Source organism: Brassica napus, chromosome C3, assembly GCF_020379485.1.
Source record: "Brassica napus cultivar Da-Ae chromosome C3, Da-Ae, whole genome shotgun sequence".
Lineage (NCBI taxonomy): Eukaryota > Viridiplantae > Streptophyta > Magnoliopsida > Brassicales > Brassicaceae > Brassica > Brassica napus.
The window spans coordinates 33,447,652-33,576,202 of NC_063446.1; the positions used below are offsets into that span (position 1 = coordinate 33,447,652).

A 128,551-nucleotide genomic window follows, 5' to 3' on the forward strand; every position below is an offset into this window, starting at 1 on the left:
GCTTTAAACTTATTGATGCTCCCATCAGAGTTTCTTTTGATCTTAAACATCCAATTTAAACCTATTGCTTTAGCTCCTCTTGGAAGGTCTACAAGGTCCCACGTCTTGTTTTTCTCAATTGAAACGATCTCATCATCACAAGCATCTTTCCAAACCTTCTCTTCCTTTGCCTCATTGTAACTCCAAGGCTCGTCATTTAAGCACATTAGCAATTCCTCACCATCAATCTCTGCCAATAGTATGTAATCCTCCAAGTAGCTTGGTTTCTTGCTCTCTACTAGATCTTCTCAAGACAACTTGATCCGAGTCATGAGCCTCTGTCCAAACCTCTGTAACGGCTTCCTCATTGTCATCACTCACGTCCTTGATCATCTCAATGTTCTCATCTTCATTGTCGCTTATTCCTCTGTTTCCGGTGTCTCCAAACGTTATCTTAAACATACCAGGATCACTATTTTCTTCTGTTCCAGCTGACTTCCAGTTCCAGCCTTGGCTCTCGTCAAAAACGACATCTCTACTCACCACTACTTTTCTATTTGTTGGATCATATAGCCTATAGGCTTTTGATTCTGGCTCGGTTCCCATATGCACTAGCTTCCGTGATCTATCATCGAGTTTCTTGAGGTGTACTCTGTCGATCTTAGCATAACCCAGACATCCAAATACTCTCATGTGCTCGACATTCGGCTTCTTCCCTTTAAACATCTGATAAGGAGTTTGAGACAGAACCCTTGTAGCGACACGATTGATGATGTATGTAGAGTGCCTCACAACCTCTCCCCACAAATAATTTGGAACGCTCATGTGTTTGAAGATGCTTCGTGTCATTTCTAGTAGAGTTCTGTTCCTTCTTTCAACAACTCCATTTTGTTGAGGTGAATAAGGAGCAGTTAAGTGTCTAGCTATACCGTATGTCTCACAAAATTCTTGAAACTCAGCTGAACAGAACTCACCACCACGGTCTATTCTAAAAGTTTTGATAGTTGCCCCTGTTTCTTTCTCAACGATCTCCTTGAATTTTTTAAATTTGTTGAAGGCCTCTCCCTTTTCTTTGAGAAGAATCGACCACATGTATCCACAATGATCGTCCACTAGAACAAAAATGTATCTATTACGTGCAGGCGTGGAGGGAGTAATAGGTCCGCAGAGGTCCCCATGTATGAGCTCTAGTACTCGACTTGCACGATATGAGGTTGCCTTTGGAAATGCGTTTCTTGCTTGATTTCCAAGTAAACATGAAGAACATGTTTCTTGTCCTAAGTACACGCTAGGAATTCCAGCAATCAGCTCCTTCTTTATCATAGACTTCATTGAGTTCCTTCCAATATGACCCAATCTAGCGTGCCATCTATCACTTTCGCTTAGAATCTCAGTTTGCAAGCACTTTGATTTTGAACCATCCATAAGGACTTTATACAGTCTATTCATCGACCTTTTAGCTTTAGTGATTAGTTTGCCATCTTTATCATTCAGCGTAAGATAGTCACCTTGCATCCTCACATCACAACCTGACTCTGTGGCTTGACCAAGGCTAATAATATTGCTTTTCAAGCCAGGTATATAGTATACATCAGCTAGGATTCTTATTTCTCCATCTCCACTAACGAACAGAACTAAACCTTTCCCTTTGATATCGATGCGCGAATCGTCACCAAAACACACCTTCCCTGTGATCGTCTCATCAAAGTCACGAAAATAGCTCTGGTTCCCAGTCATATGATTACTCGCGCCATTATCTAAGTACCAAGTATTCTCTCCTCCCTGGTTTGTCTCAAAGTCTTTAAGGTTCATGTTTCTTTCATTGAGAAGTATTACTTCATGCATCATCAGATCTTCAGCTTCTTGTGTATCGGTGTCCTTAGTCTCCTGTGCCTCTTGCAGCTTCAAAAGTCGATCAGGACAATCCATGGCAAAGTGACCAGTTTTATCACATCTGAAACATGTGATTTTGGAGAGGTCTCGATCATAATTGTAGTTGTAACGCCCACGACCTCTTCCTCTGTTATTAAAACGTCCCCCTCTGCCTCGGCCTCTGTTGTTATTGCTTTCACGGTTTCCTTGAGATTCGTTATTTGCAAACATCAACTTTGTCTGATTGTCTTGCGTATCTTCTTCCTCCTCAGCTACACGTTCTTCAAAAGCTTTCATACGACCCACTATATCCTCAAACGTAGTAATCTTCAGATCAAGGACTTGTTCCAAGGATGCCACAATGTGTATGTATTTCTTCCTAGGAAGACTCTTGAGGAACTTTTTGACAAGTTTGTTCTCTTCAATAATCTCCCCCAACGCCGCTGATTTGGAAGAGAGTTCAGCCAATTTTCCAACAAACTCATCGATCGTATCTGTTTCCTTCATCCTTAGCCGCTCAAACTCTGAGCTTAGAGTTTGTAACCGTGCTTCTCTAACCCTGTCTGCTCCCATATGTCGCACTTTAATAGCCTCCCAGACCTTCTTCGCTGTCTCTAGTTCACCAACCTGTAATATCAAGGTCTCCGGTATAGACTGAAAAAGTAGCGCCATTGCCATATTGTTCTTCTTGACATCTTTAGTTTCTGTTTCAACCTCCTCCCAGACCTCATGTACCTTTAGCAAAATCTTGATCCTTATTGCCCAAACTGTATAATTTGTTGCGTGTATAGTGGAGGATCCCTCCTTTGGTTTTGCGTATGGTATAAGATCTCCCATTGCTTCCGTTTAGATCGTGTTCACAAGCTCTGATACCAAATATTGTTATCGTAAACTTATGAACACAAATTATAATTCTCAATAAGAAACTCTTCTTATTAAACTCTTTGAGGAAAATCACTCAAAACCTCACAACTCACGACTCATAAACTCACACTCGATATGCAAACTCTTGCATATGTTTATATAGTCTCACACTTATCCTAATCACATTAGGATTTACACAATATTAGATAACTCCAAATCTAACTAGAATTAAGTAACTTATCAATCAAGTTATTCTCAAGTTTATCTCCAACAATTTATCTCTATTTACACAGAATAAAAAGAAATCTACCAGTGTTTCAAAAAAAATAAAAATCTACCTATTTCTGGGACTGCTATTATCATCAAATTTTAGACCCACAGACGATCTAAATCGTTAAGAGGAAACATTATCACATGGCCATCAAATCTAGCCGCCACTAACGGTAACGGCGTTGAGTGTTTTTCACACAAAAACTATTTTACAGGAAAAATATATTTTTCTCATCTAAAATAATTAGAAACAGAGGCCAAGACAGAGAAGTGAAAAGTCAAGCATCACTAGTCAACGTTTGATAAACCTCTTCTCTCCTCTCTCTTTCTCCTTCTTCATTTCTTCTCTTTATCACATATCTCTCTTTCTTCGTAAAGGTACCTCTCTTGGCAATCTCTCTGGACTAATCATCTCTCATGGCAGTAAGTTTCTTGAAACTACGATCTATTTTAATTATTTATTCAATTCTGATTTGCTGGATAAGAAAATATGAGTTTCCATATCTGTACTGACAAGGAAACTGCAAAGAGATCTTGTCTTGTTGCTATCTTGTTCTGTAATGGTCGTTATTCCGATTATACCCCGTTGTTTGTCTAGCTGATTTGAATTGTTTTATTTTCATTATTATTGCTGCAAAGGAGCGTTCGAATGTTCCCAAGTTTGGAAACTGGGAAGGTGAGGAGAATGTTCCTTACACAGCTTACTTTGAGAAAGCGCGTAAAGGACGCGCTCCAGGCGGTAGAGTAACGAACCCGAACGACCCGGAATATAACTCGGATTCGCAGTCTCAAGCTCCTTCGAGAACCAAACCCGAGGAAGTTGTTGACCCGGTTAGAAAGTCGCGTGAAGTGACGAGAAGCCGAGAAGAGAGCGAGCTGAAGCAGTTTGGTGGTGGTGGTGGTGGTGATGGTAGTGGTTCATCAAACGAGAAAAGACAAGGAAGGACTTCTCAGAACAATAGCTACGATAAGTCTCCGTTGCATAAGAATTCATATGATGGCACTGGAAGAACAAAGCCCAAACCAAACCTTAGAGCTGACGAAAGCGTAAGATCTCACTTCTGTTTGCTGCTTTTGTGTTCCATAATTATTTGTCTAATTATCTAAGGTTTCTATTAGGATTAAACTATTAAAGCATCACATATCTCAAAGGACCAATCAGCTTATAACTAATGGGTTTTAAGTTGAAAGTTAATAATAAATCTGAATTTAACATTGTATTAGAGCACATATCATAGCACCCTTAACCTCTAATTAATTAATTAATATAATCCTCCCGACCGAGTGTAGTTTTCGTTCTTAATCTTTTCGACCAGGTATAAATATCATGACCGGGTATAAATATTCTAAGTTTAGAGATTTTTGGCAGATAAAAACTATCATCTCGAAAAAATATATTAAAGATAAAATATCTATATCAGTAATTTAAGGATTAGAAACCCGAATTTAACAGTTTCAAAATGTTTTTACAGCCTGAAAAAGTGACGGTGGTGCCGAAATTCGGTGATTGGGATGAGAATAATCCGGCGTCAGCGGATGGATACACACACATTTTCAACAAAGTCCGCGAAGAGAGAAGCACTGGAGCTGCTAATGTGAGTGGATCTTCAAGAACGCCAACTCACCCGAACTCGCGTAATAGCCCTTCTAGCAGTTCCAAAGTAAGACATTCCTCCCTTCAAGCTCGTTGCTCCTCACTGAAAACATCTTTTTTTGTAAATTTGTTTTTGTTTCTGTAATTGGCAGTGTTGCTGCTTTGGCTTTGGAGGAAAATGAATGGGAAAACGTTTGTTTCGGAACAAGGTGTGTATAGTTATCGAGAAATCTGTGTGTGCTGTAATCTTAATGATCAGACGGTTGAGTAAGTTTAGATGGAATAAGGCATATCAGTCACACTTACATAAAACTTATACTATAGCTTTTGTATCTATGTTTTGTGATTTTTCATTTTACTTTTGGTGTTTTCGTTTTAAATATTCCTGCTTGCAGATTCATTATATCTTGGTACGGGCTCACCAATTTGGTTAAGAAAAAAGCAATTCATATATTTGTGTTCATGAACCGAGTAAACTAATTAATACTCCCTCCGTTTCTAATTGTAATTAGTTTTGCTTAAAAACACGAATATTTAGAAAATTGTTATTTAAAAGAATATATCATTTAACCAATTAATTCAACCAATTATTAAAAAACTAACATTATTTCATTGGTCACACAATATCCAATAAATGAAAAAAATGCATTGAAATATGTAAAATACTTATATTGTGAAACAAACTCTTTTTGCTAAATCTACTTACATTTAGAAACGGAGGGAGTATATGTATATTTGGAGTCTTGTAGACTAAGAGTATTCTCATTCTGATTGCAATCATGATTGGCCGCTGGAGTATTTCCATAACGCTCTGTAGCTTTTGAGCTTTATCAAATGTGTTTGTTTATAAACTTTTTGGGGAGGCAGAACTTGGAAAATCTTGATCCTAAGCTGTTTTTTTTTGTTTCCTTTTCCTTAAAACTTGGAACGTCTTCCACCTTAATGAGGTACCTAATGTACCTGAAGGTTTCTTTCAACTGATCATACCTCACCGCCGGTAAAGCATCAACAAGTAAGACTACTCGTACTTCCTATGGCACTTTAATACTAAGATGACTTAGCTCTACTATGATCTTCAAGAAGTCGTCTCTGTGTTTCATTAATTGTTTGTTGATCTTTCATCTTGTATCTACTAGGTAAAGAACCCGTGTGATATTGCACGGGAACTCATTTTGTAACAAAAAAAATGCCACATTTTATATAACTGCGTTTGGGAAAATACATATGTTGCAAAACTATCTTACATACAACTATATTCTTTATTGATAATATTAAAAATCTATATATTATTTATAAATTAGTTGTAATAAAACTATAAATGTATAATATATTTTATATTATACATTTAATCATTTATTCAATTTATATTGTAATTTATAAAGTTAAGAGATCTTCTTTGGTAATGATTTGCTTGAAACTTTATAAAAATGTATGTACAGTCAAAATATGATTACACAGTATAATTAGAATGCTTAGATTTAGGAAAAAACATAGTTATAGTTAGAAATGTTGTAAATGAAAAAGGATAAGTCATATTCCATCACTAAAGTTGCGGTGGTTCATCACTAAAGTCTACTATTACAAATAGTTGCAATGGTTATCACTAAATAATATTTCATCCGTTTTGAGAATGATTCATATTTTAGAAAAAAAATTTCTAAAAAATCCATATTCTACCTTTTCAATGCACGTAATAATGACAAATTGTAAATTTCAAAAACATTAATTGTATTTACTGAACTTTGATTGGTTTAAAATCATAGTAAATAGCTAAACACGAAAAACAATGCATTTATTATCAAAATTTTACGTATTTCTTAATAAGTGTGAAAACTCTAGAATGAATCTTATTTTGAAACAGAGGGAGCAATGATTTATTGATTGGGATTAGTAAAACTGAAAAGATACAAATTTTTATGTTAAATGATGTGTCTTAAAAATGATGTGGCTTTTCATTATCACATTAATTGATGTGTCTTTTCAAACAAATATTTAATGACGTATTTTTCATCTTAAAAATTTATTAGTTTTGAAAGAGATTTTTAAAGAATTATCTTTCATCTTAAGATGTGTTTTTTATTCGAAAAATTACACATATATTTAAAAGGTTAAAAAAATGTCTAAAATGTTGATATTCATTCAAAAACCACATAAGTTTTAATGATTTTTAATTCTATTTTCATATCTTTTTATATAGATTTATAAAAATTAACATCAAAGTTGTGGTGGTTCATCACTAAAGTCTACTATTACAAATAGTTGCAATGATTTATCACTAAATAATATTTCATCCGTTTCAGAATGATTCATATTTTAGAAAAAAATTTTCTAAAAAATCCATATTCTATCTTTTCAATGCATGTAATAATGGCAAATTGTAAATTTCAAAAACATTAATTGTATTTACTGAACTTTGATTGGTTTAAAATCATAGTAAATAGCTAAACACGAAAAATAATGCATTTATTGTCAAAATTTTACGTATTTCTTAATTAGTGTAAAAACTCTAGAATGAATCTTATTTTGAAACAGAGGGAGTAATGATTTATTGATTTGGATTAATAAAACTGAAAAGACACAAATTTTTATATTAAATGATGTGTCTTAAAAATGATGTGGCTTTTCATTATCACATTAATTGATGTGTCTTTTCAAACAAATATTAAATGATGTATTTTTCATCTTAAAAATTTATTAGTTTTGAAAGAAAAATATCTATAGATGCATCTTTTCATAACGATGTATTTTTTCATCATACAAATTGCAGAGATTTTTAAATAGTTATCTTTCATCTTAAGATGTGTTTTTTATTCGAAAAATTACACATATATTTAAGAGGTTAAAAAAATGTCTAAAATGTTGATATTCATTCAAAAACCCCATAAGTTTTAATGATTTTTAATTCTATTTTCATATCTTTTTATATACATTTAAAAAAATTTAAAATGTCTTTAAATAATTGGATAATTTGATTTGTTGGGTAATTTAATTATTTTATGATATTATATATTTACAAAATTTAATATATGGTTTTAAACATGTTTTGGTGCCTTTTGGCTGATTTTGTACTCTCAACGTGTTTTGGTATTCTGGAATATTATTTAGTATCTGGAATATTATGGGCGTCTCAAAAAAAGATTCAAGCTTAGTCTAAAATACAAGAAAAACAAAACAAAATTTATGTTTATATGTGTTTTTTCCTTTTTTAGTTTATTTGTGATTATTGTGACTTTTCGATGTGATTTGTTACTACATACAACTCATTAAACAGAGGACTAATGGTTGGTTAACACCAAAAGCAAAATGATTTATCACCAAAGATTATAATCACCAACAATTGCAATGATTCATCGCATGCCTACCGCTTGAATACCAAAATGTTTTATAATGAACAGACACATACATGACGAGAAATAACTCCTACAAACTTACACAATTTATAGGATGATAAGACATATCTTTAGACATTTGAAAAACTCTAAAAACCCTATTAATTTTTAATTATGAAAAACACATTATGAAAAGTGATTTTCTAAGACAATTTAAAATATATATTATTATAATTTTTAAATAATTTATTTTTATAATAAAAAATAACTCTTAAACTAATATATTTTTGGAGAATGAAAACACACATTCTTTAGATGTAAAAACACTTTCTTATGATGAAAAAAAAACACTTCTATATATTTTTATAAAACTTTTTCCAGTAGTTGCATGTTGGAAAAACAAAACCCATGTTTAAAAACTCGCTAGGCGTAAAGCGTGCGGTCGAGTAGAGCCTAGCGCCGAATCTATTAATCGGAGACTGTACGGGGATTAATCGGAGAGTAATTTTACAGTTTTTATGTTCATTTTGGGTATATATATTAACAATGTATACATAAAATGTCGTTGTCTCTTAGTCTAGTGGTTAAGTAGCTTGTGTTTAATAATACTCAACCCGGGTTCGACGTAGCTTGGACTCATATTGTCAATTTTTTAGTTTTTAGGTTAAATAAATTATCAAATGGCCAAATTGACTTTTTCTTCAACCTTCCTCATTACGTTCTCTGCAACTTCCGCTGCTTTTCATTTTTTTTTTGGCGATTTCAGTGATTTGTTTTGTTATAATCAAAATACATCAAATCTAAGACACATATATGATTCTAAACCTCAAATCTACAAAATAAATCAGTTTTTTTATTATTCCAATATTTTGGCCTGAGTAACACCAATTCGCCATGGCTCTACTCCGCTTCACGTGTATCCGGTGATTAATCGTCTGCCAGCCCGCGTTTTAGAACATGGAACAAAACTAATCTAAGTATTTTTGTGAAAAACACAACTTTTAACATTAATTGAGATTCATATCAGATTTATTTAATTTTTATAATGAAAAGATACAAATCTTAAAACTAATACATTTTAGAGAATGAAAACACACATTCTTAGATGTAAAAATATATTATTATGATAAAAACATATCTTAACTTTTTACACATTTTCCAATAGTTGCATATTGGAAAAATAAACTAATCATAGTTTTTAATGAAAACACACAATTTTTAATATTAATTGAGGTTAATATTATTAATTTACTTTTTATTAATTGAAATTCCGAACATAGCGTATCTATAGTTAAAGAAAAGTAATATACATAGAACTAGCCCTGGGACGGATCCGAATATCCGGAAAATTTAAGGTATCCGGATCCGGATCCGTCGGATCCGTGGATTTAATATCCGGATCCGGATTCGTCGTTTCCGGATATCCGGTTCGGATATCTGCCTCGATATTCTATTATCCGCGGATATCCGGATCCGGATCCGTCAAAATAATTAAAAATAATTTTTTTAACAAAAAATACTATTTTTTTAATATAATACATAAATTTAATATTTATAAATATATTTATATATGTTTATAATATTGTAAAAACTAAAATATAATATTATAAGATTAATTTATGTATAAATATTAATCTATCAAATATAAATATTAATAAAATTTAAAAATTTAATGTATTTTAAAAATACGGATCCGGATCCGGATATCTGTACCTAAAAATTAAGATATCCGGATTCGGTTTGCACGGATCCAAGATTTTACTATCCAGATTCGGATCCGGGCACTCCGAATATCCTATTTTCGGAGCGGATCCGGAGCGGATCTCAGATCGAATCCGGATCTCGGATAATAAGTCTCAGGCCTACATAGAACGATGATGATTTGACTGCACTTAATTTAAAATACTATAGAAATGAAACCAATAATAGATGAAAACAAAGTTAAAGAAATCGTTATCATTATATAATATATGAAAATACACAAGTCTTAAAAGGTGCTATTTTGATAAATAAAACTGGTTCTTAACGAAAATATAGATGAAAATAACTTATAATAAAGAAATGAAATTGTAAGACGTGTTTTTGACTTTTGTTTCATAGATATTTCTTTGAGAATTGAACATATATAAAACTCTAGGTTTCTACGTCATTTTTATTTGTCTATAATTCCGTGAGATAACAAATAAGTAACATCGGTACTGAAAAGAAACCGGTGATAATTACCAAAGAGAGATACAACGTTTGATTAACCAAAGACTGTCATAAGACAAACTTAAATAAATCTCATCACTGATGCGTTTTACTCCAACAGATTTACTGAATGACAGACAACCCCCTTTTCTATACATCGTAATTTGGGAAGCCTCAATCTAGACTCGAATGGAGAAAACAAAAGAACAACAAAACATATAATTAGATGTGCTGTAAATATTAAAAAAAAAACTGAATGATGGAAACACCAAACGTGTCCACAGGAAAGGACGTTCATAGTAGTTTTTGAAAGAAATAGGGGGCTGTGATGAACAATAACAGTGAAGTTATTGTAAACACGTTTCAAATCCAATACGAGAAAGTGCCTCTTGAAATTAGAGATAGTAAGTGACAATCATCAACTCAATTTCAGTCGCAATTAGAATTATTGCGAAACAAATAAATTGATTCTGTAATTTTGGGTGAAAAATAACGTGAGAATGGAAGAATGAGATTTTTTTTAAAAACATAGATATGCATTGATAACCATGCGCAACGGTTGGACTCATTGGAGTTCTTAGCGATAAAGGCATTTCAGATTAATCCTGGATATTTTGGATTAAAAAAAAAAAAAAAATGACCATTCACGGACCGCCACGTAGTCAATGAGACCCGTGAACAGTGTAACGATCAATCCTTATCAAAGGATGTTAATCACTTTTTTTTGCACAAACTCTAAGAAAATGGGCTCCGCACTCCTTAAGGACTCCTTTAAGAACTCCCATTGTGGATGCCCAAGAGATGCTTTAGGGTTGTGATGTTTGAGAGGGAGACGATTTGGGAAAAAAAGCCAAACATGATAGTTATTTTATGACATAATTCACTTAGAGGGAAAGAAATTTGTATCTGTTAGATCATAAAAGTCAAACAAACCTGACTATTGGATTTAAATTTAATTTTCCTATAAAATGATGACATCATCAATCACCAAAATCTGATTTGCTATTATATATAAAATTTTATAGAGTAAATACACAATTCTTAAAACTAATATATTTTAGACAATAAAAACATACATTCTTTAGATGTAAAAATATAATTTTATAATGAAAAGATACATGTAAACATTTTACACAACCTTTGCTAATAGTTGCATGTTGGCCAAAAAAAAAAATCAGTATTTCAACCCTTCAAAATATTTTTATATTATTATAATTTAATTGAAAATATGTAAACTAAACGGTTATCTTGCTGATCCTCTCGCAAATTCATAAAATAAATGAGTATTGAAACAGTTACTGTGTTTTTTTTGTTAATTTAACATGACATGAAACAGAGAACAAAAAGAACAAAGAGATTTTTTACGTACCTTCTTTATAACAAAAACTTTGTTCCTCACATGTATATTATGCAAAGAGAGATTATTCTACGTGTCAGCGTCCACTTTTCATAGCATCAAATGACCTTGGACAAAGAAAAAAAGGGAGAGGGAGAGACAGTAAAGAGCAAAGCGAGAACTGTTTGGACATATATGGCTCTTTGCGTTAACTTTAATTTTATGACCAATGAAATTCATAATAGTGGAGGAGACAACTCCTTGATCATGTCATTACGATACACCGAGCATTTGATTTTTTTTTTGTCTAAAATTTGACCCAAGATTGTTTAAATAGAATTGAAAAGGTAAGAGTGGTAAATGCAACATGAAAAACGGTTAGAAATGAATAGGTAAGTAAAACAATTACTCATTCCATTTTTCAATATAAGTCGTTTTAGAATTGTTCACATAGATTAAAAATCATTAATTTTTTATATTTTCTAAACAAAACCATCATTAATTATTTACCTAACCACAAACCAACTAATAATAAAATAGAAGGTGTATTATCATTGGTCATATAACATTAAGTGTTAATAAATTTTACATAGAAAATCGAAAACGCATATAATTTGGAACATAAAAGTTTATCTAAAACGACATATAAAAAAATGGAGGGAGTAATAAAAAGTTGCAACTGTAGGAGATTTACAACCAATCAAATTGGTTTGAGTAATAAAACATGCAATTTAAGAAAATTAAGCAGTTAGATACAAATATAAGACTAATTAAAGAAAATTAAGCAGTTAGATACAAATTAAGCAGTTATAATACAGAAGGATGCAAGCAACTTTTGGTAATTAATTTTTAAACTAATTAAAAAAACACAACTTTTAAAAACATAGATTGTAGAGATAATTTTAAAAAGACACAAATATAACTTAACAATTTTTGTCAACAAATGCAACTTTTACGATGAAACAATACAACCTTTGACATTAATTGAGATTGCTAACCTTCCAAAATAAAACTTTTTGAAAAGACACAACATTTTTGACATCTTTTAGAAAATACACGACCTTTCAACCTAAGTAGGATTCATAACTTTTGGAATTAATTAAGATTGCTATTATTAGTAGATAAAACATGAGTTGGGCGTGAGCTCAATTTGGCAATGACTTGGGCATATATAACGTCATGTCTCTGTTGTTGTTCTATATCTTTCATCTTCCCTAAGATGTGATCAAAAGATTGTATGCATTTCCTTCTCACATCGATAATTTCAAACCATCACAAACTTTTAAATCTATGTTAGTCAAAGTTGTTTACCACCATCAATTCTCAGAGTGGCCTTACTTTACCGCCACCAACGCATATATATCCTCCAATCACATGGAGACATGAATCAATGAAAAGAAAAAAGAGAAGTAATACCAAAATTTGACATATCCTATTTCTTTGACCATAATCTAAACGAATATATCTATTCCATCCATTCAGACATTACACTTAGATGGCGAGAACATGAAAGATACTCGATAATAATTAAATGTTTTCATTCCTTGCACATCTGATCTCGCCCGTTCAAATATTTACTATGTATATTGGATTTGGCCCCAGTTGCATTATGTGTTGTATGAAAAATATTTCAAAGATAATTTAATTCTTTTCACGTGTGGGAGACGCAATGCTGTTGGGGAAGTGAGAAAAGAAGAAGAAACACGAGTGAATGTATAGTAAGTTCTGTACGTAGAAAGAAAGGAAGACTTTTCACTAGGCTACAGCAGGCTAAAGATTTGAGTTAGAAGAAAGTTCTCATATTACATTTTTGAAGCCAATATTATATATTGAATACAACCAAATACAGTAAAGTAAATTTTATTGAACAAACTGCAAGATAAATTTACTACACAACAGTAAATAAAAAATTACAAAAAAAAAAATCCACAAACTAGAACTTTGGAAAACATAACTGAAAAAAATTAGAAATGTTTATTAGGAAGACTCAACGAGCACTTGTAGAGAAACTGAGTTTTCTACGACCAAATATTTTTGTGAACTATGCATGATTGTGTGAAAGGAAGATATGTCCGATCACCAAGCCACATAATACACCAGGTCCATAGGCTATTCCAGCTGCTAACCAGCTGAACATTTGTTCTTCTGTCTCTGAATGTTCTTCGACTTGCTGTATTGTAGGATTCAGGGTATAGGTATGTTGACAGATCTCTTCAAGTCCGTAGAGGCCAGGGTTGTCCAGGAATGAAGAACATTCCTGCCTCTGAATCTGTGTGCCTCGTGGCACTGGACCGTGGAGAAGATTATGAGAGAAGTTCATGTAGGACAGAAAGGAGAGTTTACCAAAATCTTGAGGGATTTGACCTGACAATTTATTTCTCGAGAGGTCTAACGCCTCGAGATTTGTCAAATTTGCCAACGATCGTGGGATGTCACTTGTGAAGGCGTTACCTGACAAGTTGAGTAGACGCAATCCTTTCAAAAAGCACAAAGATTCAGGGATTTTTCCACAAATTTTGTTTCCAGAAAAATCAATGGCTCTGAAGTCTTTTTGGATGCGTTCAAACCTCGTCTCTACTCATTTGTTCACCATCTCCATCGAGCGATATATCAGCAGGTAGCGAGAATAATACTTAACGAAATTTACCATGTAGTCGTTTCCTTCGGTCAATGTGGTCATCACATGCCAGCTGGCAAAATAGTGAGGCGGGAGAGTTCCAGTGAAGTCATTATGCGAAACATCCATCACTCTCAAACTCTGAAACCCATTAGACACATGTCGATGATACAGCGGCCCGTAGAACTCATTCGATCTGAGTATGAGAACGTTTAATGACGATAGAGATCCTAACCAATATGGAAACTCATCTTTGATTCTGTTGCTTTCCACACTCAAAAGTTGTAACGCTTTGCAATTTATTAAGGAGTTTGGGAACTTTCCTTCCAACTGATTGTGACTAACGTCTAATGATCGTAACTTGGTAGCATCGACAAATATATCTGGAAGAGCTCCACCGAAACTATTGTTACGTAGATTCATCTCCGTAAGAGAAACAATCGAGTTACTTAAACAAGGAGGAATCGAGCCGTTGAAGAGATTGTTAGACAAATCCAAATATCTCAACCCTTTAAGCTTGCAGATCCAATGAGGGAATGGTCCTTGAAATGAATTATAACTTAGATCCAATATTTGGATCAGCGTTTCTTGCGAAGAGTTTTCAAAACTGCTGAAAAGGTTGTGAGAAAGAGTCATTGTTGTCATTCTCCATAAGAAACTTGGTACTTGACCTATTAACTTGTTGTTGGAAAGATGTAAATCTGTGAGGTTGACCAACTTTGATATAGATCTAGGAATTGACCCGGTTACATTGTTTCCGCTCATATATAGTTGTCTGAGGTTGAGAAATTTAGATATAGATTCAGGGATTGGGCCATCGAACCTGTTACGGGAAAGGCCAAGAAAATGAAGCTTGGATGATGATGAAAATGTATTCACAAACTCTACAGCTCCTGTGAATTGGTTATCTCCCAAACTTACATATTGTAACGAAGAAATCGAGAACAAGGATTTAGGGAAAGACCCGACAAACGAGTTTTTACTAACATCAAAATGCTCTAAGTTGTGGAATCCACTCATGTCTGATGGAAGCGTGGATGTGAAGTTATTAGAGTTGAGGCTAATATAGGAAAGCTTTGTTAACTTGGCTAATGAAACTGGAATGGCACCGACCAATTTATTATAAGAAAGGTCAACAGAAGTGAGACGAGAAAGGTTACCTAATGAAGAAGAAATCTCTCCTTGGAGATTGCAACTGCTAAGGTTTAGGTGACGAAGATATTGAAGTCTGAAAAGGCTGCTGCTACTTTTCAGAGAGCTGTTGAGAAAGGACTCATTAAGTTCGAGCGATATCACTTGACCATATTTACCATCACAGGTGACACCCTTCCAGTGACAACAATCACTGCTCTTATTCCACGAAGTTACCCATGTATTAGTTGGAGACTCATCAAATGGAAACTCGTCTATGAAGTCCAAAAGAGCATCCCTCTGGTCGTGGCGGCAAAAGTGGAGTGTAGGAGAAGCAAGCGGGTGTAGTAAGAGGGATACGTATATAACGAAAAAACCAGAAACGCAATAACAATGGCTTAGGAGGATCATCATATCTCTTTTTTTTTTTAGTTTGTGTTGTGAGAGATGGGTTATGTTTGTTTCACTGGTTCTCTTTAAGAAGAAGAAAGAAACTCTGGTGGGACTTTGACTTGTCAACTCGTCGGATTTTGTTGATTTATCTACGTCTTCCTCAATCAATTGTGACACTTGTCTCAAGAAATTTCTACGTTAGTTAACCAACTAATCTCATCCAGTCCTCTAAAATGTTTCTGAAAAGTTTATTCATCTATTAATGGAAATTTGCATTCATATGTCATACACCAACTTGATTTTTACTTACCATACAAAATTGGGAGAATTGCCAAGTGTGACTCAAAACTTGGAGTCAAACCCAAAACAATACCCCAATTTGGGTCAAAGGCAAAAGTAACCTAAAAGGCTATTGAAATTACAACTATCCCCTTGTGACCAAACAAAAAAATGGAATTTTTTTTACGTTTCTACCCCTCGCAAGTCGTCTGTTTAGACGACTTGAAAATAAGTCGTCCAGACGACTTAACTGAAAGTCGTCTGGACAGTTAGTCTTAAACATAATTTAAAAATTTTGTAAAAAATATTTTGATAAGTGAAAAATGGGAATTATGTAATTAACATATGTCTTACGAGGTATAAATTAAGATATAACAAATTTCAATTGTTTTCAGCATAGATGAGTGAAAGTAGTGAGTCATGATATTCTTTAGTTTATGTTTCATCAACATATGTTGTAGTATTGTATGTGTTCTTAGGGTTAGATTTTGGAAAGCATTAAAACTGTTTTTGAAAATTTTTAAAATTACTTATGCGTGTTCATTTCTGTGTATAGTAAACACTATTTAAGTATAATTTGATTTTATAACGTGGTTAGTTAGTTAATCTAGTCATTTTAGTTTAGGGGTTCATTTTAGGGTCTAGGACGACTTAATATTTTGTCGTCTGAAAACAGACGACTAAATATTAAGTCGTCTGTTGTACATTATCAGCCAGAATAAGTCGTCTAAACCGGACCAAACCTTAAAGTTTACCAATGTACTTTTAAAGCTAACCGGATTATTTACCCAATATATAAGGTGATTTTTATTTTTTTTTCATTTTTCGCGAAATTCAGAAACCCTAACAGTTCCCTCTCTCAAAGGCGATTTCGAATTCTCAGGATTTCCGAACAAACCATCGTTCTCAACGTCGGCTATCTATCTCACTTCATTCTCACCGTTGTCGCCGCAGCTTCTTCTAACCCTAGCGCCGCCGATTCCTCTAAACCCTAGCGCCGCCGATTCCTCTAAACCCTACTGCAGACCCGCGTGATCAACTTTGTTGAGAAGGACATTAGTGAAATGTGGCCAAAATGGGACTCTGATGTTGAGGACCTGCCCGCGGAGAACATCATTAAAGTCATGTATGAGCGGAGACCGTGGAAGTGGACCATGGATTGTTGGGAAGTCACTGGTACTAAGGTCTATACAAAACCTAAGGTTGTGACTCCCTCGAAGAAAGCCAAAGAGATGGTTGTGTTGGAGGAGGAGGAGGAGGAGGAGGAAGACAATCCAAGACCTCGGAAGAAAGCTCGTAAAGAGGCTCCTAAAGTGGCTAGTGAAGAGGCTAGAGAAGAGGCTAGAGGGGTGACCAGAGAGGATTTGGAAATTATGTTCAAGGGCGTAGCTGACTGCATGAAAGAAGGGTTTAAGAAGTGCATCAGGGAGTTTAGGAAGTTGTCCGATAGATTGGAAGCTGTGGAGAAGAAGGTTGGTGTCACCAATCAGGATACCCCTCCACCTCTAACCAATCAGGCTACCCCTCAAGATAAACAGCCTACCCCTCTTGCCAAAGAAACCGGGGGTAGTAACAAACAGGCTACCCCTCATGCCAATGAAACCGTGGTTAGTAACCAGCCTCCTCCTCATCAAACCAAACAGCAGCCTCCTCCTCCTCAAAAGAAACAGCATCCTCCTCCTCCTCAAAAGAAACAGCCTCCTCCTCAAAAGAAACAGCCTCCTCAAATCAAAGAGGTTAGTATCAAATCCAGGGTTAACTAGTTGTCCAGACGACTGTAAAAGTTGTCTGGACGACTAGTTGACCCTGGACGACTTAAACGTAAGTTGTCTGGACGACTAGTTGACCCTGGACGACTTAAACGTAAGTCGTTCAGGGTCAACTAGTCGTCCAGGGTTAACTTGTGTGTAACTTTTATTGCAGAGATGGTTGCCGGAGGATACAACAACCGAGGCAAACTCGGTATATAAGATCTTGCCGGAGGATAAAGCAGATGGTGTCACCTCCAAAGATCAACAACCGAGCCTCGCTTCCACCGAGCCAAGCGATCCAGTTTCAGAACCGAGCCTGGTTGTATTGGACAAGCGTGCAAAGAGTAAACGAGCGAAGAAACCTGCTCCCACTGTGAGATCTCCTTTTACGGCAGAGAAAAAAAAAGATAAAGTGGCAGCCTATAATCCATTTCCGCCAGTAAACAAAGATAAGTTGAAGGAACTCGCTGATTGGTTGAAAACTGATCCGTAAGTGATTGCTTTACCCATAATAGCTTGATTTAGTCGTCCAAAACTGATTGCTTTTTTGTTTGCAGTCATTATTCAACTAAGACCGAGGACAAACCACGTACATCACCAACAAGGTGGTACCACTTCCTCCGGACAGCCAGAGGATGGCTGGAAGACTGCGTAAGTCTTCTGCACACGATTTAAGTCGTCTACAAAGTCGTCCAAGTAGACTACTTTCCAGACGACTTAAAGATAAATCGTCTGGAAAGTCGTCTACTTGGACGACCACGTAGACGACTTATATTTAAGTCGTCTGGTAACTTCTAACTTGTTATATTTAATATGCAGCATATAGATGCTTGGATTAATGTGCTAAGGCAGAGGTATCAGGATAACCCACAAGCTTTCAGGAGCGAGCGAATGTGCTTCCTGGATCATAACTTTTCCCAGTCTTGGAGAGAGCAGTATCAGCTCTTCAAAACATCGGAACCTGATAACAAAGGTTTAGGAAGAGTTCTACCTGGTGGGGCGTCGGATTTTTATGACGGATCAATACCTTCATTTTGCCAATCAAACAAGAAGTGGGGGGAGGACATTGATGATATCTATGCGCCAGTGAACTTGAACGACAAGCATTGGGTTGCTATTTGGATATCGATCCCTAAGAGGCACATAGTCGTCTGGGACAGCATACCTTCATCTAGTGTACCAGACGCATGGGATGCGATAATGGAGCCTTTTCTCCAGATGGTCCCTTATCTGCTTGTTGAGTGCGCAGCCACCGACGAAATACGGGTCAAATACGGGTTGGAGCCATACACATATGACAGACCGCTGAAAGGTGTACCCACGGCCAACAATGGTGATTGTGGCGTGTACGCTGTAAAGTACATTGAATGTCATGCTCTTGGGGTCTCCTTTGACCCTAAAGACTTTGCTAGGTGCAACGCGAAGAAAATGAGGGATAATATGGCGGTGGATATATGGAAGGAGCTTGTTGATCAGCATTTGAAAGAAAATGTGGATGGTGATAAGTTCGTGGGCATGTATGATTAGATTTGTGTTTGTATTTGAACTTGTCTTTGTATTTGAACATGATTTTTTAACGAGCGAAGTATTTGTATTTCAACTTGTCTTTGTATAGATTTGTAAAAATATAAGTTGTCTGGAAGAAATAAGTCGTCTGGAAGGTTTTCCAACTGGACGACTTACAAATAAGTCGTCTTGAAGGTTTGGACGACTTATTATAAGTCGTCTGGAAGGTTTTCCAACTGGACGACTTACAAATAAGTCGTCTTGAAGGTTTGGACGACTTATTATAGGTCGTCTGGAAGGTTTTCCAACTGGACGACTTACAAATAAGTCGTCTTGAAGGTTTGGACGACTTATTATAAGTCGTCTGGAAGGTTTTCCAACTGGACGACTTACAAATAAGTCGTCTTGAAGGTTAGGACGACTTATTATAAGTCGTCTGGAAGGTTTTCTAACTGGACGACTTACAAATAAGTCGTCTAGAAGGTTTGGACGACTTATTATAAGTAGGTAGTCTAAAAATAAAATACACTTGAAGGGATAGTAGAAGGTCGTCTAAAAATAAAATACACTGGACGACTTAGTAGAAGGTCGTCTAAAAATAAAATACACTGGACGACTAAAACTTTAGTCGTCTAGACGGGTAATCAAGACTGGACGACTTAAATTTAGGTCGTCTGGACAACTAGTCAACTGGTTGTGTACATTCTGGTTTCGTATGGCCAGTTTCCTTGCAGTTTGAGCATCTCCGTGCCCTGTGTTTCTTCCTGGGTTTGTGTCCTCTCATCCTAGATAGCTCCAACCAAGATTGCCATCTTGATTTCTTCGGTCTCCCCCGACCACGCTTTAGTTCTGGAGGAAAGCATTCTCGTTCCTCAATATGTTGTGACACGATAGGATATATATTCTCTGAGTATCCTGCATACAGATAATTCTTTGAGTACAGTGGACATACAAGTGTGGAGATATGCAAACCAGCATGTGTTCCAGCAGCTATAGCATGAGAGCAAGGTATTTTCTCCACTCCATAGACACCACAATCACACTTTGCATGTTCCAAATCAACCACACAGTCCATTTTGCCACCTTTGACAAAGAAATGCCATCCATCAATTGGTTCGACCGTCATCGTATCCGCTATCTCTTCTCGAACAGCAAGCAAGTATTCAACACCCCGGCTATGTTCAGTTGTGAGACTCAAAGCATCTTGTCTCCTTTTCCAATACCATTTTCCTAACTTCTGCCTTATGAACTCCAGCAGGAACGTAATCGGAAATCCTCTTGCTCGCTTCAGTGCGGAATTAATAGATTCAGCAATGTTGCTTGTTTTTATGTTGAACCTGTTCCCCTTACAATAAACCCTTGACCATAGCCTGACGTCGGCTTTCTCCAAATACGTTGCAAGTTCCGGGTTTGCACTCCGTATCTCAGCCATGTACCGGTCAAAATCGTAAACCGTGTGAGCATAAGCAGCCCCTTTCACCAAGTACATGAGATGTTTCCCTTTAAACTTTTTGACAATGTTATCTTGAAGGTGATAATAACATATTCCTCGGGTTGCCCAAGGAAACACCTTATCACACGCACTTTTAATGGCCTTGTGCCGGTCGGAGACTATCACCAGAGGCTTGTCATGAGATATACAACTAGCCAATTTTGTGAAAAACCATTCCCAAGAAGGTACATCTTCCTCATCCACGATCCCAAAAGCCAATGGGAATATCTGAAAATTGCCATCTTGTGCGGCTGCAACTAACATAGTTCCTCCATACTTTCCACTTAGGTGAGTTCCATCCACCACAATGACCCTTCTCTGATACTTAAAACCTTTGATAGAAGCTCCAAAAGAGAGAAATAGATACTTAAATCTTTTCATAGAATCAAGTTCTATCGCCGTGATAGAATCAGGATTTGCAATGGAGATTTGCTCGAAATATGATGCCAGACGCGAATACCCTTCTTCTGCTGATCCTCTCACCAATCTTTGTGCATATAACAGTGCTCTGTATGAAGTGGTGTAATCAAGCGCCATGCCAAACATGTTCCTCATTGCATCAGTGATATGCTGCGGAGTTATCCCATCAATGATTCCAACACGATCAATGAAAAGACTACCTACATACTTCGGAGTACAGTGTCTCCGCTGAGCGATTAGGTCTCCCACTGAGCATAAATGTTTTTCAGGCATACTTTGTTACCCAAAACGTGTTTGTCCCATGTTTGACACTCGCTCTGACCTTCCATCCACAATAGCTAACCGGACATGTTGACACAACGAGAGTTTTCGTTGATTTGTATAATCTGAAAGAAAACTTACCCCTCACTGCTGTCAACCGCAGCTCTGAAAGCAGTGCACCCTTGATAACAAAACTCTGGTTGACATAGATACTGGTACCATTCGATTTTCCTCCTTCAATAGCATTTGTCTTAGCATATGTCTTTTGGATTTCTTCAAAACAAATATTATCATCATCTTCCTCGTCCTCATCTGGAACCTTTCCATAAAGACTGTAATCCCCACCATTCTGATCCGTTTCACCAACAATAGAATTATCAGCATCCTCCTCCCCATTTTCCTCCTCCCCATCTTGATTTTCATCTTCAACAAACTCATTATCACCAACATCTTCAAAACATTCATCAGCTTCATCATCATCACCATCATCTTCTTCCCATTCACCAGCTTCATCATCATCACCAACATCTTCTTCCTATTCACCAGCTTCATCATTATCACCAACATCTTTTTCCCATTCACCAGCTTCATCAATATCCCTTTTCTCTGAAACCGTTTCGACCTTGCTGCGGCTTGATACACAAAGACATACTCTATGGGTTTTGAGTATCTCCAGCAAGTTTCGAACTTGTCTATCACTTGTAACATGAATGGGAAGACTGCCTGGAGCCATCATCATTTCTGCTGGTAATGAGTAGCTAATCTCCACACTCACTGTTCTCATGTCCAGGTTATAATCTTCTTGAGCCATTGCAACAAGTTCAGCATGTGTTGAATCTTCATTCAATAAAAACAATCTTGCTCCTTTGAGATCATCAACCACAAAATCCCAACGGAAATCTCTCAACAACCATTCTCCATACACTGCATGTAACTGAAAAATCATCTGCAAATATTCAAAATAAAACACATTAGTAAACATAGAGAAAATGAAGAAGTTCAATAAACATTGCCGCAGACGACTTAGCATTAAGTCGTCCAGAAGACTTAAAGGTAAGTCGTCTAAAGAGGTCACTTTTGCAATTGAAAATTAAAAGGGACGACTTAATTCTAAGTCGTCCGGCTTTGTTTGTTAAAAAAAAAACTTCAGACGACTTATATATAAGTCGTCTACGAGAAACGGGCTAGTTTTGCATTTGACCGAATCGTGTCAGATCTTTGACTATTTCTGGACGACTTATAATTCAGTCGTCTCTGGGAAAGTTAAAATTTCAATATTTTATGAAAACTTGACGACTTACGTGTAAGTCGTCCTAGGTTAGTTTTGTAATTGAAAAATAAAACTTGAAATTTAACTTTCTCCAGACGACTTAGATGAAAGTCGTCCAGCTAAACGACTTAATTTAAGGTCGTCCGGGATAAGCAAGGTTTGACCAGAAAATTGGGAAAAATTCTGGACGACTTTGCTTTCCCCGGACGACTTTAAATTAAGTCTTCTGGAGGGACGACTTTATATTAAGTCGTCTGGTTAAAGTTAAATTATGAAGTTTTATTTTTCAATTACAAAACTAACCTAGGACGACTTACACGTAAGTCGTCAAGTTTTCATAAAATATTGAAATTTTAACTTTCCCAGAGACGACTGAATTATAAGTCGTCCAGAAATAGTCAAAGATCTGACACGATTCGGTCAAATGCAAAACTAGCCCGTTTCTCGTAGACGACTTATATATAAGTCGTCTGAAGTTTTTTTTTTAACAAACAAAGCCGGACGACTTAGAATTAAGTCGTCCGTTTGACCAGAAGACTCATCAGTAAGTCTTCTACATACAGATGACTTACTAGTAAGTCTTCTACGCGAACAGATCTTGAAAAAAAATTCAAATTCGTACCTTAAACTAGGTGAGATGACTTCGTTTGCACACATGGTCTTCTCCAACCACCCAGAACCTCAAACGAAAGCAACCGTAAGTCAAAACGAAAGAAATATGGCTCTGTCAACCATAGCCCATATTTTGAATCAAAAGCTTGAGTTTTTTGGATGAATATAGAGAGAAAGTGAAATAAATGTTGTTTTTAGTTCATAACAATTGAAACAGAGAGAGTGTAAAGAGATTTACGTGCATTAAAGGGCATTAAAAGCTCCAAACAGTTCGTACAAGGTTGTTGCCACTATTCATTGCAGTGGCAATATTGTAAATACTTGAAGAAGATGAGGTTGAGACAGTAAAGAAGCCATTTTCGAAAAAAAAAAAAATGTTAATGGCATTTTCGTAGATAAAATGCAGGTGTGGGGTTAAAATCTCAAAAAAAAGGAGTCAAACGAAAAGGTTAGTTTTCTGTTTGACTCCAAGTTTTGAGTCACTTTTGCAAAAAGCCCTACAAAATTATATATATATATATATGAAAATACACCATCTTAATTTTATTTTACAGTAATACACCACTTTCTAAATTATACCCTTTTTAGCACCACCAGTATAACAATGAGTTAATTTCTCTATATTTTATTCAGAATAATAAATAATAATATGGTTACAAAGAACAAAAAAAAAATTAAACATGAAAATCTCCAAAAATTCAGAAACAGAAACTAAAAATTATGTCTAACAGATTTGAATTTCAGGATAAAAAATATAATAATGACAACATGTAAATTACAATTTTATTTTAAAATAAAATAATACTATATTTAAAATTATTATTTCTACGCATAGCACATAAATAATTATAATTACATTGTTACAACTGATACATATGACAGCATATGATGTAAATATTTAAAATAAAACCGGTTATTAAGTATAGGGATAATTTGCAAAATACCCTATTTAGGATTTGAAATTTGATAATTGCATTTTCTATTTTACTTTTTGAAAAATACACTTCTTTAATTATGAATTGACTTTTTTACCCAAGATATTTCAATAATTAAGATATTAATTCGAAATTAATATATAAATTCGGAATTAATAAAAATAATAACATTAAAATTATTTTGTTTAAGATAAATATATGTGTTGAGATAAATATATTATTTTATCATTTAAATTTTATAATAACAAAGATGAATATGTGAATTATGATTTGTTTTTACTTTATCATGAAGTTTATACTGATTTCCCTTTATTTTATTTTTTTCAACTTATATAAACAAGTCAAGTCATGTATATTGGAAGCTGAGCATAACTACTTTCTGGAGAGCCTAATACCTCTGTCCGAGCATCTTCCCTAGCTTTCCATATCTTCCAATATTTTGTATCAAGACCATATCTCTTTTTCATAGTACTGGAAATCAACTCTGGTTTCATATTTAGATCTGAATTTCTAAAGTTTTGCAAAAGAAGCTTACTTATAACTTTGGAAGAAGCTCTCGGTCCACCAGTGTTTCTAGAAAAACATGTATGCTTGTCGATGTATTTTGTTACCCAGAAAACTCGTTTGTCGGATTAGTCTTGGCAGCTCTAACCATACAGTTGCAGCTTGTATCTGCACATTTGACAACTAACAACTTCTTGTCTGACTTGCTGACAACAATTCTGAATTTGCGTTCAATCGAAAGCATTTGTATACTCCAAGACAGCTATGATTTATTTTTGAACCATTGACCCTTTTCAATGACCTTTGCATCATGAAAATTAGAAACTTCCACTTCTGGTTCTTGATTACTCTCCTGTCTATCAACATTCTTATTCTTATTTCCATGCCCTTTTCCATCAACGGCAGTATCTTTACGACTGAAACCTTGATCATGGTTCCCTAGGTTTCCATTCTTCACCGAGATGCAAAGATGCAGAGGCGTAAATTTACACATTAAACCAATTGCCTATCACTGTTGACAAAAACATGAGGTGTATCCTTAGACATATCTCAAAGCATTGATTCTGGTAGTGCGTAGCTAAGTTCTAATTCATTACCCAACTTTTTTTTTTTGAACAACACTCATTACCCAACCTATTTATACCAAAATCTTCATGAACCATCTCAACCATCTCATCAAACTTCAATCCTTCTTTAATGGTAAATAATTTACCTCTTGCTCTTGTATTCACCTTGAATCTCCATGATTCTTTATTCATCTTCCAGTCTCCTAAAACTCCAGACAAATGCAACATTATTTTCCTTAAAGAAAAATAAAACAGATTTATTGTCACAATAAAATAGAATCAGAATTAGAAACTGAAATATGATTCATGAATTTACAAACCTCTAAGAGGAAGAATCTGTGAAACTAAGAGAAACATGAGAAAAGTTTCAGAAATGGAGAGGAGAAGAAGACGAGAAGACGATACGCGTCTTGATTTCTATTTTCTTTTCAAAATAATTAAAATAGATATTATGTAGATATATTAAAAATATATTAGATAGATTCTGTATGATTTTTTTTAAACAATTTTTAAACAATATATTAGAAATTACGATTTAAAAAAAACAAATTTTAAGCAATATATTAGAAATATTAAGAATGGGCAATTAGGTAAATATATATATATATATATATATATATAAGTGTATTTTTCCAAAAATTTAAATAAGGGTGTAGTTTTCAAATTATAATCTTATATATTTGAGTGCATTTCTCCAAATTTTAAAATGTTTAAAACAGTAAATTTGAAAGTAATTTTACCAGATTGTGCAAATTCGATCGACCCGGACTGTAATATTTTTTGGTTTAAAACGGTAGAATTTTCTTAATCCGAATAAACTGAGAAGTTATAGTAATCGAATTGAATAACCCACTTTAACCGAACCCGTGTGTCGTAACCCAATCATAATTTTTCTCTTAAATAGATTTGTTTCTGTTGAGGACTTAGGTTTGTAATTGTACCCATACGAAAATTAACACCTACAAAACTAGGACCTATATATCAAAAGAAAAATATATAATTGAAGTATTAAGTATAAATAAAACATCCCCTGTATATTAATTGAGAAATATCGAAGGTGATTGGTTGAGATGTAGGAAGAGACTTTAGCTTTAATTTTCATCTACAGCCTTAAATACTATCGATCATGATTTATTTTAGTTTTTAAAGCTACAACCAAAAAATTAAAGCTACAGCAAAAACACACAAAAAATGGTTGTAAAAATCTTATTTTCTAAAGCCCTATCTTTTTTGCTGTAGAAAATTTTAAAGCTACATCCATTAAAGCTAAATTAAAAAAACCTACAGACTAAATTTTAAAGTAAATTTTCTACAATTACACCCCAACCAATCACCCCTTACAACTTTTTTTGTAGCCGCGTGTCATCAATAAGATGATTATTACAATCATTAGAGAAGTATGTTGATCCATCAATTTTTTATTAACCTAACCATAAATTTATTATTAATGTTCTTTATTATTTCCTTAAATAAAAGTTATGGAATTTCCTAATGCGGCTAATGTATATATGTCAATTAATGATTTTGAATAATAAAAATTTGATAAAAATTAGTGTATCTTCTATCATATTTGTTTAATTTTAAACTATTAAAATAAATTAAACAATCACATTAACCATATAATAAAAATTTAGATTTTTCTGTATATGTTATATTTTGAATTCTTAAAAACGACCATAAATTACTAAAATTGTAAAAAGTCTCACATTCAAATTTTGTGATCAATGGCTTAAAATTTTGTTATTAAAAAATACAAATGGTTAGAAAATCATATAAGTAAAAAGTATAATTTAATTATTTACTAAGATTAGAAGATAAATAAATAAATAAATAAATATATATATATATATATATATATCATTTTAAATTAAAAATATATACCATATAAAATACATAAATATTTTAATTTTGAAATTTACTTTGAACAATTATTTTTGATAAAAGCTTTGAACAAACATTGACAAATTTTTTTAAAAAAATTATAAATTACTAAAACTATTAATCCCACAATGAAAATTTTGTTAGTAAATTAAAGCTTTTGCTATAAAAGATACAAATGATAAAAAAAAACCATATTAGTGGAAATCATCATTTAATAGACATTAATATTAAAAATATACTATGTATGTTAATATCATTTAAATTTATTTTTATATCCTATCAAATAGAAAAAACATTGTTTGGATTAATAAAATTGATTTATATGTTCACACCAATTTAATTGTATATGTAATTGTTACTAACTTTTAATTATTCAATATATATTTATTATTTCATAACATGTAAAAATACATAATACAGAAAATTAAATTGATAAACATTATTCCGCGCATCTAAACCTACTAAAACATTAAAACACACGAAAACATTTTATTTCTAAGAATAAAACACAAAACATTAAAAAAAACATAAAACATTATTTTAAACAATGAATAATGACACATACAGCTGGTCACGTGTATTCGCTACTTTGACATTTGCTAGTCGGAAGTGTCTGAAACAAAAAAGTGTTGATTTGATATGGAGGGTAAGCCCACGGTCCAGATCACTCCTACTCCGTAGATGCGATCCACAAAGATCCCTCCCTCCTTCAGCGCCAACGTCAATATTTTGGCGGTCGATCAAAAAACATTTCGAAATTTAAAGATTTTAACCCCCAAAATCACTCAAAACTTTTCAAACCATTTCAATCCCTGAAGAAATATACACCCCAACCAGATCTTCATCTTCATCTTCCTCACACACACTCTCTCTCTCCTCTCCATCTTTGTTCATTTTGCTTGATGTGATTCTCTTCAGAGACAACTCGAATCTCAGCTACTTTGTCTGTGGTTCCTGCTCTCTCCCTCCCTCCCTCTCTCTCTCTCTCTCTCTCTCTCTCTCTCTCTCTCTCTCAATATTCTGGGCCATTTCTGGAGAAAATTAGGGTTCGATTTAGGGCTTTTTTCTTCACAATCCGAATCTAAGATTCGTGCGAAACCCAATTTCACTGCTATGGTGAGGATCCAGAAAGTAGAATCCTTTTACGCCAAGCTCCGCGAATCAGCCACTTCCTCCGATTCACAGAACCCTCTTCTGATATTCCCTTCCTCATCCGACGTCGACTCGATCTGCGCCCTCAAGGTCATCACTCACATCCTCGAATCCGATTCGATCCAGTACTCGTGTTTCCCCGTCTCTTCGTTTCTCGAGATCCACAAGTACGCAGGCCCTGGGCTGTGCTCTTCCTCGGAGAGTCCCGTGACTATACTTTTGATTAACTGGGGCTGTCACCGTGATTTGAGGCTCGTGCTTACGCTAGGTCCTAAGGCTCGTGTCTTTGTGGTGGATAGTCATAGGCCTATTCATTTGCATAATCTGAGCGATGGTAATGAGAGCGTTGTTGTTCTTCACACTGATGATGATGAGAGGCAAGCGGATTTAGCTTATGATTTTGATGTCTTGAAGTTGGCTAATGAGAGTTATCAGATGCATCAAGAAAGTGCTGATGTTGATGAAAGTGAAGAAGAAGAGGAGGAGGAGGAGGAAGAAGAGAGTGATGGTGATAGTGATAGGCCAAGTAAGAGGAGGAAGATGGTTGGTGATGGTGTGAAGCTTTTCAAGATGCTGAAGAGGGATTACTACAAGATGGGGACTTTCCATGGGAAGCCATCTGGATGCTTGCTCTTTGAGCTCTCTCACATGTTGAGGAAGAACACTAACGAGTTGCTCTGGCTGGCTTGCGTTTCCTTGACTGATCAGTTCGTTCACGAGAGGCTAACCGACGAGAGATACCAAGCTGCGGTGATGGAGCTCGAGCAGCACATCAACAGCTCCGGTAACATTGATAAAGTCACTTCCGTTACTCTAAAAGACGGAACCAAGGTTCGAGCGCCGGACTGTTCGAGAATCTCTTACGAAGAAGAGCCTAGGCTTATGCTCCTGAGAGAGTGGAACTTGTTTGACTCCATGCTTTGCTCCTCGTACATCGCGACCAAGCTCAAGACGTGGAGCGATAACGGGATCAAGAAGCTTAAGCTTCTTCTAGCGCGTATGGGGTTCGCGCTTATTGAGTGCCAGCAGAAGTTTCCGTACATGAACAACGAGGTGAAGAGGAAAATGAAGCAAGAGTTTGATCGGTTTTTGCCTGAGTATGGTTTAAATGATTTCTACTTCAGGAGCTTCTTGCGGCTTCATGGATACAGCTCAAGAGTCTCTGCTGCTGATGTTGTCTACGGTATTACAGCGCTTCTTGAATCGTTTCTTGGTTCAGGTGGCTGCTCTGCTTCACAGCAGTTTGGAGAAGCTTATGATGCTTTGTCCTTGAACAATCTTGATAAGCTTCGGTCTGGGATGCAGCAAGCAATCAAGGTTCAAAGAGCGATTCTCAGACAAGGAAGTGCAGCAATTACCAAGACAGGATGCATCAGAAGTGGAAGGAAGTTCAGATGGGTGAAGGTTGAGGATTCCATTGACGCTAAGTATTTGGGATATCCTCAGGCTTTGACTAAGTTCTGTTACTTTCTGATGGATGCTTTGAGGGAGAAAGGAGCTAGGATGAAACCGATGCTATGTGCCTGCGCCTCTCAAGAGCTAGGGAAGATACTTGTGGTTGGAGTTTGTGGGAAGCCGAGGCTTGGTGCGGTAAGAGGGAATGCGTTTGGTAGTGCTTTTAGAAAAGCAGCTCAAGAGAGTAGAGCTGATTACTTTCATGAGCTGTTTGAGTCTTCGTGGATCGTCTTAGATGCTTCTGCTGTTAACTCTTTCATGATTCGATTAACTGAGAACCTTTGACATATGACTCTCAACTCTCAAGGTATCTTTTTGTTATTCAACTCAAGAGTGTTTTTCTTTTACCAGTTTACAGTTTATTTATCTCACATTGTTTGGAAATTTACGAGACTTTGTAATAGGCAGAATCTGTTATCAATCATGTAACTTGTTTAATCAAATAACCAAAGAGGTTTATGTGAAATTTGATTCGTATGGTGTTACTAAAAAATGAGACAACCTTAGAAACTTGAGCAAAATGGCTTAGAGATTGTCTATCTGGAGGGGCTTCTTTCTCCACAGGGTTGTCCCGCGGTTGATCTCCAGACAACCTTAGGAGATGTAAGAACTGGCTATCGTTTGGCCCCTGTGTGCCTGATGTTGCAGAGCTATTGGTCCCACCAATCTCTGAGGTCGTGGTGGTGAGTGAGTCCAGAGTTATGACCTGAAGTTCGTGGGTGTCTACAATATAACAAATTCATACGATTACTACTGAAAACCTGGTGATATTTAGTAAGAAACAAAATCATACGATTACTTTATATAGTAAGAAGATTTGTTGTTCAAAAAAAAAAATAGTAAGAAGACTAAGTTTTAATTTAATTTAAGAAAATAGCTTTCCCTACAAATTATATATTATTGCTACTGTTGATTTTTATTTTCATATATGTGGGCAATGTCAACTTGAATGACCTAAGTATTCTCAATCCCTACAAAAAGTAAAAATAAGTATTTTTTTTTCAAATATAATCTACCGATTTCATCGACTTTGTTGAATTGGCCACACCATACGTTTTTAATCTGTTTGGGTTTTACCTCGTAAGTTAACATAAAAGATCTATTTTTAGTGTGTGTTCAGTATATATATGATGTGTATGGACAACGAAAAGACACACATTCTTTTCACGAGATTGATAAAGAATAACATAAAGTTTTACACATAACAAAAACAATCTTTTTATCAATTTCTTAAATCATGAAGTATGCTATTTCAGTTGTTCTTTTGTGCGTTCTCATGTCTCACGTTTCGAACATTGTCAAAGGTAATATATTATTTATTATTTTCATTTGATTCTATATCTGAAAATTGTGAAATTAATGATTATTCCTATAAACAAAGTTGGCGTTGAACAAAAAAAGCAAATTACAATTTGATTATCTTTTTTTTTTGAAAGAACAATCTGATTATCTTATCAATCATTTTTTAGCCAATGATTTTATCAAATATTAACTTTATTTTGTTTATTTTTGTTGGTCTCGGGAAAATTATTAAAGTGAATGGCCAAAACCCTTACCCTTTGTGTAAATGGTATCGTCGACTTCCTGGAAAATGCAGCCCTGATGGAAACAAGAAGTGCCATGTCGAAGTACAGCGACCACGAGTACGAGCAAATCAAAAATTTGAGCGTTGCGAGTGTACAAACAGAATTGTTCAGAAGAAAGACCATCATGACTGCAATTGTTCTGTTAAGGCTCCTTGTCGTTAAACCTAAAGACAACAAGACTGCTTTTGTTATACAAAACCTCTTTGTCCATAATACACTATTACAAAATAAAATAGATTTACCAATAAATAAGAGAGGTGAGTTTTTATGCTTATATATAGTTGAAAATATATTGCCAGTCTATATTATTCTAAATGTATATTTTTTACTATAGGAACTAATAAATTTATGAATTAATTATTTATAAAATATTTGTATTTCAGAAAGATATTTTTCAGTTTATCTAATATTTTTATATCATCTTTCCATTCCGTTGAAGTTTGTATAATCCATTTAATAATATTTCAAAAACAGATATTACAAAAAAATAAAGATTATAAAAAATAAAAGCGATATGAAAATCTATTATAATAAAGTTGTTTTTCTCCATTCTTAGATAGCCAACTCAACAAAAGATATACTAAATTTTGATATATGTTATAAAATTTTAAAATTGAATAAATTATCTTATATTATTCATCTTCTTAATGTTTAGAACAAATTTATTAACAAAACATTTAATAACCAATAAATACTTTACAAATTAATACTCTATTAACAATTTAACCAAAATTTTCACATCAATCATTATATTCACATCAATCATTATTGTATTTAAATAAATGTGAAAACGAAAAAAATCTTATGTAATGAATTCCAAAAATCTCTTCAAGAACAAATTCAACATTGATATAAAAATTAAAAACAGAATATTTGTATAATCGAAAAAGAGACGCAATATAAAATAAGACAAATATACCAAAAGATCTACACCTTCAAAATGAAAATAGTATCAATAATCTTATTATGAATTCAGTTTACGCAACAAGACTAAAACCAAATATTATAGCATTAAATAATTTAACATAAAATAAAAAACAAAAAACAGCTCACACATAATAAATAATAAAACATCGCAAAATAAAAACAAATGTTAGCAAAATATATACTCAAACAAATTCCATGTGTGAATCGCAGACCAACTATTAGAGAAAATTATTAACAAATTCAAAAACTAATATATAAGATGGAAAAATAATCCATGATTATATATTAAATTTAAACGGTAATTTCGAGCATTTTTATTTTAATTACCTTTATAATAAAATAGAACAAAAAATCAAAATATAAGATAATTATATTTAATTTAAAAGAAAAATTACAAGCATGTGATTTCTAACAAGAACAACAAAAAATAAAATATTGAAATTTTAATATTATTTTTAGTTGCGAGTAACTAATTTTTATTATATATATATATATTACAATTAAAATATTATTTTATTGTTTTTTATTTGCTCATCCACCAGTAACCCTTGTTTGTAATAAAGGAGGGTTATTAGATAAATAGAGCCACAAAAATGTGAAAGAATGCTGACAAAAAAAAAGATGTGAAAGAATGGATTACATCAACACCGGAGCAAACAACATCTACAACGAGAATCCATAGCTCTGGAAAATGAAAACGTCCTCCAACAGTGTGGGTCATATGCAATTATGATGCATCCCACCATCAAGGAATCAACGATTCAGGTGTGGGTTTGATCATTCGTAATAGTAATGGTGCGTTCATGGAGTGTGGAATGGGAGAATTTCAGGGAAGAGAAACTGCAGCACAAGCAAAATTGACAGCTTTTGTATGGGCTATGCAAGCATGTTCGGCATAAGGATATATTAATGTGGTATTTGAAGTGGACAATGAAACAATCAACAACATCCTCAGTTCTGCATATAGTCAGTTCAATCATTACATATTCATTTGTCCGCGTTACGGACGGATAATCTATTTTAAATTTATTTATTTATTTATAATTATTTATTAATATGTGAATAATTTTATTTTGTATTTAATTGAATTTTATTGTTTAATAATATTTGTACCCAATTTTCTATTTTTTTCTACTTTTGTTTCCTTACTATAAATTTGGAATATTTCGTAACATTTTGGTATATGCACCACTTAGCTTTCGTTATTATAATATGTGAACACAATGAAGATGGTGTTGAAATCAACTTATCTTTTATGCCATAAAGGAGCGGATGCAGAAAAAAAAATTTGGTATGGAACACATAGCCAATTTCTTGTAACTAATATTTAGTTTAAGTATATTTATATAAATTTAGCACTAACTGTAACAGAAAGAAAAGCAAATTAGAGTGGGGTACATGCCACACACACCATCTTGTACTGGATCTGCCTCTCATGTCATGTGATCTTTTTTTTATTCTAATTGCTAAAATTTCTTTATAAAACCTTTAATAATATCTATTGAGTTGTTGAAAGAAACTTATGTTGATGGTAATGAGGTGAATACTAAATTTTATTTACTATTTTCAACTAGTTTTAAATTATGTACACTACAAGAAAACACAACATTAACGACGGCGAAATTCGTAGTAAGTTCGTCATAAAATAGACTTTACGAGGAATTAGGGAGGAAACGAGTTTCGTCATTATTCGTTCGTCGTAACGCATTTTTCCTGGCCAATTCGTCGTAAATTAGCGAGAAACACATTTCGTCGTAAAGACGAAGAAAAGTATTCGTCGTAAAAACCACGTAACCTTTCCATGTAAGGAGGACGCTACATTTCCTCGTAAATACCTCGAAAGCAATTCCTCGTAAATTACACGTAAACTCTTCCACGTAGAATACTCGTTAAGCTTTCCTCGTAGTGTTGACGTAAAACTTTTCCTCGTAACTTCCTCGTAAACTTTCCACGTAATGTAGTCGTAATTTAACAACGAATTTACTTCGATTTTTTATTTTCCAGAACTAAAAAATATAATAAAAATTATTTAATTTATTAATAAAAATATAATTTAAAATAAACGTAAATACGAAAATATTTCATACATAAATAAGTTTTGAATTTATAATACAACCAAAGAAAAGAAAAAAAAGAACTAAAGGTAGTTCATCGCCCGGTAGAATTCCTCACTCATCCTTTCTACATCCGCTTCGTCATGTGTGCCGGATTACTCACCTAGAATGGGATTTTGTCGTCGCATGTTCCTCAACAAGGACTCCTATTCCAGATTTGAGGCCGCTAGAACGTCCAAGAAGCCCTCGACTCCACCTATACGAGCTGTGAACGCAGATCGCATCGTGTCCAACTCGTTACGCAGCTGAGTGACTTCATCATCCCGTCTCTGACCATAAGACGATGTCGCTCTCGGAACATCGTTGACGGAACCAATCCCCAACGTACGTCCATTTTCTTAGGGACAACCTTAAAAACAAAAAATAAATATTGTTAGTGAAAAGTTAAAGTTAAATTAAATGAATAATAAAAAAATTTAAAATTTTAAAAAAATTACCTCCTCGTAAATTCTATCCACTTCAAGTGTGGATAAGGTGATGGGTAATCCGTCGGTGGACTGCTGGGCCAGCTGGGTGTGGCGGTTTTCAACGTGACCAACCAATTCGTTGGAGATCTGCTCGGACCTAACATCTAGAAATTGGCCCGCCTTGTTCTTGTGGGTCCTCTCGTAAAGTTGCAAAAGAGATGAGAGTTCTCCCGTCTCTTTGGCCTAAAAAACATTTAAGAAAGTTAGAATATATATATGTATATAAAAAATAATTAAATTGAATATTTAATTACCATATCCAGACGGACACCGGCATGGGGTTTTTGACCCGTAGAGTGAAGCATCGGGCCGTGGTCGTGCTCATCTACCATCTGACGGGAGGCAAAGCAAGATTCGGCGACTCTAATGGAGTCAGGATCCTGCCAATAACGGATGAGGCCATCCCACACATCCGTGGTGAGCTCAGAGGGTTTGCCACGCTCATTGACCCTCATGGACCATGGAGACCGTGTCCAACAAGCGAGCTTTCGCCTTCGCGTTAAACACTTTCTTCACCTTCTCATTGACCCTCATGGACCAATGATATTTTTGCTAACAGAAAAAATTGAATTAAGAATTAGTTTTAAAAAATTAAAAAATCTAAATCATAAAATAATTAATAGTAACTTACACCGAAAATTTTGAATCACATATTTTTGACGTAGATCAGCGTCTTTTTCGAGTTCGGATGTGGCTCGGAGAAGTAACCTTTGATCGTCTCGGTTACGTTCTGAGCAACACATCCGTCAACCCCAAACCCGAAAAAAATAAATTTAAAGTATAAATTATTTATTATTGTTATAAAAGATTTTTAAAAGATTTTTTTTAAAAATGTAACGTACCACAAAGTTCCGTCCGGTTGTTCGGGGTCTAGCACTGATAAACCTTCTATGCCTGGCTGAGCGAGAAGGTCCTCGACAGTGTACTGCGAGTAAGGAGCACTCGGAGGCACCATCAAATCGGGATGAATCCCGGCCGGCATCGAAGGAGCCATCGGAGGAGGCACAGGCGGAGGCACCTCTGCGACATGAGCATGAGGAGCCGGTGGTGCAACGAATCGAGGAACCGATGGTGCACCAGAAGGAGGCGACCGAGAGACTCTCTGAGAAGACTGAGTCTCGGAGAGAGTCTCCGGACCCGAAGAACCGAGAGGTGAAGAAGACGGGTCTAAACGACTACAAGGCTCACCGAACACCTCTCTGTAATGGGGAGTAAGTCTGTTCTTTCGAACCTAACATAAGAAAATTTTAATTTTAAAATTAACATCAACAGTAATTAACAAATTCTATAATTAACAAATTCTATAAATCTAGCTAAATTCCCTACATTAACTACCTAATCAACACTAATTAACATAAAATCCGTAAACCTATCTAAATTCCCTACACTAACCACCTAATCTACCCTAACTAATCAAATTAGAGAGGAAATAGAGAGAGCGTATGTGGGAACCGAAATTCGCACTGTCGATTTCCGTTTAAATAAGGAAACTAGGAAAACCCTAATTTCCCAGAGGACCCGTATATCTGCTAATTACCACACGTCAAGCAATCAGAACACGAGAATAACAACGATAAGAATAAGAAATCGAAAAAGAGAGCAAAGTAGATCTTATTCCGAATCTGCGTATGAGCGTTTACAACAAGGTATAAGCCTGGGCTCGAGAGCTGTCGGCGAGATTCCTAGCTCTAGCAACCCTAAGACGGCTAAACCTAATTGAGCCGCAGCTCGAAATAACAAAAACGAAAAATTGCCTAAATTGCTCTAAGTGCTAAGTTTTCTCTGAAAAGTCCTCTGCCATGCTCCTCGCCTAGGACTCCTTATATACTAGCTCCAAGGTCGGTTTACGCTTTTACTCTTCTGCCCTTAAGCCGTCATAGCATAAAAATGGAGATATTCCATTTTCCCGATCTTCCAATTATCTTCAAAACTTCCGTATTTATCCGCGAAAACTTGACATTTATCCTTCCTTGTGGACCAAGCGTAAACCGTGCTGCGGTTTACGGGCTTTTCGTTAAGAAATCGTAGGATGGGCCTCGAGTCGTGTTTTAGATCCCTTTGGGCCGTCTTCCGACTCGACACGTTTACTACGAATTCTTTTTGATAAAGAACGAACTTTCCGCGGTTTCTAATCTGCGAAGTTTGATCGATGAATTTGAATAGCGGAAAACATGGACTGAGCTTGCTACGGTCTTCGGGAGATAGCATTCGAAGGTTTGACGAGAATGCATGGATTGATGTCGTATCGATGTTCGGAAGGGTTCAATCGCTACACAGAGACTGAACTTCGGCTCGAGCCCGGTCGCTACGTAGCGACCGAGCGGGACGAGCGCTCGGTCGCTACGTAGTGACCGAGCTTTGACTCGAGCTCGGTCGCTTCGTAGCGATCGAGCTTTGGCTCGGACTTGGTTGCTACGCAGCGACCGGACAGCGTGTATGCGTGGTAATTACGCAACGGTCAAGCTTGGTTAGTTTGGTTTGAATCTTCAAGGATACTTCTTCGTAAAAACTTCGTGTTTGGTTATATTTTACGAAAGTTACATCTTCCTTTTTACTATCTCTTTCGGAAATACGATCTCCGAGGATTTTCGGGTGGTAATTCCGTCGTAACGATTTTTGACCCCAACAGCGTACCATTGCTACGAAAGAGATAGAGGAAGTGGAGACGAAATGGAAGTGATTTTATTCGCGTATATATATAAGAAATAAGTAATCATCGTAATTTCCACGTAAAGTTACAAGGAACTCGCGAGACCCGTGTTTTTTACGAGGAATTAGCGAGGCCCGAGTTTTGTTTCCTCGTAACGTCCTCGTTCATTTACGAGAGTTTAGCGAGGCCCGCGTTTTTATTTATGAGGAAATACAAAGACCCGCGTTTTCCGATTACGAGGTTTTTACGACGAATTATGCTTACGTGGAATTAACGAGTCCCGCGTTCTTTATTTTTAGGATTCGTCGTAATTTCCTCGTTAGTTTACGAAAAAATAACGAGGATTATGTTTAAATCCCTAAAATCTGAAACCCCAAACCCCATCTTCCTTATCTTCTACTTCATATATTCCAAACCCATCTTCCCATTAACCTCAATCTCTTCTTTCCATTCCAAATCCCAAATTCTAAAACCACAATTCCTTAACTTATAATCTCAATCTCTTCTTTCTAATTCAAACCCCCCATTACTTTACACAAAATCAAATTATATAAATAGATTTTCATGATTAAATCCATCAAATCACATGCATTAAGTCTGAAAATCAATCATATTAAAAAAATACATCAATCGGATACATCGACATTCTTGTCATCACTAGAAACATCATCATTTTCATTAAACTCGTCTTCAACAGCTTCGTCCTTGGCATCGTCGGTAAGATCTTCGTACTCATGATTATGCGGATCAATGGGAAGGATGTCATCAATTTGTTGTTCAGGTTCCTCGACTTCATTTATGTGTTCTTCTTGTAATGATGGTTCTTCTACACTGATGATTCGTCCACGAGGTGTAACTTTGATCACTGCTAACCAATTTATTCCCGATTCTCTCATCCGAGGGTATGGAAGGAAGCTAACTTGGTCTGCTTGTGAAGCTAAGATGAAAGGCTCGAATTTGTTGTATCTGCGAAAAAAAAGACAACACATATATGACAAAAAAGAATTTGTTGTACCTTTGTCCACCATTGACATCAACTACATTGAATATGTTAAACCGAACACCTCTGTTGATGACGGGGTCGAACCATTCACATTTGAAGAGGACGAATTTCAGCTTCAATAACCCTGGGAATTCCACTTCAATAATCTCCTGCAAGATCCCGTAGAAATCCGTTTCGCCTTTCACACATATTCCATAGTTACTGGTCGCCCGCTGTCTACCATACTCATATATGTGAAAAGTATTGCCTCGTGTGAAATGCATCTGTGATGTGGTTATCTTTGCAAGTGGAGCTTGAATTATTTCGTGAAACCACGTAGGGTAATCTGCGTCGTCGTCATAATCAACCTGCAAAAATAAAGAGAACGTTGAAATACAGATCATGTATGAAAAAAAAGTTTGATCGATCAACCTGCAAAAATTAAGAGTTTGAGTTAATACCTGATTCTTCAACCACTTAATAAAGTGTTGATCTTTCCTTTTGCCTACGTCACTTGTGGATATACCTGGGAATGTTTCTTCGACTTGAGAAACAAATAGGCTGTAAAATCACATTTTATATTAATTAACCTTTGGAAATTATATAATTTATGCTTATATGTGTTTAGAAGTTTCCATAAAATATGTTACCTTTCAAAATAACGCATCAATGAATCCTCGCAGTTGAATAGAATATAGGTGTGTGCACTATGAACGTCTTCTTCATTCGACCACCAAACCTCTTTTGATTTCCCACCGATTCGCCCAATCTGGCTAAAGATGTCTGGAACACCAGCAACTGCATATGTGGCGCGACACCACCTCATATCTTCTTGGAGCTATTTTCCGGATACGTACTTTTAACGCAAAATAGTACGATGTGAAGTGAGAAGTTTCTTCCGTCAAAGTTCCAGCAATTATAGAACCTTCAACTTTTGCGAGGTTTTTTGCTTTTCCCTTCAAATATTTAATGGCTCGCTCATACTGATACATCCATCTGCAATGTACAGGTTCACGAAGCAATGCCTCATATGGGAGGTGGACAGCTAGATGCTCAATGACGTCAAAAAATCCCGGAGGAAATATCTTCTCCAAGTTGCACAATAAGATGAGAATGTTCTCCCTTTTTGCTCATAAAATCCACGTTATGTTACGTCGTTTTTACGAGGAATTCGTTCGTCGTTATTTTACGACGAACTAACGTTGATTTTAAATTTCCTCGTAAAATACTCGTAAAGTCGACGTACATTTACGAGGATTAAATTTCCTCGTTAATTTCCGTCCCTATAGTTGTGTTTGATGATAATTTAAATTACATGTCTGTGTGTGTGTCTTTGTTGTAATATTGATTTGTACTATATTATTTCTTGTAATCTTATTACCCTCATGTGTCATATAGTTGTTTATTTTTTTTTTAATGTTTATGTTTCGGTGAATAGAGAACATATGCTTATTTATAAAGAGGAGATATTTTAACAAATAAAATTATTTATCTTTTAATAATATTGCATTTCTGGTTGTAAGAACTATAACATATTTATTTATATGAGAAATATGCATTTTTGAACTTAATAAAATGTCACATTTTATTTTATTCTGTAGTGGATTTCCATTTACAATTATGTACCAAGTATGATATTTAGACTTGTGAAGTTTATTTTCTCCCAAACCACCGGATACAACTTATTGTTTTATCAAAATATTTGTGCAAACAAAAAAAAGAATTTTGGTAATGGTGTAAAAGTGAATACTAATTTTTCTATTTTTTTTGTTTTAAATGTGTTTAATATATTTGTACTTGATAGTAGGATTTTGTTGTGAAAGTACATTTATATATTTTGGATTAACACTTCTGACCAATCGGTTAATTGTTTCTTGGTATATTGATTTTTTGTGTATCACATAAAAATGTTTTTTTGCTAAAAATCATATAAGAATGTCTGTCAAGCTTTTTATGAATATATGTCGTTATTTAATGTTTGACTTGTATATTAGCTTTTTTTTTTTAAACACGACTTGTATTATTGTATATTAGCAGCTTTAATTTGTTATTATTGTATGTATTTGTTTTGTGGGAATGATTGATACAACAATGATTAATACTTATGTGATTATCTTTTACTATTTTGGTGAAGTTCATTATTGGTGTTAACTTTGAAGAGTATATGTATAGTGGTTTTTTATTTTGTTGCTGTCATAAATTGTCGTCTTTCTTTCAACCAATTTTAATTGTTTTTCCTCTAACTTTTGGTTCACCTTATTTATTTCTTTTCGTGTTTTGGCCATAATCTTTTATTTTGAATATATTGTTGCCCTTTTTCAATTTATACTTCATTTGTTATCTTTTCATTTCAGCTTTGTCTATGATGTACAGACAATATTATCCAAATTCTGAGAAACTAAAACCAAATTTTATCCAAACTAAAAGAAAATCAAAACTATGAAATTTCTGTTACTTCGAAATCAAACTTGTCGTCTAGGTAGTATGTTAGTTATAGTTACGCATATTTTAAATATAGACAAAGCTACTCTCATTCATACCCCTGTTCGAAAACGCGCCGTCTAGGTCCGGAAAGTCGCCGGAAAAACGTTATCCGGCCATCATCGAACGTGGCGATTTTGAGTAATTCGTTGAAAAAAATCGGATCTTCGAAAAACCTTAATTTTTTTTCTTGTTTTGGCCTATAAATCGACTAATATACATAAGATTTATTGAATTCGCATAAAAACAGCAATTAAAACGGGGTTGTTTGCTCTAAAATTCGTCAAAGTTGATGAGCCGTCGAGCTTGAAAACGCAGACACTCTAATAATGCGAAGAGGAAGATGACAGCTAAATGACAATATTGCCCTTCATTTAAGTTAAGGATTAAAAAAATATGCTAAAGTGCCTCTAACGTCATTTGAACCCGAGTTATTCAACGTCAAAGGGAAGTCTTAACCACTACGCTAAGCTATCTTTGTCGTATCATTTCACAAATGTACAATTTATAACCTAAATAAATCGCCGATTAATCTCCGCATAATCTCCGATTTTCTCGTTCGGCGCTAGGCGTTGCCCGAGCGTACGAGGAACTCCTAGCGAGTTTCCGAACAGGGATTCATACACGTGCATTGCATAGTATCCAAAACGTATGGAATAGTTGGGATTTAAAATACATACTATTCTAACTCTGTCACTCCTACACATGCATTGCATAGTATCCAAAACTATGCAAAACGTATGGGGGTAGTGGGGATTTAAAATACGTACTACTCTCGCTCTATCACTCATACACATGCATTGCATTAAAAGTTTCTCATCGGTTATGACTGCCACAAAAAAAGATATCCATCATTGAAGAAGCTCCTAGTCAACCCATTACCTTCTTGTTCATGTTCCATCAGGCTGAAATCAGGATCAAACTCACTTTTTGGACCTTAGAAGAGTTAATAGAACAATAAAACTAAGTATCTCTTATAAGTAACCATGTTAAGATCATTCTTCGAAGTTTACTTGAGTTTTGCGAGAGTTTGATTACTTTCTGGAAACTTTCCTGGCTTACTTTTTTCCTATGGATACTGCTCAAATCCAAACCTTCTTCAACAAACAGAGCGTAGAAGTCTCGTCTCCCAAAAGAGAATGCAGCTGACACTGGACTTACTCCATAAACCAGATTACCAACCATCCTAGGCACGCTTGACTCAGTTGCCTTTTGCCACGTTTTCTTTCCCTAAATATTGTGTATAAGTGAGGTACTTTAATGAAATTTTAACTGCAGTGTATGCTTCGTCTTGTTCACCCAACGACCTTTTTCATTATCAGTGTAATCCCGCACGAAGAAATAAATTGTATACAATTCTATCCGGAAGGAAATGAAAAAACTTTAATTGTTGCATACCTATTGAGTCACTGTATTTGAATCCAGAATCTGAGTCACAGTGCAGACCATTGGTCTGGTTGTAATAGTAGCCGAAAGCACTGTCAAGCACCAATCTGTCGCAACAATATCAACACTACGTCAAATTATCTTTAACTATGAATGAAAAGGCTAAGAAAATTGTGAGTCAGAAAGGTGAAAGAACCTTAGCGTGACTCAAAAGAGGCAACAGTTTGGGTCACTGATGATGATACTCTATAGAGTTATAGGCATCAAAACATAGAAGTCAGAAGTCTTTTGAAAATTGTGGTTCAGCTATCTCAAACAACAAAACTTGCTGAGGGGAGACATAACTAAAACAGGAGCAATCTTAACATAATGGTGGATAAATACTTACCGCGTGTACAATCCTCCGGTGGGCTGTTTTCTTTGGCAACTTGTTGAGCAGTTGCTATATTTATCTGATAGCTCGAAGCATGCATCTCATACTGGAAAGCAAATGCTTCGAGACTCGGTTTCAAAGCTCACATATGTCTTTGTTTGTGCACATACTCTTCACTAACTAATACCATAGGTGACTGATTGATCAAAAATACAACATTGTGAGCTCATCAGAAAATCAGCTACTGTCTCGAAATCAGACTCTATACAGCCTCGTGTTGTCATCGCTGGTGTCCCTGTTGATAAATAGAAAAGCCCCCAAGTTTAGGCAAAGAAACCATATAATAAATATGAATGTGAAATGCAATAATGAATTTGTGACTTATGTATCCTTACACCTTCTGAAGATACATTTGTATCATTGTCACCAAACATAGCAGTCTTGTTTAAGGTTATAGCTTATATGGCACATCTCACACACCTTCTTGTAGACTTTCCCTGAGAATCAGACACATAAAAAATCAGTCACATTCTAAAATATGGTAGGTAAGGTTGAGTGAATTCTCGTTCCAGTTAAGTAAAAAGAGTAATATCCCACAACAACAAATGGTTGTATGTGCTAATTGTAACCAGTCCGCATTTTCTTCTAAGCAGAGCCGATGCTAACGTGAGCGTTTTTTGTCATCTGTTGTATGTAAGCTTTGTTCTCTGGAATGGCTGGCAAGAGCTGCGATATGGATGTTGTGCGGACATCCTTGTAGCGACGGAAAAACATCAAAGTTGATATTGCACCGATTACATACAAAAAGGCCCCTGAATAATTTATTAAATTAGTCATTACTTTTACCTTTTTGGCAACCAAGATCTGAGGGAGTATGGTAGGCGCATCATCACTCGCAGGTATAAACTCATGTAACCATTTGAAGTTCATCCATGGCTTCACACACACTTTTGCTTCATAAAGCTTCTTCTTTATAACCTCTTCTCGATCTCCATATTCAGATGATGCAGAATTCCATCTACAACTTGCTATTTGGCCTTCACCACTCTCGCAGTGCATTCTACGACTATGAAAAACCGAAGAAAGCACAAAGTCAACTAATATTCAGATCACTTCGAAAACATAAGCATGAATATATAGGGCATACTCTACTCATCATCTCCCAGAAAACAATTTTATAAGATCTACTGAATATTAAAGCACAAACACAAATCGAGACGAAAACAAAGAGGGAAGATAAAGACGGTGACAATTGTCATGCTTCCGGGTTCGACGCTTGTCATGCTTCCGAGTTCGACGCCAGCCGGAGGCGAACTGCTCATCCCTGTCCCTAAAGTGGGTACTGGGCCTTCGGGCTCAGGGAAAAACCTCCGGGTGAAGCTGGCCCGCTGCCTAACCGGGCCCAGGGAATGTCATGACATTCGCGGGGAACCCTGGATTATCAAAAAAAAAAAAAAATAAAGACGGTGACACAGAAGCTCATATGGTAGATAGATCTAATTTAGGAACTACTGACTCAGAAAAGCGATTCGTAACTTACATGCGATGGAGGTGCGATGGCTTAACCTAGATAGGAGGCGATGGCGAGAATCAGTGTTTTGTAAGATTGTTGCACTGTGTGAAGAATCTTTAGATTGTGATTGTAGCTATCACTTATATTGTGAGGATTGTAAGAGGATAGAAGATGAAGAGGCATGGATATAATGTCAAGAATCCATAAATAATTTGTACGGTGAGGGAAAAGGAGATGGAGGGGAAGGGGCTGCTCAACCGTCTTCGTCTAATTCAAGAGGAAACGAAAGGAAGAGTAAACGGAGTTGATGTTCGTGAGAATAAGCTGATGATGTGGCACAAATTTACACTTTGATTGGTTGATTTAATTAGATGAGGTGGCAGCTCCCTCCTTTGAGCATTAAGCCATTTTAGTATTGTAAGATATGATACAGTGCTGACAGGGCCGGCTCTAGAGATTTACGGGTTTAGTGCAAAAAAATAATTTTGGACCCTTAAAATTAATATTGACTTAAACTTTTCAATAAATATATTTTTTAAAACAAATATTGTAAGTAGTGATTTCTACTTTTACTCTCAAGGTATTTTTACTCTGTTTTTCTTATACAAATTCTCTGTTTTCTATTTATTTATCTCACATTGTTTGAAATTTATGAGACTTTGTAATAGGCAGAATCTGTTATCAATCATGTAACTTGTATAATCAAATAACCAAAGAGGTTTATGTGAAAATGATTGGTCCCTTGACTCCTATGGTGTTATTAAAATGGCTTAGAGATTTTCTATCTGGAGGGCTTCTTTCTCCACAGGGTTGTCCCACGGTTGATTTCCTGACCATCTCCAGACAACCTTAGGAGATGTAAGAACTGGCTATCGTTGTGGCTTTGTGTGCCTGATGTTGCAGAGCCATTCTTTCAGGTGGTGAGTGAATCCACCACATCGTCTTTGCTGACATTCTCGTCTGTAATCCAGAGTTATGACCTGAAGTTCGTGCGTGTCTACAATCTCTTGAGGTATGCTCTGACAATACCAGGAAACAAAGTCATACGATTATACTGAAGTTGTTATTTAAAAAAAAAAACCTGATGACACTAACCTCAAGAAGCCATCCAATACAGGTGACATTATTGACATGATGGTTCATGTCGAGATCAGCTCGTCTTGGCCGCAAAGAAACATGATTATAAAGTCCTTTTTGGAATGTTGGATCCTACAAAGAATCTTATTGTTCTATTTTATACCTTAAGTCCAATGATCGAGTACTGGGCCGGATCATCGAGTTTGAGGATTTTCTTCAAGCTTCTGTTATTTTCCTCCTCAGGAAATGCTAATCTACAAAGATATACATAAAACAAGAGTAGTTGGCATTTCATGAATATAACGATATGATTGAGCAGCAAGCATTTGCATTGGCCTGGACACAAATTTCCTTTTACCTGGGTTCTTTAGGACAGAAAATCAAGTGCTCGTCCCGAATATCATCAGAAACTTTCTGTAGCCGTCTTGTGTCTTGGTTCATCATCACCCACTTGCTGAAACGGTAACACATAGGTACAACAAATCATGACAGTCCCATAAATCCAAGTAACTGAAAATTATATCTTTAACATAAGAAAATTTAGTTCCATTGCACAAACCAATGGAGAAAGCTAACAATGATGAGAGGGAAACCTAGTAGTACGGCCAGTGACTTCACCGTTAGCAACATCCTTAAGAATCCAATCATGCCTTGTCCCGATCCTTCCTTCACTCTGACACCATGTCTCTATCTCAACCACATCACCCCTGTAACCAAAAATTTCAAAATCTCTGCTCATTTGTTGTGTCATCAAAACATACACAGCAGAAGAAAAAAATACCAAGCTGGATATTTGTAAATCCCAATGTGCATTCTCGAAGTGACCCAAATGAGATTCAGTTTCCTCATGGTAGGTGTTGTCGCAAACCCATCAGTCGAAAATCCAACGCTCTGAAACTGATTACATCCCACCTCCTAAATACATCAAACCAACAAAATAAAATTCTTATTTTTAAAATATTGACCAATCAAGATTCATACATAGTTTTAAACAAACTACAATCTAACCTGCAAAAGATTGGCAATGGTTTGGACCGTAGCGGTTTTGTTACTCTGCACTTCGTGGGATCTGACTATGAACTTCTCTTTATACGATAAACCATCCTCCGTCAAGCTACCCAACCGGAGCCGACCCGCGAGTGTGTCCAAACCTTGTTCTGCTCGAATCACACTTTCTTGATCAGCAGATACAGCCGCCCGCAGAGGACTCAAACCAGGTTTTCTTATATGGGAACAGGAGATGGAGAAGACATTTATCCGATGAACTGGATTCGATTGATGAGAATGCGAGGAGAAGCTTTGTAACTTTTTATCAGTTGCGTTACACGAGACCTTCAACATTTTTTTGGAAGCGAAGAAAATGGAACTGGCAGAAGAACAATGTGAGAGAGACGATAAGGGACGAGAAGTACTTGGGTTTAACATCAATTTGAATCTGTAGTAAGTGCCTCCGATGGGTCCTAGTCCGAGGTGGAGAAGAAGAAAGACAAACCAATTACAAGTACTTTTAAATTCGCCACTTGGGTAGATCAAAAAATATTATTCCATTTTTTTTTTTCCAAAGTACAGTAATTTTATAACCAACTAGATGTTTTCATGCACTATCTTCACGGATAATTTTTAAATTTAAATTATATTTACCAATAAAAATTTGTTAATATTTTAGATTTTATTATTTTTAAACTAATATTTTAATATAAATATTAAATACTAATTTAACTAAACATATAATTAAGATAAAATAAATAATTTGATTTATTTAAAATTATATTTAAGTTATATTTAAAATAATAGTTTAGATAGATTTCCATTTGTTTATTTTGGATAAGATATATTAAATTAACTTTTGTAAAGTAAAATTGATATAATTTTTTTCTAATTATCAAAATATAAAATCTAAAAGAATATCAAAAATAAACAAAAGATACTACATTTAAAAATTTAATTTTTAATTAAAAAGATTGTATAAAATTTTGAAAATATTGTTTACTAATAAAAATTATGATTATAATAATATATTTAAATAATATTTCGAAATTTAAAAAATATTTTATATTTCTCTTATCATATTATTTAATGACATATTTGAATAGATTTATTGTAATGATGATTTATGAGTTATTACCATATTATCAAAAGTTACCAAAAATTGAAATTGACATTAAATATAGTTGTTCATGTCACTTTTAACCATATGCCATGTCATCAATTTTAGTATGTCATGTCATTTTTTTGGTGAAAATGGTTGTAGAGATGACATGTGGCAAAATCACTTCACAAATAATATCTAGGGGATATGATTTATTAATTATCACTATATTTAAGTAGTATTGCCAAAATAAACACCTAAAATAATTATATTTATGATAATATATGAGTTAATAGTTATTACTATAATAAAAGAACATTTTTTAAAAATATAAATTTTTTATAAAGGAAAATAGTACATGTCATCATTTTTGAGAGACCATGTCATCATTTGCCAAAGACATGTCATTATTTTTGTTGAAATTGAATGTGGTGATGACACCTATGCAAATCACTTCATTAATAATAACTAGGGGATGAGTTTCACTTCGTCTAATTTCATTTTTAGTAAAAAATAAAATAAAAAATAATTATATCTTATTTTTTGGTAACTCTCTTAAATATGTTATTTTTAAGTTTTTGTCATCAAAATGACCTTCAAAAGAAAAAATGACAAAAATAATATTTTTTATTTTGAAATTTTAATATTTATTTTTTAAAAATTTGAAATTTCACCTCAAAACCCTATTATTTAACTCTAAACAATAAGTCTATATTAATTAATCATATGGTATAAATATATATTTACCTTTAATAAAATTTATTTGGTCATTTTATTTTTTGAAAGTTATTTTTGTGAAATAAATTAAAAAAATTATCTTCGAGAATTTCTCTATTTTTATTCTATTATAAAATATAAATAGTAGTAAAATTGGATAAATCTTATCGCAAACTCTATTTTGGAGGGTAAAATTAAACGTCGTTGAAAATAATTTTAACCGGGATAAAAGTTTCATATATGCATCAGTTTAGGTATATTTCTTATATAAAAGTTTACATATTCTTTTAATCAAATTTCAGATCTGGTATATAAACACTAGCTGCCAGTTGACAAAAAAAAAAAGAAAAAAAAAACACTAGCTGCCACTGACCCACTGTCAAGTGGCAATGTAAATGAAGTAAAATTTTCTATCGAAACTCATTTGATTTGACTGATCATATTAATTCAACATTAAAATTTTGAAAAATGGTTACCGACATTATTGTTACTCTCCTAAACAATCATTTGCGATATTCGGCCGCGTACACGATCCAGTCACTCCATTAATAGCTAGTACAATCGAATGGAACTGTAAAGTAAGCAAGACACAAGTGCACTCGCGCAAAATGGCTAATCACCACCGACTCTTACGCGGCGTCGGATCTCCTGCGATTAGAATCAGACTCACAGGTTTCGTCGCCACTATCGCACTCTCCCTCTTCGCTCTCTCCTTCCTCTTCGCTTCCGAGTCTAATAACGATTCACCTGATCTCCTCCTTCCCGTAAGTTCTCTTCCACCAATCTCTCCGATTCAATCTCCGATTTGTGACATTTTTGTGGAATTTTAGGGAGTCGGATCCATCAGAAGATCCATGTTGGATATCAAACCGGATCCGCTCAAGCCGCGCCTCCTCCAGATCCGGAAACAAGCCGACGACCACCGATCGTTAGCCCTAGCCTACGCCTCGTACGCTCGGAAGCTCAAGCTCGAGAACTCGAAGCTCGTGAGAATCTTCGCAGATCTCTCGAGAAACTACACAGATCTGATCAACAAACCTTCCTACCGAGCTCTCCACGACTCCGACGGATCCTCCTCCATCGACGAATCCACGCTTCGTCAGTTCGAGAAAGAGGTCAAGGAACGGATCAAGATGACTCGCCAGGTGATCGCCGAAGCCAAGGAGTCGTTCGACAACCAGCTCAAGATCCAGAAGCTCAAGGACACGATCTTCGCCGTCAACGAGCAGCTGACCAACGCCAAGAAGCAAGGCGCGTTCTCGAGCTTGATCGCCGCGAAATCGATCCCGAAAGGATTGCATTGCCTCGCGATGAGGCTGATGGAAGAGAGGATCGCTCATCCGGAGAAGTACACCGATGAAGGGAAAGATAAACCGGCGGAGCTAGAGGATCCGAGTCTTTACCATTACGCGATCTTTTCGGATAACGTGATCGCAGCCTCGGTGGTGGTGAACTCCGCTGTGAAGAACGCGAAGGAGCCGTGGAAGCACGTGTTCCACGTGGTGACTGATAAGATGAACCTCGGGGCGATGCAGGTTATGTTCAAGCTCAAGGAGTATAAAGGAGCGCACGTGGAGGTGAAAGCTGTGGAGGACTACACGTTTTTAAACTCTTCGTATGTTCCCGTGCTGAAGCAGTTGGAGTCTTCGAATCTCCAGAAGTTCTATTTCGAGAATAAGCTCGAGAACGCGACCAAGGATACTACCAATATGAAGTTTAGGAACCCCAAGTATCTGTCGATATTGAACCACTTGAGGTTTTATTTGCCTGAGATGTACCCGAAGCTGCATAGGATACTCTTCTTGGACGACGATGTGGTTGTGCAGAAGGATTTAACGGGGCTTTGGGAGATTGATATGGATGGGAAAGTGAATGGAGCTGTAGAGACTTGTTTCGGTTCGTTCCATCGGTATGCTCAGTACATGAACTTCTCGCATCCTTTGATCAAAGAGAAGTTTAATCCCAAAGCGTGCGCGTGGGCTTATGGGATGAACTTCTTTGATCTCGATGCTTGGAGAAGAGAGAAGTGCACTGAAGAGTATCACTACTGGCAAAATTTGGTAAACCTTTTGTTGTGATAATGTTTTCTACCGTTTTGAGAAGAATGTGTATATTGACTTTTGTTTTGTGTGAACTCTGCAGAACGAGAACAGGGCTCTGTGGAAGCTGGGGACGTTGCCACCGGGTTTGATCACGTTTTACTCGACCACAAAGCCGCTGGACAAATCGTGGCATGTGCTTGGGTTGGGTTATAATCCGAGCATTAGTATGGATGAGATCCGTAACGCTGCGGTGGTACACTTCAACGGTAATATGAAGCCGTGGCTGGACATTGCCATGAACCAGTTTAGGCCGCTTTGGACCAAACACGTTGACTACGACTTGGAGTTTGTCCAGGCTTGCAATTTCGGCCTCTGAACTATGAATTTTATTTTTTTCTACGATATTTGTAACTTAGTTTGTTCTGTCTGTTTATTTATATATTTTTGAGGGGAATTAGAATAATTGTATTTTGTTCAGAGCTGTAATTCTACGGCAACCTATAATCAAACTTTTAATATTAATATCAAACAGGAATGGTTGTAATTCTAAACATCGGACAAAAATGATGAATAAAAAGGGTGCTTAAAAACGATTCTGGTGGTTAACGAACGATCTGAACTCATCTTCGGCTCGCCACACAATATAAATAGTCTTAATTGTTAAATGAAAACAAGACTATTCTTGGCTATATTGATACTCCTTAAACTTCTCTAATCATTCTTAGATAAGAAAGCAGGAAAAGGCAGAAAGAAACATGTCAAGATTGTTTTTATCATTCTACTTTGACGAAAATAAAAAACAAAATGTATTCATATACGCCGATCTAAACCGGCATCTTCAGTACGAGCTGACCCTCCATAACACTGTAAGATATAATAAAACACATCAACACCATTGCCAAGTCCCAAATCGTTACAAACATATTCAAATCTTTTCTGCCTCGGGTTCTCAAAGTCTGCGATTACCTTTTCACATAGTAGTAGCAGAAGTCGGCAAGGATGAAGGTTTGAATGAGCTCGGCTACTAGAGCCACCGGGAACCAAAAGTAACCAGCGCCGATCAGCCATAGGTATCGTCCACGCGTCTCAAAGACCTATCCACTTTCAGACTCATTAGTCTCTTGAAGCTTAGTAATTATGGAAGAATCTTACTACTTTACCTGGATAAGCCAATGAGCGCACGCTAAGAATCTAGCGATTCCCAGTGCAAACACGTAATGAGCTGTGAAAGGCTCTATGATCTGCAATTTTTGTTAGAGAAAAAATGCTACACTTGTTATTTTATAGATGATTGGGTTAATCATGGAGTTAAGGCTAAATTAATCCTGAAATTCTGTAGATATGTCACCAAAAACGTCTACATTAGCTAACATTGAAATGTAGTGGCTTACTTGGGCATTCTGCATTAATCGAAGCTGAGGCAGAACAGAGACAGATTCAGCGTAAACGCAAAAAGCCCACATGACACTGTGTATGTAGTTATAACTCATTTTCGGGTGGATAATCAACGCAAGAATAGCAGATGGAACAAGCTGATGGATTAAAAAAAACATGTTACTTAATCATCTTGACAGAAGGAACAAATTATCACATTCTTTAAATCCAAAACCATATTTACCACATGGTAATTGTGGCCGGTGTCAAGAGTCTTTATATAAGATGCTTTCAGCGTGAACCGAATCATATAAATGACCCACAGCGTCGAAACCAAAGTGGCGAAATCGAGTACTGTATGGATGTCACCTTCCATGTTTATGCTGCAGATCAGTCTCACAGCAAGAAACACTGCTGTCACTTCTTGAGACTTTAAAGAAAGACCTAATAATTTACACCATGCATTTCACATTTTCATCAGACAAGCCAAAGTTTAGAGCTTATTATATTATTACAAAACATAAAAAAAAAACAAATATACACTTGTATTAATAAGTCAGCGCTTATTATGTAACGTAAGCATGATTATTACCGGAGCATGTCTTTTGTCGGGTGAGTTTGTAGATGAGGATTATGATTCCGGCTGCATGGATGAGCTCGGAGGCGATAAAGAAGTGATTGTAATTCTTAACGGTGAATTTAAGAAACACGATGAGAAGCAGAGAGAGGATGACCCCTAAAGCTATCTTAACCTTCTTGGATTGCTTTCTCAGCCACCCGAAAACCACGTTCACCGCGGAGACGCCTCTTCTCTTCCCCATTTTTGGTTTGATCTGATAACCAAATCTCTCTCTGTCTCTCTGTGTGTTATTTTGTGTGTGTTTCAGAGATTTTAGGCGACGTTGGTGAAAATTGAAGGATACGTTTTGTTGAGTGAAGGGAGACACGACGAGGGCATGCAGCTGGTGACGTGGAGATTTTATCTTTTGATCTGACTAACGAATGGTATGACGACACTTAGGACTGATTGGTCCTTGGGATTTTAATTTTCACACCTTTTATTAGACTATGTACAATGAGACTGTTGAAAGTGAGTTTCAAGTGTTTAAACTCCTCCAGTGAAAGTGTTGAAATATTGTATCTAATTCAACAACTGTTATAAAGTTTCAACTATTAAATTTTTTTTGTGGCACAGTGCTGCCACATGTCGCTTCAGATTGGACAAAAAAATCTCATTAATTGTGCAGATTTTTTTTGTTTTTTATTCTCACTCAATAATTTGAAAGCATTTATTATAAAATAAACTTTTGAAAAAAATATCAAAATTGTATCAAAATTCAAAAAAAAATTTATCTATAAATAGAAACTACTCTCATTTTATTTGAATACAGAAAAATGTCATTTTCATTATAATCAACTATTTTAGTGTTTTAAACCTATTTTGTTAAATGGATCCCAATAATAATCTTTATATCTTATTTTCGTTTTGAAGATAATTACAATCAAATTATTAATATGTAATTATTATGTTGTAAAAGATAAATATATAAATTAAAGATAATGGGGATATGGTGTCGAAATTTGTAAAACAAACCATTGTAAAGAGTTAAGATGAAGTAGGTGTTGAATAAATGAGGTGGAAGAAATGGAAGATGATGTAGAATGTTAAAAAGTGAAAACACAGTGTTGATAATGAAATAGGTATTGAAACCATTGTACGTGGTCATGAAATAATTTTATAACTTTTGACTATTTGTATACCCATTTCTCTTATATTAGGAAAAAAATCCACAAGATCTATACAGATGATGATATATAAAATTTCACTTTATTTTTTATAACTGTGGTGTGATTCTAAAGACTTTCTAGGCCCAATTACTAATCACCACCAAGCACATAAAATCTATGTTTTCTTATCACTTAAAAGCGATATGGGTGGCCACACTCAAAGCCAGGTGACGATACTCATACAGCTCCCTTTACCGCAAAAAGATTTGATTTAAAATAAGTGTAATTTATATTGTCCAATCACTTTTTTTTAAACAAGTATAATACAATAAAGAAAAGAAGATATGTGAAAAACGTGCTATGTAAAGATGGTGAGGAATCTTATTAAAGTAGAACTAATTTAATCTTTTGTTTGGCAACATAGATAACAATTAAAAAAATATAGTGTTGTTTGGAAACATGGATAACAATATATTAAAGGAAAAAAATAATGGGCTTATGTTGTAAAAAAAATTGAAAACTCATTATATTATGAAAACTATATATATGGGCCAGCTTTAAAATACACGAAAATTGATGGCCCAATCTAATTACCTAAAAACATCTTTGTCTATAATAATCATAAAACAAAATTTAAATTTTACATACATATTTCAAATCAAAATATTAATTTAAAATTTATTTATATCAAAAATTGATTCAAAAATATACACATATTCAAAAACTGATTTTACTAAAATGTTTTTTATAACCATTATAAAAATGTTTTAAATATATTTAAGAAAAATACAATTCAAAGAAATTTCAAACACCAACGTAAATTATGATTTTTATATTTCATATTAAGTTTTAAAAATATAATATATATGATTATTTATATGATGGTACGTATAAAATACTATGGTAGGTAAAAAACACGATTAATTATATGATGACACATATATGATATTTAATAGTGACATGAAAAAATAAATTATAGCTTATTTTTGCAATATTATATCTTCTATCTTATTAAAGTAGAAGTACATTTGGGAATGTTTGGAAACAAGAATAACATAATTAAAAATAAATATAATGTTGTTTGAAAATATGGATAACAATATATTAAAAATAATAATGGGCTTATGTTATTAAAAAAATTGAAGTCCATTATATTTTTATAAATTATTTGTTTGGACCAGATTTAAAATATACAAAAATGACTCAATCTAATTATTTTATTTGTGCAACTGGTCCAATCTAATTAACTAAAAACACATTTTGTCTAAATTAATCGTTAAACAAAATTTACAAGAAAAATTGATTCAAAAATATATATGTATTCAAAAATTGATTTTTACTAATGTATTTTACAATAACCGTTATAAAATTGTTTTCAATATATATAAAAATACAATACAAAGGAACTAATAGATTGAGTAAACCTTCTTTCTAATTTTTTTTATGGGCCACCAAAATAGAATTAGATATACAATACTAGAAATAGCTATAATATTTAGGTTACAATATCAAATAAACAATGAAACAAAAAAAAAATATGAATGTATTAGTATTCTTTTATTCGTATTACGAATACAATAATAGTCAAACAATAATATATAACAGGACCATAATTTTTAAAATCCAACAATTACCAATTAGTTATAAATTTATAATGTTTTTACAAATTAAAGCAAATACCCGACAAGATCTAGTAATAATTAAAATGATGCCGGTAAACTTTTGTTTTTAGTGCCGCCGCTGAGTTTTATACGCCATTATCAAAAGCTTTCATTTACATTACAAAACCGATTTTCATCAAGAAAATTTCCATAGAACTGCCAATACATAAAGCTCAAATGCATCATATCAACTTATCTTCCAAATGGGAACTTTCACCCAACTTCTATTAAATATGTGCAGCACTTAAAAAATACTAGTGAAGAAATAACTCTTTGTTGAATGAGAGATCAAGCAGCAGTAGAGATCTTCTCGTTCAGTAGATCTTTAAAATAATTTAATTTTTTAAAAAATATTTTGATAGGAAAAATATTGAAATCATGTAATAATAAAAATTTCTAAATGATGTAAATTTAGTTTTACTAAAATTAAATTATTTTCAACATAGATGAGTGAAAGTAGATTAACTCACGATAACTTTGGTTTAGGATTTGGTAACATATGTTATAATATTGGTGGTATATTTAGGGTTAGATTTTGAAAATCTTATTTTTTTTAAAAAAAATGACCTATATGTGTCGAGTGACTATATAATAACTTGATTTAAACACTTTCTAAGTATCTTAAAAGTTTAAAGAAGTGTTTTTTTTGTTTAGTTATTTGATTATAAGGTTTGGAAGACTCACAGAAGACTTCCCAAGAAGTCTTCTGACATATCCCACCTAAATTTTATTAGAATTTAGGGTTTCCGCCTAAATTTTAGAAGAATTTAGGTTTCCTGCCTAAACCGAAGTCTTCGAGAAGTCTTCTATTATTTTCTAAAGAGAAAAAAACAAAATCATGTATTAATAAACATTTCTAAATGATGAAAATTTAGTTTTACTAAAATTGAATTATTTTTAACATAGATGAGTGAATGTAGATTGAATCATGATAGCCTTCAGTTTAGGGTCTCGTAACATATGTTATAGTATAGTTGGTATTTTTAGGGTTATATTTTGAAATCTTATCTTTTTTTTTTAGTTTGACATATATGTGTTTAGTGACTATCTAATTACTTGATTTAAACACTTTCTAAGTTTCTTTTAAGTTTAAGGAAGTGTTTTTGCTTAGTTATTTGATTATAGGGTCTGGAAGGCTCAGAGAAGACTTTGATTTAGGGTTTAGTAACATTTGTTATAGTATTTTTTTGTATTTAGGGTTAGATTTTAGAATGAGAAAAAGACAAAAATAGCACTAAATCAAGTTTTTGTTCCCAAACTAGCACTCAAAGTCAAAAGTCACAAAAATAGCACTTAATGTTTTATCAAAAGTCACAAACTTAGGGTTTAGAGTTAAAGGGTGGGGTTTAGGATTTAGGGTTTAGGGTTTAGGGTTTAGAGTTTAGGGTTTAGGGTTTAGGGTTTAGGGTTTAGGGTTTAGAATTTAGGGTTTAGGGTTTAGAGTTTAGGGTTTAGGGTTTAGAGTTTAGGGTTTAGGGTTTAAGATTTAGGGTTTAGAGTTTAGGGTTTAGGGTTTAGAGTTTAAGGTTTAGGATTTAGAATTTAGGGTTTAGGGTTTAGAATTGAGAAATGAGGTTTTGGGGATAAGATATAAACTTAGAAATGTGCTATTTTGGTCATTTTAGTTTTTGAATGTTATTTTTGTGATATAAACTTAGAAAGGTGCTATTTTGGACATTTGCCCTTTTAGAATCTTAACTTTTTTAAAAAAAAAATTAACTTACATGTGTTTAGTTTTGTGTATATTAAACGCTTTATAAGTAGATTTTAAGTTTAATGAATTGTTTTTTGCTATTTAGTTAGTTATTTGATTAGGTTATGGTTTGGAAACTTCTGTAAGTCTTCCCAATAATACTTCTTCTGACATATTCCCACCTAAATTTTAGTAAAATTTAGGTTTCCCGCCTAAAGCGAAATCTTCTAGAATTCTTTTCATGTATTTGATTTTTGGGTCTAGAAGACTTCCTGGGAAGTCTTCTAGTCTTTCCCAAGAAGTCTTCTGTATCAAAAATATTTAACCTAATTGAAATTTTTGTCTCCATATATAAGTAAATTTACACATTCTCTTTTTTCCTCTCAAATAGCTGCAACAAAAATGTAATGTTTTTTAATCTAAAACTCTCCAACCTCTCTCTAAACTCTTTGAATATCAGAACACAAAACTTTAAATCCATTACTCATTTTTTTTTATGTTTTCTCACTAATTTATCTTCTTTTTGCAGGTTTTTTATTACATGGTTCTCACCTTTCACTTCTTCAAAGGTAGATCTATAAATTTTGGATATGTATTATTGTGTGTTTTATTTATTAGATTCTAAAATGCTATAGATTCATCTTAATGTGACTGCTTTGTTTTTATTTAAGCATAAAATTATATTTTTGAAGTTTTTCTCTGTTTTGAAGTCATTTGAATGTTTTTGAATTTGCAGGTTTTTCAGATATGAGACAAACTTTGAAAGACTTCTCAGAAGACTCTCGGAAGACTTTAATTAGGCAAGTCTTCTAATGCATTTTATGCTACAAGACTTCCCACAAAGTTTTCTGAAGTCTTCTGCCCAAAGTGGTACAAATTTTGGATATGTATTTTGTGTGTTTTATATATTAGATTATAAAAAGTTATAGATTCAACTTAATTTGATTGTTTTGTTGACTATTTAAGCATAAAGATTTTATTTTTGAAGTTTTCTATGTTTCGAAGTCATTTGAATACTTTTGAATATGAAGATTTTTTTCAGATCTGAGTCAGACTTTGGAAGACTTCACAGAAAACTCTTGGAAGATTTTCGGAAGACTCTTGGAAGACTCTCGGAAGACTCTTGGAAGACTTCTTGAGAAGTTTTCTAATGTATTTTATGCTAGAAAACTTCCCACGAAGTCTTCGGGAAGTCTTCTGCCCAAAGTGGTACAAAAGAATGATGTCAAGTGGAGTCCAAGCTTATCTATGTTGAGAAATGATATCTAGCTCCATGTGTAATAGTTTTGTTTGTGGCATGTTTTATGATTTGTATGTGTACTATTTTAGTTGTGAATTTTTTTGTAAACTTGAAGAGATGTTAATCAAAAAAATTTGGTATATACGTTCATGTTTTTCCAAAAGTATTTAACATTATTGAAGTTATTGATACAACATACCAATAATTTTTTTTAACAATGCTAATCACTCATAACAAAACACAACAACACAAAAACTTAGTCAAATTTACTAAAACTAGAGAGAAGACTTCACAAGAAAACTTAGTCAAATTCACAAAAGATCAAACTTGAATTTTAAGTGAAAGTTGAAATTTTAAATCTCATTTAAGTTAAAAATTATACCTTACAATCTAAAAAGACACATTAAACCACATGACTTGATATTCTTGAAGTTACTTAACACTTTTGAAAGATAAAAACATACCTTGAAATTACTTAACACTCTTGAAAATGTAACGTAGAAGACTTCTCCAGAAATCTTCTCGTATTAGCTAGAAACATTAGTAAACATAAATATTTGAAATCTCATAATTATCACCAAATAAGTTATGAATTTCATCAATGAGTCCCAATATTAACTAATACACATGAATTAATAAGAAATTACTAAGAAATCATTTTAATTGTAGAGAAAATGAAAGTTTATTTAACATTGACGTAGAAGACTTCCTAAGACGTAGAGTCTTCTATTTAAGTCATTTTTTGCAATTGCAAATTTACGAAGGAAGATTTCTTAAGAAGTTTACTCTACCGAAGACATCTTGGGAAGTCTTCCTTTGTAAATATTGACTTAATTTTGAATTTTAAAAATTCTCGAAAATGCCAGAGAAGTCTTCTCGAGAAGTCTTCTCGGATAAACATGTTAGTTTTGCAATTGATCGAAGTTTGTCAGAAACTTGACTTTTTATAGAAGACTTCTCGGGAAGTCTTCTCGGAAAGACTATTATAGAAGTCTTCTGAAAGTCTTTTCAATGTTGCAAAAAGTCTACCTGAGATACTTTTGCACTTGACAATGTTTGACTTTTCCAGAGAAGACTTCTCTAGAAGTTTTTCCCGAGAAGTCTTCTATAAAAAGTCAAATTTCTGACAAACCTCGGTCAATTGCAAAACTAACCTATTTATCTGAGAAAAATTTTCGGTTTTTTTAATAAAGGAAAGTTAGAACACATCTAGCAAAGTCTTCTGAGAGTCTTCAAGAATAGATCTGAGAAAAAATGATTTCATACCTTGAACCTGTGAGATTACTTGCTTAGCTTCTCCAAGCACCGAGAACTTCACTACAAAAGCTACCAAGTCGTTAATGACCACGATTCATGAGCTTCAATGTCTCTATGAACCTTACAAAGCTTGGAATCAAAATCTTGTTTTTTGATGGATTTGAAGAGAGAGTGAAAGAAATGTGATTTGTGTGCATAAGTAATGAGATATGAAGAGCAAAAATCGAAACTTAGGTGCACTAAGAGCTTTAAATTGGTTGTTCATGGTGGTTAGTGTATTTATGACAATGGAAATATTGTAAATAATTGGTGAAGATGAGGATGATAAGGTAAAAAAATCAATTTCAAAAAAAGAAAAAAAAATATAATGGCATTTTCGTGAATAACTCGAACTTCTAGGATGAATAGAGAAAAAAAATGTTTCAAAAAAATCATGAGTTAATTTTATGGTTGACTTAAAATTTTAGGTCATATTTGAAAAACTCTTTTTTTTTGTTTTCTTGAGGCTAACTTTTGAAATGGGTCAGTATCATCAGGTTTTATTGGTTAAGCCGTTTTTGGTCGCCATGAGTCCATGACTCGTAGGCTAGAGTAAGTCGTTCTACCTCTGGAAATTCGTATAAACTAGGAGTTCGCAAAGATATTCTAGTCTAATTTTTTTGAACCTGACCATATACCGAATTTTTAGACTAAAATTTTTACCGTCAAGAAAGGAAAAAGGAAAATAAATTTGTTGCTTCAAACTGATGGCAGTTGATTTTTTCTTTTTTTGTTTCTATAATCCTACATTGGTCGGTTGATTTTTTTTGCTTCAATTCTTTTAATTTATTTAATTGTCAATTTATTTTAAATTTCGAAAAAACCTTGATTGATTTTTTTTGGATTTTTTCTAACGGATTTGGAAAGATAGAAGTTTCGGTTCAATTGAACTATTTAAATGTAATTGACAAATCTAAAAACAGATGGTGACAACGGTAATAAATTCAATTGTTGACGTTCTCGTTTGATGGTAATGAAGTTCTTGTTGCAAACCATAATTACTCGGAAAGACAATATGAAATTCTAGTTAATAAACTGTTTCGAACAATGATTTCTTTGACTATATATATAAATAGAATAATATAAAATGTTGTGATATTTCGGTGATTCCTACTAGAATAGTAAAAAGAGAGCGACAATCAGGGTCAATTCAGTATGAAACATTAATTAAAAAAATTGAATTCTTATGAAGATTATTGAGCAAATTAGCTCAATATACTGAAAAGAGTGAAAATACCAAGGATGTGACAACTATGTGTCTGTGGAGAAAGGCATAACATTAGGGGATTTAGGGTACTTGATTAATTAGGATAAAAGTTTAAGGTATGGGATGCAATTTCTCAAGATTATTTCTTTTGAGAACTATTCGAGAAGTAAAAAAGCGATTTTTTATTTGAAAAAATCTTAATCGTTCATATACAAAATAAATGTGTTATTTACTATAGATCTTTATTGATGTTTTTTTCCTAGTTTTGTTTTGAACTCTTTACCTATATGGTTTAAACTTTAAATATACAACTAGCTTTTGACATGCGCTTCCGCGCGGGTGTTTTGTCAATTTGCAATGTCAAATATTTATTATTGTTCAACAACATATTTTATATTTGTATATGTGTGATCTTGTAAATTGTGTATATATGCTGATAAAAGAATCAAAGTGAAAAATATGTCATAAAAACACATCATATGCTCTGTTAAGATTTTTAAAATGGGTAAAATTTTATTTCGAGTTGTTCAGACCTATTTAATTTTACAAATACTTATTTAGACCCAAAATAATTGCATTGACCCATTTAAAGATGTGTAGAGGTATTTAAAATTATTATTATTTTATTTTTGTCATCAAAATATACAGACTAATACTGCTTTAAAATTATTTTGAAATTTCAAAATTATGTGAAGTGTATTTTCTTAAAAGAATCTTTACATTATTGATGAAATTGATTTTTTTGAAAAAAGTTAGGAAAACTAAAGAAATTAAAAAAACTCATGATATTTTTTTTATTTATTTAGAATTTCAAATTTTATTACTCAAGTTATAATATTCAGTACGCTAAAACCTATTAATTTTGTATCATTCTACCAATCATAAAAATAATATTTGAACTATATAGGTCTAGATTACATATAAACAGTATAATACATAAAAAATAATTGATATCTTAAGTTAGCAAATTCAAAATATTTGTTAAATCATGAAGGTTAAGATATAATGGTATAGATTGTTATCATATCAAAGTATTGTTACCATAAAACAGATTGACCCTAAAAATATTGTCTAAATTACATACAAATAATATATTATATATAAATAAATAATTGGTACATTAAGTTATGAAATTCCAAATAGTTTTTATGAATAAAAACAATATATTTTATCATATATTTATAAGTTGTAAGAGATATTAACGATTTCACAATTTTATTTAAATTGAAATGAGCACAATATATTGTCAGATATCAAAACTTTGATATCGGAGGTGATTACTTAAATATAGGATCTGCTATGGAATATCATTGATTTTGGTATTATTTTTGAAAACCAGGTTTTAGATTGTGGAGTTGGTAATTATCGGTTCAAACGTAATATATACACTTAGGTAAGTTTAGGTCTGGTAATATTTTACATCAAACCGAGATTAAATTCCATTACATAAATAAACTTTAGCCTGAAATTTAAACAATTTATTGATTTATTGGTGGTTATGTAAACAATTGACTCTAGTTGGTTTATTATATATGTAAACATGTTGCTTTTACGTAACAATTGGTAAGGAGAGGTTTTTTTGTCATCTTTGATTATTAAACAAAGGTCCAAATACATAAAAAGGCCCAAAGGCAGAAATATAAAAACAAAGAGGCATAAAGCCCAGCATACAAAAGATAGCCCAAGGAAGTTGGCGGCCTATAGTCGAGAGCTCCACCGGAGTCAATACGTGTGAAGATACAGAAATGTCGCCAACTTCAGCCAAAGGAAAGTCCGTCGAATTCAAAACGGCCGTCCACCGGGACACACCAGAACAGGAAGCCAGATCAACAAAACTGCTGACAACAAAAGCTCAAGATCCGCAGCACGAAGGATCACCAAATCGCTTTAAAACCTCACACCTAGAATCAAACAAAATCAAACCAGACGAAAAGTTTCAAATCCTACGCAAGTAAAATAAATCATCTTTGAAAATCTGAATAAACTTGAAGATGATTCAACCATAAATAAGAGGGAAGGATGTTATAAAAGCTTGACCCGATTGAAGCATAAGGGAACAGAGGAATGATGATTGAAATCCCAATTAAAAACTATAAACAAACCGGAAGAACCCAGAAAACGATTCCACGATCCCTCAAAGAAAAAGTTACGGGGAATACATAGAAACTGTAAAAACAAAATAAAAACGAAACCGTAAAGATCCGACGGAAAACACAAGGTGGGATGAGGCGATAGAACCAGAAGCCAGCAAAACAGTTATGAGAGAGCAACCGTTTCCCGGAGCCAAGAGCACGAGCTAGTCGGGAGCCAAATCAGCACTAAACTCCGGCGATATAAAGGAGAGATGTTGGGTAAGGAAAGGTCTAATTTTCGTTTTCTAAATATGGATATATTAAGTTATATGTATTTGGTTTTACTTTTATGTAACGATTGAACATGGAATCAAAGCATATCGATTTTGGATAGTTTATAATTAAACGACAAAAAGATCAGTGGCATTCAGTTGTAATTCTTTAGGAACAGTCAGGGCTATTTCTTTTTTGTACTCCTATTTTTATAGATTATAGATTAAGATGCATAGTTAAAAAAAATAAACATATACGAAAATGCTTAAGCCGACACCGACCAAATGTGTCTTTTATCTTAGTTCGGAAAACTTAAACTGAAATCTATTTTAGTTCTTAGAACCATTATGTCTCGAATAAATCAACAAAGATACTGAAATTTTAGTAGTTTAGTTAAATGTAGAAAATGAAAATGGATGTAATGATTTTACATAAGTATTATAATGACTAACTAATTGTATATCTAAAAGTTTTTTTTATCAAAGTATATCTATTTATCTTACTAACTTCAAACTGAAAGTTGCATAAAACCAAACCGTATTACAAATGTTGTTATTATGTTTAGTTTCGAGTGGTAAACCCGTACATTAAAATGCCACTCCAACTAAAATGCTTTCGTAAATTAATCTATCTTCTTATAACTTACTACTTTTAAAAAGTTATCTGATAATTTCCTAGTTGTTCAAAAATGTTTGGACAGAATGTTTAAGTTTTTATTTTTGTTTTGCAAAGTTTAAATAGACCTATGAGTGAGAACTAGTGAAGACATATATATTTTAAAATAGTAAATTAATTTGAGTTGGGAGAGTTAAAACCATACTTCTCTCGTCTCAGATGACATACATATAATTATCAATACATTAACATGGTTTACAGTGAATGGTACAACTCAGGTTCAAGCCGGGGCATAGCCATAACTTCCACTGGATTGATCTTTGGCAAGGCTAAACCAGGCCCTTCAGCCATATCCAGAGGTTCATCAGACGCCTTATGCAACTCAAACCCCTGAATCAACCTAGCCAACACTAAGTGAACAACTCTTAGGCCAAGATTCATCCCTGGACACGACCTTCTTCCTGAACTGAACGGGATGAACTCAAAGTCGCTCTTTTCACATAGCGACTTCTCCTCCATGAACCTCTCAGGCTTGAAGGTTTCGGGGTCATGCCAGATCTTAGGATCCCTGTGAAGTTTCCAGATATTGACGAGCAAGCGTGAGCCTCTCTTAACATGGTATTCTCCAAGTAAACAATCTTCCCTTGCTTCTCGGATTCCTGATCATTCATCATTTTTGAAGCAGAGAGAATATTTGTAAAATATTCCAAATATCATGATTATTTAGTTTATTATTTATTAATAGGATAATTATTTATTATTCACAACCAAGAAAATATTTACTAGATTGATAAGGATATTTGACAAAACAAGAAATTACGAGAGCCTTTGATATGTGACCTGTAAGAGGAGCTGGTGGGTAAAGCCGGTGAGTCTCCTTGACAATAGCTTGTAGGTACTTGAGGTTTCGAATGTCGGATTCTTCAACCCACCTCCCTTTCCCTACACTATTGTCAATCTCTTCTTGTGCTGCTTTTAAAGTGCTCGGATTGTTAAGTAGCAGTGATATCGCCCATGTAAGGGTGATGGATGTGCTGTCTGATCCCGTTAGTGTAACAACCTACAACAAGTAACCAGACATTCATCTTGGTTCTACCAGTACGTACTTATAGCAATAAATTAATAATTTTTTTTGTTCTCAAGTGTAAAATATAACACAATTTATAAAAGAATAAGATAACAAAATTCAGAATATCTTAGATAAATACATGGTCCATTAAATCACAAATTAATAATTATTATGTATATAGTTTATATAAATTTCAAATGAGCTTTAACAAAACATTGTTATTTTTATTTTTTTCATCAAAGTGAAGTTCAGCTCCATAATTTTTTTTTATAAATGATTTATCAAAATACATATATATTATATGATATATACTCCCAATACATAAAAATATATCTAATAATCTAACAAAATAGGTGAAATTAAAATGTATGAGGTTTAAATATATGATACCGTAAATCAAATATATATTTTTGAATACAAAATTTTAAAATATAATTTAAAAATTCCATTTAAGTTAATAAAATTTTAATAGTCCTAACATTTTAATTTTCAAAAAGTTATAACTTATTACCGATGTTGCGTTTCATAAGATATATCCAAATTAAAGAAAGTATTAGGGACCCAAAGTATTAAACCCGCACATACCAAAATAGTTGCCTTGACAATAACATCGCGTACATGTCCACAGATCACAACATCTTCTGGTAAGATGTCAAGCAATAGATCCATGATAGTCTTCTCTTGATTCTTCTCTTTTCTTGATCTTTTCTCAAGATGTTCTGCGAGCCACTTAGTGATGACCGAGTCAAGCTCTTTAAACGTGCTTTTCATTTGAGCAATTTTCGCGAAATCCAACCATCCCAACCATGGAATCACGTCGCCTATCATGAAAACAGCAGCCAAGTACTCGCTACGCTTCAACGCCTCCTTATAACGCCACTCCTCGCTCTTCACTTTGCCGAATCCAATCCTCTTCCCGACCATCTTCCTAAGGATTATATTGAAGGTCAAAAACTCGAATAACATGTCAATCTTCACCGTCGAAGTACCATCACTCCCTTCGTATAGGTGTTTAAGAAACTCGTTTACTTCCGAATAACGGATGTGACCAAGCATCTCCACACTCTGGTTTGAGAAGAGATGGACGGTGGTGATTTTACGTAACTCACGCCAATAGTCTCCATAGGGAGCCAGCGCGAGGGCTGCGTTGTTATAACCTACATACCGACCAAAGGCTATATTGGGTCTGGTGGCTAGAACCAAGTCGTTGGTGGTGAAACAATCTTTGAGGATCTCAGGATCGCTGGTTACAACGAGCCTGTAAAACCCTAACTTGAGGGAGAAGATAGGACCAAGCTTGTCGGACATGGCAGCTAGTTTCTTGCAAACGAGCTCTTTACCGCGTAGAAGATGGAGGTGGCCTAATAAAGGCAAAGCTCCCAAAGGCTCAGGGATGGTTGAGCTGTTAACTTCACATTTACTCGGTTTCCGGAGAAAAACGTAACCGGAGATTGCAAGGACCAAAAAGAATAGAGAAAAATGAAGACTACTAAAGAAAATAATCATGGTTGATATTGTGTTTAAGATATGAGAAGATAGCTAGCTCTCTTTGACGCTTATATATAGTACACAAGCTAAGAAACATCTCCAAAATCAACTTTAATTTCTAAGTTGGCAAAATTTCAAATTCAAAATTTGAGACTTTTCTTCTCTTAAAAAAAGATGTTTTTTTTTCTCTAAAATGACAATTTTAAATTAAACTTTAAAAGTTTTACATTTTACGCTATAGTTCTTCTTATTGATAATGTTAATAAAACTCATAAATTTTTTTATAATGATAGAACATACAATAAATATTATACAAACTATTACTTAGTAAGATAATACATTCTAATAGAATATTACATGCATGTAGACTACAAGGTAAAAAATGTTGAAATATTGTATTTTTTAATTGATGTAAGTTTTGTATTTTTCGTTTTATGTTTTGTATTGAATTATGTATTGTAATATAGTTTTGTATAATACATTGTTAATAATATTATCTGTATTTGAGAAATTGCTTGAAAACACTAAGTTAGATACCATTAATATTTGGGTTTAGCGTTTGGTGATTATTGTTTTAGTTTTAGTAACTAGGGTGAAGTTATGTTTATAAACTTCTATAAATAATTCTAAAATATTTATAAATGATTTAAGAAGGACTAAATATTTAAAATAATTAACTTAAGTAATTTTCATCAAAGGTTCAAAAAAAAACTTAACTAATTTTCTAAATAGGTAATATTGTAGTATTTATTGTTAATAAAATTTATCAAGAAAACTTTTCATAGAGTTCATGGAGATTGTGGATTTGTGATCAATACATAATCTGTATAACAAATAACTATCAAAGAAAATAAGCGTTACTAAAACTACTACTCTTTTCTCCAGAAACCTTTGAAAACCAGTTTTCCTATTAGTAGTCTATGAGTAGTTAATTAATTTTGTACAAAATATTATAAGATTTTCCTAGGTTTTTTTTCTTAATCAACCGATGTTGGTTCATAGGTAAATGACGAGTTTTGGGTTTTATTAGATTATAATTAATAGGTATTCATAAATCTGAATTTTATGAAAACATATCAGTTGGTATAACCTATAATAAAATGGTACATGAAGAACATAAGCCACTCCGGATTATATACAGTCACTGAGTTAACCAGTTCGACCGGATGTTTGGATCGGATATAAAAACATTGCTCATATCTTAATTCATTTATAAACCACATATGTACCCCGCTAAAAAAAAGTTAAATAATTTATAAAGCTAGAATGTTTTTTCGCATCATTTAGTTGTAGATGCACTATTAGTCTTCGGAATTCTGTTTTTCTTGTTTTGGTGTTTTGGTTGTAGAAACGTTCATGTATTTACAAAGTTTGGTTTGGTAAAAATTCAGTTTCTCATTCGGTTTTCTACTCAGAACTGTATCAAACTGAAAAAAAAAACCAAAACAAAAATTAAACTGAACTTTTCATAAATAACCGATTAATATATCACTGAAACCGAAAAGTTGAAACTGAGTAGAGAACCGAATGAGAAACTTAATTTTTTAAATACAAATTATACTTACAAATATTAATTTCAAAATAACTTAAAATACTATGTATAAACCGAATCACCCGAAACCAAATTACTTAAATATTTTTTATTTAAAATATTAAAAATTATCCGATATTTTTATCTGAACAATTAAAAAAAAATCAACTTTTTTATTTACTTCGAAAACAAACCTGCGTTTTTCAAGCGCGGATCAAAATCTAGTTTCAATTAGTTAATAGTGAGACAATAATGATCTTAGATGCCCTTTTACAAAAACAACAATGACCCTAGACATCTGTCCATCGTAGTAGTAATGCAAAAAAATCATACACAGATCGAAATATTTGTAAAGCTAATAAAATTGTCTGTAAAGTTGTTTTGTAGTTATTTCTTTCTTTTTTTAACTCTGAGAACATAAGAAGTAGCATAGAAGCAAAGACAATGATCAAAGATCAAAATGGAATAGAAACATAAACCGAGCCAAAAACTCATCCATGTCGACACCTCCAACAAACCCCACCCATATCCTTATCATCATTCCATAGCTGGTAAACTCACATAACCCTCCATAACCCTGTTCCTTCACACACCCACGTAAGGAAAACATAATTCCACACACCACACAGTTCCTCACCTCCTTGCCCTGTCTTCATCAAGAACCCGTCTCAACCATTCCGGCTCTCCTTGTGCCACATAAGACTGTAAGCGTTGCTCCTTTGTCACACTTCTCGCCATCAAGAAGGCACATTTATTTTCCTCTCTTGAAATAGACTGCAATTCCCACTCACCTAACCTCTGTAACACCTCAAGAATCTCCGCACCATAGCCCCTAAAGGCAGGCCAAGCCCGAGGTCTCGTAATCGCACCCACCAAATCAGGAGCTTCTACTTCAAAAAAACACCTTATTTATCTTATGAAAAGCCATGCTTTCAATCGCCCACACAAGAGCAAGATGTTTAGCTTCTACTAATGAGTCAATTCCACTAAAAGCTCTCCTGCTATGCAACTGAACCACCCCTCTGCTATCTCGAACAAACCAAGCAGCCCCAGCTAATTTAGTACTTTTAGTCCAGGCGACACCTACGTTGCACTTTAAAATACCAGCACTAGGAGCTTCCACTGCACCTTACTATTTCTTCTGCGACAAGTCTCCTCATTGTTCACCGTGGGGAGATGAACCTCAAACCATTGTCTTGCATCATCTTTAATTTTCTCCACTGTAGCCTCAACTGCGTACTCTTTACCTTCAAACTCAAAAGCGTTCTTATTTTTCCATAGCATCCAAAGGACCCACGGGAAGATACGAGTAAGAGCATCAGGGAGCTCCTTATTCGATTTGATTTCCAGTAGATAGGCAAAATTCTCCAGTAAAGATCGATTCTCAAAACCCCTGGGAGGAAAAGGAAACCCAATTTATGCCCATAGTAGCCTCGCAGCCGGACAAGAAAATAAAATATGATTAATCGATTCACTCGAGAAACCACATCTTTGAGGTTATTTCTATAATTCATATTAAAATTAATAATATCTCATAAGGAAATAATATAATTCAGTATTTACAGATTTAACCAATATAGCTATATAAATCCAAATGTAAACCTTTGTTTCTTATAATGTTTTTAATATCGATTCTTGGCTGGGTGGGCAGTGAGCAAATATTCGCAGAATTTTCAATATGTATGATTTGATTCATATGTTGTGTATATCTAGTTTTTGATTTACTTTGCTTCAGAAATATATAGTTCTTTAAGGATATGTACAAATAGTTACAGATATATCATATGTTTTGTCTAATACAAAAAATCTATAAAAATCGATACAATTTATTTTTAAAAGTATTTTTTGCATAATGTATAAAATAAACATTAAAATATATAGTGAAACTACATGTATTGTAAATTTTAAACTTAGTTAACAATAATAATAAGACAAAGTTAAGAAAAAAACATAATTGTCATATTTTTTATTTATTTAATACTTTTATAAATAATAATTCGAATAGAAATGATTTAATCATATGTTAGAGTATTAGTTATATAAACTTATACATTTAAAACTGAAATATAACAGAGATATACATGTATATATATATATATATATATATATATATATATATATATATAAGATATAAGCCCGTTGCGTTGCAACGAGTTTTTGTTTAATTTTTAATTTAATAAAAACTATAAAATAATAAATCATTTTATTATACTATTATGATTGTTTTTTGCATATATTATTTGAGATTTATTTAATAATTAAAACTTGTTTTCACACAAAAGTTCAAGTTAATATTTGTATTTTATAATCATGGTGCATAGATGAGTTGTTATAAATTTTATGCTAAGGATTAGAGAAAATACTATGCATAAACATTTAAACTGAACACAATCTAAAATAAGAAATGAAAAGTAAAAAGAAATGAAAGTTAAATACACCAATCGAATCAATATATATGTTTTTAATTACTAATTTAATGTTTTATTAAATAATTCTTTAAATTTTTATTTTTCTAGGATTTTTAAAAATGAAAACATTCTATTATATAAATCCCCTTTTTATTTACATTTAAAAAATATTAAAAATAATATTAAATACTCTTTTACAATTTGGTTTAAGATTTTAGAAAAGGTAAATTATTGTCATATAACCTATTAAAATTATCTTATGTTTCAAAAAACAATATTGCTATCAGATAATTATTTTTAGTTATTAATAAATATTTTTAAAATTGCTATTTTTACAACTCGTATCAATACTAATTTTACACTTCTTTTGTTAATTAAAAATAATATCAAATAAATTTTTACAATTCTCTTTTGGTTAGAACTTAAAAAAATTATACAAATTTCTTTTGTTTATGATTTTTTTTTATAAAAAAGGAAAACAATTATCAAATATTTTTTTACAATTTTGTAGGATTTCTAAAAAGGAAATTAATATTACATAATCTTTTACTATTATATTTTGTACAGGATTTAAAAAAATAAAATTTATATCAAATAACTATTTCCAGTTAATATTAACTATTTTAAGAGTTACAATTTTCAAAATTCGTTTTTTTCAGGATCATTAATATTTTTTTTTTTTGTTAATTGAATAATTGTTACTATCATGTTTATCACTAATTGTTTTAAATAAATTACTATTAAATAAAAGTTTATAATTCTCTCTAGTCACGATTTAAAAAAAATAGAGGAAAAAGTCTTATTGGTTAAGATTAAAAAAGAATTTTCTTTTACAAATCTCTTTTATTTAAGATTTTAGGAAAAAAAAGAAGATATTTTCACATAATGAAAGTTTTTATTGACACATTCACAATCTAATTTTTTAATTGACACACTTATCACAATCATATGAGGTGAAATATTTGAACTTAATTTTGGTTTATATTTTTTAACTAAAAATTATTAAAAAATAAAGTTAGTTAATTATAAGAAAAATAAGATTACTTTTACGTTTTATTTTATTTAAACTTTTAAAAAGGAAATTAATTATTTTATTTCTTTCAGATTTTATACAACTATTTTATTTTAATAGAAAAATTCTGTTAAATTATTTATATATTTTTTCTTAGGGTTTTTAGTAATTAAACCCCTCAGTTAAACATGAATAGTAAAAAAATCGTTAAATGTTTTAAAATATTTATTATCATTTATGCATTGTTTTAGATTGATTTATAAGCGTTTAAACTAATTTATAAATTTTAATACATTAATTTATTATAAAATTAATTTATACAACCTAAATTAATAATTTTCAACACTACTTACAATTTAATATAACTTTAAAATATTAAATTATTTGATATTTGGCAATAATGATATAAGGAAATTTAAATGTTTATATCGTCATTGTCTTGTCAGATATCAAATAATTTAAAGTTTCTAAATTATATTAAGTCTTAAGTAGAATAATTCATCCATGAAGTCAATAATGTTAGATTATTTTATCCTAACAAATAGCATAAATTGTAAAAAACATTATAAAATCATTGCGAAACCGTATTAATCATATGTAAAAGTATTAAAATATTTATGAAGCTTTATATATGGGTTATAAAATAATGTATTAAAAATTGTAAATGAGTTTTAAAGGCTTATAAATCAATTTAAAAGAATGTATAAATGATAATAAAGATTTTAAAACATGACTTTTAGTGATAAAACCCCTCAACTATTTTGGAATAGTAAAAAAAACCCTCAACTAAGTTTTCAACATTATAAACCCTCAACTTATAAACCGTTAACGTATGTCACCCTCCGTCGCGATTTTTTAGACGGAGGGTAACATGTTAACGGAACTAAAGTTAAGAGTTTATTTCACAAGATTTTTAGTTGAGGATTTGTTTTACGATTCATCTTTAGTTGATGGGTTTAATTACTAAAAACCCTTTGTCTTATACATACAAACGCATATTTATCATATTCACACATACTCATGTACGACAACAACATCAAAATTAAAAGTTATGATAGCATCATAAGATATAATAAGGATGATAAAAAGTTGAGTTGTATCAAGAAATTAAAAAAAAATACTTAGGTAATACTTTTCATGTAAATACTATTATGTTTTGTAAAAATAATATGCGTAAGCTTAAAAATAATATAGATGTGAAATATTTGTAGCTATTTTTTTCATAATTTTTTAACATATAATTATCTATTAAAAAGGAAAGTTATTTACTTATAATAAAATAATAAAAGTACTTTTGCAATTTTCTTTTAATTATGCTTTTAAAAAGGTAATATTATTTATTTTAAAGTTAGTTTTTGTTCATCTTTTCATTAAATAATATATTGTACTTGTAGGATTTTACAATTTATTTTTGTTTAACATTTTTTTCTTAAAAGTTAATGTTTATCTTTTATCTTTTTTAAAAAATAATAATAACAATAATAATAATAATAATAATAATAATAATAATAAGACTATTAAATAATATTTATAATTAAGTTTTAAGAAAAATCTTTTTTATTATTTTAGTAAATATATTTTTGGTTATGATATAGTTTAACACATATCAAATTTTTAGATATATAACTACCATGTGTCACAATCAAGTTAATTAGCAATTTTTAAAAACCAAGCTTAGTAAAATCTTTTATAATTATATTTTCATTAAAAGTTTAGAAAAGAAAAATTATATTAAATAAATTGTTTTCAAATCTATTTTTTAGGATTTTGAAAAATGAAATTTTTTAAAAAAGTTACTACTAAATTTTTTAAAATCGTTTTTACTATTAAATAATTTTTAGAAGTAGTTTTTTTCAAAATTCGTTTTTATTATCTTTTTATATATTTTTAATCATTATATATTTAAACACATGTCACAATATTAGAAAGAAAATTATTATCAAATAATATTTTGCAATTATCTTTTGATTAGGATTTTAAAAAAGAAAAATTACTATTGTAATATATATAATAAGATGTTTAATAAAATTCATTTTTGTTAATATCTTAGTATATATATTTTTCATTATGAGATAGATTAACCAAGTCACAATCTTAAATATATAACTTTTATGTGTAGCGATCATGTTAATTAGCAACTTTGAAGAACCAAATTTTATATAATAAGATGCCAGAGGAGGTATATGTCTCTCAAAATTTTAGTATTTCCGATTTGTTTCGATTTTAACGGATATTAATTTTTATTATTTGGTTTGCTTCGTAAGTTTACGGATATCCGAATTTTTCAGGTCGAATTGAAACGAATAACGAATCGAATCAAATTTAATAGATAAAAAGATCAGCCCTAGGATCTGATTGGTAATGATTGTAGCTTTAAAATTTTTGCTGTAGAAAAAAATCTGTAAATTTTTTGTTGTGGCTTTAGATTTTATTGCTGTAGAATTTTATGGAAAACACTAAAAAATTGCTTTGGATATTTGGCTATGCAGAGCACTTGTACAGCTGTAGGTTATTTCAAGAGTTGTGGTTTCAAAAAAAAAATTAAAGCTTGATTGCTCTGAATTTGGTGCTTTAGAAATAAATAGGGATGTGGACAGCACCTACATCAACTACCAATCACCCCCTAGTCTTAACCAGGTTAGGTTTTAGACTTAGTATAGGGCAGAATTGTTTTCTGAACCAAATAATTAGACAAAACCGAATGAACTGAACCCGAAATCAAACCAAAAGATTTAAATACCTAAACGGTTTTTTTTATATATCTAAAGAATCCTAACCAAACCAAAATGAAAATTAAAATAAAAATACCTGAATACCTAAAATAAAATTAATGTGCCTAAAATATTAGTTATATTTAATTTAGCAATAACCAAATATCTAAGAATATAATTTATAAATTGACTAGTTATATTTGTAAAAATCTAAAATTATCTAAAAAATCAATTAGAAAACAATTGAATTATCTGAATATTCTGATCCAAATATATGAAAGTATCTGATGTTTTTATTCGGATAACTCAATTAGTTGCTATTTTTTATTTGAACAATCTAAACTACCGGATATTTTTAAAAGTTCCGACGAACTCATTATTATCATTATTTTATTTTTCTTGGTCAAAAGTTCTTAAGAACTTAACCACTAAATTTTGTGTGACGTTTTTACGAAGAGTTATCTATATTTAACCAACGCGGTTGGCTTAGAGGTAGTTGAGGCCCAGAACCAATACGCTCCCCGCAGGTTCGACTCGCGTTGGCCACCCGGGCTAGGGTTAAATCCCAAGAATACGTGGAGTGCCGTGGGCCTCGCGGGAATAGTCGGTTGACCACGGTCGCCGGAAACCCGCGGATACCTTAAAAAAAAAAAAAAAAAGAGTTATCTATGGAACTTAGTGCTTGATAAAGATCTAACGACACCATCAATTTTGTGGGGATTGGTTTGGGCCATATAATAACAGAGCCACTAATATTATTATAAATTTATATTTTGATTATTTTTGTTGATGTGCCTATTGAATAAAACGTCAGTAGTAAATCGCACCATACATTACAAGCAAAAGCGACATGAGCCGCAGTACTATTTGTCGTATAGTAATTATCTTCATGCGGCTATCCTTAAATGTCGCCAGTTTCACATGTGGAAAGACTTTCATAAATATCAGTTTCCATGCATATTGGACACACGAAACACGAAACAAACCACAAAAGGAAGCAAAGAGGTGTAAAAGTCGTTAGAGTTTCACTGGCCACAAAAAAACGTGATACATGTAGTCTTATGTTATCCTGACGAACTGATTACCGTATAGTGGAATGTTAGTTAACACTTAACACCAACGACTTTTGTTAGTCTTTACACGTACTGTGTTTGCGTTTGTATCCTTTTACATTATTTATTGTCAAAAGTTTTTATTAATTAATAAAATAAAAGGATTACCGATATTTTTACAGAGAAACAAACTGACTTAGTAGCCGAAAATTGAACAAAAAAAACCCACAAATGTATAAATTCTACAAAAAATAACTAGGGTTTTTGCCAAAACTAACCCACAACTTGATTTTAACTCCAAACATATACTCAAACTTGAATCAAATGCAAAACTAACCTAAAAGCCTAGTGAAATTACAGCTCAGCCCCTTGTGACCAAACAAAAAAACAGAAGCCATTTTTACGAATATAGCCCTAGTAAATCGTCTGAGTCGTCTGACATGTTGGAAGTCGTCTGGACGACTGAAGTGTAAGTCGTCTGGTACCAGTTTATTTTAAGAATAATTTATAAATCTTGTAAAAAAATATTTTGATGCGTGAAAACTAAAAATCAAGTAATTATAAACAGTTTTAAGTGATATAAATTAAGATATGATAAAATTGATTTGTTTTGAAGATAGATGAGTGGAAGTAGTGAATCATGAAATACTTTGGTTTAGGAGTTTGGCAAACATATGTTGTAGTATTGTATGTATTGTTAGGGTTAGATTTTGGAAAACTAAAATGTTTTTTTCAAAAATTAGTTTTCACCTATATGTGTTTATTTATGTGTATAGTAAACACTTTTCAAGTTTGATTTGATTTTATGAAGTCTTTAATTAGATAATTAAGTTTAGGGGTTATGTTTAGGGTGTGGACGACTTATATTTCAGTCGTCTGTTGAATAATTTACTCGGACGACGTATATTTCAGTCGTCTGTTGAATAATTTACTCGGACGACTTACATTTCAGTCGTCTGGTGAAGAAATTAAAACAGATGACTTACATGTAAGTCGTCCAAATATTCCCGCCTAAATTTTTTTAAAAAAAATATTTTCCCGCTTAAATAATTTAAACCAGACGACTTACTTGTAAGTCGTCTGGAAAGTCTTCTATTTTAGTTTTCCGCTAAAAATATTTAATTTCCCGCTAAAAATATTAAACTCTTCTGGACGACGTACATGTAAGTCGTCTGTTTTAATTTCTTCACCAGACGACTGAAATGTAAGTCGTCCAGGAAGTCGTCTGAGTAAAAAATATTTAACCTAATTGGATTTTTTGTCTCCCTATATAAAGAAATATTTACACATTCTCTCTCCTCCTCTCAAATGGCTGCAACAAAAATGTAATGTTCATCATTCTAAAACTCTCCAACCTCTCTCTAATCTCTTTGACTTGAAAACACCAAACTTTATATGAATTTTTCAGTTTTGTCATTTCTTACTAATCTATCTCTTTTGCAGGTTTTTAATCAAATGGTACTCATCTTCCACTAATTTAAAGGTAAATCTATTAATTTTAGATATGTATTTTTGTGTGTTCTATAAATGTAGATTTATCTAATCTTCCACTCATTTTCTCTATTTTTAAGTCATTTGAACGTTTTTGGATATGCAGGTTTTTCAGATCTGGATTTGATATGCAGGTTTTTCAGATCTGGAAGACTTCTAGGACGACTTACCTGTTAGTCGTCTGGAAGTCGTCTGGACTTCTTGGAAGTCTTCTGACAAAGTTGTCTGGACTTCCAGGAAGTCGCCTGGACTTCCAGGAAGTCGTCTGGACTTCATGGAAGTCTTCTGACGAAGTCTCCCTTTCATAATAGATCTGAGCGTTTTGGTAAGTTCTTATGTCTGATTTTTCTTCATTTGGTAACTTCTTGTTGTATAAAGTTCTTACTTTTTTTCCCAAACTAAAACTCTCCAAACCCACTCTAATCTCTTTGACTTGAAAACACCAAACTTTATATGAATTTTCCAGTTTTGTCTCATGTCTTTCTTACTAATCTATCTTTTTGCAGGTTTTTAATTAGATGGTACTCATCTTCCACTAATTTAAAGATAGATCTATTATTTTTAGATATGTATTTTTGTGTGTTATGTAAAGGTAGATTTATCTAATCTTTCACTCATTTTTTTCTGTTTTTAAGCCATTTGAACGTTTTTGGATATTTAGGTTTTTCAGATCTGGATTTAATATGCAGGTTTTTCAGATCTGGAAGACTTCTGGGACGACTTACCTGTTAGTCGTCTGGAAATCGTCTGGAAGTCGTCTGGAAGTCGTCTGGACTTCTTGAAAGTCTTCTGACAAAGTCGTCTGGACTTCCTGTAAAGTCGTCTGGACTTCCTGTAAAGTCGTCTGGACTTCCTGTAAAGTCGTCTGGACTTCCTGTAAAGTCGTCTGGAAGTCGTCTGAACTTCCTAAAAGTCTTCTGACAAAGTCGTCTGAACTTCCTGGAAGTCGTCTGGACTTCTTAGAAGTCGTCTGGACTTCTTAGAAGTCGTCTGGACTTCTTAGAAGTCGTCTGGACTTCTTAAAAGTCGTGTGGTCTTGTCTACTCAAGTGGAATCCAAGCTTGTCTTTGTAGAGGAATGATCTATAATAGTTTTGTTTGTGGTCTGTTTTGTGAATTGCATGTCTACTCTTTTAGTTGTGAATTTTATGTAAAATCAGTAATAATGTTTTCCAAGATGTATTAAATGTGCTAACAATGTGTTTACACATTTACAAATCAATGAAATAATAGACTTCAGTAGCCTTTTTCTTATCTTTGGATCTCTCATATGCAATAATAAACTCCAATGGCCTTTTTCTCATCTTAATAAACAAGAATGTTGGTAGCTTTATATTGATACAACATTTTAAGAAGCATTTTAACCCTTCTTCCAACTCATAACAATAGTCATCATTATTGTCTATAACAATAATACTTAAGAGATGGAAAAAAACAATAGTAACTAGTCAAAGCATATCATATTTTATTATAAGTTTACGTTGAAAAACTTAGTCAAATTTAGTAAAACTAAGGGAGATAACATATTTTGTAAATATGAGTTTTACATATCTTGAAGTTACTTATCACTCTTAAAAATACAAGTTATTCAAAAACTAACGTAGAAGACTTAAAAACTAGCGGAGAAGACGCGGACGACTTCAATCTAAGTTGTCCAGACGACTAAACTATATGTCGTCTGGTCAACGCAGAGGTTATTTTTGCAATTGACTTTGAAATCTGTTATTTCGGACGACTGAAAAATAAGTCGTCTACTATTGTTTGGCTAAAAAAAAAACTCCAAAAAAGCTAGACGACTTACATTTCAGTCGTCATAGGTTAGTTTTGCATTTGACTGGATTATTTCAGAAGTTTGACTTTTCTGGACGACTTACATTTCAGTCGTCTAGTGAAAATTAAAATAATAATATTTTTTTAAAAGTAGACGACTTACAGTAAGTCGTCATAGGTTAGTTTTGCAATTGAAAAAAAAAACTTCAAGATTTAATTATATACAGACGACTTATAATTCAGTCGTCCACGAGACGACTGAAATGTAAGTCGTCCAGGATTTACGAGGTTTGACCAGAATCTCGGAAAAAAATCCTGGACGACTTACAAGTAAGTCGTCTCGTGGACGACTGAATTATAACTCGTCTGTGTATAATTTAATTTTGAAGTTTTTTTTTCAATTGCAAAACTAACCTATGACGACTTAACTGTAAGTCGTCTACTTTTAAAAAAATATTATTATTTTAATTTTCGCCAGACGACTGAAATGTAAGTCGTCTGGGGAAGTCAAACTTCTGAAATTATCCAGTCAAATGCAAAACTAACCTATGAAGACTGAAATGTAAGTCGTCTAGGTTCTTTGGAAATTTTTTTGAAACCAAACAAAAACAGACGACTTAACTTTCAGTCGTCTCAGGTTACAGATTTCAAAGTCAATTGCAAAAATAACCTCTGCGTTGACCAGACGACTTCCAGGTAAGTTGTCTACAGCCAGACGACTTCCCAAGTAAGTCGTCTGACGAACAGATCTGGAAAAAAACTCGATGTCATACCTTAAATTGGTGAGATAAGTTCCTTAGCATACATAAGGCTTCTCCAAGCACACATAATCACAAACGAAAGTAACCCACCCAGAATCGTTAGCTTCTATGACTCTATGAACCATAAAAAATTTAGAATCAAAATCTTGGGTTTTTTTAGCTCATTGTGGAGAGAAAGTGAGAGATATGTTGTGTTTAGTTCACAAGAATGGAAAAAGAAGAAGGGTAAATCGATTTTGTGAGCATTAAGAGCTTCAAATTGGTTGTTCATGGTGGTTGTGGTATTGATGACAATGGCAATCTTGTAATTACTTGAAAATGATGAGGGTGAGAGAGTAAAAATGTCATTTTCGAAAAAAAAGAAAAAAAAATTGATGGCATTTTCGTAAATTATATGAACTTTGTGGGGTGAATAGGGCAAAACCAATTTTCAAAAAAAAAAAAGGTTAATTTTGTGTTTGACTTTAAGTTATAGGTCAATTCTGCAAAAAGTCCAAATAACTAATAGACATGACAAAACAGCATTCTATTCTATGAAAGTTAACCAAGCAATGGTAGTCTAGTGATAAAAGACTTAGGGCCTGTTTGTTTCTCCATCTGGATGGGCCATCTGGATGAAGATGAGAGTTTTGTTTGTTTAGGCACTAAAAGTGCAACTCATTCAGATGGATCATCCGAATGACTTTTGAAAATTTAGGCTTAAAGTTCATTCAGCTGAACCAATTTGGATCATTTGAATGGAGATGGTTCATTCAAAATTGTATAATGTCTATTATACCCCTAATGTAATTCACAAATTACAGACCTAAACATATTATCATTTTTGACACAAACGAAAACTGATAAAACTACAAAAACACTTTTTCCCGTGCTAAAAACTATTTTTTCACGCCAAAACCCCAACACGCATTTTCCCGCTAAAATTGCAAAAAAAATGTTTTCACGTCAAAATTGCAAAAACGTGTTTTTCCGCAAAAACTGAAAACATGTTTTCATGCCAAAATCACAAAAAAATGTTTTCACGCCAACACCCCCAAAATACATTTTTCCGTCAAAACACAAAAAAAACACGTTTTCCTGCCAAAGTCGCAAACCGTGTTTTCCCGCCAAAATTGCAAAAAACGTGTTTTCCCGCCAAAACCAAAAAATGTGTTTTCCCGCCAAAACCAAAAAACGTGTTTTCTCGCCAAAACCGAAAATTTGTATTTTCCCGCCAAAACCGAAAAATCTCGTTTTCCCGCGAAAACCGTAAAATGTGTTCCTACCAAAAACGCGTTTTCCCGCCAAAACCGCAAAAACGCGTTTTCCCGCCAAAACCGCAAAAACGCGTTTTCACCCCAAAACCGCAAAAACGCGTTTTCCCGCCAAAACCGTAAAAACGCGTTTTCTCGCCAAAACCGCAAAAACGCGTTTTCCCGCCAAAACCGCAAAAACGCGTTTTCCCGCCAAAACCGCAAAAACGCGTTTTCCCGCCAAAACCGCAAAAACGCGTTTTCCCGCCAAAACCGCAAAAAACGCGTTTCCGCCAAAACCGCAAAAACGCATTTTTCTGCCAAAACCGCAAAAATGCGTTTTTCTGCCAAAACCGCAAAAATGTGTTTTCCTCCAAAAACGCAAAAAATGCGTTTTCCCGCCAAAAACGTGTTTTCCCGCCAAAACCGTAAAAACGCGCTTTCCCGCCAAAATCGCAAAAATGCGTTTTCCCGCCAAAATCGTAAAAACGTGGTTTCCTCCAAAACCGCAAAAACGTGTTTTCTCGCAAAAAACGTGTTTTTCCGCCAAAACCGGAAAATATCGTTTTCCCGCCAGAACCGAAAAATCTTGTTTTCCGCCAAAACATAAAAAATGTGTTTTCTCGCTAAAACCGAAAAAACTTGTTTTTCCGCCCAAACCGCAAAAAAAAACTCGTTAATTTTGAAATAATTCTAATGTAAATATATTAAACTAAATAATTAAATGTAATATAGTTAAAAGTAATATTAAACATATGATTAAATCAACACAAGGATATTTTGGTAATTTCTTTACTAAACTCATTTGAATAGGAATGAAAATAAAAAAAACAAACATAAGATCCATTTAGATGATTCATCTAGATGAGCTATGTAGATGGACAAACAAACAATCACAAAAATCTGAATAGATCATTTGAATAGATCATACAAATGAATCATTTGGATGGAGATGGCAAATGGTGAAACAAACAGCCCCTTAAGCTATAATATAAACTCATTTGTCTTTAATTAGTTAGTAGCACTCTGAACTATGATTGGAAATTTGTATTGAACATGATGTTATTATTAACAGAGTTATATTATAATTTTCAAAATCTTATTATTGAACATGCATATCATATAATTTATTATATCATATATATATACATAAAAGAAAAATAAGAAACAACTTTTGACACCGTAAGCTTCTGTTTTCATTGTCATACTTCATAAATAACCACAACTTTGTTGTAAGCTTATGCGGCCCAACTCACATCGATGAAGACGTAGCTATTATTCAACACTTCGTCCTCTCTGTTAGCTCATGTGATATGCACTCTCTGTTCTGCAGCTGCACATGCATAGTTGGTCCTCTCTATTACGTGAAAGTTTCTGTGCACGTCCTTGATCCTTTTGTTCACCATGCTTACACCAGCTTCAATAACCATAATTTTTGTTCGAGAAGCAACTCCTGAGGAGTTACAAAAATGTTTTTCTCATTGAAGCTCAGACTAATGGTGTTTCAGCTAGCTAACTTAATACATAGAGCTAGATGAGATATTGTGGCCTTTCTTATAACAACAAACTGTTTCTGTGACACATATATTTAAAAACCCAGAGTTTGAAATACGTATGGTCTTCAGCAGTTTTAGTCTTCAATACAGTTAGATCGTCAGGGCTCATACCTTTCAAAGGCTTTGTGCTTAAGTTCATTGTTACAGGCCTTACGTCAATATATTTTCTTCGTCAAGTGCGTAAAAGATGCCTACATTATCAAGGTTCCACTGGAAAATTCACGAAGACATGTCTATAATCAGGAGAACACTACACTATGCATATTTCAATTCGATGATTTTTACCCACTTTCAATAGGAGACATACTCAAAAGACCTCCTTTGCTAAAATCTTCAAAAAAGAAACTTGCAACAAAAGTTTCCACATCTTGCAACTCAAATCCTACACAAATGGCATTGGAAGGTGTTCTAACCGAATCCTCATCGCATTATAAGTGTCCTGCACGACTCTAACGTTTGGACCATCTTGACACTTCCCCCATGCATTTGCAAGCCACAGCGGAGCTTTCCCTGCCTGTCATTGCTTTCTGAAACTCATCCAACAACACAAATCTACCGTCTTAATGTCTGGCCATGATTAACAATTGAGGGAATGACGGTCGATGCGGCAGAGCTAGCTTCGACTATTCACCAGTGTTCTTGCAGTGCATCTTCCTCGAGCTTATTAGGAATCAGGGACTCTTGGATTCTATGACGGGTTGCTGCTCCATATTCTGGATGTAAGGGCTCAAGAATCGGTGTAGCCTTGTTTCTGTAAAACTCATGTCAACATCCTTTCCTTTGCCACAATCACTACTAAGAAAATTATTCAGAGTCCAGTTCAGTCATCATCTTCATGGCTTTAGCTTTGCCTTCTTTTCTCCCTCCGTTTCTTCAACAGCTTCTCCTCTGTTTTCAACCGATCCAGTTGCTTAAACAGAATCCATGTTGCTTCCTGCGTGATTAAAAAATCATAAGATTCAACCACGAAAGTCAATTTACATAAGAGAGCATCATCAATTATTTATCATCAGTAGATAATAAGGACTCTCCATTCACATTTTAATTCAAATTGTCTTCTAATATCAGCACCTCTCATATTCAAGATTATCAGTTTAATTCAAATTGTGTACTAATATCAGTCCCACTCATAAAGCATATAGAGAGAAATGCATGCGAGATTTTATTAAGAAAAGGAACATTTTTAGCTCATGAGATTAGGTTAAAATATAAATAAAATGGACCATGAGATGATGTTTGCAATGACATAGCACTCAAAATGATGTTAGCAATGACATGGACATGAAAATAATTATTTTCTACATTTCTAATAAAAAAGTAAAACATAAACAAAATACAAAATGTTGTTCTGTTTCTGTTGCTTTTTATTACCACGAGTTATTAAATTTCTAATCCTAGAGAGTTTAGCTTTGTTAACCGAAAAAGAATCCTGGAGAGTTACGTACGATATATGGTAAGATTTAATTCAGACGTTTAGTGTACAGATTTTTACTAGATAAAATATTCTTTTTATTTCATAATTGTTAACAAAAACATATAAATTAGTATATTAACTATAAAAGTATTTAAACTGTTCGTGTAATATATTAATCCTCAGACGCCTTCTGAGCCCTACGACAGGAATAATGGGATTATCTAGCAAGATCCAGCAAATAGGTCACGTTTAAACCATTATGGTTACTCTGTTAATCGAAAACCATTGTCAATTTAACAAACAAACAGAACCCCAATGATACTTAGTCACGACAATCAGGTGAAACATTAATTCAAATAGAAATTAACAATCATAATATTGAAGAGATACACCATCCACTCATTTCACCAACAATATTGTTTATCACGAATTGACGACAATGGCACTGTTGGGTGGCTATTTAAATCCATCCACCTCTATTTCCACTCTAAAGCAGTATAGTGTCCAACGTTACCGCTTCCACCACTACTACCACCATTCTCTCACTTCTCTTGTATACGTATATTATTAGGTAACAAAAGTAACAACTAACTAATAAAAAAATATTCCCACTCTTATTTACTATTTAAGGCGTGAGCTCTCCACACTCTTAAGTGCACAAAAAAAAATTAATAAACAAATTTTCCTTCTCTTATTTTCTATTTAAGGCGTGAGCTCTCCACAAGCCTTCTCATAGAACAAAGTTTAAGTACTACTTAGTAAGAATTACACACCATGGCTTCCAACTTTGAGCTTTCAGAAAGAAGCAGCCCAAAACAACATAGAATCAGTCCTAGAGCCGATAAGGAGGAGGTGGACTACATGCAGAGAGCTCAGTGGCTAAGAGCTGCCTTGCTCGGAGCCAACGATGGTCTGGTCACAGTCGCGTCTCTCATGATGGGTGTTGGTTCTATCAAAGAAGACGTAAAAGCAATGTTGCTTGTTGGTTTTGCCGGCCTTGTAGCAGGTGCGTGCAGTATGGCCATTGGAGAGTTTGTGTCTGTGTGCACACAAAGGGATATTGAAACTGCTCAGATGAAGAGAGCTAGTGAGACTAAGACATCACTACCAGCAATCGACGAACAATATGAGGTAAAGTGTATACACAGTAACCATGTGGTTTCTAAACACTTAAACCTTAACTACAACATAAATAAAAAATTGATATTACGTATTTCCCATAAAAATAAACCGAAAGATTGGTAATCCGTCACTATTGTTTTGTATCTGAAAAATGCATCCCAATCTATAGTATAAATCTTGCTTCAATATGTGTAAGATTGATATATATTTGTTGTTTTTTTCCAACCCAAAGCCGCATCATTTTTTTTTAAATACCATGAGGTTCGTAAGCCAAAACCGCAGCATTATGTTAAACAAAATATGTTTGCGTTTGAATTTTCACCGTCTACATATATTCTGAAAATATTTGTGTTCGCAAAAAGTATTTATTTTTTTGACATATGAATGCTAGCTAATATATAAATTGGCATTTTTGAACACTTGAAACTAACATTTTATATATATAAGAGATACCAATAGGTTATGGGATGATATACTGGGACCTTAATGACATGACATATGTAAACTTAATGGCAGGAGGAGAAGAAAGAGCGGCTTCCAAATCCAGGACAAGCAGCACTGGCATCAGCGTTAGCATTTTCAGTGGGAGCAGCAATGCCGCTTCTTGCAGCTGTATTCATAGAGAATCATAAGGTAAGAATGGCGGTGGTAGCGATTGTGGCCACCCTGGCATTATTGGTGTTTGGAGTGACCGGTGCGGTCCTGGGAAAAACAAGTGTGTTCAAGTCAAGCGTTAGGGTGGTGATTGGTGGTTGGATGGCTATGGCTCTTACCTTTGGTCTTACCAAGTTCATTGGTTCGGAAGCCATGCAAATCTAGACACTCTTTCGGTGATCATCTTGTTTTCATGCATCTCAATTAATAATGTTTGTATCATATAAGCACACTATCTCACCTCAACTATGTATGAAATGTAAAATACATCACAATAAACACCAAAAAAGGTTAAATAAATGGTTTTGTTAATTAATCGATCTTTCATTTGACGGTTTACTTATTTTAAGTGATAACTAGATCTCGATCTGCGCAACCGCGCGGGTTTTTGTTTTCATTTATTTTTATATAAACATTTTGTTTTCAATTCTAAATTGGTATATATTATAATATATATGTGTCTATCAATTTTTAAAACATAATAAGTTTACGGTATATTTTTTTATTAAATAAATTGTTTCAAACTTTCACATGTATTTGTATCTTCTTCTATATATATATTTTCGGATTATTATTTCATTATTAAAATCGTAACTATATATATAAAGATTAGTAAAATATTGTTTTATTGTCATATTCAAAGATATTGTAACATTTCACAAATTTAAAAAGTTTTTTAAAAATTAAAATTTTCGCTTCAGAGATTTATATTATCGAGTAAATAATTAAACATTTAGTTTTTGTTTAATTTTTAAAATAAACAATATAGTTTAAAATTTATTTTCATTGGTTTAAGGTAGTAAATATTAATCATAATATGATTTTTGTTATTTAAAAAAATATTTATAATTTTAAAAGTTAACATCGACAAATATTTAAATAATTAACATATGGAGGTATAGTATTACAACATTAAATCATATCTATTTAATTTATACTATCTATAAATCCAATGAATCATCTATTGTTTAAATCGAATTACTGATAGCCCAATAAAAAGTTCTGGTAGGCTCAAAATTTAAATGATAAGATTAGATATTAAATGTAACATGATTTTATAAAAATAGGTCCATTAGATCCATTTTAAAAAAAATCACACATGAATCAAGGTTGTGACTTCTAGGTATTGTGATTTTTGTTTTAATATATAAGACTAGTATCATCACTCTGTGCATAGCACGGGGCAGATTTTGTTTACACTAAAATTATTTTGTTTTAATCAAATTCAAGTGTTCTGAAAAATATAATTTTTATTTTAATATTAAAAAATTGAAACACAAATAAAATATAAAAATCAAACTTTTATTGACATTTTTTGTTTGAAAGTTTTCTTAGAATCTGAAGTCTTTTATAAAGATCAATTAGATAAATACATGGTTAAAGAAAACACATTCTGGATTTTTTTGGTTGACTTTGTATTTTGAGATACTTCTCCATCGCCTCTTTTTGTAGTCAACACCAACTTTGAAATTCCAATGGTAACACAAAAACAGATATACAATAGACTCTTAACAAATTTTTTAAATAGTTGAATATTAGTGTTATAAAAAAACTTATTTGTAAAAATAGTTAAAGCATAACAAACCAAGACACTTGAGAATGGAAGTTCGTGGGTGATGGGTTTTTTTCCAGCAACCGTTGCCTACAGTTATTTTTAACTTTTAACACTTTTGTAAAAATATAATTACATGTGTCAAAATTTGATTAATTAGGTGACTTGTGCTTGCTTTAGTGTATACGGTGATACCTAGAAGTCAGCAGGGAAACGTCTCCTTTACTAATCAGGGTACTCATTAAAGCACTGAAAAATATCCAAACGCAACTATAAGAACTGGTTACTGGTTATAGTGTTATTTAAAGTACTAGCCTATCTAAACTCGAGACTAGTGTAAGATGGGTGTGGTGTGGGTAAAATAGCAACAATTTCCATGAATTCTGATATTGTTCGATCTACGTACCCCACACAGTACTCCACTGGGAGCCTTTGAAAGAAAAAATATGCAAGTAGTACGTATTATAATGGTCACGGATCTACTCATGCAAGCAACTAACTTTTGAATTTTATCCAAAACGGGAGTGGAACAACTGTTTAATTATTAAAAGAGTGTTGGTTTTGTACTCCATATATATCTAAAAGTTAGACTGCTCTAAGACTCGTTAACTATCCATTAATGTTGGAATGCATAGGTTTACATCAACTATAATTTACTTAAGTAACTTTCGGTAGACATAACTAAAACCACCCTTGTAATTGTTCCACAAACCACTACACACAGTCGATACTCTACAATAAATCCGTCGAAAACTTTGAGCCATCCTCAAGAATGGACTGGAATGGTGATATTTTGTGGGCTTAGTTTTTCTCTTGTATGCACTTTGTGTGTCTTTGGATGAAACATATATCCTGCATTTTTGTGTCTTTGGATGAAAGTGGAACATTGAGAGAGTTAGGTCTGGCAACATGTATGTTCACATACCGACGTTTAATTCTCTTCCGTTTAGCACCTTTCTTTATGTTAGACTCAAGATACAGTTAAGGAGACGCTCCGAAAATATATAAACTTTAGTTGTTTGTTTGCTTTGCTCTAACTTTTGTGTTATAAAAATGAAATAGTGATGCAGTTATCGACTCTCTCACCATGAAGTTTGTACGATAGAAACAAATTCAATTCATGGCTTCTAGACCCATTTAGGGTCTCTTAATTTTTTTAATATTTTTAAGTAGTAAATGTGAGTTAAGAGACCTAGTTAAGAGATCCAACATTTATATATTCCAATGCAAGTCTCTTAATTAAAGATTCTTTAAAAAAGATTATTAAACATTTTTTTATTAAACTTAAATTTTTTTGATTAAATAAAACATAGTAAAACATATCATTTTAAACATAGATTTTTAAATAAAAATATTAAAACAAAGATTAGTAAAATAAACGATAATAATTTGAAAGAATCATCCGAACTCAGTTGTTGTCTTCATCACGTCCAAATTTAAGTCATACATGTTCAACCAAATCAACTTTCAGTTGTTGATTCATTTGTCTATCACGAATTATAGTTCGAACACCCATCATATTGGCGATATTTGTAGGGATATCTGTAGAATACGTGAGATCCACATGTGAACTTCCGTTGTCTTCTCCTTGTTGGAACTCTGAAACATCAAACTGAGTGTAGCCATCTCGTTTGTCTTCTACTACCATATTATGGAGTATGATACATGCTCTCATAATTTTCCCAATTTTGACTTTATCCCAAGAAAATGCTGGATTTTTTAACAATGGCAAAACGAGCTTGCAAGACTCCAAAAGCACGCTCGACATCTTTTCGGACAGCCTCTTGACGTTGAGCAAATAAAACTACTTTCGGCCCTTGTGATATTGGAATATATTGGATAAAAGTTGTCAATTTCGGATAAATACCATCAGTGAGATAGTAAACCAAATTATACTCTCTTCCATTGACAGAGTAAGTGACTTGCTGAGCTTGACCATTTATTATGTCATCAAAAACATGTGAACGATCAAGAACATTGATATCATTTAAGGTACCTGGAGGTCCAAAAAAAGCATGTCATATCCAGAGATCATATGAAGCAACCGCCTCTAAAACAATTGTTGGTTTACCCGAATCACGAGAATATTGCCCTTTCAAAGCTGTGAGACAATTCTTCCACTCCCAATGCATACAATCAATGCTTCCTATCATCCCGAGAAATCCACGATACTCTCCAATATCAAGTAGACGTTGAAGATCAACAAATATTGGTCTTCTTAGGTACTCATCACCGAACAAATAAATTATTCCTTCCAGAAAATTCTCCAAACACGACCGAGTTGTCGTTTCACCGAGCCTGAGGTATTCGTCGACCGTATCAGCCGCGGTACCATATGCCAAGACACGAATAGCTGCTATACACTTTTGGAGTGAAGAGAGACCAAACCTTCCAAGACCATTTTTCTTTTGGTGAAAGAATTGAACTTCGTTGGATAGTCGATCAACAATGTGCATGAACAATGGCTTGTTCATTCTAAAACGTCGTCAGAATAAATTTTCAGGACACGTTGGAGTTTCACTGAAATAATCATTCCATAAACGTACATGGCCTTCTTCACGGTTTCTTTCGATATAAGCTCGATTTTTTCTTTTTTCCTTTCTTGATCACCATATTGAATGGTAAAACTCTCAAGGGATTGATCAAAGTGTTGATCAAAGATATGATCAAATGTATCATTAATTGATCCCTCTAAATTGTTTTGAGAAGAAGAAGCCATATATGGTGATTAAAGGGAGAAGATGAGTAAAGAATGAGATTTTGGTGTTGTAAATATGAGTTAATGGTGATTAAAGATAGAAGAAGACTAAAGCGATCAATTGATCATGCTCTTGTGGTTTTGTAAGTTTGGATTGTAGTATAGAAGATATAAGAAGACTAAAGCGACAAGAGAATCAGAATCATGAAACTTTGGTGTTTTGAATAAAATGAGTGAATGATGTTGTGAATAAAACTTTCGTGTTTATCAACTTCATATAGAAGTCTAACTCTTTACAAGTCCATGACAAATTGTAAACAAGAGTGGCCCGTGACAGAAGAAGTTACAACTCCGTGACTGATAATACAACAAGAGTTCAAAACAAGAGTGGTCCGTGACACAAGTGTTTACAAGTCTGTGACACAAGTCTTTACAAAATTGTCACTACAAAACAAAGACAAGACTACAATGACCTACTCCGTGAATGAGAAGAAGACAAGCGTTTGAATGACCTACTCCGTGAATCTTCCACTCCCAATGCTACACTCTTTTTGACCTGAAGTAGAACAATGCAAAAACATGAGAACATGAGAAGAAGACAGCATTTACAACAAAAGGAAACACAAGCATGTACAATAAAACATGAGAACAAGAGACTTATATCATCAATACGCCGAACAATGCAACATGAAACATAACCAGTACAATAAAACTAGAAGATGACCAAGACAAAACATGAAACTTAAACGAAGCTTCTTCTTAAACAACTAAAACAGAACAAGAACATAACCAAGACAAACATACCAGAACATCTCAAACACAACAAGAACATGACCGAGAGTTTCACTTAAACTAATAAGACATCAACTCATTAATGGGCTTCTTCTTCAGAGCTTCTTCATAATCAGCTAGCGGTTCTTGTTTTGCAACGAGACTGTCAAGCAGCTTCATCTTGGAGAGCCTTTCTTTCATTGCCGAATCCTCCTTCTTGATGCTCCACATAGTCTGAAAGTCAGACAGCTCCTTCCCCTCAACCATCGTCTTCTTACCCCGGGCTTTTGCTGCCTTAACCCCCGGGGGACGAATGGTTCCTTCATCATCTACAACAGTATCAGCTTGAAAGCTTGCTGAATCAAAGCCGTCCTCACACTTCCTCTTTTTGGAGTTTCCTTTCTTTTTGGCCGTCAAAAGCTCACACCACTTCTGGTCATTGCGGAGCTCCTTCCAAGCATGTTCAAGGGTGATCTTCTTCTTATGGTTGTTGAAGAAGATTTTGTGGGCTAGTTTGAGAAAATCATTCTCATTTTGACCACTACTCTTCTCTATAGTTGCAGCTTCGTACGCTCCACAAAACTTGCAAACTAAATCATTGATCTTGTGCCAACGTTGCTTACAGTGAGATACTCTTCTCTATAGTTGCAGCTTCGTACGCTCCACAAAACTTTGATATCTTGTATAATTACATGATTTTAGCCATTAATTCTTGTACATTTTGATCATATAGATTAAGAATTAGGCATCTTTAGAGTCCATACTGCATTTATTGTCCTTATTAGGTGTTGGAGTGTGCCATGGAGTGATTTGAGATGTTTGGGAGCATTGTGATCCAAAAAGGGGTGAAAGATGAGCATGGATGGAGGCCTTAGAGAAATCTTATGTTGCTAAGATTTTATGGAAACACAACAAATTGAGTTAGATTTCTAGTGGAAGTGGTTTCAAGTCATTTGGTGATGTAATGAAGGAGTTATGATCAATTTACTAGAGGCATATCCATCCGGGTCGAGCATCGTAAAGTGACCTTCCAGAGCGACACCATAAGGTAGCTCCCAACCCAGAGCGACCTCCAAAGTGACCCACCTACGTCACTCGCCTTTTCATCACTTTGGAGGCAAAAACAATAGGCCTGGAGCGACTTCCCGGAGCGACACTACGAAGTCTCTACGCGTCATTTACTCGGTCGAAACTTATGATTTTCCATGGACCTTTTGGTCATTTGTCTTGACGTTTTACACTTTCTAAACCTAAGTTTAAGTACCTTTTGTAAAAAAAGGAGGCCAATCATCTTTTATCTTGGAGAAAACCACCAAAAACCTATTGAAAAAGTTCATCTCTTTGATTCATTTGATCATATGTTTTCCTGTCGATTTCTAATCTATTATTTGTATTTCTCTACATGATTAATCTGAAATCCAATATGGTTTTAAGAGGAATCATGAAGAGTAGTGAGTAATCCACTCTTGAATTCATGGGTTAGGGAGATTAAGGGTGATTAGGCTAGATCTAGGATGTTATAGTGTAGATCCTTCTTATTCCTTGATAGTAGAGTATTCATAATGCATCTTCTGAGTTGGCCTCTCAAAAGTTGATCTTTAGGCATTTTTCACCCACAAGGTGTTTGATGAAATGTCTGAGACAATTCTCCTAAGCTTTTAACATACTTTACCAAAGACATTTGTTGTTAAAGGTGTTAAGATAACCAATAGACTTGTTAGTAATGATTGCTTTCATATTATTCAACCAAAGATGTTTGATGTTTGAAATATGTTAGTAAATGAACATTCATCTAGACATAGAGTTTGTTTAAGATTGTGTCTAAGCTTAAGGTTGATATTTTGATTGATCATTTGCCATCCTTAGTTCGAAACTTGATCACCCAAGGTCTAATTCCTATACCCATGAGTTCTCTTTTATCATAACCAAAGAAACTCACTTCTTTTATTGTTTTATTGTTCTGTTATTGCATTCTATTATTAGTATTAGTTTTAAACCATCCAAATTATCGGTTGCACTTAGATTAAGTACGTACTTGCATTCTCGGTGCATTGAATCCCTTAGAATTGGTTCGATAATCTTTTATACTACAACATTTATCTTAGGAGACTTGAAAACTCTTAACAGCAAATTGGCGCCGTTACCGAATTCTGAGTAGATTTCAACATTGAGATTTAGTCACTTGCTAGAGACTAAGTCATTTTTATTTTCTTTTGTTACTGATTCTCCTTCTTCACCTCCCTTTAACTTTCAGGTGTATGAACTTGAGGAGCAGGGGTCCATCAAACCTAGTTCCAAGAGTTGCAGACATCAGAGCTTTAGAAAGAGAGTGTGCTAGAGCGAGAAGAGAAGAAGAGCAACAGGCTCACTTGCATAGATTGGATAATGATATGGCAGATCAACCGCAAGGGCTAGAACACCCACAGCGAGCAGCTCGACCCATTGGCACATATGACCGCCCCAACATTCATGGTCATAGACTGGGAATCCGAGCACCGGCTGTGGCAGCTAACAACTTTGAGATCAAATCAGGACTCCTCAACGTGATCGAGAACAACAAGTATCAAGTCTTGGCTTTAGAGGACCCATTTGATCACTTGGACAGGTTCGACAGCTACTGTGGGTTGTCAAAAACCAATGGTGTGTCAGAGGACGCCTTAAAGCTCAAGTTATTCCCTTTCTCTTTGGGGGATAAGGCACGTCAGTGGGAGAAGTCTCTACCCAGCGACTCTATCACCACCTGGGATGACTGCAAGAAAGCATTTTTGGAGAAGTTCTTCTCTACTTCAAGAACTGCTAAGCTGAGAAATGAGATTTCCAGCTTTCAACAGAAGAACTTGGAAGGATTCAGTGAAGCCTGGGAGAGATTCAAGGGCTACCAAGCTCAATGCCCACACCATGGTTTCTCTAAGGACAGCTTGCTGAGCACATTCTACAGGGGTGCTCTTCCTAAGTACATAGCCAAATTAGATACAACTAGCAATGGGTATTTCTTGGGAAGAACTGAGGAAGATGCAGAGGAGCTGGTTGACAACATGGTAAAGAGTGACGCAGTCTACAGTGGAGACCACGACAGAGACAGTAGAACAGATGACAAGCAAACGAGAAAGGAGTTAAAGGCTCTACAGGATAAGATAGACATACTCATTGCTGATAAATCCACCCAAGAGCAGCTGAACTTTGTTGGTAACCCAAACCAAGAGACACCACATGTTGTCAATGAAGTTGTGGGTTTGGAAGGTCAAGAAGAGTTGTGTTTCATCAACAACAATGGCAGTTGGTACAAGAAAGAGCCCAACTTTCAGTACAACAACTACCAATAGAAATCATATCCTAACAACCAACAGAGTGGTTATCAGCCTAGGAACAACCAGCAAGACAACTATCAGCCTCAGCAAAACCCTCCTCCTGGTTTCTCCAACAAAGGGAACCAGTCTTCTCAACAATAAGCTAATCCTTCTACCTCTACTCCTCAGGAAAGCAGCACTGATGTTCTACTGAAACAGATCTTGGAGTCTCAGACTAGAAGTGAGAAGCAGGTTGGATATGAGTTGAAGAACCTTCACTCCAAGATTGATGGAAGTTACAATGAGCTCAACAACAAGTTCAGGGCTTTGGAAAACCAGTTTGCTTCCATAACCACTCACCAGAATCACCAGCAAGGGTCTCTACCTGGAAAATCTAAGCAAAATCCCAAGGAGTATTGCAATGTTGTCCTCTCTACTACTTCTTCAGGGATTGAATTGAGTAACCACAAGAAAGAGGTAGATGAAATTGAAAGATTGGTGTTTGGAACTGAGATTGAACAGGTTGAGCATCTGATTGTAGCAACAGTTGAGGCAAAGATTGTGGAGGAAGCTGACAAAATGGTTGAAGCAAAGATTTTGAAGGGAGATGAACCCAGGCCTGAGAAACCAGTTGCGAAGAGAGCTGACCAGAAGCTGAAAGAGGTCAAGCTGGAGGACACCACTGAGGTTGAGCAGTCACCCTATGACAAGCTCCCATTTCCACAAAGGGTCCTCACCAAAGCTCAAAAGAAGGTGATTTCCAAGTTCAGAAAAGACCTAAGTGATATTGGACTTAAGCTTCCAGCGATTTCGGGTATGCGTGAGGCTCATGTCCAAATGATGCTCATCAAGGACATTGTAGACCACCAAGCAGAAGTAGCAGAGCTTCTCAACATCTCAACTTTGAAACTTGATCCACCAGTCACACCAAAGTCTCTCCCTAAACTAGAATCCCAAGGGAAGTTCACCTTGTTTTGCTCCTTTGGTAAGCTCACCTTTGATGATGCTCTTGTTGATTCTGGTGCAAGTGTGAATGTGATCTCAATGGAGATGGTGAAGAGTCTTGAGATTGAACACATGGAGCCAGATACTTCCTCTCTCACGTTTGGGGATTCTTCTTCTACTACCCCTATTGGTCTCATCAAGGACTTCCCTTTGAAGATTGGATCTTGCACCATCCCTATAGACCTCACTGTCTTGAAGATGGCAACTGAAAAGAGAGTTCCATTGATCCTGGGCACACCATTCTTTACTATTGTGGGTGCTTGCATCAATTTTGCCAACAAGAAGGTCACACTCCTCAATGTGAACAAAGCTGTCTCTTACCCAATTCAGTCTCCACTGGATGTTGAGTATTGTGGAACCATCACTTGTGGAGACCCCTCCATTGAGAAGATCAAGGATGCAGTGATTGTTAGTAAGAAAGAAAGTTTTGATGGAGAGTCCTCTAAAGAGATATGTGATGAGCACTTGAAAAGTGCTAAAAAGGAGGAGGTGAGTCGAGCCACAAAGGCTGCTCATGACAAGAAGGCCACAAGGACTCATCAACTCCAAGATGATCCAACCAAGCTTCAAGAGCCTCTCTCTCAGGTCATCACCATCACTCTTGAAGGTGGGAAGGATCCTCCATCTCCACTTTCCACTTGAGGTACCACTCCAACACCTTTCCATTGTATATACCAGTTTTTCTTTGCATCTATCTCTCTTTTAGGTATCTCTTTCAACTTACTAACACAGAGACTGTGTAAACTAAGTTTGGGGGAGGTACCAAGTATTTGATCATGTTTTCTTTGATGATTTTGAGTCTCATGCATTGCATTGTACATACATATTTGCATAGAAAAACCAAAAAATTAACTAAAAAAAAGAGTTTTTGAAAAACACAAAAAGAAGCATGTAGTTGCATCTTGCATCATTAAGATTGAGTCTAGAAACATGCATATAGGTTGCATTCACTTGCATAGGGAGCAATGATTAAAAATGCCTTAAGGTATTTGTCTGGAATCCATCTCTTGTAAAAGCTTGCATGTTTCGAGCCTTGAAAACTCTTCTTGAAACCTGTTTGCTTGCTTGATATTGACATTGTTCTTGAAACCAACTCCAAGCTGAACTTGAGCTAGATGAACTTAATCTCTATTGCACATGGGCACTTGCATACTTAGTCATGGATTTCATACACATTTGGGTTATCTTATCTCATTGCACCACTCTCTGTTAACCCAAATGACACTCCCATGCCCTTAAACCCTTAACATTCCTTGAAACCAACTTTGATTTGCTTGAGTGAGGCCTTTTATGAAAGCTAGTCATGTGCAAAATCTTGAGAGTATCAAGAGCGACAATGGTTTGTTCTTATCTTTAGCTAGCACTAGGACCTCATTTGAGTTGGCACTTAGGATGGTTGTTGGGTTTGTGAGCTTGATTTTGATCTTGGGATTGGGATATGAGAAGAAAGTGAAAGAAATGAACCAAAAGAGTGAGAAAAAGAAAGAAAACCACTAGGGATAAAAAAAAAGTTCTAGAGTTTATAAGTAGAATCCCCTTTAGAATCAAAAGAAAAGAAACATGAAAAGAGTTGGGAAAAGAAAAGAAAAAGAAGAGCTTAGTGAATAAGAAAAGAAAGAATTCCTAGTTGGTTAAGATAAGTGAAAGAAAAGTGTTCATTGGGTGAGAGATGAGAGTGTGGTCTTTGGGGTGTTTGGGATGAAAAATGGTTGAGATTACCACCAAGAAAAGGGATAGAGTTTAAAGATCTTTAGGAAAGGGGTAGAATGATGAGAACAAATCATTGTATGCATGAATTGCTCATTTTCTTAGATAAATTTTGCATAATGTTCTTACTCCTATTTTTGAGTGTGAGTCACCACAAAATATGCATTTGAAAACTCTTTGCTTCACATTAGACCAATTTCACTCACCAAGCTAAATGATTGAGATCATGTGCTCATTTGTAAAGATTCACCTTGTGTGTGTGCGTGTGAATAAATGTGAGAGTTGGTTGAAGGTATTTGTTGCTTGATGAGCATTGCGACTTGTGTAAAGGCATAAGAGTATTGATAGGCCTAGAGAAGCTAGAGTATAACAAAAAGTGTTTGGCTATGAGCTCCTACCTTCAAACCTTTCATCCCTATGAGTTCTTGAAAGTTCACTTGAGGACAAGTAAAGAACAAGTTTGGGGGAGTTGATATCTTGTATAATTACATGATTTTAGCCATTAATTCTTGTACATTTTGATCATATAGATTAATAATTAGGCATCTTTAGAGTCCATATTGCATTCATTATCCTTATTAGGTGTTGGAGTGTGCCATGGAGTGATTTGAGATGTTTGGGAGCATTGTGATCCAAAAAGGGGTGAAATATGAGCATGGATGGAGGCCTTAGAGAAATATTCTGTTGCTAAGATTTTGTGAAAACACAGCAAATTGAGTTAGCTTTCTAGTGGAAGTAGTTTAAAGTCATTTGGAGATGTAATGAAGGAGTTATGATCAATTTACTAGAGGCATATCCATCCTGGTCGAGCATCGCAGAGTGACCTTCCAGAGCGATACCATAAGGTAGCTCCCAACCCAGAGCGACCTCCAAAGCGACCCACCTACGTCACTCGCCTTTTCATCACTTTGGAGGCAAAAACAATAGGCCTGGAGCGACTTCCCGGAGCGACACCATGAAGTCTCTGTGCGTCATTTACTCAGTCGAAACTTATGATTTTCCAGGGACCTTTTGGTCATTTGTTTTGACGTTTTACACTTTCTAAACCTAATTTTAAGTACCTTTTGTAAAAAAAGGAGGCATATCATCTTTTATCTTGGAGAAAACCACCAAAAACCTCTTGAAAAAGTTCATCTCTTTGATTCATTTGATCATATGTTATCCTGTTGATTTCTAATCTATTATCTGTATTTCTCTACATGATTAATCTGAAATCTAATATGGGTTTAAGAGGAATCATGAAGAGTAGTGAGTAATCCACTCTTGAATTCATGGGTTAGGGAGATTAAGGGTGATTAGGCTATATCTAGGATGTTATAGTGTAGATCCTTCTTATTCCTTGCTAGTAGAGTATTCATAATGCATCTTCTGAGTTGGCCTCTCAAAAGTTGATCTTTAGGCATTTTCCACCCACAAGGTGTCTGATGAAATGCCTGAGACAACTCTCCTAAGCTTTTAACATACTTTACCAATGATATTTGTTGTTAAAGATGTTAAGATAGCCAATAGACTTGTTAGTAATGATTGCTTTCATATTATTCAACCAAAGACAGTTGATGTTTGAAATATGTTAGTAAATGAACATTCATCTAGACATAGAGTTTGTTTAAGATTGTGTCTAAGCTTAAGGTTGATATTTTGATTGATCATTTGCCATCCTTAGTTTGAAACTTGATCACCCAATGTCTAATTCCTATACCCATGAGTTCTCTTTTATCATAACCAAAGAAAGTCAATTCTTTTATTGTTTTATTGTTCTGTTATTGCATTTTATTATTAGTATTAGTTTAAAACCATCCAAATTATCGATTGCACTTAGATTAAGTATGTACTTGCATTCTCGGTGCTTTGAATCCCTTAGAATTGGTTCGACAATCTTTTATACTACATCATTTGTCTTAGAAGACTTGAAAACTCTTAACATCAAACTTGCAAACTAAATCATTGATCTTGTGCCAACGTTGCTTACAGTGAGACGCCTCTCTTTTTACACAGCCAGCAAGCTTGGGACTCACGGAGAAGTACGCTGTAATTCTTTTCCAGAAAGCAATAGACCTTTGCTCATTCCCTACAACGGGATCTTTGCTCGTGTTTAACCAGGAGCTGATGAGCACTACATCATCTGTTGGTATCCACGTCCTTTTTGGTGTACGCGCTGCAGGACTGTCTTGTTCGAAGTTTGAACCTTCAGAAGCTTGAGTGCCAAATAGAGGAATATAAGAAGATTTTAAACCGATGCTACTCTCTTGTTGACTTTGAAGAAGATCAAAAAAATTTAGATATGGATTGGAATCCATATCTGAATATTGATAAGAAGAGAGATGGAAGATATGATAAGAAGAAAGGAAGGTGAGTTTGATAGATAGAAGAGAAGAATGATTGTATTTATAGAACATAGAAAGAAAAGAAGTTTTGATCACAAAAGATAAACACATTCATCACACCCACAATCAATTCGACTAGACATATAACTAACACATTAATCACACTTAAACATCCATTTCTATCTAACCATTAATCACACCTAACACAACCAGGTTCACAATCAATTCATTTCATAGGAAACGAGATTCACAATCAATTCATTCCAGACCATAATCCGTTTCTATCTAACCATTACTCACACCTAACCAAAGATTTTTATCAAACTATCAATCAATTTAACAGATGACATATTTATGTTTTACTTGTATTGCAATCGGCGACCTCTTCTTTCACGAACCTTCAATGTCTCTTGATCCGCCCATCTTAAGAAACAAAGACAAAGACAAATCAAAATGAATCAGGATTGATCATATTTTAATCACCAGAGAAAAACAAACACAAGAGACAGAATCAAGATGCAGAAACTAACACAACAAACAAATCAAAATAACAAAGAAGGATTCAGACATAAAAGAAAAAATACATAGCTTTACCTTTCCATTTGATTTCATCGAGGAGAGCCACGGGCCGGAGAGAGAGGTCCACAGAGACTGAAGCCGGGAGATTTATCTTCGATGAGAGATCAATATAAAGAGGCGGAGTCGTCGAGGAGAGGGAGAGAAACGCGGAGTCGTCGAGGAGAGGGAGAGAGACGAGGAGTCGTCGAGGAGAGGGTGAGAGACGAGGAGTCGTCAAGGAGAGCGACGGAGAGTCGGAGTCGTCGAGGAGAGGGAGAGAGACTTGGAGTCGTCGAGGAGAGGGAGAGAGGCGAGGAGTCGTCGAGGAGAGCGACGGAGAGTCGGAGTCGTCGAGGAGAGGGAGAGAGATGCGGAGTCGTCGAGGAGAGAGAGAGAGAGACGAGGATTCGTCAAGGAGAGCGAACAGCGACTCGGAGTCGTCAAGAGATCATCGATTGATTCCGACAGATTCCGTCGAGGAGAGGGAGAGAGACGAGGAGTCCACCGAGAGAGACACCGATTGGTTCCGTCGACGAGAGATCATCATCGAGGAGAAATCATCGTCGAGGAGAGAGGCGGAGTCGTCGAGGAATGACGAAACAAAAGAGGTTTGATTTCGTCTCGGGAGAGAAAGAGAGACGCATGACTGACGCATGTCTCACAGGAGACGACTCTTAAACTCCTAGTTAAGCGATGTTTTTCACTTAATACATAATTATTATTATTTTTAATCCTAAAAATACTAAAACCCACCCTAATGAACCGCGATAATCCTGCTCTTACAACAATGGACACTCAAACAACTCAGATTTAAAGAAGAAATACTAACGTATATTAATTTGATTGAAATGTAAATAAACACAAATAGACAACTAAAGTTATCGACAATTGTCTAAAGATAAAAAAAAAATGTGGAAAAATGCAAGAATTGAATAACTCCCTTGCTACTTTGAAAAAAGGCACAATATGTAAACGACTCGTGATCTGCGATCAATATCTGTGATCCGCCGCCTTAATCACGTGAAGAGCAAATCTGTTGGATTGTACATTGGCTTAATGGGCTATATGAAGGCCCATTAAAAACACTTGGTCATTGTTAAAAGAAGTCAATAACTAAAAACAGATCTAGAGAGGTAAGTAAGAGAGATCGAAGACGATGAGGAGCTCTGCATCATCCGCCATGAAAGCTGCTGGAGTTTTGGTTCTGCTTGCCGTCTTAACATCAGGTAAATGCAGCGTCTTCTCTCTATCGTTCTCGATTGCTTCCTTTGTGATTGATCATTCCATCGCTCTTGTCTCTGCAATCGATCTGATAATGTTTTTTCATCAGAAATGTACACAATGTGTTTGATTGATATTCATGTGCTATTCGATTTGATCTCCCTTTTCTTTTGTGTTGTTGTTGATGGTGATGATGATGAATTGATGATGTTCAGTTTATGCGAAGAAGTCAGGTGATGTGACAGAGTTGCAGATTGGTGTTAAGGTTCGCTCTTTCACGCAGCTTCCTTACTCTTTTGGTTTATGTAGTTAATTTTTGCTTACATTTTGTACAGTTCAAGCCTAAGACATGTGATGCTCAGGCTCACAAAGGGGACAAGATCAAGGTCCATTATCGAGTAAGTGTCTTGTTAAAGCTTGTATTAGTTGGTATAACTTATATAGTAAATCTGTTGATATCGGATTAGGTTATGCAAAAATTAAGATAATCAATCTGATTTTTATAAAGTGATTGGCGATTAATAACGTAGCCCTCTCCTCTATGCAGGGAAAGTTAACAGATGGAACTGTGTTTGATTCAAGTTTTGAGAGAGGTGACCCTATTGAGTTTGAGCTTGGGAGTGGTCAAGTCATTCCAGGTGTGATTACAATTACATTGCACTTGTTTTTCATTATTGTTACTTTTTATTTTATTTAATGGATAGAAACTGAATGTAGTGCAATACATCTAAATGATGCTAGGATGGGACCAGGGTCTACTTGGAGCTTGTGTAGGTGAGAAGAGAAAGCTCAAAATCCCTTCCAAACTTGGTTATGGGGACAACGGCTCACCACCGAAAATTCCTGGTATGATATCTCATGTTATGAGGTAGAGAGAACATTAGATTATTTAATTTTATACCCAAAGAAAAAATGCTGCACATTTGAAACTATAAAAAAAATAACAATGCATGTTTTACACAAGTTCATCATAAACTATATATATATAGAATCAGATGCTGATAGTTGTTGCTTTTTGAAAATTTTGGACTATATCTACATAAGAAGGCGATATTGCTATAGAGATTTCGACGTTACATGCAATGGGTGGTGAACTATGGTTTATCGTAGCTTGTTGAGGTTTTTGAATCTGCATAAAAGAGAAAGAAAGTGAATGTGGTGGTGAATTGCAGGTGGGGCTACATTGATATTCGACACCGAGCTAGTTGCTGTGAACGGGAAACCATCCAGCGAAGGAAAGACAAAGAATGAGCTTTGACCGCATCCATCTTCTTCTTAATTTCTCATGAAACATGTTATGTCTTCAGCATTTGAATCTGAAACATGCTAGAGACTAGACTCGTTACTTTTTGCTAGTTGAGGACAATAATTAACGTTATGGTTGCAGTTCAAAAATAACAAGGTGGAATCGCAGAGTCGGAAAACTTGTCTAGAATCAATTTGCCTGGCTAGTCTAGATAAATCTGTGTAGACAATATACATTTTTTAATCATAACAAAAGAAAAGATATCATAACAATAGTTACTTATGACTAAACTTGCAAAAAGGAGAAGGAAAACAGAAACGTTGTAGGATGGAACCTAGGGGTTGATTGGTAACTGCTGTGATTTCATTTTTTGACTGTAGAAATATTGCTGTGGTTTTTATTGCTTTGGCTTTAGATTTTTAATTTTTAAAAGTCTTTAAATATGGGCTGTAGGTTTTTGTCTCTGCAGAGAAATTGTAAAGACATAATTTCAAAGAAGTGCTGTAGATTTTATAAAAAGGCTGTGAACTTAAAAAAAAATAGAAATCAAGATTGATGTAGATTTAGTGCTCTAGAAAGAAATGAGGCTGTAGAGAGCACTCACAGCCACTACCAATCACACCCCTAGATACCGAATGTATGATCGGAATTTGGAAGAAGCTGTAGGATTTAGTTACTTTTTGGTTGTTGTTGAGTTAATGCTTGAGATTTTTTTGGATATAGCTATAGATTTTCAGAAAATTACTCATACGGACACATTCTCACTTCTTGATATCACAAAAGAACACAATATGCTTCCAACACACATTTGATGAGTTGATTGTCTATTGTACCCTCAAACAAGATTTTCTGTTTTGTTACTTTCTCTCTCTTTATTTACTCTTGGATATTTTCTTCATAATTAAATCATGAAAAAACTTTCCAGATCATCAGAAATAGCAAATCATAATCTCACTGCTTTGTTGTTGATGAAGATCTGCAACCCGCCTAAAGAGACACATTCTCTCTCGTCGATGCAGATCTGCCACCCTAACCCCGCCGTCGTCACCGTCGCCGAACTGAGTTTTTACCGTCGATTGCTCTCCGGTGTCGTTTGATTGATCTTTGTGAGTTAGAAACTGAAAACACATTATCGATCCCCGTCTCCGCTTTCAGAGGAAAATTATTGTACCAACGATGCTTTTCTGCATTTGGTTGGCTTCATTTTTGAAAATTCTACTATTCACAACAACAATTGAGGGGCAAAAATACATGAAACAGATCGATTGGGATAAGGCAAGAGCCAAAAGGGTTGGTGATACAGGCTGGAAATCAGGGATGGCAAAATGGTTGATGGAAGCTTGATGGATCGACCAAAGATATGATCGGATGGGCGATATGATGGAATGCAAGTTATGATCCTGAAAACAAATGAGATATGATTTCTAATATGATAAAACAAGATAAATAAAGATAGATAGGATGAAATTAGGCTGCTGGTCGTGTGACACTCTCAGCCTAATCAGTTGATGATTGAAGTGGATTGAGATGGTGCTTTGCTTGCTGGATGTGTATCACTCTCAAGCTTGGCAAACGAATTGGAATGGAAGGATGGGGGGGGGGGGGTTGAGGACGCCACAAGACTCTATGGAAAGGAGCCATGGAAAGGAGCTTTGATAAGTCAAGGTGCTTTGGAGTTGCTTCACACAAACTCAAAAGACTTAGAACAATAGTTTTAAGAAAACTAGAAAAACTGAATAATTCTTATTACTTTCAAAATGGGGTCATTTACAATGAAACAAAGACTAGAGCTTTATAGGCTCGACCAAGGACTCTCTAACAGTCATAAAATTACATAAGGAAAGAAATAAAATCGAAATAATAAACTTGGAAGCAAAGGAATTGATGGCTCCTTGAAAACTAGCTGTTGGAGGCTTAATGATGAGAATCTTGGCCAAATGAATGTAGATGGTGTCCTCCTTGTATCTGGACGGTTTGAGGGGGTAAGTGAGCTTCCTGGGAATCTTCTTAATGGTCTAGAAGGTGCTGATGTCGTGCATAGACTGAAGGAAAAAGAGCTGTTGGAGTTTTAATGCTTGAGACTCCAAATAAGGCAGTTTGGTGATAATGGGGATCTTCTTATTCCTATGTGGGCTGGTGCATGGGATGAAGTTGTAGAACTCTTCTGGCTCGTGTATAATGTCTCCTGGATGTCTTGGTTTTGTCTGGACGTCGTCTGGTTCTCCTGGTTGGATTGGAATTGCATGGAAAGGATCAAACCGAAAGATTGTCCAATCTTTCCATAAATAGCTCCGGTTGGGTTTAAGTGATTCTCCATTGAACCAACTGATCTCCTGGGTTCTGGTGCAGCAAAGGACTTCTGGAATACCTCCTGATTGGTTAAAATGATCTCCTGGTTCCCATAAATAGCTCTGGGTCGAACCAAGTTGAATTGGTTGGAGACTTTCCATAGATGACGTCGGTTTGGTCGGTTCTGGGGAATTGATCATAACTCCTAATTTCCGTGGCCATTTCTCCTGATCTTGGGCTTTCTGGAAATCTGATAAACTCCTCTTGACTCCTATGATGGGCTTTGCTTCAGGCCGCTCCTTAATTGAGCTTGAATCTTCTTCTAAAGTCGGGTACTCGCAGATGGACGGGTTGAGAAACCTCTGAATTGTAAAATTCATAACTTCTTGCTCCGTGAATATATTGGCCCAATTCCAATTGGCCTGGACTCCTTCTTGAGTGTAGAATCCAATAAAATTTGTTTCATGTTGAAAGTCCTTCTGGTTGTAGATATATACGCCTTGGACTGAACCTCGGTCGCTGGTACCTCCTAGATGGCCGGTTTGGACGGTTTGGTGAGACTCTGGTTGAACCATGGATTTCGTGACCACAACAGTTGGTATTCCACCATGGTGCTCGTTTCTGATCAAAAAAAGTTCGTAGCAATTCCATCAATTAACTCTCTCCACCACCACTTCACAACTCGTCTGACCACATCTCATTGTCTGACCACACAACACCCGTCCACACATCGAGTGACCACACACCTCCCATCCACTCATCACCTGAGCAAATACTCATGTCCTAACCAAACTTCGTCTGACCATATCTCTTCTGACCACGACTCACTTACTTTCTCAACCTTGGAAACCCATTAGTTACACCCTAAAAGGCATGCTCCCATTCTTGATTCCCATTCCGGAACCCTCCTTACATCTCTCCACCACTTTACAACTCTTCTGACCACATCTCATCGCCCAACCACACAACACCCATCCACACATCGAGTGACCACACACCTCCCCTCCATTCATCACCTGACCACAATACTCTCGTACAACTAGGGTCTGGCCATATATTTGCTAACTAAACTTCGTCTGACCATATCTTGTCTGACCTCAACTCATCTTCTTCGATTAATTACACCCTAAAAGACATTCTTCTTTGTAGCCGTTAGATTTTCTGTCTTTAAATTGATCTCACGCGTACAAGCCATTCACATAAATCCATATACATACCTTTCTGGTTCATAACTTTATTATTAAATGCAACTAGACACCAACTAAGTTTCATTACAGGTTGCCTCCTAAAAAAACATTCTTCTCCTTAGCAAAAAAAAGGTTATTTTCGTCCTCAATAAAACACCTGTCACATTAAAGTGTGTCAAAACAATATTGTGTCTTTTAGTGCAATGATAACTCAAAAAGTGTTATTTTATGTAAGTCACCTGACACCCCACAATCGTTTTCATCATCCATATAACTGGATCCTAGTGATGCTAAAAAGGTAAAAACTGTAACATTGGAAGAGAGCACTCCTCTCTATATTAGTAATCTTATATATTATAAAACAGAAGTCACAATATTGATTCATGTGTATTTTTTTAAAAAATAGACTATCATTAGAAATCAGTTATTATTCATTTATTACTAATAATATGAATTAATAATATATCATTCCTAATATAACATCGACTCCTAAAAATCCGAATTTGTTAACAAACTCACCTTGATTCATGTGTGATATTTTTATTTGGATCATCATTTAATTTTTTATTAAATGTATTTTCTTAATGCTAATATATAATCTTTTAACTACTTAAATCATAATATAATTTGATATCTTTTAATTTAAAATATAAATATATATATTTAATTTTCTTAACAAATGTGTTGAAAAAATTATAACAATATCTTAATTATCAAAAATTGTATATAAATATTTTCACTAATTTTGTAATTAGTAATGAAATTAATGTTATTATACATTAATATATATATATATATACTCAGTTATCTTTTACAAAAAAAAATATATCAAATTTTACTATTGTATAGTTATATCTATCATTTTAAAATAAAACACTGTATTTAACTAAATATGATAAAATTATTTTAAACTGATAAATTAATATAATTTATTTTCACAAACATTTAAAATTTATGCTAGAAATATAATATGTTGGTAAAACGGGTTAACATTAGTAAATTAGATTATTCATGTATAAAATTAACTTGTCTTAAACTTTTATATATATATATATATATAGTTATTATCTTAAATGAATAAACATAAAAAATATTGATAAAAGAAATCTAGCGCTTTGAATAACAGATCATGATCATAATAATTGAATAAAAAAATAATTTTAAAATATATATAATAAAAAATACCAAATATATGTGATGATTTGAAATAATCAATTAACTTACAGCATAAAACTATCAAATTGTTATATTTAAAATAATTATATATAAACATTAAAATATATAAGTAACTTAAAAAAATATATTCTAATTATGTAAAATATATATAAACATGAAATTTAATACCCACACGGTTGTGCGGGTCCAAATCTAGTCCCGTAGACTATATTTACGAAGTGATTTTGCCACATGTTATTTCCACGATCAATTTCACAAAACAATATGACATGGCTACTGAAATTGATGACATGGCTTCCAGAAAAATATGACATGGATAATTTCATTTAATGTTGATTTATATTTTTGGAAAACTTATTAGAATATGATAATAATTCATATATTACATTTAATATTGATATATCTTTTTGGTAAACTTTTTCTTAAATATGGTAATAGCTCATACATCAATTATAAAACAAAGATATTCATATATAACATTTCAAATTTTGAAATATTATTATTTTGTATAATTATACAATTTGTATTACTAAAGCTTTCAAAAATTTATACAATTTTTTAAAAAAATTAAATATCTAATCGTAAGATCATTAGTTTCTTATATATTTACAAATTTTATAAATATTGTTTAGGTTACATTTTTGATAATTATACAATTTTATATCATTTTTATTAGTTTAATACAAATTGATTTAATATATATCAAATCTATATTAAATATTAGTAAGAAAATTGTAAAATCTATAATATTTAATAAAATGTATTTTTAAATATAAATTAAATTAAAAAAATTCTTTATTGCACATGGTGCAGGAACACCTAGTTAATTTTATAAGCCGTACAATCGTTGAAAAAATTCTTTATTGCACATGGTGCAGAAACACCTAGTTAATTTTATAAGCCGCACAATCGTTGAACTTACCATAAAAGCTTTTAAAATTAGCATGATTTGGCCACTTAACAGACCGTAGCCGAACCCTAAGCAAAATAAAAGATGATGTTTCTTAAAAAATATTTATTCACTTATTCTTTGGGTAAATCTCCAAAATAGCACATTTCTAAGTTTATGTCACAAGAATAGCCCTCAAAAACTAAAATGACCAAAATAGCATTTTATGTTTTAAAAAATTTAATTTTTTTTTATTTTTCAAAATTTGAAATCTTATCCCAAAACCCTACTCCCTAAAACCTAAACTTTAAACCCTAAACCCCATCCCTAAACTCTAAACCCTAAATCCCACCCCTAAACTCTAAACCTTTAATCCTAAACCCTAAACCCCAAACTCTAAACCCTAAACCCTAAATCATAAACTCCACCTCTTAACTTTAAACCCTAATGTCTAAATTAATTTACCATTAGGGTATAAGTGTATATTTATCTCTTTTGATAAAACCTTAAGTGCTATTTTGGTCATTTTTATTCTTAAAGACTATATTTGTGACAAAAACTTTTTTAGTGGTATCTTAGTCATTTTCTCTTATTCTTTTTGCTCCACAAAAATAATTTTATGTATTTAATATTAAAACACCTTGAATTTATATTTTAAATGTAGAATTATAAATTTTAAATAAAATTAAACTAATAGTAATTTAGTAAACTCAAATAGTTTTCTTAAAATTTAATGCTATTAAAGAATATTTTTTAATAAAGACGGAAAATTTATATTTTTAAAAAAGTTTCCAAAACGTTTTATTTTGTGGAAATAATTTTTTATTATTTTATGAAAATTTAAGCACAGTTTTATTTGCACGACACTACACTAGATTGATATTATATATTTACTTAACACATACTTTTTAGTTTATATAAAGGAGAAATTATATATTTCTAAAATTTGAATTGTAAATTTGTAAGTCTCTTTTATCGTGTAGAAGCATGATTACCTTTTTTCTGAACCAAACCTTATTGGGCCCGATCAAGAATCTGTACTATTCTGCACTTTTGCCAACCTAATAGAGAATTTACTGAAAATAGTTAAAGCCCAGTAGAAACAGCTGACGTAATCAAAGTTCACATCTGTCGTAACGGCGTCACGAGTGAAACAACATTTGTATTGTAAATTTGTAATATTCAGGAACAGTCTTTTAACACCGTCATCTTCTCGCTCTCTCGCATAAAGGAAAAGGAAGGCTCTAGAACCCTTTTACTCACCCGAATATATAAACCACGTTACCAACCTCAACTCTCCTCACAAACTCTTCTCTTGCGATTCGTTTACTTTCGTGCTTTTTGAATCGAGATGGATGAAGATTTCGAGATGCCTCCCGTCGGTGGAATGAACGGCGACGACGAGATGGATTTCGGCGACGACGCCTCCTTCCTCAAAGTCGGCGAGGAGAAGGAGATCCAGCAAGGCTTGAAGAAGAAGCTCCTCAAGGAAGGCGAAGGATTCGAGACTCCGGAGAACGGCGATGAAGTCGAAGGTAAACTTAACATCGATTCGAATCTCCAATTTGTCTTCTTTTCGATTTGACTCAGCTGAAACTTAATTGATCTCTTCTGCAGTGCACTACACTGGTACTTTGCTCGATGGGACCAAGTTCGATTCCAGCCGCGACCGAGGAACGCCTTTCAAATTCACTCTCGGTCAAGGTCAGTGGATTCAATCTCTTTGATTATGATCGATAAGCTTAGTCCCAAGCGCGTATCTTGAATTTGAGATTATAGTTACATTCTAGTATCACTGTGCTGCTAGGTTTTATCAGTGTTTATCATTATTAGCCTAAAGGGATTAACTTTGGTAGAGATCTGTGTGAATTGTTTGCTTATTATTTTGTCTTGGCAATGTGATTGCAGGTCAGGTTATTAAAGGATGGGATATTGGTATTAAGACTATGAAGAAAGGCGAAAACGCTGTTTTCACTATCCCTTCCGAGCTGGCTTATGGGGAATCTGGCTCGCCGCCGACCATCCCTGCCAATGCCACGCTTCAGTTTGATGTGGAGTTGCTTTCTTGGTCTAGTGTCAAGGACATATGCAAAGATGGTGGTGTGTTTAAGAAGATTGTTGCTGCGGGAGAGAAGTGGGAAACCCCAAAGGATCTCGATGAAGTTCTTGGTTTGTGTCCAGTTTCTTTGTGACTTACTTTAGAGATTGGTCTGTGTTTTTGATATCCCTAACGGTATTCTCCTGTGTATTTGTTTGTTCAGTTAAGTATGTGGCTAAGCTCGAGGATGGTACTGTTGTTGGGAAATCTGATGGTGTTGAGTTCACTGTTAAAGACGGTTAGTGCTCTGTTTCTTCTGACAAATGATGGAGATGTAAGATAGTATGTTCTGTCCCTGACAATCTTTGTGGTCTGTGTCATTATATAGGTTACTTCTGTCCTGCACTTGCTAAGGCTGTGAAAACCATGAAGAAGGCAGAGAAGGTTCTTCTGACTGTTAAACCACAATGTAAGACAGTTTTTTTTTCATTTGTGTTTTTATGGATCTTGGTATGATGTTGCACTTGTTGTCTCTTCCCAACTTGCTTATTAATGCGACAGATGGTTTCGGGGAGAAGGGCAAGCCAGCCTCTGCTGGTGAAGCTGCGGTTCCTCCAAACGCGACGCTTGAGATCGAGCTGGAGTTAGTTTCCTGGAAGACAGTTTCTGAAGTGACCGATGACAACAAGGTCATCAAGAAAATCTTGAAAGAAGGGGAAGGATATGAGCGTCCCAATGAGGGGGCGGTTGTGAAAGGTTTATATTTCAGATTTTGAGTGCACTTATCTCTTGTCGACTTGTCCAATAGCAGTTTCTTAAATGTCTTTTTTTTTGTTCTTTCTGGCAGTGAAACTGATAGGTAAACTTGGAGATGGTACTGTGTTCCTAAAGAAAGGTCACGGTGAAGGTGAAGAGCCCTTTGAGTTCAAAACAGATGAAGGTAACTACACTTCTGCAAAACTTCTGTAAACTTTTCGTTGGTTATTCCAACTTTTATCGTTCTAATTGATTTTGCTGGGTGCTTTTTAACAGAGCAAGTGATCGATGGGCTTGATAAAGCTCTGTTGAAGATGAAGAAGGGTGAAGTGGCATTGGTGACCATAGACCCAGTGTATGCTTTTGGTTCAACTGAGTCAAAGCAGGAATTAGCTGTGGTGCCGCCAAACTCAACCGTCTATTATGAGGTTGACCTTGTGTCTTTCGACAAGGTTAGTGCAGTTTTGAGTGTTTACCCCTCTTTCAGAGAATAAAGCAAATGTGGGTGTCCAACACTTGTTTGTCACTGATCTTTTAGGAAAGGGAATCGTGGGACATGAACACTGAGGAGAAGATTGAAGCTGCTGGTAAGAAGAAGGAAGAAGGAAATGCCAAGTTCAAAGCAGGCAAATACGCACTCGCTTCCAAGAGATACGAGAAGGTAATAAATATGAAAGCGTTAGTGTTATTTTACGTTGAATATTATCTCACATGGTTTGGTTTCTTCTCAGGCTGTCAAATACATTGAATACGACTCATCCTTCAGCGAGGATGAGAAGAAGCAAGCAAAAGCATTGAAAGTGGCGTGCAATCTGAACGATGCAGCTTGCAAACTGAAGTTGAAAGAATACAGGCAAGCTGAAAAGCTATGCACAAAGGTAAAACTAATTGGTGGTCAAGACTTGCATATCCTTTCTTTTTTTATAACTTCAGAGCCAATAATGATGGAAAGTGGTTTGCTTTGGATATATGTTTTAGGTGCTAGAGCTGGAAAGCACCAATGTGAAGGCCCTATACAGGAGAGCGCAGGCTTACATGGAGTTGGCTGATTTGGACTTGGCTGAGTTTGATGTCAAGAAGGCCCTTGAAGTCGATCCCGACAACAGGTTTGTCTTCTTTCATCTAGTGAGTGAACATTATAGATTGTAAAGTTAAATCTAAATGTGATTTGGTTTTTTTTTTTTATTATCAAAATGATAGGGAAGTGAAGGTGGAGCAGAGAAGGCTGAAGGAGAAAATGAAGGAGTTTAACAAAAAGGAGGCCAAGTTTTACGGAAACATGTTTGCAAAACTCTCTGTAAGTATCTCTCTAATCTTACCAGCACATATTTGTTGATTTTAAGCGTAATTAACCGAACTTTATTTGGGTGAGAATGTGCAGAAGTGAAGCAGCAGCATCGTGGAGAATGGTTCACTGGCTTTGGATGTTTTTCTCTTTTCTGTACCTTTGCCTAATTTCGATCAAGTTGTGTTTTTTTAGATAAGACTCCTCAAGACATTGTTGTTCTTTATTAAATGTTAGCGTTTGATAATTTATAATCGAGATTCTCGTCATACCTTGTGTGAATCGATTAGAATTCATCAAGCAAATTTTTACATGTTGTTTCCTAATTGTTCACAACTTTGGTTGCTCTGTTCAGAGCTTTGCCACGGTCTATCAAAACTTATCAAACATGCTCTTCTACCGAAGTTCAACCAATTAGGATGGAAGCACTTCTACTAAACGTCCTACGTTAATTGATGTGACCAATGAAGAATAAAAACAAACACGAACGGTGCATAAAATGAACTTTGCTTTAGGATATATGTTCTTGTAAGAATACTCAAAAAAGAATATACTTGGCTGCTCTAAATCTTGTCCGTCCATACGACTTGGAAAAAATCCTCAGGTACAATAGGATATCCTTCCTATGCACTAGTCTTTCGTCAGATAGATAACAAATTGTAAAAGGCAAAAAATAAAAAGAAACATAGAAAAGAAAAAAGAAACAAGGAATATTCCCAGCTAAATGCTCCACCGTAACGCACTCAAACGCTCACTTTAAATTCGATTCTCTCACCTTTTCACTTCTCATCTATATGGCGATCTTCTCTAAAACCAAACGTGTCACCGACCCACTAGACGATGAAGCCAAGGCTCGGATCTTCAGCAACCACAGCAGCATACTAGAAGACCAAGACTCTCCTGAAATCTGCGAACTCGAGTTTCTCGAAGACAGATCACAAACACTCTACGACTCTGACTCCGACTTGTCTGAAAATTCCGCAACGGAACGTTCCGGTGAAGAAGCTAGTGAGAAGATCTTAAAGATGGCCTTGAGCTTCTCCGACTATGATCCTTATCGAAACATATTGCTATCTCATGTTCTGAAAGCAGTGGAAGCATATTCCAGTTTCAGATCCCGGCGGAAACATGTTTTCAAAGACAAGGTAGCATCGTTTCTACGAGAGCTCGGACACAACGCCGCCGTTTGCGTTTCGAAATGGAACTCATCATCTAAACTCACCGCCGGGAGTTACGACTTCATCGACGTCGTTCACAAACCCCCTGGTGATCGGACATCCGTTCGTTACTTTGTTGATCTAGACTTTGCTTCTGAGTTCGAGATCGCGAGGCCCACACTCCAATACGCGCGTGCGTTGCAGTTGCTGCCTCGTGTTTTCGTAGGAAAGGAAGAGAATCTTAGGACGGTTGTGAGAGAGGCTTGCGACGCGGCGAAGAGGTCGATGAAGAGCCGTGGTTTGTCTCTCCCGCCGTGGCGGAGATTCTCTTACTTGCAACACAAGTGGTTTGGTCCGTGCACGAGAAGGGCTGGATCTGGTTTGGAAGTGGCGCCGTTGAATAAAGACGCCGTTAGCTGTCGCTCTGTGGGGTTTGATGACGCCGTCAATGCACGTCTGATCATCAGGACGTGATCCGCGTCCATGCAGCATGTACTAGTATTAAATGAATAGTTAAGTAGGGACTACACTTTTTTTCCAATGGATTTTAAGGAGACTAAAATATTAATTAGCATCTTAAAAATTAAGGCCATGATGTCAATGTTAACGTTCTACCACTGGGTTAAGTGGCATTAATAATCATATGCTTTTCTTTCGAACAACTAATAATAATCACATGCCAAGAGTTGTGATATTTAATAATCACATAACCTATGATATGAAATTGGACATGTAAGAATATTAGCAAATAAATTTGATTGTATAAGCAGCGATTTATAATTTGGATTTAAAACTGCATAACACCACATGACCACAGTATCGGCAACTGAAAGAAGCATTGAGTTTTTTTTTTGGAAACTACATGATTTTATTGAATTATGATACTAATAGTTTTAGATAGAAAGATTGACAAGTATGAAAATTGCATTAGTGATGTGAAAATATGACTGCTCGTCAAGTTAGCCTATATGCATTTCATTACAAATGCAATTCCTATGTATAATAAGTTGATTGCCATTGACAAACTGTATGTTTATGTATCTTACGCTTTTTCAGAGATTTTGTCGTCTATTACGAACCAAACAACAAGTCGTTTCCTTTGCCACTACAAAAACTTATGCTAGCTAAACAAAAAATAGTTTTGTAAATGTTTTCCTTTTCCATGCAAGTCTAAGAAACTAGAAATTTCTGATTTTTGCCATATTTTGGGTTTTGAATATAAGAAAGGAAAGAAATGGTAGATGCATGAACCTTTTGACTTGACTGCATGATATCCGATATTACTTTAAAAGTTACCTTAGAGCATTTTTAAATTAAGATTTGGAATATTCTGTAATTGATACATCATACATGGATATCATTCAGTGACTACACTATGGCATGTTAGATAATAATTTTGAATACATGAATACAAAATAAACTGATTTAACCAATACAGAGATACATATTACTCTTGCATGTCTCAATACAAATTAAGAAATATATGACAGTTTTACTAATTATATAAAAAGTGGAAAGATAGTGCCATTACTTGCAAATGTCCAAACAAAACTAGTCAGTAGACACTTGTAAAACAGGTCAATAAATAGTAATTGCTTTCCGTTTCAGCTCTTAATTACTTTGTTTTTACATTCTCACGCAATTTCTTCTTATTTTCTTATATAAACAAAAACCCAAAAGCAACCACCATCGGTAATGTTAAACACCTAATAAATTACTTTACACAAAATATCTATTAAATCATCCTTGTTTCTAAAGAATCGTAGATATGCAGAATGAGATGGAAGAGAAATTTGAAGATTGGAGGGGCAAAGAGGCAATCCCTGGCAAGCATGGTGGAATTAGAGCTGCTTCCATCGCTTGTGGTAAATTTCTATACCTCAACAAAAACACCCTTATAAATTGTACTTTCATTATTTATAAGAGCTTTGGTGTATGCTGATGTAGTTGTGGAGATGATGGAGAATATGGTGTTCTTAGCATGTTCAACCAACTTCATCACATACTTTACAAAATCATGGCATTACTCATCAGCCAAAGCATCGAACATGGTGACCAATTTCACAGGAACGTCGTTTTTGCTCACTATCATTGGTGGTTTTGTTGCTGACTCTTTTCTCACTCGCTTCACCGCTTTCGTCATATTTTGTTCCATTGAACTCCTGGTAACTAGAAAACACTCCATTGAATCTTTTAAAATAATAATTTATACATATATAAATTTAAAACTATACTCCTATAGGGTTTGATCTTGTTGACCATCCAAGCACATACCCCTAAGTTACAACCTCACGGAGATAACACTCCTTCAACTCTTCAATCACTGGTTCTATTCACCGGACTATATGCAGTAGCTACAGGTGTTGGAGGTGTCAAAGCCTCTTTGCCTGCTCATGGAGGCGACCAGCTTGATAGTCGAAAGCAAGGACTTATCTCAGGATTTTTCAGTTGGTACTTCTTCTCTATCTGCTTTGGAGGCCTCTTGGCCGTTACAATTATGGTTTGGACTGAAGAGAACAAAGGATGGAGCTCCAGCTTCGATATCTGCACCGTGATTTTGGCCTCTGCACTCTTTATTTTCACCGTGGGATTTCCTATGTATCGGTTCAGGCGTCCAACGGGAAGCCCTTTGACCAGAATTGTGAACGTGTTTGTTTCAGCCGCAAGAAACCGAAATAGGTTTGTAACGGATGCAGAGATAACGCTGAATAACTCTACCGACAAAAGCATTCATCACAACAAATTCAAGTAATGCTAAACACGTATTTTTTATTTTTTTTTATTTGCACTAACATAATTAAGTTTTGTTGACTTCTAAAGTGCTAAAACAAAACAAACTAAATATGGTTCCTACTTCCCATAGAAATGAATGAAGAAACAATAAGCTTTCATAATTTTGATTCTGCATGTATTTCAACTAATCTTTTTACCTTTTAATAAAAATATATTTTCAATTAAAATAGTTAATTAGACTCTCCTAACTAAATTTGAAAGACGTGGGTATAATCAATAAAAATGGTTATTGATCTTATTTCAAAAGCCATAGATTGGCATATAAAAAAAGCCATAGATTCTCGTTAATTATTGTATGTATTAAAGTTCACTTTTATTTAATGATTTATGATTTATATGATTCAAATGCGTTATAACAAGATCGGTATTGGTATTTGATTTTCAGGTTTTTAAATAAAGCGAAGCTCAACAACAAGATCTCAGCAACCGAAGTTGAAGAAACAAGAACGTTTCTAGCTCTCCTACCAATTTTTGCGAGCACAATTGTAATGAACTGTTGCTTAGCACAACTCTCAACCTACTCCGTACAACAAGGCATGCTGATGAACAGAAAACTCTCAAAGTCCTTCGAGGTTCCTCCCGCTTCTCTCAACACTATTGCTCTCCTATTTATGCTCTCTTCTATAGCTTTCTACGAACTCTTTGGAAAAAGAATCTCATCAAGCAACAACGAAAGGTCGTCGTGCTTCAATTTGAAACGCATAGGAACAGGCCTAGCTCTTACATCTGTTGCAATGGCCATAGCAGCAATCGTGGAGGCCAAGAGAAAACACGAGGCGGTTCACAATAGCATCAAAATATCTGTGTTCTGGTTAGAGTTTCAGTATGTTTTGCTGAGTTTCTCGGATGTGTTGACTCTTGGAGGAATGTTAGAGTTCTTTTATAGAGAATCTCCGGCGAGTATGAAGAGCATCAGCACGGCGTTGGGGTGGTTTTCCACCGCATTAGGTTTCTTCCTCAGTACGGTTCTTGTGGATGTCACTAAATCGGTCACGGGATGGCTCGACGGAGAAGATGTTAACGGCTCCAGGCTCGAGCTGTTTTATGCGGTCCTGTGTGTTCTTAACACCCTTAATCTTTTTAATTATATTTTCTGGGCGAAAAGATATTAAGCTAAAAAAAGAAAACAAAGTATGTGCTCGTCTTTTGTCAAAAGTACTCTTTAGTTTTGTTAAAGTCTGACATAATCTTTTAGTGAAGATGCTAAGCATAATGTGTGTGTGTGTGGTCTCGTGATGTAGTGGAAGTCTAAATCAAGTCACTTGTGTACTTGTTTCTTGTGGTCGTTCGCAAGATGGTTGAGATTGCATTGTAATAAAGGGACGAAATAGTAACCATCCCATAAAAGTCTTCTTTTTTTTTTTTTTTTTTGTAACACTCCCATAAAAGTCTTCTTAATTTGTGATTCTACCCTAATTAAGAAATTTCAAAGGTAACATTTTTAAGAACGAAATTTCCCTTTACCTAAGCAGGGTGAGTGGTAACACATTGATCAGCGTTTTATTAACAACTAGGGTTTAACCCGCCCAAAACAAATGAAAAAGTAATTGAAAAATATCTAAAATTTTAAGGGAAATTTAACTGCGCGTATTGCAGTTGCTGCCTCGTGTTTTTGTTGGAAAGGAGGAAAATCTGAGGACGATTGTGAGAGAGTCGTGCGTCGCGGCGAATTGGTCGTTGAAGAGCCGTGGCTTGTCTCTCCCGCCGTGGCGGAGATTCTCTTACCTGCAGCACAAGTGGTTCGGTCTGTGCACGAGAAGGGCTGGATCTAGTTTGGAAGTGACAACGTTGAATAAAGACGCCGTTAGCTGTCGCTCTGTGGGGTTTGATGACGCCGTCAATGCACGTTTGTTCATCAGGACGTGATCCGCATCCATGCACCGCATCCATGCAGCCTGTACAAGTATTAAATGAATAGTTAAGTAGGGACTACACTTTTATTTTTAAAACACCAACACATTACATCATCGTATAATCTCTAACTCTATTAGATATGATCAACTACCTGTAACATATGAGATATTGATGAACAGCTCTACGGATAAAGATTCCACGATGAAACTCTCCTTGAAACACTTGGATCAACGGACGATTCTGCATGTAAGACATTCTCGATCGACATGCTCTCTCCGCAGCAGACAACCACAACGAACGGTTCTGCCTACAGTACTCTGGAACGTCCAATAATTGCAAAGTCTAGGAATCGAACCTCAAACTTGGATGGAGAAGGCTTTGAACCTTAACCAATAGGCTATGGTGCTTCCGCAAATACTACAATTTTTCCCATCGATTTTAGGGAGACATCATGTCCAACCATTAAGTTTCCTACGGTGGGTATCTATACTATTATTTGCGAAGTGAATTTGCTTACTTGTCATCTTCTCTATGATTTTAGTTAATTTGCTTACTTGTAATCTTTTCCATCATTTTAACATAAGTCATTAGTTTAATTAATATTTTTTTATATCTATATATTTATCATGATATTTAAGATAATTAATAATCATTAACATATTTTAACAATAAATATACTATTATTTTATAAAAATATATTTAATATATAATTATCATGATATTAAGGACATTTAATTAATAAATATATATTAACAATATCTACCAAAAATATCATCATAACTTATATCTTATATTTAGTTTATAATTTTATTACTAATATTATAGCCAGTTTCTATTATTTTTATTAGAAATATTGATCAAATACAGATTACTATAAAATTTATATATAAGTATACTAATATATATCAATTAATCATTTTCATTGGTTTATTCGGTTTGATCGCTTAATATACTGAACCAAATTTATACACTGCGGTTTCTTAAAAATAACATCCATTCGGTTTATTCAGTACTACCAAATCCAAACTATTTTTTCTATTTTCGTTTGGTTCGGTTTTAAATGGTTATCTTTTAAATGGTTCGATTTTAACGGATTGAACACTCATAAACTATCGTTATTTTGTTAATATTTTACATTTTTGATTTTTTTCATCTTTTCAGTACCACATGATTTTTTTTCAGTCCAAATACAATATGTGTTAATTTTAAATACAAATTTCCTAATTTATTTATTAATATAGAAAATATTTTGATCCAAAATCTACATCACATAAACAAAACTGTAAAAAAAAAAGAACATAGTTTAATACATTGATTACCAATATGAATAATGAAATTTATAATTTATAAAATTTAATTGTTTTGTCTAATTTAATTATAATTATTTTATAAAAATAAAATTTAGAAAAAAAATTGTTAGATATTTTAATACGCACAAGGGGCGGAACATCAACTAGTTTACACGTATAAATAATATTTTAATTTTCTGTTTTAATTTTTGTCTTCAAATGAAATATTAGTGGGTTAGAAAGTGACACATAGGGAAAGAAGTCTAAGGTAGATTTCTAATAAGCCCGTAAATCCGATACTTTATTTCTTCTCTTTCCACTTTTTTTTTATAATTTAAATTCTAACAAATACTCCTATAAAAACCTGTCGTTGGAGGTAATCTAAGAAGTTAAAATATTAAGTAGCATCTTAAAATTAAGGCCACGATGTCAAAGTTAACGTTCTACCACTGGGTTAATTTGCATTAATAATCGTATATTACCTTAACAACTAACTAGTTTAAGATTTCCGCCTTGCGGATAATGAACATTTGATATACAAATTATTTTTACATATTATTATTTGTTTAACATTTTTACATATTGTGAAACAAATTAATAAATATATATATAATAATTAAAAAAACTATTAATTGTTACATATATAATTAAATTGACACAAATACATAAATTTATTTAAAATCATTTGTGTTAAATAAATTTAAATCATTTGTGTTACATAACTTTTTTTATTTACAATCATTTGTGTTAAATAAATTTAAATAATTATTTTCTCTATTATATATGGTATGTAATTAAATTTAAATAATATTAACATATATATAATATTATTTTAATATGACTATCTATTAAATGAAACTTCCTAATCATATGATTTTATGATAATTTGTATTTTATTTTTAAAAGAATAAACCATTAATAACAAAACTTATAGTGTGTGACCTTCATGTATTTTTAATAATTTATAATCTTTCTTGAAAATTCAGTGAAAATTTTGAAATTAGAATATTAAGCTCTCAATAGTTGTTCAACGAAAATTTTTAAATTAAAATATTTATGTATTTTTATATGGAGTATAGTTTAATATATATATTAATCTGAATATCTATGGTTTTATGATCATTTGTATCTTATTATAACAAAAAATTTAAACAATTGATCACAATATTCAGTGTGAAACTTTTAACAGTTTTTCGTAATTTATAATCGTTTTTAAAAATTCAAAATATAACATATACAAAAAAATTAAATTTTTATTATATGGTTAATGTGATTGTTTTTTTTTTTGGAAACTACATTATATTAGATAGAAAGCTTGACAAGTATGAAAACTCCATTATTGATGTGAAACTAGGACTTCTCGTCAAGTTAGCTTATATGCAATTTCTTTACAAATGCAATTCCTATGTATAATAATTTGATTGCCATTGACAAACTGTATGTATGTACATAGATAAAAAGCAGGACAATGGAAAGATCTTCAAATGCGTTATAACATAATAATGATTCAGTACAAAATAGAGCTTCAAGACCGTTATTGGTATTTGATTTTCAGGTTTTTAAATAAAGCGAAGCTCAACAATAATATCTCAGCAACAGATGTTGAAGAAACAAGAACGTTTCTAGCTCTCCTACCAATTTTTGCGAGCACAATTGTAATGAACTGTTGCTTAGCACAACTATCAACCTACTCCGTACAACAAGGCATGTTGATGAACAAAAAACTCACGCAGTCCTTCGAGGTTCCTCCCGCTTCTCTCAACGCTATTGCTCTCTTACTTTTGCTCTTTTCTATAGCTTTCTACGAACTATTTGGGAAAAGAATCTCATCAAGCAATAACGAAAGGTCAACGAGCTTCAATTTGAAACGCATAGGAGCAGGCCTAGCTCTCACCTCTGTTTCAATGGCGATAGCATCCATCGTGGAGGCCAAGAGAAAACACGAGGCGGTTCACAACAACATCAAAATCTCTGTGTTCTGGTTAGAGTTTCTGTATGTCTTGCTGAGTTTCTCGGATATGTTGACTCTTGGAGGAATGTTAGAGTTCTTCTATAGAGAATCTCCGGCGAGTATGAAGACCATCAGCACGGCGTTGGGGTGGTTCTCTACCTCATTAGGTTTCTTCCTAAGTTCGCTTCTTGTGGATGTCACTAAAGCGGTCACGGGATGGCTCGACGGAAAAGATGCTAACGGCTCCAGGCTCGAGCTGTTCTATGCGGTCCTGTGTGTTCTTAATACCCTTAATCTTTTTAATTATATTTTCTGGGCGAAAAGATATTAAGCAAAAAAAAGAAGAAACTGTATGTGCTTGTCTTTGTCAAAAGTATTCTTTCGTTTTGGTAAAGCTTGGTATAATCTCTCAGTTGGAGATGCTAAGCATCATGTGTGTGTGGGTTCTCGTGATGTAGTTGGAAGTCTAATTCAAGTCACTTGTGTACTTGTTTCTTGTGGGGTTGGCAAGATGGTTGATATGTCATTGTAATAAAGGGACGAAATAGTAAGGGCATCCGCATAGCTAGGACCAAAAAATTGGTCATTAGATTAATTTATTGTTTTTGTAATGTTAAGAGATTTAGCTAAGGACAATTAGAAAAAGAAAGATTATTGGTAGGACCAAAATATTGGTTGGAGAGCTTCATTGGAGAGATTTAGGGCGAGGGATTGAGGGCGACACATTGGGATCGACAGAGAGATGGGAGAGATGGGACAGATCGCCGGAAGGTTCTGAAGGACCCTAAGATTGGTTCACTCGAATGGATCAGATTTGGATATGAACTCCGGATGGAGAACTGAATGGATTGAAGGGTCGCACGAAGGTTGCGGAAAGGCCTTCGATATTCCCGACTCCAAATGGTGCTTGATATGACTCACAAGACCACCAAGTGAAGGGTCTCTCGTCGTTGCTTGATATGACTCACAAGGCCAACGATTTGAGGAAGTGTTTACTTGGATATGACTCACCAAGAAACAAGACAAGTTCTTAAACGAAGAACAAAGAGTTTAACTCAAAAGCTTTTGACAAAATCGATTTCTGATTTATTAAAATGAAAGAGTTTCATACTTATAGAGTTTTGTAGATCTAGGAATTAAATAGAAAACTAGATCTAGATCTAGATCTAGTCAATACACGGAAATAAAGAGAGAAAGCTAGTCAAAGTGACCGTTCGGCTTCTGTCCAGATGCATCCGAACCGGCTAAGTCCAAAGCGGTAAGGATCAGCACATATGCGGGACGATCAGCAAGGACCGCGGGACGTTCTGATCAGACAAGTTGCGTTCCAACAAAGCCCAAGTCTTCTGATAGCTTGAGGATCCTTGCCTTAGAGAAATTTCCAAAGGAAAAGTCCATGATCGGATCGAACAAGGTAGAGAGATCATCAGCACGGTCGTTGGTACATGCGGTACGAGCCAATCGAGCCAAAAGAGAGAAGTCTCGATCATTTTGTGAAACCTCATGATCCAAGTCAAGTCTGGCATGATCTTTCTCAAGTCTGGCATGATCCAAGTCAAGTCTGGCATGTTCCTTATCAAGTCTGGCATGTTCCTTGTCAAGTCTGGCATGATCAAATTCAAGTCTGGCTCGGCTGTTGGCTTTGGCTTGTCGAGATGGCTGGGAAGGTCGCGTACTAGTTCGGTCAGATTGGTCTTCAGGACGTGGACTTGGTCGAAGCTTCATTTCGGATGTAAGTGGATCGAGACGGTACACAGCCCGATTGGTCTGTCTGATCTGATCGGAAGGATGAACCTCAACTGGGACGTCTGGAGCGTTCTGATCAGTCTGGTCCATGGACTGGGGCACATCATTCCCTCCTTCTTTAAAAGGATTTGTCCACAAATCTGGATCGTCTACAAGAAAAGGAGAAAGATCAGACACATTAAAACTCGAAGAAATATCATACTTACCTTGTAAGTCAAGCTGATAAGCATTGTCATTGATCTTCCTAAGAATCTGGAAAGGACCATCAACTCGAGGCATAAGTTTCGACTTTCTTTCTTCTGGAAACCGTTCTTTCCTCAAGTGAACCCAAACAAGATCACCCTCTTTAAAGATCACCTCATTTCTCTTCTTGTTGGCATATCTTTTGTACCCTTCGGTTTTGGCTTTAATGTTTGAACGAACCTGCTCATGCAGCTTTTTGATAGTGTCTGCTTTCCTCTTGCCATCTGTGCTAACTCTTTCACTTAAAGGCAAAGGCAAAAGATCAAGTGGAGATAAAGGATTAAAGCCATAAACGACTTCAAAAGGTGAGAACTTAGTAGCAGAATGCATAGCATGGTTATAAGCAAACTCAACATGAGGCAAACATTCTTCCCAATGCTTGAGGTTTTTCTTAACCAATGATCTAAGCAAAGCGGACAAAGTTCTATTCACTACTTCTGTTTGGCCATCAGTTTGTGGATGACAAGTCGTAGAGAACATCAATCTGGTTCCTAATTTAGACCATAAAGTTTTCCAAAAATAGCTAAGGAACTTAGCATCACGATCAGAGACAATGGTCTTAGGCATTCCATGCAATCTAAAAATTTCCCTAAAGAACAATTCAGCAACTTGCACAGCATCATCAGTTTTATGACATGGAATGAAGTGAGCCATTTTCGAAAATCTATCCACAACCACAAAGATGGAGTCTCGGCCAGTTTTAGTCCTAGGTAAACCAAGAACAAAATCCATAGAAATATCTACCCAAGGATGAGAAGGAATGGGTAGAGCCGAATACAAACAGTGATTAGATGTCTTGGTTTTGGATTTCTTGCAGATCACACATCGGCTACAAATCCTCTCAACGTCCTTCATCAAGCTTGGCCAGTAGAACTGATCAAAAGCTGTCTTGTATGTCTTCTTGACTCTAAAGTGTCCCATAAGACCTCCTCCATGAGATTCCCTGAGAAACAACTCCCTCAAAGAACATTGGGGCACACACAAGCGGTTATCAAAGAACAAAAATCCAGAATTTTGATAGTATTTTCCATAAGCCACTTTGGAACATTTCTGAAATATTTCTTTGAAATCCGGATCAGTCACATACAAATCTTTGATAAATTCAAAACCAAGTAGTTTAGTTTCAAGGGCTGAGAGAAGAGTATACCTTCGGGACAAAGTATCAGCCACAACATTTTCCTTACCTTGCTTGTACTTGATAACATAAGGAAATGTCTCAATGAACTCAACCCAACGTGCGTGTCTCTTGTTCAGCTTCTGTTGACCCTTAAGATGTCTCAAGGACTGGTGGTCCGTGTGGATAACAAACTCCTTAGGCCAAAGATAGTGTTGCCACGTTTGGAGAGCTCTCACCAAAGCATATAGTTCCTGGTCATAGGTGGGGTAGTTGAGTGTGGCGCCTCCAAGCTTCTCACTGAAGTAAGCAATGGGTTTCCTATCCTGCATTAAGACAGCACCAATCCCAACTCCGGAAGCATCACATTCAATCTCAAAAGTTTTAGAAAAATCAGGAAGTACAAGTAAAGGAGCATGAGTCAACTTCACTTTTAACATCTGAAAAGATTTTTCTTGGGCTTGTTCCCATTTGAAACCGACGTTCTTCTTGATCACTTCAGTCAGCGGAGCAGCAATGAAACTGAAGTCCGGAACAAACCGTCTATAGAAACCGGCCAGACCATGAAAGCTTCTTACCTCGCCCACGGTCGAAGGACTCGACCAGTCTCGGATAGCTTTGATTTTCTCCTCGTCCACTCTAAGTCCATCAGCACCTACAACAAAACCTAAGAACACCACGTGATCTGTTCCAAAAGAGCATTTACCAAGATTGGCAAAGAGTTTTTCTTTTCTAAGAACTTCAAGAACAGATTTTAGATGCATCTTATGATCTTCAAGGTTTTTGCTATAGACAAGAATGTCATCAAAGTAGACAACAACAAAATGACCTATGAATGATCTCAAGACATGATTCATCAAACGCATGAAAGTTCTAGGTGCATTAGTAAGACCAAATGGCATAACAAGCCATTCATACAATCCTAACTTGGTTTTAAATGCGGTTTTCCACTCATCACCTTCCTTCATCCTAATCTGGTGATAGCCACTTTTCAAATCAATTTTAGAAAAGACACATGATCCATGCAACTCATCAAGCATGTCGTCTAGCCTAGGGATAGGATGCCTATACTTTACCGTGATGTTGTTGATGGCACGGCAGTCCACACACATGCGCCAAGAACCATCCTTTTTGGGCACGAGAAGGACAGGAACGGCACAAGGACTGAGGCTTTCCCGGATGTAGCCTTTCTCAAGAAGGTCACCAATCTGTTTCTGAAGTTCCTTGGTCTCCACCGGATTGGTACGGTAAGCTGGCCGGTTTGGTAGAGACGCGCCAGGAACAAGGTCGATCTGATGCTCAATGCCTCGTACTGGTGGCAATCCCTTAGGATTCTCATCTGGAAAAACATCAGAATACTTCTGCAAAACATCTAAAAGTTCACTCAGAATCTCCGGTGCAAGGTCAGAAGAAGCCATAAGAGATTCTTTGTACACAAGTAAAAGAAATGGCTTTTGAGAGTGAAGAGATCTCTTGACCTGACTTTGTTTGATATAGAAATTGGAGTTCCGTTGGGATGATTCAAGTTCATCTGGCTTGGAATCCTTGTCACAGTTCCTCTTGAGCTGGATCTGATCTTGATGAACCTCCAGAGGTGTCAAAGGAACAAGCGTGATCTTCTTCCCTTTATGATCAAAGGAGTGTCGGTTGGTGAAGCCATCATGCACAGCTCTCTTATCAAATTGCCATGGCCGGCCCAAGAGAATATGGCATGCGTCCGTAGGAAGAACGTTGCAAACGACCTCGTCCTCATATCGGCCAATGGTAATAGGGACAGTGACTTGCTCTTTCACATACTGTTCTCCAGCCTCGTTTAGCCATTCCAACCTGAAAGGACGAGAGAGAGGCCGAGTAGCAAGTCCTAGTTTCCTGACAAGAGTGTCACTAGCAACATTAGTACAACTCCCTCCATCAATAATCAAAGAGCAAACCTTTTCAGAAACTAAACATCGAGAATGAAAGAGATTCTCCCTTTGTTCCTTTTCATTGTTTTTGGGTTGGACACTTAGAGTTCTTCTTGTGACAAGTAGAGTACCATGAGCTGGATAGTCGAAGCAATGCTCCTCATCATAGATCAGGTCGGACTCATCATCAAAGGCTGGGATAGAACCATCGACCAAGCGGCCGTCCGTTTCATCGAAAATAGACTCGACCATGCCTTTCCTAGCAACGAGTAGTGGCCCGTGATGCGGATATCCAAAGGACTCGTCCTCTTCATCAAAGATCGGACCAAGATCTTCTTTGTTCTCCTGCTCATCCTCAGATTCAACTTCTCCATTCTCCATGAGAATCATCACTCGTTGGTTGGGACAGTTTTTGGCAAAGTGTCCTAGACCTTGACATTTGAAGCACCTAATGTCTCTTGCTCGGCCAGAAGCATCAACTGCCTTTCCTTTGTCATCACGAGCAAGGACATCAGTTTTAAAAGCATTATGTGTTGTCGAAGAAGACTTACCGTTGTCTTGGTAGCTTGGCTTAGTAGCAAAAGCCGGTTTGGGAGAGTAGGTCGGTTTAGAGGTAATGGCCGACTTTGAGAAACTCTTCCTCTTAACTTGTTGTTCAATCAAGATGGCCTTGTGTAGCATCTGTTCCACACTACCATACTCTTGAAGCTCCATGCGGTCTTGGATGTCTCGGTTAAGGCCAGAGAGGAACCTAGCCATAGTGGCGTCCATGGGCTCGTCTACATCAGCCTTGATCATCAAAGTTTCCATCTCCTGGTGGTAGTCTTCCACGGACTTAGTGCCTTGAAGCAAGCGTCTGAGTTTCTGGTGGAGGTCTCGGTGATAATGAGCAGGAACAAATCGTCTCCTCATCAGCATGGAAAACTCATCCCATGTCTCAATCGGTCTCTCACCTGTTCTCCTCCTGTGGGTCACAACTTGATCATACCAATTAATAGCATAGCCTGAGAATTCAGTAACAGCTAGTCTAACTTTCTTAAGTTCAGAAAAGTTTTGACAATCAAAGACATGTTCAATTTTTCTTTCCCATTCAAGAAAAACATCAGGATCATTTTTACCCTCAAAAGGTGGAATTTTTAGTTTCAGTCCACTTAAGCTATCATTAGTACGTTCATTTCTAGCAAAAGGATTGACATCACCTGGATCTCGGGTTCTAGGACCTCTTCTTGGACGGTATGCTGATCTGGCCTCGTCCTCTTGATCATCCTCCTCTCGGATCTCATTGTCGGACCGAGTGTTCCTACGCGGATGGTCTCTTCTTGCTCCGGCTCTAGAAGGAGCTTGGCTGGCCTGAATCTCATCAAGCCTCTGGTGGATCTGATCTAAACCTGCGTTCAACATGTTAGACATAGAATCATTCAAGGCACGCATTTGAAGGTTAGACAATCCAGCAACTGAGTTTTCGGGACGGTTCCGTTCATCATCACTACTCATGGTTCCTGAAATTTCTTAAACAAAAAACGTTAGATAAAAATCCTCACTCTCTCAAGTGTTTGATCCTCACCCACACACGTGTTTCTCTCAGAATTTTGATGGTCACACAACAAGTTTTCACTCAAAGTTCTAAGAAGAACAAATCAAAGAAACTCAATGGACAAAATCCAAGTAAACACAAGAGAATTTTAAAAGAGAGAGATAAGAGATTTTTTGTTTTGGGAATCCGTTTTAACCACCTCAAAGGCTGGATTTCTCCTCAGCCAGCAGGCTTTCTCTTCCACCACCAATCCCCAAATGAAAAACTTTTCGAATTTCCTTTTTTTTTTTTGATAGATCTTTTTTTTTTTTTATAGATTGAGGATGGTAATGAGGGGCCCGGATTCAAGATAGATAGATGAAGAGTGTTTATGAAGAAATGGAAGATGAGAAAGATGAAAGATTTAGAAGATACCAAACGAGTGGCTCTGATACCACTTGAAGGACCCTAAGATCGGTTCACTCGAATGGATCAGATTTGGATATGAACTCCGGATGGAGAACTGAATGGATTGAAGGGTCGCACGAAGGTTGCGGAAAGGCCTTCGATATTCCCGACTCCAAATGGTGCTTGATATGACTCACAAGACCACCAAGTGAAGGATCTCTCGTCGTTGCTTGATATGACTCACAAGGCCAACGATTTGAGGAAGTGTTTACTTGGATATGACTCACCAAGAAACAAGACAAGTTCTTAAACGAAGAACAAAGAGTTTAACTCAAAAGCTTTTGACAAAATCGATTTCTGATTTATTAAAATGAAAGAGTTTCATACTTATAGAGTTTTGTAGATCTAGGAATTAAATAGAAAACTAGATCTAGATCTAGATCTAGTCAATACACAGAAATAAAGAGAGAAAGCTAGTCAAAGTGACCGTTCGGCTTCTGTCCAGATGCATCCGAACCGGCTAAGTCCAAAGCGGTAAGGATCAGCACATATGCGGGACGATCAGCAAGGGCCGCGGGACGTTCTGATCGGACAAGTTGCGTTCCAACAAAGCCCAAGTCTTCTGATAGCTTGAGGATCCTTGCCTTAGAGAAATTTCCAAAGGAAAAGTCCATGATCGGATCGAACAAGGTAGAGAGATCATCAACACGGTCGTTGGTACATGCGGTACGAGCCAATCGAGCCAAAAGAGAGAAGTCTCGATCATTTTGTGAAACCTCATGATCCAAGTCAAGTCTGGCATGATCTTTCTCAAGTCTGGCATGATCCAAGTCAAGTCTGGCATGTTCCTTGTCAAGTCTGGCATGTTCCTTGTCAAGTCTGGCATGATCAAATTCAAGTCTGGCTCGGCTGTTGGCTTTGGCTTGTCGAGATGGCTGGGAAGGTCGCGTACTGGTTCGGTCAGATTGGTCTTCAGGACGTGGACTTGGTCGAAGCTTCATTCCGGATGTAAGTGGATCGAGACGGTACACAGCCCGATTGGTCTGTCTGATCTGATCGGAAGGATGAACCTCAACTGGGACGTCTGGAGCGTTCTGATCAGTCTGGTCCATGGACTGGGGCACATCAGGTTCGACGGAGTCCGCGGTCGAGAGCTCGGTGGAGGGAAACCGTCGAGAGAGATGGGAGACGATGCGAATGATTTCGTTGAGAGAGATGGAAGACTTTCCCAACACCGAACACTCCTTCCCCTCTCTCTGTGACACGTGCAGCTAAGGACACAAACTTAAAACTTTTTAATTAACATACCTGAGCTAACGTTTTCTGTATTATTGATTTAAATTGATTTAAATTAGTTACCTATTATGCTAAGGACGCGCTAACAACCGCGCGATACAGATGCCCTAACTATCCCATTTAAAGCTTCTTAATTTATGATTCTACCCTACTTGAGAAATTTCATAAGTAACATTTTTAAGAACGAAATTTCCCTGCTTAGGGTAGCACAACAATGGTCAGCAACAATTGATTTCTACCGTAGTAATGGCTGTTGACGCTATTAAATATTGACATGTTAAGTACTACTATATAAGTGTTGAAGTGTTGAGTGGTTGTGTAATATGAAGAGTTGGATCCTAATAAAGCTGCAAACCGATACTTAATAAATTCTTAAATTCATACTTTCATTACACAATGGTTCCAAATTTTTGATTATGTGAAGACACCTGGACTCTCTTTTTGCCTTTTTGTTATTGCTACTTGTTAGATGTATGAGGGAGGGGCCAAGGAAAAAGTTCTTTAAAGTATGAATGGAATTGTCACGTAATTAGTAAAGCTTGAAACTGAAAACACAAAAAAAAAAAAATTATGTAAGGAATCATAAATACTTTATAGGACAATCTCTGTTTATATGGTTTGGTAGTTATCATGACACGTGACATCTCCTTTTTCTTTGTGCACCAACAAAGGGACATTAAAAAGTGGACAACGTTTGAGATACAACTATTAAACAGGTAAAAGGCAACATAAACAGTTCCAAACAACTGAAACTGCTTAAAACCTGCACCAAAAACCAACCAATAACTCTTATACAACCAAA

At 34.6% G+C, this 128,551-nt stretch overlaps 12 protein-coding genes, 2 long non-coding RNA genes, 1 other non-coding gene and 3 pseudogenes across 15 annotated transcripts; 9 read left to right on the forward strand and 9 right to left on the reverse strand.

Annotated features, from left to right (window-relative positions):
- The first annotated feature begins 3,193 nt into the window (after window positions 1-3,193).
- LOC106447405 (RPM1-interacting protein 4-like) lies at window positions 3,194-5,040 on the forward strand. Its single transcript, XM_013889321.3, has 4 exons — window positions 3,194-3,408; window positions 3,625-4,032; window positions 4,458-4,646; window positions 4,732-5,040. Exons 1-4 carry the CDS (start codon window positions 3,403-3,405, stop codon window positions 4,759-4,761), a joined length of 633 nt encoding a protein of 210 aa, XP_013744775.3. The 5' UTR covers window positions 3,194-3,402; the 3' UTR covers window positions 4,762-5,040.
- Window positions 5,041-13,278: 8,238 nt separating this feature from the next.
- On the reverse strand, window positions 13,279-15,965 carry LOC106450242 (annotated as a pseudogene).
- An 11,585-nt stretch (window positions 15,966-27,550) lies between these two features.
- On the forward strand, window positions 27,551-30,125 carry LOC106447406 (cell division control protein 45 homolog). Its single transcript, XM_022699675.2, has one exon. The coding sequence runs from the start codon at window positions 28,166-28,168 to the stop codon at window positions 29,942-29,944; it is 1,779 nt and encodes a 592-aa protein (XP_022555396.2). The 5' UTR covers window positions 27,551-28,165; the 3' UTR covers window positions 29,945-30,125.
- A 14,607-nt stretch (window positions 30,126-44,732) lies between these two features.
- Window positions 44,733-47,084, reverse strand: LOC106447407 (annotated as a pseudogene).
- A 1,389-nt stretch (window positions 47,085-48,473) lies between these two features.
- Window positions 48,474-50,614, forward strand: LOC106447408 (galacturonosyltransferase 8). Its single transcript, XM_013889324.3, has 3 exons — window positions 48,474-48,785; window positions 48,852-50,081; window positions 50,164-50,614. The coding sequence occupies exons 1-3, from the start codon at window positions 48,630-48,632 to the stop codon at window positions 50,437-50,439; spliced, it is 1,662 nt and encodes a 553-aa protein (XP_013744778.1). The 5' UTR covers window positions 48,474-48,629; the 3' UTR covers window positions 50,440-50,614.
- A 110-nt stretch (window positions 50,615-50,724) lies between these two features.
- LOC106447409 (ER lumen protein-retaining receptor erd-2.2) lies at window positions 50,725-52,338 on the reverse strand. Its single transcript, XM_013889325.3, has 6 exons — window positions 52,030-52,338; window positions 51,682-51,881; window positions 51,455-51,595; window positions 51,224-51,304; window positions 51,030-51,157; window positions 50,725-50,927 (listed from the first exon to the last, which is right to left on the reverse strand). The coding sequence occupies exons 1-6, from the start codon at window positions 52,256-52,258 to the stop codon at window positions 50,888-50,890; spliced, it is 819 nt and encodes a 272-aa protein (XP_013744779.1). The 5' UTR covers window positions 52,259-52,338; the 3' UTR covers window positions 50,725-50,887.
- Window positions 52,339-61,822: 9,484 nt separating this feature from the next.
- On the reverse strand, window positions 61,823-62,986 carry LOC106447411. Its single transcript, XR_001288985.3, has 2 exons — window positions 62,455-62,986; window positions 61,823-62,163 (listed from the first exon to the last, which is right to left on the reverse strand). It is a non-coding gene; the product is annotated as an uncharacterized LOC106447411 (long non-coding RNA).
- A 395-nt stretch (window positions 62,987-63,381) lies between these two features.
- LOC106447410 (dimethylnonatriene synthase-like) lies at window positions 63,382-66,039 on the reverse strand. Its single transcript, XM_013889326.3, has 3 exons — window positions 64,877-66,039; window positions 64,063-64,282; window positions 63,382-63,881 (listed from the first exon to the last, which is right to left on the reverse strand). The coding sequence occupies exons 1-3, from the start codon at window positions 65,795-65,797 to the stop codon at window positions 63,478-63,480; spliced, it is 1,545 nt and encodes a 514-aa protein (XP_013744780.1). The 5' UTR covers window positions 65,798-66,039; the 3' UTR covers window positions 63,382-63,477.
- Window positions 66,040-80,679: 14,640 nt separating this feature from the next.
- On the reverse strand, window positions 80,680-83,254 carry LOC125583029 (annotated as a pseudogene).
- A 117-nt stretch (window positions 83,255-83,371) lies between these two features.
- LOC106435925 (vacuolar iron transporter homolog 2.1) lies at window positions 83,372-84,808 on the forward strand. The gene is made up of 2 exons (XM_013876863.3): window positions 83,372-83,847; window positions 84,355-84,808. Exons 1-2 carry the CDS (start codon window positions 83,491-83,493, stop codon window positions 84,655-84,657), a joined length of 660 nt encoding a protein of 219 aa, XP_013732317.1. The 5' UTR covers window positions 83,372-83,490; the 3' UTR covers window positions 84,658-84,808.
- Window positions 84,809-89,594: 4,786 nt separating this feature from the next.
- Window positions 89,595-91,956, reverse strand: LOC106435915 (glutathione S-transferase T3-like). Its single transcript, XM_013876850.1, has 2 exons — window positions 91,938-91,956; window positions 89,595-90,103 (listed from the first exon to the last, which is right to left on the reverse strand). The coding sequence occupies exons 1-2, from the start codon at window positions 91,954-91,956 to the stop codon at window positions 89,595-89,597; spliced, it is 528 nt and encodes a 175-aa protein (XP_013732304.1).
- A 355-nt stretch (window positions 91,957-92,311) lies between these two features.
- On the reverse strand, window positions 92,312-92,418 carry LOC125584655. Its single transcript, XR_007321565.1, has one exon. It is a non-coding gene; the product is annotated as a small nucleolar RNA R71 (small nucleolar RNA).
- A 5,801-nt stretch (window positions 92,419-98,219) lies between these two features.
- Window positions 98,220-98,899, reverse strand: LOC125583689. The gene is made up of 2 exons (XR_007320737.1): window positions 98,431-98,899; window positions 98,220-98,259 (listed from the first exon to the last, which is right to left on the reverse strand). It is a non-coding gene; the product is annotated as an uncharacterized LOC125583689 (long non-coding RNA).
- A 535-nt stretch (window positions 98,900-99,434) lies between these two features.
- On the forward strand, window positions 99,435-100,993 carry LOC106435912 (peptidyl-prolyl cis-trans isomerase FKBP15-1). The gene is made up of 6 exons (XM_013876847.3): window positions 99,435-99,620; window positions 99,831-99,880; window positions 99,951-100,013; window positions 100,163-100,253; window positions 100,357-100,461; window positions 100,788-100,993. The coding sequence occupies exons 1-6, from the start codon at window positions 99,551-99,553 to the stop codon at window positions 100,871-100,873; spliced, it is 465 nt and encodes a 154-aa protein (XP_013732301.1). The 5' UTR covers window positions 99,435-99,550; the 3' UTR covers window positions 100,874-100,993.
- A 6,650-nt stretch (window positions 100,994-107,643) lies between these two features.
- LOC106435922 (peptidyl-prolyl cis-trans isomerase FKBP62) lies at window positions 107,644-110,750 on the forward strand. Its single transcript, XM_013876860.3, has 13 exons — window positions 107,644-107,937; window positions 108,020-108,106; window positions 108,311-108,571; window positions 108,664-108,738; window positions 108,829-108,909; window positions 109,002-109,196; window positions 109,288-109,380; window positions 109,473-109,648; window positions 109,735-109,857; window positions 109,928-110,074; window positions 110,175-110,302; window positions 110,397-110,493; window positions 110,578-110,750. The coding sequence occupies exons 1-13, from the start codon at window positions 107,754-107,756 to the stop codon at window positions 110,581-110,583; spliced, it is 1,653 nt and encodes a 550-aa protein (XP_013732314.1). The 5' UTR covers window positions 107,644-107,753; the 3' UTR covers window positions 110,584-110,750.
- A 173-nt stretch (window positions 110,751-110,923) lies between these two features.
- Window positions 110,924-112,280, forward strand: BNAC03G44620D. Its single transcript, XM_013876862.3, has one exon. The coding sequence runs from the start codon at window positions 111,276-111,278 to the stop codon at window positions 112,110-112,112; it is 837 nt and encodes a 278-aa protein (XP_013732316.1). The 5' UTR covers window positions 110,924-111,275; the 3' UTR covers window positions 112,113-112,280.
- A 1,044-nt stretch (window positions 112,281-113,324) lies between these two features.
- Window positions 113,325-115,791, forward strand: LOC106435921 (protein NRT1/ PTR FAMILY 4.1-like). Its single transcript, XM_013876859.3, has 4 exons — window positions 113,325-113,503; window positions 113,586-113,803; window positions 113,881-114,386; window positions 114,817-115,791. The coding sequence occupies exons 1-4, from the start codon at window positions 113,407-113,409 to the stop codon at window positions 115,541-115,543; spliced, it is 1,548 nt and encodes a 515-aa protein (XP_013732313.1). The 5' UTR covers window positions 113,325-113,406; the 3' UTR covers window positions 115,544-115,791.
- A 3,285-nt stretch (window positions 115,792-119,076) lies between these two features.
- On the forward strand, window positions 119,077-119,856 carry LOC106435914 (protein NRT1/ PTR FAMILY 4.1-like). The gene has a single exon (XM_013876849.1). The coding sequence runs from the start codon at window positions 119,077-119,079 to the stop codon at window positions 119,854-119,856; it is 780 nt and encodes a 259-aa protein (XP_013732303.1).
- The last annotated feature ends 8,695 nt before the right edge of the window (window positions 119,857-128,551 follow it).

Coding starts and splice junctions, on each gene's coding strand:
- LOC106447405 (XM_013889321.3), top strand. Junction 4,033..4,457: donor ACCTTAGAGCTGACGAAAGC/GTAAGATCTCAC, acceptor ATGTTTTTACAG/CCTGAAAAAGTGACGGTGGT. Junction 4,647..4,731: donor GCCCTTCTAGCAGTTCCAAA/GTAAGACATTCC, acceptor TGTAATTGGCAG/TGTTGCTGCTTTGGCTTTGG.
- LOC106447406 (XM_022699675.2), top strand. CDS start 28,166: ATGGTGAGGATCCAGAAAGTAGAATCCTTTTACGCCAAGCTCCGCGAA.
- LOC106447408 (XM_013889324.3), top strand. CDS start 48,630: ATGGCTAATCACCACCGACTCTTACGCGGCGTCGGATCTCCTGCGATT. Junction 48,786..48,851: donor CACCTGATCTCCTCCTTCCC/GTAAGTTCTCTT, acceptor GTGGAATTTTAG/GGAGTCGGATCCATCAGAAG. Junction 50,082..50,163: donor ATCACTACTGGCAAAATTTG/GTAAACCTTTTG, acceptor TGAACTCTGCAG/AACGAGAACAGGGCTCTGTG.
- LOC106447409 (XM_013889325.3), bottom strand. CDS start 52,258: ATGGGGAAGAGAAGAGGCGTCTCCGCGGTGAACGTGGTTTTCGGGTGG. Junction 51,882..52,029: donor CCGACAAAAGACATGCTCCG/GTAATAATCATG, acceptor GTAAATTATTAG/GTCTTTCTTTAAAGTCTCAA. Junction 51,305..51,454: donor GATTAATGCAGAATGCCCAA/GTAAGCCACTAC, acceptor CAAAAATTGCAG/ATCATAGAGCCTTTCACAGC.
- LOC106447410 (XM_013889326.3), bottom strand. CDS start 65,797: ATGATTATTTTCTTTAGTAGTCTTCATTTTTCTCTATTCTTTTTGGTC. Junction 64,283..64,876: donor TTGTCAAGGCAACTATTTTG/GTATGTGCGGGT, acceptor TACTTGTTGTAG/GTTGTTACACTAACGGGATC. Junction 63,882..64,062: donor CCCACCAGCTCCTCTTACAG/GTCACATATCAA, acceptor ATGAATGATCAG/GAATCCGAGAAGCAAGGGAA.
- LOC106435925 (XM_013876863.3), top strand. CDS start 83,491: ATGGCTTCCAACTTTGAGCTTTCAGAAAGAAGCAGCCCAAAACAACAT. Junction 83,848..84,354: donor CAATCGACGAACAATATGAG/GTAAAGTGTATA, acceptor ACTTAATGGCAG/GAGGAGAAGAAAGAGCGGCT.
- LOC106435912 (XM_013876847.3), top strand. CDS start 99,551: ATGAGGAGCTCTGCATCATCCGCCATGAAAGCTGCTGGAGTTTTGGTT. Junction 100,014..100,162: donor AGATCAAGGTCCATTATCGA/GTAAGTGTCTTG, acceptor TCCTCTATGCAG/GGAAAGTTAACAGATGGAAC. Junction 100,462..100,787: donor CTCACCACCGAAAATTCCTG/GTATGATATCTC, acceptor GGTGAATTGCAG/GTGGGGCTACATTGATATTC.
- LOC106435922 (XM_013876860.3), top strand. CDS start 107,754: ATGGATGAAGATTTCGAGATGCCTCCCGTCGGTGGAATGAACGGCGAC. Junction 108,572..108,663: donor GGATCTCGATGAAGTTCTTG/GTTTGTGTCCAG, acceptor TTGTTTGTTCAG/TTAAGTATGTGGCTAAGCTC. Junction 109,858..109,927: donor CTTCCAAGAGATACGAGAAG/GTAATAAATATG, acceptor GTTTCTTCTCAG/GCTGTCAAATACATTGAATA.
- BNAC03G44620D (XM_013876862.3), top strand. CDS start 111,276: ATGGCGATCTTCTCTAAAACCAAACGTGTCACCGACCCACTAGACGAT.
- LOC106435921 (XM_013876859.3), top strand. CDS start 113,407: ATGCAGAATGAGATGGAAGAGAAATTTGAAGATTGGAGGGGCAAAGAG. Junction 113,804..113,880: donor TTTGTTCCATTGAACTCCTG/GTAACTAGAAAA, acceptor ATACTCCTATAG/GGTTTGATCTTGTTGACCAT. Junction 114,387..114,816: donor ATTCATCACAACAAATTCAA/GTAATGCTAAAC, acceptor TTTGATTTTCAG/GTTTTTAAATAAAGCGAAGC.
- LOC106435914 (XM_013876849.1), top strand. CDS start 119,077: ATGATTCAGTACAAAATAGAGCTTCAAGACCGTTATTGGTATTTGATT.